General features: G+C 40.9%; 7 protein-coding genes across 12 annotated transcripts; 3 read left to right on the top strand and 4 right to left on the bottom strand.

Annotated features, from left to right (window-relative positions):
- Positions 1–496: 496 nt before the first annotated feature.
- nsrp1 (nuclear speckle splicing regulatory protein 1) lies at positions 497–6,091 on the bottom strand. Of its 2 annotated transcripts, none has more exons than XM_085420827.1 (7): positions 5,124–6,091; positions 3,303–3,393; positions 3,049–3,105; positions 2,822–2,950; positions 2,454–2,661; positions 2,222–2,324; positions 497–2,122 (listed from the first exon to the last, which is right to left on the bottom strand). In XM_085420827.1, exons 3-7 carry the CDS (start codon positions 3,058–3,060, stop codon positions 1,306–1,308), a joined length of 1,269 nt encoding a protein of 422 aa, XP_085276953.1. In that variant the 5' UTR covers positions 3,061–3,105; positions 3,303–3,393; positions 5,124–6,091; the 3' UTR covers positions 497–1,305. The 2 variants fall into 2 exon arrangements, with proteins under 2 accessions (XP_085276953.1, XP_085276952.1); XM_085420826.1 differs by lacking the exon at positions 5,124–6,091 and adding an exon at positions 4,235–4,459.
- A 4,702-nt stretch (positions 6,092–10,793) lies between these two features.
- Positions 10,794–29,463, top strand: ssh2b (slingshot protein phosphatase 2b). 2 transcript variants are annotated; one of them, XM_085420824.1, is made up of 15 exons: positions 10,794–11,064; positions 15,059–15,102; positions 23,360–23,472; positions 23,559–23,623; positions 23,716–23,837; positions 23,925–23,990; positions 24,078–24,143; positions 24,265–24,459; positions 24,562–24,655; positions 24,808–24,936; positions 25,211–25,257; positions 25,467–25,613; positions 25,703–25,903; positions 26,150–27,182; positions 27,583–29,463. In XM_085420824.1, exons 1-15 carry the CDS (start codon positions 11,002–11,004, stop codon positions 28,876–28,878), a joined length of 3,681 nt encoding a protein of 1,226 aa, XP_085276950.1. In that variant the 5' UTR covers positions 10,794–11,001; the 3' UTR covers positions 28,879–29,463. The 2 variants fall into 2 exon arrangements, with proteins under 2 accessions (XP_085276950.1, XP_085276951.1); XM_085420825.1 differs by lacking the exons at positions 10,794–11,064; positions 15,059–15,102 and adding an exon at positions 21,161–21,476.
- A 2,366-nt stretch (positions 29,464–31,829) lies between these two features.
- Positions 31,830–47,121, top strand: coro6 (coronin 6). 3 transcript variants are annotated; one of them, XM_085420823.1, is made up of 11 exons: positions 31,830–32,046; positions 34,810–35,009; positions 37,465–37,587; positions 40,832–40,961; positions 41,110–41,288; positions 41,884–42,003; positions 42,111–42,215; positions 42,328–42,473; positions 43,520–43,577; positions 44,038–44,265; positions 44,748–47,121. In XM_085420823.1, the coding sequence occupies exons 2-11, from the start codon at positions 34,812–34,814 to the stop codon at positions 44,868–44,870; spliced, it is 1,410 nt and encodes a 469-aa protein (XP_085276949.1). In that variant the 5' UTR covers positions 31,830–32,046; positions 34,810–34,811; the 3' UTR covers positions 44,871–47,121. The 3 variants fall into 3 exon arrangements, with proteins under 3 accessions (XP_085276949.1, XP_085276948.1, XP_085276947.1); XM_085420822.1 differs by lacking the exons at positions 31,830–32,046; positions 44,748–47,121 and adding exons at positions 32,318–32,469; positions 44,590–44,738; XM_085420821.1 differs by lacking the exon at positions 31,830–32,046 and adding an exon at positions 32,319–32,469.
- Positions 47,121–60,487, bottom strand: LOC146660792 (von Willebrand factor A domain-containing protein 7-like). The gene is made up of 15 exons (XM_085420820.1): positions 58,481–60,487; positions 58,121–58,393; positions 57,930–58,023; positions 57,664–57,798; positions 55,838–56,024; positions 55,580–55,755; positions 55,339–55,451; positions 55,130–55,246; positions 54,713–54,907; positions 54,492–54,624; positions 53,953–54,102; positions 51,364–51,456; positions 51,005–51,276; positions 50,599–50,892; positions 47,121–47,775 (listed from the first exon to the last, which is right to left on the bottom strand). The coding sequence occupies exons 1-15, from the start codon at positions 58,661–58,663 to the stop codon at positions 47,368–47,370; spliced, it is 2,823 nt and encodes a 940-aa protein (XP_085276946.1). The 5' UTR covers positions 58,664–60,487; the 3' UTR covers positions 47,121–47,367.
- A 1,891-nt stretch (positions 60,488–62,378) lies between these two features.
- Positions 62,379–67,151, top strand: LOC146660791 (protein ABHD15). The gene is made up of 3 exons (XM_085419637.1): positions 62,379–63,315; positions 65,973–66,202; positions 66,285–67,151. The coding sequence occupies exons 1-3, from the start codon at positions 62,566–62,568 to the stop codon at positions 66,958–66,960; spliced, it is 1,656 nt and encodes a 551-aa protein (XP_085275763.1). The 5' UTR covers positions 62,379–62,565; the 3' UTR covers positions 66,961–67,151.
- A 1,583-nt stretch (positions 67,152–68,734) lies between these two features.
- On the bottom strand, positions 68,735–91,760 carry LOC146660790 (serine/threonine-protein kinase TAO1-like). The gene is made up of 21 exons (XM_085420818.1): positions 91,125–91,760; positions 82,025–82,283; positions 81,576–81,647; positions 81,226–81,327; positions 81,104–81,149; positions 80,921–81,017; positions 80,679–80,792; positions 80,275–80,366; positions 79,705–79,798; positions 79,401–79,482; positions 76,686–76,853; positions 76,260–76,466; positions 75,893–76,027; positions 75,442–75,678; positions 75,195–75,323; positions 74,220–74,303; positions 73,932–74,051; positions 73,588–73,827; positions 73,267–73,479; positions 72,885–73,067; positions 68,735–72,660 (listed from the first exon to the last, which is right to left on the bottom strand). Exons 2-21 carry the CDS (start codon positions 82,154–82,156, stop codon positions 72,166–72,168), a joined length of 3,042 nt encoding a protein of 1,013 aa, XP_085276944.1. The 5' UTR covers positions 82,157–82,283; positions 91,125–91,760; the 3' UTR covers positions 68,735–72,165.
- A 1,757-nt stretch (positions 91,761–93,517) lies between these two features.
- smg6 (SMG6 nonsense mediated mRNA decay factor) lies at positions 93,518–114,569 on the bottom strand. Of its 2 annotated transcripts, none has more exons than XM_085420816.1 (19): positions 114,433–114,569; positions 109,930–112,303; positions 109,589–109,781; positions 109,095–109,205; positions 108,777–108,901; positions 108,247–108,325; positions 105,337–105,447; positions 104,825–105,040; positions 102,933–102,994; positions 100,485–100,630; positions 99,971–100,084; positions 98,160–98,334; positions 97,349–97,568; positions 96,993–97,172; positions 96,627–96,791; positions 96,393–96,537; positions 95,984–96,228; positions 95,787–95,868; positions 93,518–95,667 (listed from the first exon to the last, which is right to left on the bottom strand). In XM_085420816.1, exons 1-19 carry the CDS (start codon positions 114,521–114,523, stop codon positions 95,537–95,539), a joined length of 4,965 nt encoding a protein of 1,654 aa, XP_085276942.1. In that variant the 5' UTR covers positions 114,524–114,569; the 3' UTR covers positions 93,518–95,536. The 2 variants fall into 2 exon arrangements, with proteins under 2 accessions (XP_085276942.1, XP_085276943.1); XM_085420817.1 differs by having other exon boundaries at positions 108,777–108,883.
- Between the last annotated feature and the right edge of the window lie 6,151 nt (positions 114,570–120,720).

Raw genomic sequence — 120,720 nt, 5'->3', positions numbered from 1 at the left:
AGGTATACCTGCTAATTGGTGCTTAGTAACTTTATAACATACTAGAACTAGGTTTTAGAGCCAGCTTAAGGGGTGCAGTTTGTTTTTTTTTTTTTTCAGAGGGGGGGGGGGGGGGGGGGGGGGGGTTACTTGCGGAATCCCCAAAGTATTTAGACCAAAAAATGTAAACCATTTTCTTTATTTTTCCTTTTTTGTTTAATATTGTTGTGACACAAATGAGCAAACTGATTATTTGACAGTTAACAGTGATCAATATCTGTGTTTGAGCAAATTATACATTAAAAAAATGCCCATGTTAAGTAAAACATATTGTGAAATAGGCATAATAGTGACTCAGCAGCATTAATGGTGAAAGCAAATAAATATGTTTAACTGTCAATTCTCTGTATCTCCAACTTTCCTTTGCAATGATTATATAGCAATAAAAAATGATACCCTCTGAATTCTCTTTTGTACTTATTTCAGTATGGAATTAAGTCTGACCAGGAGCAGTAGAAACTGTGAATCAGACCTTATTTTATTAGTCCATCACTGAATACACCAGAAAAATAAAAAGTGAATGAACACATCACCAGTTCAGAAGTCAAATCTGCAGTTTAGCAGCTGAGATAAAACGTACGATTTACACTCATTCATTTAGGACAGGATACAAGAGGCTCTCTAGAAAAAACCCCTCATATTCAACATTTTTATTTTTACAAAGATAAAACACGAATCTGCATTTCTTTGCCAGGGACTGTGAAATATTTGCACACTTTCAGTCTGTTCATTGTATGGTGGTTACAGGAAAAGGTTGGTAATGTACTATAATCATATTAACCATGAAAAGACTATAACCAACAATAAACTTACCCTACTAACAAGTACTGTCATCTTACTCAGTTTGAGCTTTACTGCTGTTCAGAAACATTATGAAGATCAAAAATCCACATTGCTGCAGTGGGAGGATGGTCTTTAAAATGAACACAAACATTGCAGTTCATCCTGTTCTAGTCTTAAAGCCCCACTAGTCCACCATGTATGCATTAACCCACAGTGAAAAATAGTCCTTAAAAATACATTTTCCCAATTTCCTCCAGTTTGAGGATTTTCCCCCTAAACATTTAAATAAGTCTCTTACATACAGCTTCATGTTAAGATGTTAAAATGTTTATTTTTCAGTAGGAACCACCCTACAGGTTCAGTTAGCACTAAGTGTTTAAAGAAAGAAAAAATCATTTGCTTTTTTAAGGGATGTCTTTTAAACAAAATATAAATATTCTCAAAACACAGAGTGCAGTTTGGAGATGTTTTCTGTGTGTGCTCTCAGTCCTCCTCTTTCTCGATATAGCTTTTAGATGCAGAGCGGGCCATCTGCCTGGCCATGTACCTCTCTCTTGCCGAACTCACAGTCTGATCTGTGCTGCGCTTTGCAAACTTGTTTGTCTTCTCCTCCGCTTCCTCTTTCTCCTCACCTTGATTTTTCTGCTCATCTTTGTTCTCTATTGTGCATTCAACTTCTTCCTTCCTTTCAAGTTCATTTTCTTCCTTGTTCATGCCCTTCTCCTTCTCTGGTTCCTTCCGTAGTGCCTGCTCTTCCTCCAGATGTCTGTCTTTCCTCTTGTCTTCATCCGGTTTCCTTCTCTTTTCCCTCTCCCCATTCTTATCCCGTTCTCTTTCTCTGGAGCTCCTCTCCCTCTTTCCATGCCTGTCGTCCCTTTCGGTATCACCTCTGCCTCCTCTACCTCTGTCGTCTTCTCTACCTCGGTCTCTGTCTCTCCTTCTATCTCTGTCGCTTCTTCTTTCTCCATGCCTGTCATCTCTTTCCCTTCCCCTGTTTCTGTCTCTTTCTCGCTCTCTCTCTCTATTCCTTGCTCTGTCTTGGTCTCTGTGGCTCTTTTTATGTCTGTCTCGCTCCTTCTCCTTTTCCCTCTCCTTTTCGTCACCGCTCCCTGATGAAGGTGACCTCTGCCTGTACTGGCGTTTTGAGTGTGCAGAGCCGCCCCCAGGCTTGCTAAACCCAGATTTCTGCTCATGTGCCTCCTCGATGTCACTGCTTGAACTTGGGATATTTTCATTGGATGGAGGCGAGGAAGCAGGTGAAGTCTTTTCTGTGTCTTTTGAATCCTTTGAAGTTTGAGGTCTGTAAAAGAAACAGTGATATAATAAAGACTCCGAAAAAAAAAAAAAAAAAACATGCACATGTTCATCGGTGAGCAAGTAATGAGAAGCTATGACTGACTTGTTCGCAGAGCGATCTGGTATTGCCTCCTCTCCTACAGTCTGATTCAACAGGTGCCGATAAAAGCCACTCAGGTCTTTTTGTTTCTTCACATCCAAAGCAGCTAAGTAAACACAAATTTTAACAAATCACACATACTTTGTATTTAAAATATCCAAAATGCTCAAAGATTACAAAAAGTTGCATCAGTCATTCACAGACATTAATAACAACTGCTAAGTATCACTCCAACCTTCCATCTCTGCCTCTCTCTTCTCTCTCTCCTCCTCCTCCTTCTGTTCCTGCAGTTTTTGCCTATAGGCGGATGTAACATAAGCCTCTTTATCCGCAAACTTCTCTCCCTCTGCTTCTCTTTCCTTCTGAATCTTCCTCTCCTCCCTTCGTTCTTGCTCTTTCTTTCGGTCCTCTACTGCTTTCATTAACTGGTGGATATATTTTGGCTGTAACAAAGAGAGACAGACAAATTTTCATCTCATATATTACGTCAAATGGACATCAGAAAACAACTTGAACCGAACAGCAGCACTGAGGTTTTGTTACTACTCCAGCTGCTTAGTTTTCAAGCACAGCTTTATAAGCATTCAGCATAAATTAATTTACCTTTTTGTCTGTGCCTCCCAGGATTTTTTTGCTGGTCTCTAGTCTCTGTTTTTGAATGTCATCGTACACAGCATCGTAGTCATATACAGTACTGTCCTGTTCCAGGGCCTTCTGCATCTCCAGACGCGTCTTCAGAAAGAAGGAAAGTGGAAGACAGAAAGATGAAGGCATCAAATCACTGTTTGTTTGTTTTTAATTTAATTGAATCTTTTAATTTTTCTTCTTACTTGTTTCATCATCTTCTTTTTTATAGATTCTCTCTGCAGGCTTTCCCCAACTGAGGTCTGAGGGAAAAAACATACAAAAATAAATTCAGTATATTTAGAAAGAAGCCTGCTAACAAGCAAGCTAGTTAGTGGATAAACTTCTTTATTATTTATTTTCAGTTTCTTAATAGACAAAATACTTGAATAAAATTCATTTTACTAAGTGACAAAGTACAAATTGTAATGTCTTGTTTATAACAAATCTGTTTACCCACCTCTTCATCGGAGTCATCATCGAATACAGAGGGTTTTGGTAAGGTAGTGGTCTTTGATAATCCCTTCTTTTGTGGCAAAATGAGCCCATACCTGAGGATAATCACGAAACAGAGGTTCTTAAATTAGGATTAAGATTAGGATTCAACTTTGTTGTCATTACACATGTATAAGTACAGGGTAACAAAATACAGTTTACATCGAATCAGAAGTGCAAGAGCAGTAAGTGCAAAAGTGCGATTATACACAGATAAGGGTAGTTTAAAAGGTAGGAATCATTATGAACGGATTCTGACAAATAAGTATACAGATGTTTATATTGCTATACAGAGAGCAAATATACAGATGTACTACGCACAAACGCACAGATGTATACATGTGTAGAGTTATACAAATGATCTGTATAGCATACAGATTCAACGGCACATTTGACAAGCTTTCACTGGTTATCATAATGATTATGCATCTTCAATGGGGACAACAGCAAAGGCTTTAAACTGACTGTGACACCAAGCAAGCATATTATTTGTTTGTTTTTTTACGAAATAGACCAAATTGTATTTTGAATGACTAGCATTTGCTGTGAACTCTTCCCAACTACAACCATCTGTTCGGGTTAAAATAAAATTAAAAAAAATAATAAGCTGACAGAGGAGTGGTAACCATGAAAAACACAAAACGGGTTTTTTGATAACCAACGTTAAGGAGCTGCTGTTTAATAAGTTATGAGAGAGACTAGCATAACGTTAGCATTTCGCTAGCTGGGTCGCTAGCTGCAAGGAGAGCCGACGTTTTTATACAAAACCCCGAGCTGGTACTACACGGCTGATATAGTGAAATAAGCTCTTTTAGCACGACTCTAAGCTTTACCGTAACAACCTGAAACAATATAATAACATGTTGTTATAATCATGCTAGCATGTCTGCAACTCACTGTTTCGTAGGGACCGCCATCTTGCTCCGCTGGCTGTGGACTCGCACAGCAGATTCGACACAATTTCAAGCGGCTACAAACACAAGCTTCAACTCAGCAGGCAGTAAATAAGGTCACCGCATGAAGGAGCCATATCCATGTTTTTGGGGAGTGTTATTTGCTGCTGTTATGGGTTTGACCCTCTTGACAAATGTACGGACTTCTAACGCATATAGGGTTGCCAACTCCCTGAAAGATAAATAAGGGACACCTCGTGGCCAGGGCCGGGCGACCCAGTTGTCTTCACCCTTCCCAGTGTGGTAGCTCTTTTTTTTGTGTGTAAAATTATTTTTTAACCATTTGACTTGAATTTGATTTAAGCAGATGCATATTCTTTGTGATATGACCGTATGGGAAACAAATGATCATTTAGCCATTTATTTTTAGCTCAAAATGACAACATTAACACAGTAAAACAGGCCTCTTTCTTAAACAGAAGCCTGTCATGCTTAACTTTTGAGAATATAAGTAAATCTTTCTTTAAAAGAACTCTGTCCTGCTTAACTTAAAATTATATAAATTAATAGAAAACAATAGAACGAAAAATATTCTTGTAACAGTGCACATATAGTGCATTTAGTACAATTGGCTCCAGTTGAGGTATTATTTCAGCTTTTCTAAAGCTAATCAGCTGCTCCTGTTTGTAAACCCGCTTGTTCCCATGATTGCGCATCATAACTCATCATCATTATTCATCTATGTATTACTTTTATGTATTAGTCATCTATTTGTTGTAATCATCTATCCTTGCAGTTGTTTATTACACAAAATAAATTATATTATCACACTTCTGGCCACATAGCGCTGATATTCACTGCACATGCCCATATTAACCCCAATGTTTACATACCATATCTGCTTCTGCCGTGGCCTGGTGGACAAGAAATTGGTTAAGGGTTCCCCGAGCTTTCACGCCCCTCATGTTCTTCATGTGCCACCACTAGAAGCATGCCTATGGAAAAAGTGCGCCGGCACACAGTGCAGTGCGCTGTATAGGTGTTATCGTGCACTTTCCCAGCCAGGTGTTTCCCTTTTCCCATTCCTCCTTTTTTTCTTTCTCTGAGGGGAACAAACATTGCTGCTCTGATGCTGGGCTTACACTGTGCGATCTTTGGCCCATTTTGAGACGATTTTTGAGTCGTGCAACCGATTTGGTGATCGGCCCGATTTTGGCCTTCATCGTGCATCGTGTAGTATACGTGGGGTAACGAGAAGCGATTAACACCTCACGACCAGCTCCCGATCATCAATCGCTCGTGACGTGTCACCACAGCCGCTCACACTGCTCGCGCGCAAACACGTAAACGTCGGTGAAAAAGACGGCGCAGCACGGCAGTGCAGCCTGTGATCTGGACACAAGCGATGGAGGCACAACTTGTAGAACTTTGGAAAGCTCATCCGAGCCTTTTCGATGTGGCATCACAAAATTATCACGACCACAACAACCATGAAAATAGTTGGATTTACATTGCTGCTCAATCACAGCTGCCTGATCAATGTTTTTCATTAGCAATTTAGCAAAGTTGATGGTGGTGGTGTGTCTGTGTGAGTGAAAGACAGAGAGAGCGACAGATTTTCTGTTATAACCTTCATGTTATGGAGGCACAGTGTGAGCACTCGGGTCGCATCAGAGCATCGGGCGGTATAGTGTGAGACCCTGCATCGTGACCTACCAGCTTCTAACCCCTGCGCGTCAATCGTGCAGTTTGAGCAGGAGCTGAATAACGTGACTGAAAAAATCGCACAGTGTCTGCCCAGCTTTAGGTTTACTGTCGTCCGAGACTTGCACCGCAGTGTCTGCGTTTGTTCCCCTGTTGGCCATGCTTCTTGTTGTGGTCAACTGTTGTCTTCCGGTATTTTCTCTGTAAGCGACCTTTCCTCGACCAATGAGATGAGCGGTAATCTGAATTGTCATAAGTGTGCTGTCAGCTCATTGGTCACAAAGCAGGAGAGGGGCTGGGAATTATGTTTTCAAACAAAGCGTTAATTCCATAAACATTTATAGACTACTTTTGATTCTCACTGTATTACGGGACAAAGTGCGTCCCTTATTAGCTCAATACGGGACGTGTACTTGTGTTTCTAAATACGGGACGATTCCGTCTTTTAAGGGACGGTTGGCAACCCTAAACGCATAGAGGTAACATTAGATAAACATCTGCATTCTCAATCATCCAGGAAAGTAAATCTCCAAAAGTTGATTCTGTTCATCTGGACATAGCGTTTTGTGGGAGAAACATTTCGTCACTCATCCAAGTGACTTCTTCAGTCTCAGCTTACTGCAGGTTTCCCCAAATCGTACATTTGCATAATGTCTGAAAACAGCCCACTGAAGGAACAATGGGCTGGGAGGTCAGTTCCTTAATCATAATTATGCAAATTCTCATGACCATTGATCAACAACCACTGACCAAAACCCACTGATCAAAGACCACTGATCATTGGCCATGAGTACCATTCACAGAGAGTTGGGGAATTGCTGCAATCACAGCATTGTAAGATGTACCCTTAGCGAAAGATGTACCCTTAGGCCCCCTTCTCGATTCAGAGGAACTGACCTCCCAGCCCATTGTTCCTTCAGTGGGCTGGTTTCAGTTAATATGCAAATGTACTGTTTATAAGATTTGGGGAAACCTGCAGTCAGCTGAGACTGATGAAGTCACTTGGATGAGTGACGAAACGTTTCTCCCACAAAACGCTACGTCCAGATGAACAGAATCAACTTTTGGAGATTAGATAAACTCCGACTTGCTTACCTGGACAGGTAATACATAATTCGGTAATACTGACGCTCATATAAGCTATTATTACAACTCGTGTACATAGAACATGTGTCAAATGTTTAAACTGAAAAAAAAAAAAAATCATTTTAAGGGAAAAAAATGTCACCTTGAATTTGACTGTAGCCACAGGGACAGGGCCATGTTTATATAGCATCCAAGTTTCAAGTTCAACTTTCAGATTTTCAAGTCGTTTATTTGTCATATAAAGGTATCAATGGCACATTACTACCAGCAGTTAAATTCTTAGGCTCAGAGCCCCCTCAATATTGCACATAGAAAGGTAAAATTGCACACAAGAAACACTTAGATAACAATAAGATGAACTATATAAATAAAGAAAATATATATTTATTTAAAATAAGAAAAGAATAAATCAGTACAGTTTACTATAAATATTGTAGCAGCTGTAGTGGAGAGGTAGTGGTATGTACATGTACAGTGACTGTGCAAAATAAACCCATCTTGGGAACTGAGGAGATCTTTTGGCAGATGAATTTTGTCCCACTCTTGTGTGATATAGGATCTGGTTTTTATTCATGGTAAATGGACTGATTCTTAGCTTGACTCATAGCGCTTTTATACAACATGCCACATTCAACCAAGCTCTGCCCAGCTTTACCACTTTGAAATTCTGCCTCTGTAAGATGCTCTTTTTATATTCAGTTATGTTACTGACATGTTGCAAATAAAACAAGTTAGCCTACTAATTCTGCTGCTGCCGTTATATACATAAAGTGCATGTGCAGCAAAATGGAGTTTGTAAGTGTAAGTATCTACTTGTATTCTATACTGCATATAATATGCTGCATTAGTATGTACCCAGCATTTTACTGAAGCTGAGTTTATTATCGCTACTTCTGCTGGTTTGGTACTGTCACATGTGTAAGTATAGCTACCATGTGAGAACCACAAAGTGACAAGCTCAAAAATGTTTTCAACTTAGCAACCGATAAAGTCTGAGAATTTCCGAGAACAGCTGACCCTCAAGGCCTAGTTTATTACTAAAATTCATCATAAGGAAGTTTGAAATGCTTGTTTTTTCAATGATTTCAAATGGCACTACAAATTGTGATCTGAAAAGTAACTTGTAGGCTAATTAAAGCTTAGTAGCAAATGTAATATGTGCCTCGGAGATGTGGCACTGTAATAGTAAAGTACATGATATTGGTATTTGAGTATAGCATTTATGTTTTATCTACCACTGCTAAATTTTCATTTGCCATGACCATCACTAAAACATGAATGGCTGACTTTTCTACAAAAAGTCAGTCATTACAATGCATTACAATTGTAAGATTTAAATATAATTATTACAATATCTTAATTGTAATTTGTGAAAATATTTACAAACTAGTAAGCCCCTTACCATACATGATTTCACCCCAAATCCAGCACCCTGAGGCTGCTTGCAAAGCGGACAGAAGGAGGCCGAGGACTAGTGAGTGTCATATCCAGGATGAAACAACAAACATCCATGAGTACATCAGGAAGATGGCCACAACTGATCATGTGCTTAGTTAATAGTTTAGGCAGCAGAAAAATATATATTTTTAAAAACCTAATTTACTGTAGCAGAACTGGGCTTTAATATTTTCTGTATTGGTACAGCTCCTTCACCTCCCTAGAGTTGATTCATTAAAGGTTCCTTACCTCCAAAGTGGAAACAAATTCTACAATAAATCACCACAATGACCAAAAACCAAAGTGTACTGAAATTTGTGACCGAACATCAACAAAGTGCAATAGCATGAAAGTAGTCATTTATTATTAAAAACAATGGGAGGCCCATAGGGACGCCTCACATTGCTCAAAGTGCTCCTTAAATAGATGAGTTTTTAACTGTTGAGAAATCAAGTGCTGATAAATCTCAAACACCTTTCATTTATTTTAATTTGATTTGTTTTGTCAAATGCTCTCTTCTAAACCTGTACGTTAATTCATTCCATTAAATAAGATCAAAGAGCGCACGGCTCACCTGTGATTAAAGCTGTAGCTTTCAGTCCCAGCCGCCTCATCTGAGTGACTCTAAATCCAAACACCATTATCTCTTCCGTAATCTGCATCTCATCTCCCCTGTGGCCTTACTGCTAATCCTTGCGATTCACGACCAAACCTGCCTGATAGATGAACGGACTATATGGCGATCAAATGAACTATGCAGTGCTGGTTAAATGGACAGGTAGGTTTACATAAGGCCAGAAGAAGTGCTTTAAGTAACATTCACGTAGTAGGGCTAAGATATGTGGATATTGGTGACTAAAAGAAACATTTTCGCTTTTTGTGCAACAGAGAAAATAGGGAGAAAAGGAACTACCAGTGCCTTTAAGGAAATACAGTGAATTATTGTTTAATGCCTTAGTTTTTGATTTTTAACAATTAAGTCTGTGCAGACGAATGGAGAGAGTGAAACCAGATTTCACAACAGGTAATGGCAGTAGTAGTCCTGGCATGATGAATCTGTGCATACCTCCACGTGCTGGTCTCTGGGCTGTGTTACACTTGCTGATGATGACACACATTTAATATATTTACGTCTGTGGTTTTTGACAGGTTCCTGTTATCCTTGATCTGTGCCCTCAGGCAACAAAGATAACAGTGTAGCTGTACAGGTTTGGACAGGAAGCTACTTGCGTATGCTTACAAAATATCATATGACTGCTGGCTGGTAGACTACAGGAAGGTGCCCCATTTTTTTCTTTTCCCCAGCCTTAAGCATGAGTACAACAGGTTTAGACTAATTCTCTTTAGCCATTTTCTACAAAGGTTTTTCCAATTTAGTCTTGCTTTTCAGATTTGAGAGCAATTTACGAAAGTGGATTTGGTAAAGTCTTTGGTCTCAGATCATTGTAAATTAATTAAACTGACAGCAGCATATGTATAAAAGTATTTTATGCAAATAAACTCTCTTAAATCAATAAACCGCATTAAGAAGCACTTTGAGATCATTATACATCTATCAATATTAATGTCTTTTGCTGCTATATTTAAAATATTAAAGATACAATCTATTTAAAATTAAAGCAGCATGCCTACAGAGTATTAGGATATATTTGTCCTCAAGCTTCATTAGTTTAACTACAACAGTCCTAAAGTAGTAGTCTGTGTGAGTAGTTTCAAGGAAAAGCCACACAGTATAGTATGCTGACTGCTTAGTTTCCACTGCCCAAAACATTGTAAAAGCCTCCTTTCACCCTGCCACCACTGGTTTGACTTTCTGCCCTCAGGCAGACGCTACAGGTCACTAAATCTCAGACTAACAGTTGTGGAAACAGTTTGTACCCTAAGGCCAGTACCACTCTCAACCAACATGCAAAGTGAACAATCACAGTACACACTCGCACACACTGTCACACAATAAAACCCTTAAAATATTCTATTAATTTTATGTTATTTATATACATACTTATTATACAGTCTTGTAGTTTGCTTTCCTTTAGCTTCAACCTTGTTTCATCAAGCTGGGGTGGCACTCCCAATCTCTTTGTAATTGAATTGCAATAACAATGTAGGCTTTCTGTTCTATTCTATTCTATTCTATTCTATTCTATTCGATTCGATTCGATTCTAGGCTTAAACCTTGTAATGCAATTGTTGTATGCGGTTTACATAATGGTGCATTTACACTTCTATTCAAATAAATGACCTCTTAAGAAGTAGTATTGCTTCTCTGTAGACACTCCTCATAAGTGCTTTGTTTATCTCCAGCACACACACGGTTAATCGGGATTGACAAGCTAAGGGTAGTTGCGCATGCGCAGGTGGCGCTTACAGAGGAAACAGCCGGGGAGTAGTCAAACAGTGTACGATCACAGGGAAAGAGAGGGAGGGGGGTTAAAGGAGAGAAGATCAAAAAGTCAGGTTCAACTGGGCTTTCGCCCTCACAACACAATTATGCTCGTGTCTCCGCCGTCGCTTCTTCTCAGGTGTCCGCTTCCCGGTCGCTGAATGGCGCTGGTTACCGTGCAGCGTTCACCGACCCCCAGCACCAGCTCCAGCCCCTGCGTTTCGGTAAGAACCGCTTTTCCCTGAAGCCTCCTCTACTCCTTCTACCGCCTCCACCAAACTAACATCTCCTCGATACGGAGGGCTACTTGAGGCTACATTTTTGGCTGTCTTTTTTGTCGGCTGCTCACTGTCACCCAACTGCCTTGCCTTTGTGCTGCTGCGCATGCGTGACATATAGCTACCCATCATTTTCAGTTACAGTATTAGTCGCTACTAGCTGCTAAGTTAACCTGAAAATATCTTCTTATTTCTTCTTATATACAATAAAAGGGTTAACTTGAAAGAAAATGACAGCACCTTTTGTTTTAATGCACACCGCTGCTTATATGCTCATTGTATGTACATTTCCGGTACTGTAAACGCTCAACTGGCAGTTAGTTGCTTTTACAGTATCCAGAATAGAGAAACTTTCAGCGATGGTGTGACAACAAGTCATGTCTGTTATTATGTAATGGTTTTTACCTGCATACATTGAAGTAGTCGCGTTGGTATTTGTCAAGTGACACGCGTGAGTGCAGGTATTTATTCTTACAACACTGGTGCAGTGTCCTGCCTTGTATGTAAACGAGGCTGTGGACGCGTCTTTTCTTTTTCTCTGCGGGTCTGTCACGTACCCAGACTGTCTCTCTGTCTGAATGCCTTCTATGTGTCTGCCTCTCTCTTCCTGTCTGTCTGTCTGCTTGTGTGTGTGTGCGTTTACTGAAGGCAGGAGTGTACCCAATGCAAAGCAGAGGAGCAGGTGGTTTTCCTGTTGCTACTCCCTTTGCTTGTCTGGTTTCTACAGAAACAGGGAACCCCATCAGACAGGCAGAAACAGAGGGAGGAAGCAGAGGGAGGAAGTAATATACAAGCACACTCTGTTTACCATTAAAATGTTATCTGTTTCACACTTCTGTGTGTGTGTTTTATTGACATTATGTGAAAAAGTTGACCTATATTAACTTCCCAGTGTATGTTGCATTGTCATATAGTGTTTACGGATTAAATTACACATTAAGGTGAATTCCTTGGCTTACTGTACAGCCTTTAACGTAGATTCAGAGTGTGTGCTTACTCCAAGACGGAGCACAGTAGGGGAAAGCAATTTCCCTTGTTAACTTGCTACTTGGACCCAGGAGAAGATTAGATGAACTGTGTATTTTTTGCCCCAAATCTCAACTACAATCAAGCTATTTTTCCACAAACTTTGTCAGTCATGGAATTTCTTTAGAGGGACCCTTTACCTTATAGCTCAGAGCAAACAGGTTCTGTGAGTAGGCATAATGATAACCTTCGTGCTATGTACACATATTTCTTAGGTAATTTGTCATCCACGATGAAATGTAGTTGAAGGAGCTTTTATGTCTTATCACTGAGCAACAAGTAGCAAGGAGTCTTGTCTGCTAAAGTGTCTGTCTTTCAAGAAGTGATGGTGAATTGAGGAATGAGTGTGTGCTGTAAAAGTAAGCACGTGTGATTTTTAGGAAGGTAAATAGGACAGGGGTTGTGAAGTGTATGAAGCTTTTTGTAGTGGAAATGTGCTATCAAGTTGTAAGCCACATACATATTTTGGTAGCAAATTGTACAGACACTTACGGCTTCCTGTGCTTTTTTTTTTCCCTCCCCGTGAGTGTGTGTGCGTGGAGGGGGGGGATGTGACGTGTCTGTCTGTGTGCGACATGTCTACTAGCACTCTTCCTCCCTTTATATTAGCTTGCACCCTATGTGGAGTGAATGTATCTGCTCGCTGCGTTTACAGGCAGAGCACACACATACACACATGTTCATTTTACGGTAGAAGCACTTTTGCATTGTGATAATCTTGGCTGTAACACGTAAGCACAGACTGATCTCTGGACATGCAGATCCCTGCCCAGACCGCATGTTCAGGCTTGACATTTCCATAAGCTTTGGAAAAAAAATCAATCATTTTCATACATATGCAAAATATGCAAAGTCTGTGTGTTTTCCAATCTAAACAAACACTAGATGTTATATCGTACTGTAGGACAAAGAACAGTAACAGAAACTTTGTCTAATCTGCTGTACTAAAGTTGATATTACAAATGCATCAATGCATTTTTCCCCTCCTGCTGCATACTCCGTTATGTCAAGCTCATTTTACATCAAAGGCGACATACAACCATAGAATTAAATTCCCCTTTTTGTCAATGTAAAGAAGTTTAACTACACATTTAGTACCTGAGTTTCAACAGGTTTTATCAGTGTTTATACATCCCAGGTCTCTTTGAGATTAAATTTTAGAAAATAAATGTAGTTCAGGTGCTGACTTATAAAAAACCATTTTGCATACAGGAACATTTTTTTGTTTAGTTGTTTATCTGTTAATTAATTACTTTGGTGTAGGATGAATAGCCGTAGAGGAGAAAGCTGGAAAAACTAAAAGTACACTTTAAAGTTCAAAGATTTTGCCCTCCTTCACTTTTTCCAAAGCCGTCCAGTGGACCACTTTAGAGTCTTTGCTGGGCCAGTTTTGGCTCCTGGGCCTTATTTTTGGCACCCCTGCCCTAACCTGTTCTCAGTTTTCAATAACATGTACAACTAGGTGCTTTGAATTTTTAAAGTTTCTCAATAAAATCAGTATGATTGTAATCTTTGCAGCAGTAGATATTTTAATAGTATCGTTTCCAAAAGGCCAATTACTCAAATGTTCAGCACTAAGAGTTAGCGAGGTTCTAATTATGTCGCTTTGTTGTCTAGCACACCATCTAGCAATCCAACCAATAGTTTCTTAATGAAACTGTACCAAGAAAGAATCGTATGGAGCAGAAACTTTCTGTGACACCATTACTCCAGCATCAGGTTGTTTACATGAGTTGCTTTTAATTGCACAGGATCTGTTTTAAATATCTTTATTCTGAAAGCCCACAATGGAAATCTGCTTTGGACACTGTGGCTTAAAGGAGCTGGGAACCACCTTTTGCAGTTATTGCACTTAACTGGATCCACAGCAGTGTCACAAGACCTGGCAGTATATGATAACTTGAACCAAACTTTACAGTTCTATACTTCCTTCTCACACTGATACTGCATAAATTATCTACTGGCTGTATAAATTTTTTTTGTGATCTCCAATCAGGCTAGACCCCCTGAAGTAGCCCTGTATGTGTTTATTATTATTAAAATATATATACCTTTAATCTACTTTTGTGTGATGTTAATGTCATTAAAGGCTAGTTAAGCTCACACAGGGTGTAAACAAGATAAGTACAAGCATTACAAGATAAGGGCCAGGTATTTTATCAGCCACTGAGCCTTAGCATCCACGTTTGGCACATTTTTGTTTTCCACAACTTTCGGATTTAAATGTTTCTTTTTGTCTCTTCATGTCTTCATGTTCGTGTATGTGAGCCGAGAGAGACAGAGAGATTGTGTTATTCCCTGTCCAGCCACACCTTAAAAACAGACTGAGGTCATTTTCCTGGAGAGTGTGTAAATTGAGTTAAAGCGCTCTCTCTCTCTCTCTGTCTCTGTCTCTGTGTCTCGTGTCTGTCAGGTCACGCAGTGTTGAATGTTAAGCTGGATGCTTGTGCCTTTAATGTGTGTGTGAACATGGAAATATGCAAGTTAGTCTTTGTTACCCAAAATAGGACAGTGGGATTTCCTTTCTGTTCTCGTTTACCATTTGTTTGCATGAATTGAGAGCTCATTTGAGTTTTTACTAAATTTGTTTATGGTGACGTTTTCTCTATTTAAAGATGGGCTTTCCTGTGATTTCTTTTTTTTTTTTTCTTTTTTTTTTTTTTTAAATGGCACTTTTCTTTTAGAAGTTGGGAATCTAATATAACAATGCCAAAATTACGTTTTTGTGCAAAATTGTGGATTGGATGCTTTTTGGCAATTCGGTGTATAAAATATTATTTCCTTATTTAGAAAAGAAGAAGAGTTGACACTGCTGATATTGGCTCTGACTGCACTCTTATATGTTGACTTTGTAATGTTGTGCTGTTGCATTTCTCTTGTTCTCAGTTGTATTTTTCTTATTTTATCTCCCCAGGAGTCAGGTAGCGGGGAGGATGACCGCCGCTCTCAGCCGAGGAGGTAAGATACCGACACACATTGAGCTCTGTGTGTTAAACTTGAAAGCATTTGGTTCACTGGACCAGAAATCCACTGGATATGTATGTTCTCAGTCTCAAAAAAAGCCAGTTCATAACACGGGGCATGTTAGGTTGTTACCCATGACCTCTCACCTGATCTGACCTGATCCGCACAAAGTGGGAGGAAAAAAAGGCTTTTCCCAAATACCCAGATAATAAATAATCATAAAATGTGTCTGACGCTGCAGGACTGCCTTTCTATACTGCTGTGACTTGAAAAAGGGCTCCTGTACTGTGTCATCATCGCATCACATCCACTGCTGTCCCTTATTACATAAGAGTTGGAATTCTGGTTAATCCAGTTTCATTCAGCCACACTTGCAACTGGTTTTCGTCCCCTGATAATTGGCTACTTCCTTCCACTGCCCGTTGTGTTTATTTGTTCTGCCACTGAACACTTTTAGGTCTCCTCTGTTATGTTTGGCCCTTTAATAATCTTGAAATCACGCACTGAATGAGATAATATGGTAAATGGTAAATGGCCTGTATTTATATAGCGCTTTACTAGTCCCTAAGGACCCCAAAGCGCTTTACACATCCAGTCATCCACCCATTCACACACACATTCACACACTGGTGATGGCAAGCTACATTGTAGCCACAGCCACCCTGGGGCGCACTGACAGTGGCCCCAGGGTGGCTGGCAGTGGCTTGCAGACAGCCCATTAGAGGGCAGCAGTATCTCTGTGAGTAACTTGCTATGTGGGTCAGGGGAACTGCACTGTTGATCCACGGGCAGATTGGTAACCACTCCCAAAGTCTCTGTGTCTGTTTGGTCATCGGAGCTCTTCATCATCCAGCTGAGATTTGTCTGTGTTTGTGCAGCTGCGACTGAAATCTGTGCTTGCTGTGTGCATGTTTGTGTGCGCAGAGACAGGTACATGATCGAATATCACTCCGAGTTAGCTCCTAAAATGAATGTTATTATTTTTCTCTCTTTTATTCTTTACACAACTGGATAAGTGTGATATTTTAATGGAAATCAGGGATCCTGTGATGCATGTTGTTTTACATTACCATGCCTACACATATTTTCCAGTGCAGCATATTTAAAAAAAAAAAGGTGAAGCTGAATGAATAGCCTTACTTTGTCTTGACTTCAAAGTAACCTCAAAGCTCTTTTTTATTATCATTGTGAAGCTTTGTGATATTGTCCCCCAGAGGGGAACGCCTGTAGTGTTTTTAATACCCAGTTCACAGCTCGATTACAGGTTTGGGTGCATTATAAGCGGGGATGTTCTGGGCCAAGATGATATATTTGATATAGTAGTTGTTTGACCTGTGAGCTGTTATTAGATGTTAAAATTTGGTTAAGCTTTATTTGTATTCCTAGGCAGATCATTTGCTCTGGGTTGTAGGTCACTAAAACTGAAAGTCTTGAACTTCTTTTTAGAGCTGATACCAATGCAGATTTTGTAATACTTGTTTATTGGATATAATCAGCAGGGTGGCACGGTGATCAGCACTGTTGCTGCACAGCAAGAAGGTCCTGAGTTCAATTCCACCATCAGTCTTTCTGTGTGGAGTTTGCATGTTCTCCCCGTGTTTGCTTGGGTTCTCTCCGGGTATTCCGGCTTCCTCCCACAGTCCAAAAACATGCAGTTAGTGGGGATAGGGCAATCTAAATTGCCCATAGGTGTGAATCTGTGAGTGAATGCGAGTGCGAATGGTTGTCTGTGTCTCTATGTGTTAGCCCTGCGACAGACTGGCGACCTGTCCAGGGTGTACCCCGCCTCTCGCCCTATGACAGCTGGGATAGGCTCCAGCACCAGCCGCGACTCTGGAAAGGATAAGCGGAAGCGAATGAATAGAATGAATGGATATAATCATGACATGATATTATCAGTTACAGGATTATCATTATTCATTCCTTGTGTACAAAAAAAATCATATCATATCCAAAAATGAAGAAACACAAGAATACATCTTCATAAATTAAGAAATGCATGTGCAAGGGGTGTTGCAGATAATTAGAGAGTGGATCTTTTTAGTTTTGTTTTTGTAGATGTTTCATTTGAAGGCAGCAAAGTATTAAATTTCACTTTTTTCCCAAGTTCAGTTTGAATAGGAGGTGCATCTAATGTTTTAAAACTCCTGTGACCTGTCAGTGTTAGCACTATGTTTAAATGTAATCAGAGTGGAGGTAAGCCCACAGTCTTTGCAATAAAGTTTTTTAAATAAACACATGCTGCTCTCTCCTATTAGCTAAGGTGCACAATCCAACTTTTTATATAATAGACAATGTTAGGCAAAAAAATGACCTGTGGTAAATCACAATGCACTGTGATACAGACTCAAGAAGTTTTAAGGTAGATGGAGAAACTTGCATATAAACTGTATCACAAAAAAGTGCAGAAAATTTGTGGCTTGTGTCAGGATTGTTTTAATATATAAAAAACCAAACATTTTGTCTTTGATTTACTTGGAATGTATCTCCTACGTGAGACTTTGAGTGAGGGCATTAGTATGCAACAGTCTTTTTCACTGACGCAATGATATGACTGCCACTTTGTATCTTCTTCAGTTAAATTGTCAAATCTTGTTCACAAATTCAATTTTAAACTAATGAGTTCCACAGTCGCTGATTTCATACATCAGACCAACGGAAAGCCCTCAATCTGCTGCATAAATACACAGTCTCTGATATATCCTAGAGAGGTCATGAGAAAGGGCATGATGTGTAGGAATAAGTGAGCCTGTTCCCAGTAGGATTGTTAGTTTGGGCAAAGAATACTGTAATAAAGAAAGAGTTCTTTGAGTTCATTTTCTTTTTTTTCTTTGTTGTTTTGCTTTAAAATCTTTGCAGAAATAAGACTATTTTCAGCATCTGAAATAAAAGTGAGCTAGATTATTAAATACACCTTTTAAGTATCTGTAGAGAGACTTTTTTCCCCAGCTGTCCATGTCTCCTTCACCCACACTGTCAGATCATTTAATTGTATAAAAATCAGTGTAACTATTAATGAGTGCTAGCCGAGTCTTATTAAAGTCATATTTCTGTGTTTTAGTTGAAGGTAAAAGACGAGAATTATTTTCAAAAGTAAAGAAATTAACACACATGTAGGGTATAGCAAAAGGAAAAAATAAACTGATGCTGTGTGCATTTTTCATTTCACTGTTTCTTTAAGTTCAAGCTGCATGTTGCATATTCACAATTCCAGCAGCCATTCACTAAAGCTGAGCCTGTCCACTGAATTCACGTTCCCAAAGTCTCAGAGGCAGTCTGTTCGTTTTCCCCCCTCCCCGCTGCTGACGTCTGTGCCCGCTGCGCCGTACAAGTCAGCAGCTGCAGCAGAGCTCATCTCTGACACAGGTAGTGAGATTCATTCAAACTGGAATAAGGCTTCAGTGAGGCAGCGCGCCTGCCTGCGTAAGCAAGCCCCACTGCAGTGCTGCTGATTAAAGCCAGTGACATCAGCAAGTTGGTGACATCAGCAAAAAGCAGCAACATCACTGGCGGACCATGCAGAGGGGAAATTAGGAGAAAGAGAGGTTATTTATTATGACTACAATCGGAGAGTATTTCTGATCTCTTATAATCTCATAGTTCTGTAGTCAGAGGAGGGGAAAAGTGGAACAAAGGATTATATGTCTGAATGGGACTCATTTCCATTTGTGCTACATTTATACATTTGTGTGCCTCTACAGATTTGTATTCATTCTTGTGTAATTCAGATATACTGTAGTCATGCTAACAGGCTGATTTATTAGACTTCTTGTCGGTGTGTGATGCTCATCGCAGATGTTTAACAGGTTATGTGTGATTCAAAGAAATACTGTAAAGTCTGGGTGTGTGAATGTATACACAAGGTGAAGCTGCGATCACTAAGGTGACTGTCTGTGTTTGCATGTTTGGAAACATGAGAGCAGCAGAGTGTCTGGTGTCTACATGTAAAAACTACATCCTGGCATTCGCCACTTGCTATTGGATGGTTTGAATTTCAGCAGTCAAAGGGGGAGAATAGCCAGGTGGAACTTGAGAGATGGGTTCAACATCTCACACATAAACATGTGGGTTGCTGAGAGTCTGTAAATCCCAAAGGTGGGAATGAACAACCCCGTGATTATTCTTAGCTATCCCTCCAGCGCCCTTACAAGAAGATGCCACAGATCTTTCCCTAATCAATAACACCGGTTAAAGTAAGGAGGGAGGTGGTAGGGATTTTGAAGGGGTCGATGTGAGAGGCCAACAGGGAGATGAGAGGGAGAGTGGAAAAGTGGCTGTCAGGTTAAGCTGTTATTAGTTGATGAGGAAGGCCTCCCTGTGATTGTTTGTAACATGTGTCTGCCTCTGCTTAGAAACTGGTAAGTTTTTAGATACCTGTATCATTATCTGTTCTGCTTATAGCTCTGATCTTTATCAGTTCCCTTATTGATATGTTCAGGAAAACCACACCTGCTTCATTATCTCTGAGTCTGACCACTGAGCAGGGAAAAAAACGCTCACATGTGACTCAGGTCTGCAAAAATTTCACAACATTATCAGTTTGCAACTGCCAGGAGTGATAGAAAATGGGTAAGATTAGATACGCAGTCAGATGTCACATCATTGCTTTACAATATAAATTGAATTTAAACAAGTTACAAAATAATTCATTCAATTTGTAAAAGGATCCCACTTCCCATCCCTTCTCCTGCTTTATATATCACTGCTTATTCTTTATCTACTTAAAGCTTGACTGTACTGTTACACCATTTATTGTTCATGCTGTGATACATTTAACCACATGTGACTCTGCAGTCTAATAAATAAACGCTTTTCTCTTTGTAAGGATCTCTCAGACGAGGTCAAAATCTGTAGCTTCATTGAGCTCATCAGCCCAGTTCATCGGTTGCCTCTTGGGTCAGAGACACAGGTCGACCTAAGAGGAAAAACACCACACTGCAGTTGTTTATCCCGGGATATAAACTGGCAGTCAGCTGGTGGCCAAATAGTTACCCTTAGTTTGTAATTGAAACCACAAGGGATCAACAAGCAGCACAACCAAGTCTAAGGTCAAGTTTCTACTTAGTTCACAGGCAGCCTGAAATCTCCTTCCAGGTTTCTCAATCTCTTTTTTTCTGTTGTTGTTGTTGTCATGCTGTTGCTGGATACACATTCAGTGTCAGGTTATGGTCCTAAGAACTAGGGGTGTACTGATTTTGAAATACCCCTGTCTAATATAACAATTGAACCTATCAACCTTGCTTAAAAGCTTTCTACCCTTTCTTATTTGCATTTTTTATGGGTTTGTTACCTTAAGAAGAAGCAAAAATTCATTACTGTTAAAGATTGTACTCGCCTATGAACAGAAAAACATTTCCTCTCAGATGTTATTGTGGAGAAAATGACAAAATACTGTGGTGTTGTTAAGGTGCTGATAAGCAGCTCAAAGTGTGTGTGTGTGTGTGTGTGTGTGTGTGTGGGGGGGGGGGGGGGGGGTGCCTCTCTAAAGTCATGCTTTCTGGGATTGCTTGGTTAGTTTTTCAATCAGGCTGTCAGCCAGACACATAGGCACATCCACATTTTAAAAAGAAAAAATGTCTTAATTATGGAGAGTTTTTATGTAGCGTCTAGCTCTCTTATTCGTTATGTTGACACAGCTGGAAATTGTCATTATTTGTTATTCTTACATTTGGCGTTTTTAAAATGTGCATGAGGCATCATTTTAAAGCAGCCACTTCCTTCTGCGTGTTACGTGGAAAAACATGGTGACCCAGGAACAGCGTGAGGAATTTCAGTGACGTCTCGAGGCTGTTGTAAAGCATATAGGAATGCCACCGACTGCCATTCTGACAGTTAAACACTTTTATCCGGGTACTTGTGGCTGTCTTTCTTGCACACTTTCACCATGTCTCCAATAATTCCTCGTAGTCTTCCTCAGACTGCTGTTGTCACGGATTGGACCATGTGTGTCTCCTCCCCCTCAGCGGCAGGATTTACCGCAGCCTGCTGCAGACACTTCAAACAGCAGACCATGGATCAGATGTTCTGAGGCACCTGCTCTGTCACAGGCGCTCTTAAATATGTTAGTGCTTTGTCGCTTTATAATATTAGATTGTTCCGCTCTATGAAATCTGTCGGTTTAGAGCTAATTTTCTAAATCTGCGATAAAAAAAAAAAATTGAATAAAAACGAAGCACCGTGTGGTCTTAGAGCCTTCGCACTGTCGTCTCCGCGCGCCCTGCCCGCACTCCGAGAGCAGCGATGCCTCCCGGCGTTGTGACCGCCCCGCGGAGCTCGTCGGCCGGCTGCTTCTGCGCCTGCTGCGGGGTGAAGATCAGACCGTATTTTACCGAGAACTCTGTGATCTCTCAGGTGGAAATTTATCAGCTGTAAGTTGCCGTGCTCACAGTCCGGAGCTTTTCTTGCTTATAGTAACGATAACACTACATGAATTATTATATTGCCTGCAGTGCCATGGTAATGGTCTACTCCAAACTTCAGCATAGACTTAGTGTGCACTTGTATGAACATGTGTTTTTTCTCTTAATGACTTCATAAGAAGGATATAGCAGCACAGCAGCTGAACGAGTGGCTGCAGGAACAGGTTTCCTTCCCTTTGCTTCCTTTTTGAGATATCTGCCAGATGCTTTTACTCATCTGCTAGGATGCATTTCTCTCCACCCACCTTTAGCTGTTCCTTAAATGCATCCTGAGGGGGGGCACAGCAGAGCAAGGCACACGATGTACCTTCAGCAGAATCAGGGGATGTGATTATTTTGTCTTCATTGTGAAAGCCACGGAACGACACTTGCATTTAATTGGAAATTTATGGCTTGGAAGAAGCATGTCAAGATATAATTTGCACAAACACTTCATTAGCACTTGAGTTAGACATCTGTCTAGTGTTTGCTTGTGTGAGTCTGTGTGCAAGCCCAGCTGTCAGCCTCTGTCCTCTCTGGCATTGTATTGCCTCTGACATATTCTTGGTCTGCCTGCAGCACAGTGCATCTACAGAAGGACTTATTTGTCAGCGTTTTCAGTGATTCCAATGCATTCACTTCTTGATTTTTGTTGATCAATGGCTTTTTTCAATATAAAAGGTTAACTAGGATGCACTATGCTCGCGCAGATATTTGTCCAGTGTTCTGTACGTCATGTCATGAAGAAAATTGGGTGTGTGCAAGTCAGCGTGGGTGTCAGAGACTCTTAACATCCACTTTTTCTAACTTGGAAACTTGCATGAAAGTTTGCTTAGTTTGCCATAATTGTCACTTCAGTAATGACTGCTGTCCATTGCAGGTTTATCCTTCTTTGCCTTTGTTTCCTTTCCTCCCGCATCATCACAGCAGACAACAACAACATGACTTCCTGTCTTTGACGGTCTTTCCTTAGCTCAAGCCTATATTTAAACTTGCTCCAGATGGAGTGACAAATTAGTCAGCGATCGCTGGTGTTACTGGTGATTTTGCTTTTACTCATCATCACAGAAGACAATGAGACTTTGTCTTTCTAGCTCACATTGTGAGGGACAAAGCCTGTGTGTAGTAGTAGTAATAATAATAATGACAATAATACTGCTTATAATAATAGCAGAATAATAGACGGGCGTCAGATATCTTAAGTCCATTACGTAAGTCTGTTGTTCAGACCACGAAGAAGCTTAGCTGGGACTGCCATCTTAATCAGAAATTGTCCCATTATTGTGTTGTTTTGGAAAATATGAGTGTTTTCTAAGAAAGCATTGAACTGAATAACTACCATTGAAATGCATTCAACTTTAATACTACAAAGTCACCTGTACTTTATATTCTGCTTTTTGTTTTTCTTTCTTCCTCTTTTACATTTGGGGGAATAAAAATCAGCATAATGAAACAAGTGTGTTTATGTCTGTATGTCACCACTGTAACAGTTCAGACCAACATAACTCATTAATTCACATAAATTTATGAAAAAATGCTTGTCATAAATTTTCATCAGCCAAAATGATTTCTGTTGCTTCATTCTGTGCAGCATTCCAGGATAATGTACTTTTCAAATGATGGAGACGGGCTCAAAATCCACACATTTGAGAAGCTACAAATTAGAATTTTTATTGAAAATGTCTGAAAATAATAAAGTGTCAAAAGTTCTGCTCTTTGCGCTTTCTGTCAGTGGACCTTGGAGAAACTTAACAAAAAGTCAGTAAAAGCTGTAAAGTCTTCCAAGGATGAGTTTTGTGATAGATGTGTGGGTGGATATTGCTCACCGTTCAATCTTTTCTGTCTTTGTGCAGCATCAGTGAAAGTTTCCTGACCGTTAAGGGAGCTGCTCTGTTCTTGCCTCGAGGAAATGGCTCCACTTCTTCGTCTGCCTCCCGTTTCTCCCAGCTGCGCAGCAAACATGCAGGTGAGGTGAAAATTCCCCCTCAGCAGCCACTGACTGTTTAACTTTTGCCATCTTGCGTCATGTATGCGTTACTTTCATTTTGCCAGGAGATATCCAGCAGCACCTACAGACGATGTTTACTCTCCTCAGACCAGAGGACAACATCAAACTGGTGGGTACCCATAAAAATACAAATAAGTCTCACTGATTTTATTTAACTGTCAAGACACAAACTGCGTTTTGTTTTGTTTTTTCCTTCTCTAGGCGGTTCGTTTGGAGAGCGCACATGCTCAGATCACCCGCTACATGGTGGTGGTCTCAACCAATGGTCGGCAGGACACGGAGGAGAGCGTGGTGCTAGGAATGGATTTTAGCCCTGTAGATGGGTGAGAGTGACACACGAGATTTTAGGTACCTGCTGGTTTTGGTGTTCTGGTTAAAGATATAACAGGAAAACTGTTTTCCCCACTCAGCTCGTGTTCTGTTGGGCTGGTTTTGCCCCTGTGGAGCGACACCTTAATACATCTAGATGGAGACGGGTAAGCAAATTCTTCAGCACAGGACACGTTAAACATGAGATCGCTAAGATTTTTAACTCACTATATTTCCTCTGTTCCTGCTCACAGGGGTTTCAGTGTATCAACTGACAACAGGGTGCATGTATTCAAGCCTGTTTCTGTGCAAGCCATGTGGTGAGTCATACTGGATAATTGGTACAGCTGTGGATATTTCTATTGTTCGTTGGTTTCTGTTTTTTCCCATTTCATTTAGAAGTCGTCATGTTTTTTTTTTTTTTTGTTTTTTTCCTGACAGGTCAGCCCTCCAGTCACTCCATAAAGCCTGCGAGGTGGCCCGTAGTCATAACTACTTTCCAGGCAGCTTGTTCCTCACCTGGGTCAGCTACTATCAGAGCAGGGTCTCCTCCGACCAGACCCGCATCAACGAGTGGAACGCCATGCAGGACGTGCAGTCACACCGTGCCGACTCTCCAGTTCTCTTCTCTGACGTGTAAGTAGCCAAGTGATGTTTGTCAGATATGTTCTCTATGTGGAAAACCGATAGACATGAACTTATTTCATATATTCTTCCACCATCATAATGTTTCTACAGACCTACAGAAAGAGAGCTGACTGAGCGTCAGATCAAAGCCAGTTTGCGGGAAATCATGATGCAGAAAGATCTTGAGAATGTCACCTGCAAAGAGGTGAGTCTGCTTCGAGCATCTCCCAGTCAAAGAAAATGTTCGGAAAATGCCATGCTATTTTATTTATTTATTTATTTATTTTTTTAGTCATTATTGTGTGACTTTACATTTTGCCTGCACGTGTCTCTTTCTGTCCTGGATGTGTTCTTTAGATCCGAACAGAGCTGGAAATGCACATGACATGCAATCTGCGAGAGTTCAAGGAGTTCATCGACAATGAGATGATTGTCATTCTGGGCCAGATGGACAGTCCTACGGAGATCTTTGACCACGTGTTCTTGGTAGGTTAACCTCTGAAACACCTCTGTTGCTTTTAGCAGCAGAGAATATAAAATGTTTCTGATCTCCCACGCCTGTATCCCGGATCTGATTCTCACAAAGTGCAAGATAGTGTTGTGTAATTTTAAATTCAGCACAGTTTTAAGGTACTTTGCTGTTGTTGGGTTTGGAGAACTCACTGTATGTCAATCATTTCTTCTCACTGGACTTCAGCATTCTGAAAAGCTTATTGGAAGGTGCTGAACAAGTCTGAGGATTCCTTTTTGTTTCCTGCAGGGATCTGAGTGGAATGCATCCAATCTGGACGAGTTACAGAACTGTGGGTAAGGACGGAGGGGGGGAAAAAAAACCCAATACAACAAAACTGACTGTTCGGAACAAAAAAACTAAAACTTGCTTTATTAGGATGAAATTAAAAGTTCTTCATTCTGTTATACCAACAAGCTCAGTTTTACAAATCAATACATACCTACATACCCCTCTCTCATCTAAGGCTCATCTTTCCTCTCGCTCATGTCTTTCTGTCACTCAGAGTTCATTACATCCTGAATGTAACAAGGGAGATTGATAACTTCTTTCCCGGTGTGTTTGAGTACCACAACATCCGTGTGTATGATGAGGAGGCCACTGACCTGCTAGCCTATTGGAATGACACCTACAAGTTTATATCTAGAGCCAAGTGAGTTTGAGATGTTTCATCCTCTCTTTTTTTTCCTGCGAGGAATGAGATCTATCGAGAATGACAATCATTCTTAATATCTACCCTAGGAAATCTGGATCCAAGTGCCTGGTGCACTGTAAAATGGGGATTAGCCGGTCTGCGGCCACAGTGATAGCGTATGCCATGAAGGAGTACGGCTGGGATTTGAAAAAAGCCTTTGATTACGTCAAAGAGCGTCGAACTGTTACCAAACCCAACCCCTCTTTTATGAGACAGTTGGAGGAGTATCAGGGAATACTCATGGCCAGGTACACACACACACACACACACACACACACACACACACACACACACACACACACACACACACACACACACACACACAGACATCCATGGTAATGCAAATATTGATACTGGCAGAAAGAAGTGCATTATCAAAATCTTATAAAACAATGTAAAACAAAAAAACAAAACCCCAAAAATATTCCTCTGTCAATTTCATGCAAAGAATTCTGAGAAGTGATATGTTACTTCATTTTCACTTTCTTCCGCAGCAAGCAGAGGCACAACAAACTGTGGCGTTCTCACTCTGATAGCGATCTGTCTGAACACCACGAGCCACTCTCCAAATCCTACGCACAGCCCCACAGCCTGGGCCGCTCAGATCCCCACAACCAAGCCAGCAACATAACTGGTCCCTCGGTAAAAGAACTGCTGGAATCACTGGGAAGTTCTACTGGCAGCAAAGCAACACACTCAACTAGTCAGCCAGATACGGGCATCCATTCCAATCAGCTTAGCTCTTCTTCCTTTAAAGGTGCGGCAGCTCCATCAGGTCATGCTGGAGCATCTCGTTCTGCTGTAGATCGGAGCAGCCGGCAGGACCGTCCTTGTTCTGACTCCACAGCTGCTTCTGTGTCTCTGTTCTCTCCTCCGCTGTCCAATGGCGTATATGACTCTGGGAATCGGCCCATGTTACCTCCTGTCTCTCAACCAAGGGCCGCCACTGTGGTGCCTGAGCCTCCAAAGACCGATAAGGTGACTGTTGCACAAAGTGTTTTGGTGGGCCAGCCTCATCCACCTCCCTCCCTTCACCACCTCCCCCACTCTCCTGCTCCATCTCCAAATCTAGCCGATGGAGTTCTAAAGCCACAGGTGTTGTCCTGTTCTCCTTCTGTAAAAACAGTGCTTGTGTCAGTGCCTGAGCCTACCGCAACACAAACCCCAAGCACAAAGCAGGCTGGACCCGACTGCCTCTCTGCCCCAGCGCTTGTCAAAAACCCAGACTGTGCCCAACAGACATATGGCTCATCTTTGGACAGTTTGGCAGCCCAACATCTGTCCACTAACGATTTTATCACTTATCCTAGTGCCATTCCACATGAAAATGTGCTGGTGTTCGGCCACACTGCAGACCACATCAACTTTTTCAGTGCCAGGGAAAAATTTAAGGGGATGAGTCTAGATGGGAAAACTCACTGTACTGCAGCACAGCAGTCGCACCAGCTGAAGAGTTGTGGCAAAGAAAACCAGCCACCACTGCAGGAGGTCTCCACCAGTGAGGGGAAGGATGAAGGGAAAAGAAAGGTAAACAATGCTTGTAGCAAACTTTCCCAGACAACTCTAAACATTTCCCGATTTGGGCCGCATATAGTCTCCACCCGTGCTCTGGCAGTGGGCTCGGGTTGGCTGTGTATAATGTAGCCACATGTATGGATGTTATGATCTGTTTCCAGGCTGCTCTTGTGTGAGATACTCACAAAATATGAAATATTTTTACATATATATTTAAGATACTTGGGACTGAACTGAACCCATAACAGTTCCTGTCAATCTTACCAGATTTATTCAGAATGGTTTTTGGTTCTTAAGCTATGTTGCGCCACCTGGTGGCACATCTGTCACAAATACATTGTGATTGTAGCAATGCTTTCATTGTGCTTTTAAATTAATGGTCTTTTATATTATATCGATTTTTTTTTTCCAGAAAATGCCTGTGCAGGTCACAGGGCTGAGGCCCAAAGAGACTTCGCCTCTTGGCTCTGATAGCCAGACTGAACCTCAAGATCCCCAGGATCAGGATGTGAGGAAGTTGAAGCAGGAAATTGAAGATAGTGTTGTTCTGGCACACAAGGAATCTGGGGATATAAAAACAGAATTGAAAGAGGAGGAAGAGGAGGCCCCCGCCTGTCTTTACAGTGACTGGACACGAGGGTCGGTGCGACGTGTTACACAGCAGCTGGAGCAAAGAATGAAACAGGAGCATGAGACCCCGCCTCTCTCTTCTTCACCGCCTTCTCTCTCTGGCTGTACCTCCAACTCTCACCGGCGTCCACACAGCATCCATTGTGCAACGTTGTCTACTTCCCACGATGCATCTATTTGCTCACAGGCATCTGCAGTTCACACGGTGCACAAGGATGAGGGAAAGGAGGATGGGAAGTCTGGACCAGCTGAAAGTGAGGGCACTCATGCTGCGATGGCGGCCCTTGGGGATAACGAAAAAAGCACAAAAGGACAGAAACTCCAGCCTGCTGAATCTAGATTGCTCTCTACCTCTTCTCCTTTCCACCACTCTCCCCATTCTCCCTTTGCGTCTGTGAACTTCCTGTGTCTGGAGGGCGTCACTGAGCTCGAGTCGGGCACAGACTGGGATTGTCCCACAGAAGGACCCCACAGTGACATTTTCAAGAGGGAGACGTGGGAGACTTTGTGTGAGCTGGGTGCCTTCCTGCAGCAGGTGAGCATGGCTGGAAAGTGCAAGGCCAGGTGTTTGGGTCAGGCGCAGAAGCGAGGTGGCAGTATCCAGAAGAGGGTTCAAGAGGTGGAAGCCAGGATTCGTCAGGCAGGGCTGACCCCTCCATCCATGATGAAGCGCTCAGCCTCCCTGGCTAAACTGGGCTGCTTGGAGCTGCTCGCCAATGACTTGAGTGACTGGGAACTTAGCCGTTCCACTGTAGCTTCACCCTCGGCACAACACCCACTCCATTCAGCCAGCGACGAATCCAAGAAGCAGCGGGTTCACAACTCTCCTTCCTCCACTGTCCAGCAGCCAGAGATCCTTGAGACAACCACTCAGAGGCTTCCTAAAGCTGGAGAAACCTCAGCAGTCTCTGCACCATCAAATCCGAATCCTCACAGTGGAAAGCCTTTAAACTTTGGCCAAGAATCTCTGCACTCGCCTGGGCCAACACTTCTGACAACAAGGCAGCAATACGGAAGGACTCACCCGCTGAGGCGGCTTAAGAAGAGAACTGTTAGCACCCTTTACCACACCATGTAACCCTCAGCAGGTGTGCATCTGTGTACGTGTGCATGAGAGAAAGAGAGAGAGATAACGTGCCCGTCAGAAACGAAAGTCAAGTGCATATTTTGGATTTATTTAGCAAAACAAGCCGACGCCTCTTGCCTTAAGGGATGTGTTTAGTAGTTTCTTTTTTCCCTCTTCTGTAAAAATCCGTGATATGGGAATCTGGTCTCAGCACAGGAAAAGCGGCAAGGCTACGACAGTCCCAGTTAACTGAGACTGAAATAAAACACTTTGAGAAGATAAAACAAAAAAAGAAAAGAAAATGTCATCCAGAGATGTACATGGGTCACATGTTTGAAATGTTAATAATACCCAAGCGTGCACATACTCATCACATCGTTGCTGGTTTCTCCTTTAGTCGACTTGATATTTTTGGCTGTCAAACGTAATGTTAGCTGGAATGTAGCCTCTGTTTCCCCTCTTCTCATGCTTTGACGTCTCTTCAGAAAAATGTGCCATTTATGCTGGAGAAAACGGTCCCTCTTGTATAATCTGGTAACTATGTTGGCAGAAAGAAAGAAAGAAAGAAAGAAAGAAAGAAAGAATAAATAAATAAATCACACCAACACCTGCTTGTCAAACCGGCTGATTTGGTCCTGAGCATAAAAGTCGTTGGACGGAGACTCTTCGTCGCGACAGAATAATTCCAGTGAAAGTCAGTCGTGAAGCTCTGACTCTTCCCTCAGTGTAAGCTGCATATGCAGGTTTTCACCAGTTTATTTGAGCATAATGAAAAGAGAAGAGGCCTGCTTTTTGTTTAGTTTGTTTTAACTACACAATACCTCAGTAAGTCAACCAAATCTGACCTGCACAAACATCCGACTCCGGGTTCCTGGAATGTACTTCTCAATCAGAAACACGTTTGACTTCATCACTCAGTAAACTGTCTCTCCTCACACTCCAGATGCCACACAAACTAGAGTTTTGTTTATGTTTAACTGTGTGAGAGAGAGTAGGTCAGGGTGCTGGGGTTTAAAGGCAGAGTGTATATTTGTGAGTTTTTGGCTATGTTCTCTTTGGGGATGTAAAGGTTGTATATTGTGACTGTTGATATTTTAGGATCTCCCTGTTTTTTGTTTGTTTTTTAGATCTGGTTTGTGTCTGTGTGAGTGAGACTGTGTAGCACAACTTTACCAAGTGAGCGTGCACTTTTTTTATTTTATTTTAATGGATCTTTATGTCTTTTGTAAACTTTTTAGGAGCGTGCCTGTGATTGGCAAGTAAAGCTTCTCTGCAGCCTATCAGAAATGTCTGTACAGAGACGTGTGTCATACATGCACTTTACTCCCTTTTTAATTTTAATTGTGGCTTTTTTTTTAAGTGTTTTGCTACTTTGGGGGAGCATGCTTATGTAGTAGGAACTGTTGGGTGTGTGTGTATTGTCTGTGTAAATATTATTTTATATCACGTGCTTTAACTGTGACCATTAAACAATGGAAATTAAGAGTCGGGCTTACTGTGATTCTTTCCCTCACGTTTTCTTAATGAACAAACTAATTTGGCTTCATTCTACATACATTGACATTTACTGTGAATGTATGTAAAAATGACTCTTCCTGTTTTTCTCTTAGTCAGCTACACCGTTTAGCATTTTTCAGCCTTTTTTTTTTTTTTTTTTTTTTGACTCATTATCCTGCTGGAAGCAGCTATCAGAAGATGGGTCATAAATGAATGAACCTGGCAACAGTACAGTAGGTAGGCTGTGGTGTTTAAATGATGCTAAGTTGGTACTAAAGGGTCCAAAGTGTTCCAAGAACATATCCCCCACAATATTACACCAGCAGCCTGAGTCAGTTTTACAAGGCAGATTGGATTCATGCTTCCATGGAGTTTATACCTCATTCTGAACCTACCATCCAAATGTTGCTGCAGAAATCAAGAAACTCAGACCAGGTGATGTTTTTCTAACATCTAATTTAAGTGACTCTCTGTGATCATTTCCTGTTTCCTTTCCATCTGCTTCAAGGTCAGCATATGTTCAGAGATGCTCTTCTGCAGACCTAAAATATTCTGGGCGTTCTCACTTGACCTTTGACATCAACAAGGCATTGATCACTAGATATTTTGTCTGTTTTTGGATGATTCTCTATAAACTCTAGAGACGGTTGTGTGGGATAATCCCAGTAGGTCAACAGTTTCTGAAATGCTCAGACTAGCTCAAACAACCATGCTTGTCTACATAAATGTATTGAGTTGCTGCCATGTGATCGGCTAATTACATTGCACAAATGAGCAAGGTCGAAAAAACAGTAACTTAAAGATTTTTTTTATGTATACTGACATGTTTGGTATTTACAGTCAGAGGTAAAGTTAATGCATTTTAAATGTAAAGCCGTTTGAAAATGACATTTTGGTTTGTTTTGTCATTCTAGGTTTTTATTAGTCAAGCATTTTGCTGTTACTGTGAACAAATTTCACACTTTGGCTCCACAGTAAAAAAAATAAAAAGGCACAAGCAGGACCTGAAACCAGTAATGTATTCTGGTTACCATCACATACAGATCTTCAGACCTTGAGCACAAACATGATGCCGTGTTAAATTAACGGAGCGCAGGAAAGAAATCATTTCTCTGATGTTCTCTTTTTTTCTCTTTGTTTTGAATCAATTGTCAGCCGCAGTGCAATTAAAAACAACCTTCTTTTGGACAATAAGTGCCCAAATAACTTCCCGGGGGTGTTCACAGTGGCTGCCCAACATCCAGAGTTGTCAATAGAAGGACTTTAAAAGCAGCTTTGGAAACCAGCTCAGCTGAGCGGTGTGCTCATTTACCAGTTTAACTCATATTCATCTATCCCAAGCAGTGACCCCGGGAACGCGCTCCCCCACTTGTCAAAGGCGCACCTGTTCCAAAATAGACGGCACCCACCCTGCACCCATCCACCCGCACCCTCCCCCTTCTCTCTCTCCTGCTCTGCCCCCGGCATCTCCCCTCTGTCTCTCCCTGCCGAAGACCGTAGCGCAGTTTTCCAGCTCTCTCCTCACTAAAAGTCCGCACCGACTCCGGGACAGCTGATTGCAGGGAATATAATCCAAAAGGAATAAAGGCAGCAGAGGGAGAGGGTGGAGGAGGAGGAGTAGCAGTCCATTCGACATAAACCGTGACCGTTATCCAGGGAAGTGGGGTCTCCCCAAAACCTGAGGTGAGACTGTGTTTCTTAATATGTGTGTCGGTGTCTGTGCTGCAGTGGGGCGAGAGGTGCGTCAGCTTCTTTACTGCGCAGCTGGAGAGGAACGAGCGCGTCCTTACATTTGGAAACCCCGAAAACACAGCCGGGACGTTGTGACTATGCACTTTTCTGCCTCTGGCAACTGATCTTAAGTCTTGCATGCTGTGGCAGCTGCGGGATACTTTAAGGAGTACTTTGTACATGACTACCCCCACCACCTCCACCTCCTCCTGCGCCCCTGCCAGTCTCTGTTCCCGTGTTTTATGCGTTTTTCTGCAGGCTGTGCGCAGTGGCAGATCAGATTTACAGTCAGCTCATTAGTGATAAAACGACACAGGGTGCGGGACCTTCTTTCTGGAACCATTTGGGATCGCCGGGGAGGAGCGGCCGGCCCGGGTAGGACAGTGCAGTTTGTCATGTCTATATTAGGAAAGTGCCAGTGTCATTCTTTCGCTGTCTGGATTCTCCAGGGCCGTGCCATGCGCGACAGAGCAGACCCATCTCATTAACCTGAGGCGGAATTAATAGCAAGAGGTTTTTCACAGATGCTAAAATCTACTCTTTGCCTCAGTTTTAGTTTGGCTTATATTACATGACAAGACATTGACAGTAGAGCACAGAAATCAGTGTACTTAGAAAAAGAAGCATTAGACCAGGAGAACGTCATTATGTGATCATTAACAGTCTTTTCTTTCTTTTTCTTTTCTTTTTTTTTTTTTTTGACATCCTATTGTAAAAACTATATAATATGTATAATGAGGTGTTAAATGCCCCACTGTTGGCTTTGCTGAAGTGGTCTCTGGGATGTGACTCTTTCACAGAGGTTCCAGGAGCTTCTTTCCCCTCATAAGTCAACTTTGGGGCAGATTGTGATATATCCTACTGTGAAAGTCAGACAGCATCATTGACAAAGGTTTTATCTGAATAGTGAAAAGTCTAATGCTTAGAGTTTAATGTAATCCTGCTAACACACAGAGTCACTGCATTAGTCAGATCTCTTAGGGGCCCCATACAGACCTACTTTTAGACTAGGGCTTTCAGTTTTAGCCTTATGTAAGCCAGTGGAGTCTGCAAGTATGTTAGGTCTGTTTGAATCGGCATATTCTCACAGGAGTTGTGTGACTGAAGTGCTGGGCTGTGACACTGTATCTGTCAAGTTCTCTCCCCCTCCTACCTTTTATCTGTTCTCTGTGTCTTAGTGTTTGTCTTTGATGTTTGGCTGCCACATAGTGTTTGGTGGGACAATCACCTATTAATATCTGCAGTAATGGCAAGGACTGTTACAGAATATCCCCCGGTGTTTCGGAGGATTACAGTCCGGTTGGCCTTTTGCCTGCGACAGCCACAGGATAGCAACAAACAGCCTAAGATCAAATTACAGAATTCATCATCATTTACAGGAGAAAAAGTCACAGTGTTTGAAGCAATTAAAATGTTTATTAAGAAACAAGCAACACTGATGTTAGTATTAATCATTGTAGAGCATGATTAGACTATAATGAATCGGTGTCACTTAAAAAGCATGCAAACTCAGTATAACTAATATAAATAATAAATAAGTCATGAACTTTGTGTGCTGTGGCAAAATAAGTGAGCTCTTCTTATTTATTTACTTAATAGACTTTTTTTTTTAATTAGAAGCTCAGAAATTGTAATGTTGAAAATAATAGTAACAACATACAGCAACAGCAACAGCACAGTTTTTGTACAAACCACTGTGAGAACTGTCCACACACAGAAATCCATCCATGTTCTTAACTGCGTATCTAGTTCAGAAGTACACCCTGGACAGGTCACCAGGCAAATACCAATGCTAACACAGAGACAATCATTCACACCTATGACACATTTAGAACCATTAATTACCCTAACACTTATGTCTTTGGACTGTGGGAGAAAGCCAGAGTACCCGGAGAGAAGCCATGAAAGCACAGAGAGAACATGAAAACTCCACGCCAAAAGTTCAAACTCAGAAACTTCTCACTGTGAGGCGGCAGTCAGAAAATCAAGTTGTCATTTTTAAATGAAACAGTGCAGAAAATGTACTGTCAGTAAATGGAAATACGATATTATTAAGTCTGTTAAGTTTGCAGTTTAATGTGAAAGAACCTCAAGCTTACTGCCTAACAGTAATTATGAAAAAGTGAGTGTAATACAAAAAAACTGCTTACACAGCCTACTGTGTCATAGACTGTACAAGCAGGTTCTACCAGTCCAGGTCGCCAGTCCATCGCAGGACATGTCAAAGAACAAACTTTCAATCTCGCCATTCTGCACCTGCTTCATGTTGTAAAAAATAACGCTTTATATAACTTTTGACTATCCTGTATTTATGTTTGATCTGCAAATACTTTCAACGAATAAAATAAATACCAAAAAGAGGTTAGTTAGTCATTTTCAACTTTCAAAACAGCAAAAACTGCCTAAACATATTACAGTAGTAATTAAGCATTAAATAAGCAGTTATATAAATACTTAAACCCACAGATTAAAAGCACAGACTGAGGCATGTGCTTCACTGTAATTAACAGATTTCTCTGTTGTCTCCGTTTATGACACATCATTCCAAATGAAATCCCCTGAAATCATTCATGTACAGCAGACACATTAAACTCCTCAGATAGCTCTACTTTTTCATCCTCTCCTTCCTTTATCTTTATCTAAACTTTCATCGCCGCTCTCTGCGGTCTCTAATTCTTCTTCATTTCTTTCCTGTCTGCCCTCTCCTTTCCTCAGCCATGAGTCGCAGCATCGTGCGGCAGAGCAAGTTTCGTCACGTCTTCGGCCAGGCGGTAAAGGCTGAGCAGGGTTACGATGACATTCGTGTGTCCAAGGTGACATGGGACAGCTCCTTCTGCGCCGTCAATCCAAAGTTCTTGGCAGTCATCGTTGAATCCAGTGGAGGAGGAGCGTTTCTGGTCCTGCCCCTTTCTAAGGTCAGTAAAGGTCAGAGGGTTGGAGGGATTCAAATGTAACACTCAAATATCTGACATGTTTTTAGCTTTTTTGTGCTTGAATCAATTCTCAGTCGACCAGCGTTCCAATAAATCACAATAAAAATTAATAGCACCTCATTTGCTTCTCTGTGTGATGTAGAGTGTAAATGAAAGTGTGACTGTAATAAGCTCTGTTCTGGGAAAAAGGATTTCTAGGAACATTGACAGCATGGCTCTACATGTCTCATGCTGATTTGCAGGAGTATCTAAATGACTGACATTAAATCATGTACAGATATTCATGATCTACATTAGATGAACTCAGGCTGATCAACTGGCTCTTTCTTTCTATTTATATCGAGCTATTTATGGTCGTTGAGCTGCTGAGTGGTGTTTGTGTGCGTGTTGCAAGCAGATATACTTTTATTACGTGTTTGTCTGTGTTTTAAAAGAGAAACAGCAGACTATTATTGCTCTATAAGAGGAAGAAAAGAAAAAGAAGTGCATATCTGGTGCTTTTCTGGATGTTGGTGTACGTGAATTGGCATTGTTAAGTGAAAGCACTGCTTAAATGAGTGTGGACACTGTTTTTGATGTGTGTAATTTTGCCTAAAGTTTAAATACACAACTTTTACAGCAGGAAATCCAGCCATCCAATAAATAGTATCCTTAAAGAAGAACACTCAGAATTAGATCTTAAAAACAGCAGAAACGGCAAACTACAAACAGCTTATACACTTTGTTTTTGTTTCTCAGTGTTGCTGAAGCACAGTGATCAGAGGTGGACTTTCATTCATGAGTGTTAGTCTCAGTAAAAGACTGTCTGGTAGTATTTAGCTTTCGCTAGGAGCTGAAGTGTTGCTTGTATACGGCAAGGTTTTTGGCAAATTCCTTTGTCCTGTGGTCCAGTAATTATTTTGAAATACACAGAAGAGTCAGTGTTTGATCCTTTGAGACATGCAATTCATAAGAAATCAGCTGCTTTTCTTAGACGTGATGCTAACAGTGCAAGCTGACACCAGAAATGTAGTTAACTTGTGTGAATATTTTACTGGGAGGGTAAAAGTGACCCAGTGATCCTGATATTGGTTAGTGAAATGTGTTTAATTCATTTTCAGGGCTAAGTTGGATAAATATATTTGGATTTGGGTTTTATTTCAGCGTGATGTAACATCCACCTTTGATTTACATCTAACGTGGTGAGAGTTCATGCTCGAGCTCAGCGCACTTCACACTGTTGTAATAAGACTGCAGAAATTAAACTGAACTACACAGCCAATCACTGCCCAGAGTTACAAGAACAAGTTAACATTATCCAGTCTAGAAATTTGGGGGGGAAATTGGACTTCGTGTTTTAAGCTTACACAAAGGTTAGTATTTCAGCTCGACTACAAAAGGTTAAGCGACCGGTTTTTACATTTCCGAGATTTAAGAAGAAAACATAAACAGTATGTGGGTGTAATAAGGTCATACCCGGTGGGATTCTTCAGCATCTCAGAGGTGCTAATTAATGAAAAAGAGCAGCAGGACACAAAGCAATGCAGAGGTTTTTTTGAGGCACTAAGGGAATGGACATGATTATTTACTGGAGTCACGGTGAACAGACGCGCTATTAATACACACCAATGTGCTCTCCATCCTCCTCTTCCCCCCACTGAGTCCCCAACAGGCCACATTAAAAACTCCCCTTTCAACGCCTCGTCACTCGGCTATAAATACACCACTCTTGGAGTGTGACTGAGTGTGTGTCAGGACGGAGTTATATCTAAGAGCTGATACACATGTTCACATGAAAGGAACCATGGGAACAGGGAACATGGGAACATTGGGTTGTCTTCAAACATCTGCTTTTGAGACAAGTTTCAAAAGGTTCTTCCTGCCACATCTGGTTCACTTAAGATCAGAAATACACCTTTGAGAAAAATATTTGATGGTATTAAATATGTTTTCTCAAACGGTTGCCCATTTCCAATCTATATTAGCTTAAAAGGAGCTCTCCAAATATATCCAACTAAATCTCAGTCATGTACAGTCATCTGAAGAATAAAGTACACCCTATTTCAATTCTATGAGTTTATGTATCAGGAAATAGACCTGAACAAAAATCTCTTGGCCCATCACAGCTCTTGATCTCACATATAACATCTACTTATTCTTGAAAACTAAGAGTCTTCCACTGAGGAAGATGGTAAAAATCTGGAGAGCAGCTATTAAAACGGACCTCATGGTTATACCCACTATGTCTGAGATCAAGAATTAACTTTTAAGCTAATTATTCCAGGACTGTTTCACATTGAGGGAAAATAGTTGTTTTAATTTTTTAACCTAGCTGTGCTGATGTCTGACTGGGCTTAAGGCTGTTATTTTGACCTTTTTTAAAGAAATGAATGAATATTGATTATTAATGGTGACCCGTTATACAAACACAGTCCTAACTCAGTCCTCTGTGTTGCAGACAGGTCGTGTGGATAAGAACTACCCGCTGGTGATTGGTCACTCTGGACCCGTCCTGGATATCGATTGGTGCCCTCATGACGACAATATCCTGGCCAGTTGTTCAGAGGACTGCACTGCAATGGTAGTGTGTGTGTGTGTGTGTGTGTGTGTGTGTGTGTGTGTGTGTGTGTGTGTGTGTGTGTGTGTGTGTGTGTGTGTGTGTGTGTGTGTGTGTGTGTGGGTGGGAGAGACAAGTTGCAGATGCATGTGGAGGAGTTTGTTATTCAGTGACTCAGATAGCAGTCATAGAGGTCTTCACAGCTTGAGTTTGTCACGTCTTCCTGCTTCTTAAATGAACAACAAGTTAAGAGAACCAGTCTACGCGTCAGTGCGTCTACCTGTCTGCATCTCCACCCACCTGCTCTGCGTCATCTCTATCTCTCCATCAGGCCACGCATGATATTTTGTAAGGCTGATCAAAGCATTCTGCCTGTGACCGGCTTCATTGCTGTAATGCATCTACAAACCTATGGCATCCACAATACGACAGCTTCCTCATGACCTGTTTCCCTGCTTGTTGTCAAGTATTTTCCTATCAGTATCCTATCATATCGGGCAAAACTCTCGTCAAACATGCAGGAAATAAGGAGACGTGAGCAAGAAATATGGAAAATAGTTAAAGTATCGGTATCTGCGATCATGTCCTGCTCCATCTGGTGCTGATCACCTCACATCAGCAGGAATGGGATTTTAATGTGTTAAAATCACGTCACCTTACTGATTATGTGGCTTACCTTTTCCATATTGTTTAGCAGCTGGGGCTTTGTAAACACACTTTGCATTCTCATCTTACATTATTGTTGTTGCTGAGTTTAGGATGGCAGACGGAAACCAGAAGAGTTTTAGAGGTGTTTGTGATACACTGCAGATGTCTCATGACTGAGTTCAGTCAGCAGGGGTCACTGTGAGGTCTTTATATTTCTGTGCCATGATACTTGCCTGTTATGAAAGCACTTGATGTGAAACTAAACAAGGTTATACATCCTTTAAACCCATTATAGCAGCTGTTTTGTTTTTTTTTTAACATTTTATAATCCATGACATTTTGTGTGTCCCAGCTAATTTTACTATTCAGCATTCCTGCGCTGTTTCAAATTTCTTCTAAGACTGTGTTAAAATAAATAATGCATATTTGTGGTCCTTGTTCTGGAGTTAATTTAGATATAAACAGGCTTCAGCTCTTCAGATAAGACTAGTTAATGTCTGGATAATTCCCTGGACCACAGTGTTTCCTGGCCGAGCTGCGGTCAGACAAAGTGTTAAACTGTTATTTCTGGGACAAAATCCACACTAGTAAAAGGCAGTAATTACTTACAGTATGTGAAGAGCTGTAAGCTGCTCTAAAAGCACGAGATGAGAACCGGGTTAAGTGTTCACAGTGTGATGAGCTGCTCCACTGACGCAAAAATGACACTCCAAAGATAATTTCTGGGTGATCTTGATTTGGACAGCAGATAGGAAATATTTCTGGCCTTGATATGGAAATCTGTTTGAGCTCACAAAAATTCCCTCAGGGCAACATCATCTGATGTCTTCTTTTATCCAATCCGCAATCAAACAAATATATTCAGGTTTAAGATACATAAATTGTGTTTGCATGCGTTCCCTCCGGGTACTCCGGCTTCCTCCCACCATCCAAAGACATTCAGTTTGTGGGGATAGGTTAACTGATTAATCCAAATTGCCCATAGGTGTGAATGCTTGTCTGTCTCTGTGTGTTAGCCTTGTGACAGACTGGCAACCTGTCCATGGTGTACCCCGCCTCTCGCCCTATGACAGCTGGGATAGGCTCCAGCACCCCATGTTAACACACACCGATTGCTCCAAACTTCTGCTTTTTAGAGGCGTTCACACTTGCTGATCACCGAGTGCATTTGATAAGCACTGCCTGGATGCTACTTACCCTCCTAATTCCTATGGCTGAAGTAGTTTGAGGTAGAATAAAACATATAAACTATATATTTAGATAATATATATTGTACATTAGTTATACATGTGCCCTTTGCACCTTTTTCTGGATTGTATAATGACAACATGTCTCAGCATGTGTGCACCAGCACAGTTGTCACGGAGACCAAAAGTCACCCACTTGTTCATAGTGACATTGCAGGAATCTTTGCGCGATCGAGTGATTGAATCGTGGCTTCTCTTGTGGCAGCAGCTGCTCCGATGCTGTTTGAGTGCCGTGTGTTTGCCTTTGTGAGCTCTGTTTGTGTCCGGCACTCAGACAGACGTGTGCAGCTGCTGTGAGCTGTGATGTCATTCCGTCAAGTTCACAGAGACTCGTCATTGTGTCATCTCGCAGGCTCATTTGAGTCGTGAGTATGGGTCTGTGTTTGTGCGCGACTTCTTGAACATATGTGCCTTAAACAGCTGTGTGTTGTAACTGTAAAGACCCAGTTCCAACAAACTGAATATGTACTGAGAATAATGTATTGTGTGTTCTAATGTCCATTGACACGAGCAGCTGCTTTTAAATAAAGCAGATGAATTGAGAATTGAAGTTTTTGTGACTCAGTAGCCCAATAGTGAGAGTTTTAGCCACGTTTGGGCTTGATAAAATAATGCTTTATGTATTGATTATGGATATGTTTATGGTTTAAACAGCCACTACCTCAGTATTGTATTTAGATCAGCTCAGCAAGTGAGAGATCTTTGGCACTGGAACCTTTCTGAATGTTTCGTCCCGCTACTTTTGATCAGTTATGTTTGAGCAGGCTTTGGTTGAGTGCAACTAAATAGCCCATGTGAACAGACACGGGCCAACGCAATATCTACCAACAGATAAAGTCTGGCAGCAGTTCAGCTTTTTATAGATAATCTGAATTATCTTCTAACGAATAGCAGCAGGTAAAGCACAAACAGTTTCATTAAGGGAAACCCTTTCCGATTATCTGCACAGTCGTCAGTGTACTGGAGCTGCACACAGGTGTAAGCTTTAATAGATGGCTGTGAGGCAACATAAATATAACTCTGTAATAACAGTCAGTAGAGTTATGGTTCAATTAAAATGAGTGAGCTCCACAATAAATCTGTGGCAGTGAATTTAATACCAAAAATTCTGTCACGTGTAAGTGAAAAGAAGAGAAACAAAGCAGAAAGGCTCCGATATTACACGTAATGCCAGATGTTGTTGATTCTCTATTGCAGGACAACTTTCTTTATTTTATTTTATTTTATTTTAGTTTATTAGTGTTGTGATGCAGACATCTTCCTCCTGAGATGCAGACAGAAATGTATTTTATTCTGCTGATGTCAAATTTTGAATGACTTCTAATAATATTTTTGGACAACTCACGTCATTGCTGTGTCTGTGTCGTCTCCAGGTGTGGCAAATTCCAGATCACGCTTTGACCCGCCCCCTGTCAGACCCGGTGGTGGTCTTGGAGGGACACTCCAAACGAGTCGGCATTGTCAGCTGGCACCCCACCGCACGCAACATACTACTCACTGCAGGCAGGACACAGAAACACACAAACCTCCAGTGTCCTCTTATGTTTTCATGACATCCTTCATATCTTTTTTTGGGCCCCCTATGTGACAGTAAATTACAACAAAACCTGAATAGGATGTCTATCTGTGTTTCGACTCCATCACCCTCCAGGCAGTGACAACCTGATAATTATCTGGAACGTGGGGACAGGTGAACCCCTCATCTCCATGGACGACCATCCAGACCTCATCTACAGCGTCAGCTGGAACCGTAACGGCAGCTTGTTTTGCACCACCTGTAAGGATCGACGTCTGCGTGTCTGTGATCCCCGCAAAAGAGAAGTGGTGGCGGTGCGTGAGTAGAAATTACAGATGGCTCGTCTTGGCAAAAAGGCTTTCCCACCGCTTTGGAGGAATTTTGGCTCATTTGTTTTTGCATAATTGTTTTAATTCAACCACATTGGAGGGGCTGAATAGCCTGTTTAAGCTCATGTGAAAGCACAGCAAATTGTTGAGGTCCTGAGGCAGCAAAGCAGCCCCAGACCATCACACTACCACCACCGTGTTTGACTGTTGGTGTTAGTGTTCTTTTCATCAAAGGCTGTGTTAGTTTCATGTGAGACAAATATGCAAAAAACTAAGAAATCATGTAAAAAGTACACTGTTTCACAGTATAAACTAATATAATGCAGAAGCTGTCTCAAAATATATTATTGGTATATATTATTATAAATAATTAGCACAATTATTCTGGTGACTATATTTTTATTTTTCTTATTGTTCAAGAATATATTAGCTCCATATAATTACTTGACTTCAGGAAACAGTGAAACACAAACTTTCATTAAACAGGCACAGAGACAGAAAATAAGGATTAACTTGAAATCTTTAGCTCTTACATTGTTGTAGTTATGTTACTAATGTCTGTTTCTCTGCTGACCAACAGGAACGTCTGGCTCCACATGAGGGCATCAGGCCAATGAGAGCAATCTTCACCAGAGATGGAAACATCTTCACTACAGGATTCACCAGGATGAGTCAGAGAGAGCTCGGCCTCTGGGACCCGGTAACAAATGACTACATTTCACAGAGTGGCTGTAAAAATATACACACTATAATATGAATCTACACAGAAACCTGTCAGTTTTCCTCACAGCTTGTTATTGTCCACAGACAAATTTTGAGGAACCTATTGCACTTTTGGAGTTGGACACAAGTAATGGAGTATTGTTACCTTATTACGATCCAGATGCAAATATGGTCTACCTCTGTGGAAAGGTACAGACATATAACTGTGACTTATTTTTACACTTAATTGTAGATGTATTATCAGCCTTAATGCTAACACAGTCACACTTGTTTTTACACTTGTTCATGTGTGTGTGTTTAGGGGGACAGCAGTGTCCGGTACTTTGAAATCACAGAGGAACCACCGTATGTTCACTACCTCAACACCTTCAGCAGCAAGGAGCCCCAGAGAGGGATGGGCTTCATGCCCAAAAGAGGTGTTGATGTCAGCAAATGTGAGATTGCCAGGTAAGATGCTGATCTTGCAGTGATTTCAACTTGAGTGCAACTTAACCGTGTAAGAAGGTGAATGAGCCAGCTGTGGTTCAGCTGGAGGTTGACTGGGTTGTATCCTTGGGCAAGATACTAGCCTAAAGTTACCCCTAATGCATCCACTGGAGTGTCAGTGTCATCATGAGGTCAACACACTTAGGTATATAAAACCAAAAACTAAATTCTTTTAGGAATTATATTTAAAAATGCCTTAAGTGCTCAGGTAGACTAGAAAATAACTGTATAAGTACCAGACCACTATAAAGTTTGCTATAAAAGTTTCAGCTTCTCCAGCGTCCCTACAGTTGCTGTTGTCTCTGCAAACTGCTTTGCAACCCACCTCCATCTCAGCTTCTCCTTTTTGGGCCTTTTTACTTTGTCTTTAGTATTTTGGTAATGCCTGCGCTCGTGTGCTCGCAGATTGAAATAGTAATCTTTGGTCCTGTCTGAAATCTAGTTTTTGAAAATCAATATCACAAGATGTCAAAGAATAAATAGTCACACAACTATATTTGGGCATATCTGCAGCAGCGATTCACAGCCCTTTTCATGTTTTAGTGATTCCACTGATTTAATGGATGTGTTGCCATTTTAGCCTTCAGATAAATGAAACAAATATGCAGTAGTTATTACATCAGTTATTATTGCAGACAATTTGGTCCATTAATTTTCTACTTAGCACAAGTGTTCATATTGGAAATTTCCATTTTGTTCACCTTAAAAGCTTCACCACTGAATGCTTTGTATTCTCTAAACACTGCTAAATGCTCATGAACCATAAACTCTCTGACATGGACATTTCTAAATATCAGAAATGATAGTTTATGTCTTTGCAGAAAGCTGCAAAAGTAGTCCTTTTTCCATATAGTTCTCATATACATCTCCATATGTGATAAACAATTATGTGACTTACTGATTGCAGGTGAGATTGATTATTCAGTTCTTATAGACAGACATTTAAAAATACGTACAACGACAACTGTGATAACTTGTGGCCGTGTCCTCTTTTCTCATCTTATCAGGTTGTATAAGCTGCTTGACAAGAAATGTGAGCCCATCACAATGACAGTGCCCAGAAAAGTAAGCCTGACTCACCCTTCCATTATGGTCTTCATGCTCTGCTGTGTTTGACTTTGACAATGGTGCAAGATGAAGATATCAGTCTTATACTTTATCGAAACAGAAATCCTGGACTTGTCACACCACACTTCTATCTGGCTCCTTAAAACTCAAACACGAATCAACCTTTGTCGCTGCAGTTTCATTTGAATACAGTTCAGCTGAATGGAAAACCATTAATGTTTACATCCTGCCACGAGCACCTTGTGAGGCTTCCTTCTGCACAGTGATTGGTTCTTAGCTGTAGTTTAGTGCAACGAAAGGCTTCTTCGACACACTGCTCCCAGTGTTTGTGGATTGTTTCTGATGCTATCCAGTGGAGGACAAATACACATGTTTGATATTAGGGATGAACTTGCAGCTTTACTTTTTACTTCACACAAACGTCTCTGTTGTCCCCTTGATCTTCCCTGTTGCACAGTCGGACCTCTTTCAAGATGATCTGTACCCAGACACAGCAGGACCCGAGCCCGCCATGGAACCCGAGGAGTGGCTTGATGGCCGAGATGAAGATCCCATCCTGGTGTCCATGAGGCAGGGCTACGTGCCGCCGAAGAGCAGAGAGCTCAAAGTGGTGAAGAAGAACGTCCTGGACTCCAGACCCACCACCCGACGCAGCATGTCCACTTTGGACACCAACAGCCTGCCGGTAAGCCCACTTCCTGCACCTCCTGCACATGAACTATTTTCAACATTAATTTAGCAGTATAAGATGACTCCTCTCTACTAATCTGCATTCACATTATAGGCTCCCAAAGCCTGGATGTATTTTTATACATCTTATGTATAACCATGTACAGCACAGTTGAATGATTTCTTAGTCCTGTAATCTGACTGTTGGTAAAAAAAAAAAAAAAAGAAAGAAAGAAAGAAAAGAAAACAACAACAATAACAAAAAGTGACTCTGTTTTAACCCTTTTCTGTTTTCTTTTCTCTTGTAATTCCATCTGCCCACAACCTTTTTTGTTCAAAGCTTTCACCTGTTTTCATTGATTTCCTCTAGTCCTAGTCATCTTCCTTAACCTATTCTTCAAACATTTTCCTTAATTTCACCTTCTTATCACAGTCTTTTTTCCTTTCTGTTTCCCTTTTATCCTTCTGCACACTTGTCTCCCCTCTTCTCCTTTCCAGCCTCAGCTGCTTGAGAGGTTACTGGAAGAGATTCAGAATCTGAAGGCCACAGTGTTGTCTCAGGAGAAGAGAATCTGTGACCTGGAGAATAAGCTTTCCCAGTACACCAATGGCAGTGCCTGATGTGCATGTAAACATGGTCTGAAGAACTGGTCTGAATATTATTGACGAGGATTCACTCTTGTGAATGCTTATGAATGTGTACACGTGACCATTCGACAGATTTGAGGAAATTGCATCTGTACCCCTTTCGATGGTTGATTCTATAAAATCTTTATCCCGGTTTTACCTTTCATTCTACTGCAGGATATTTTTTGGGATAGTCACAATTTTACAGCGAAAAGGACGGAGGTGATGTTTGTGTGAAGGCACTGTAAGTTTGAGAGTGTAAGTTGGGTTAAAGGGATAAAAAAAAAAAGGTTTCTATTAGAGAAAAAAGAAAATGTAGAAAACAGATTTAAAAAAATGCAAGCGCAAGACTTTTATAATTTGCTTCTATAAAAAATACAGGCCCGCTTCAAACCTGCCCACACATCCTCCCACTGCATGTGGAGTCACGGGTCTCGAAGTTAAGAAGAAACATTAACAGAGACATTTCCCCTCAAATCAGGATCTGGATTGATTAATACAGTCTTCACATAGAGTGAATTAAGATCATTCCTCAGCTGGCTTAAGCTGCCTGTTCTGATTCAGCTGCAGAAATTAAAACAACCTTTCTTAAGGTCAGGAAAAAAGTTAAAAACATGAAAAGCACAAATAAACATTACTTTAGAAGATCCTTTTTTGAAGCTTGAATTCACGTTCATTCTTTTATTTGTGTTTGCTGTGCTACGCACATGCTAAGACCATCACATGCCGTATTACAGAGCTAGTTCATGTCAAACGACAGAACTCATAGTATTTATGGGGATTTGTTTCCTGTTTCCTACACAAAACACGTGCTGACCTGTGATCGTTGTGCACTCATGTCGAGGGCCTCGTGACCTCACCAAAACTAAATCAGTTTAGAAAGTTAATGCAGGAGACCCTCGAAGCGGCGTGAGAGTGTGCACGGGCTGGCTTGGAATCGGGATGCTGCAGTGGACATGCTCGCACCATCACTAAACACTCACAAAAAGCCACACAAACAAACAAGGACACATTTCAGCATTTCAACCCCCTGTGTCGCAGATGACCAGTTTATTTAAATAATGCTCAGAAAAATTTTCAATATGTAAATAGTGATAAAAGGAAACAGGAGAAGAAAATGTAGCAAAATGTGAAAAGAGAAACGTTTTGTTGTGTAAAGGTTATACATTAGACACATTATGACAACAATAAAAAGTGGTTTTTTTTTACTGCTTGACTTGTTCATTTCTTGTTGCCCCATTTCCACCATTAACATTTTTTTTAAATTTCCATCCAAAGAGCTTCCAAAACACCTGTTTTTACCTTTTTTTTAAACTCTCACAAACTGTGAAAATGTGGAAACTGAGCAGTACAAATTAGAGCATGATAAATTAAGAAGAGCATTAGCTTCATAACAGATAGACAGAATTAAATACGTCAAGTTTCAATCAAAAATCAGTTCCCATATTAGCTGAGAAATCAGTGGTTTAAGATATGAAGCTGTATGTATGATCAAAATCCCCCCAAAAAGACATAACATGGATGAATAATGTTTTTATGCGTAATTATGGAAATATATACAGTACTGTAAACGTCTTGAGCCACTGACTCATTTCATAATATTTTGCTATGAAAACGAACTATGTGTCAACATAACACAGCCTGAACTGGTAAAATGGTAAATGGCATGTATTTGTATAGCACTTTACTAGACCCTAAGGACTCTCTTAGGCAGGCTTTCTGCTAATTCCTTTAAGTAGTCTTCAGGAACAGTTCTGCAGACTTCTGGAAAGACATTCAATGCTCTTCTTTGGATGTTGGCTGCCTTTTGTTCCGTTTTCTGCGAACAGGATCCCAAAATGCTTCAATAATGTTCAGGTCTGGTCTCCGGGGAGGCCAATTCATGATTGCTGTCTTTTTCTGTTGTGTTATTCTTTCCATCTCAGTTAATTCTCGTAGCTCAACTTGCTGGTGCACAACTTGACAAACTGTGATATCTCTGGCATTTTTTTTTGTAGATTTGGCTAAAAAAGTGAGATCAAATTCTGTGTTTTTGCAAAAGGTTGTGTTGTAATAAAGGGTTTTAAATTCTTTGATAGGATGTCTGCTTTGAGCTAGCTGCCTTTCTTATGTTTCATTGACTCATAGGTCAGTGTAAACTGACCAGAAAGAACATTATTATGAAAATGATCAGGTACATGGACTGGACTGAAAAAGAGTGAAAAGGCACCCAATGTCCGAAGAAAAACTTCAGAACGTCTGGAGAAGTATTGATCAGGACTACTTGATACAAGTGAAATAGAAGAAAGTAAGCAGATTTTAAAGAAATTAGAGGTGGCATAATGGTTGTGCACAGTGCTGTAATATATTTCAAGGCATCAGTTTTTGTAAGTGCCTCCATACCACAGTAGCCAATATACTAGTAGTAGTTAAATGTCAAAAATAGAACTGATATAACTTATACATATATATTGACATACATAAATTATAGCTGTACCACACTGACATGGAGTCACTGGATGCCCATTTTTGTCAGAATGTGGAGTCCCACAATCACAATGCTGAGACAAAATAAGGGCGACCAAGTGAGCTTTGTGGCTTCAGAGACAGGAGATATTGTACCTTGCCTTCCGCTGTAGGAGCAGGTGGCTACATTACCCACGCGATCCACAACCTCTATCTCCATGTCAGGTGAACAGCAGGATGCGCTGTAGTACACCAGTGTTATGTTCTCATTGCTTGAATCCAGGGTGGTGTTTATGGTCCCGTTTCCTTGCTTGAGGGTGACAAGATCAACGCCCGTCCCATCAGCTCCATCAGTCACCCGGCTAGAGACCTCCCACATCCTCATGCTGCAGTTAACAGAGCAGTTGGTCTGCAGGCTGAGCTGCTCACACACTGGTGCCTTGAAATCGGTCACCTAAAAGGGGAAGGAAAATGCATGAAGTCAGCAAAAAGCCTGAATCTAAAGGAACTGCAACTTCCTCAATATTTGCTCTATAGAAATGTGTTTCTTTGTTACTTATGATTGGCTTAAAGTGATTTTAGTTGGTGCACAGCAGGTTAGCTAAGCATAAAAAAACCTTCAGGCCTGTAGTTTAACGAACAGAGATGATAAAATTTATTACAATTGACTTTTTTTTTCCAACAATTCTTTTTATTAATGATTTTTCATGAAATACCCAAAAAGGGGTAATGGAAAAGAAAATTATCCCTCCTTCATGGAGGGAAGCAATGATTTCCATTATACCAAAAGAAGGAAAAGATAAATTAGAATGTAGCAACTATCGCCCAATCAGTGTATTGAATATTGACTACAAGTTGTTTACATCTATTATCTCTAAGAGACTAGAAATGATATTACCTAGGTTAATACATAATGACCAAACGGGTTTTATTAAACATAGACAGGCCAGGGACAACATCAGAAAGGTTTTGCACATATTGCGGCAAGTTGACAAACAAAAATTAGAGACCTTAGTGTTAAGCTTAGATGCCGAGAAGGCATTTGACTCAGTGAGATGGTCCTTTTTATACAAAGTGCTTGAGAAGTTTAATTTTCATACATCTATAATTGATATTATCTCAGAGTTATACAACAAACCAACAGCTAAAATCAAAATCAATGGGGACCTCACCGAATAATTTATATTGGAACGAGGGACACGACAGGGTTGCTGCATTTCACCGCTGCTTTTTGCTTTGTTTATAGAACCACTAAGTCAGTGGATTAGGCAGAATCAGCATATAACAGGAGTACGAATGCCAGGAGGGGAACAGAAATTAGCATTATTTGCTGACGACTTACTTTTAACATTAACCTGTCCCTCACAGGCACTCCCCCATCTCATGGAAGCACTATCACAGTATGGTTCTTTATCGGGATATAAGGTCAATATAAATAAAACGCAGGTATTAACTTTAAACTATGAACCACCAGTTGAAATTAAGAATCGTTATAAATGGAAATGGGATGCAGATAGCATTATGTATTTAGGGGTGGTAATACATCGTGACTTCACCAAAATGTTCAATGTCAACTATGCCCCTCTAAATGAATCTATAAAATCAGATATACAAAGATGGAACGCTATTCCATTTCTGGACCTACACTCCAGGATTGAATCAATCAGATTAAATATTCTTCCCCGACTGCTGTATTTGTTTCAGTCTCTACCGATTGCCATACCACAAAAACAGTTTGCGGCATGGGATAGAACATTGTCAAAATACATCTGGAATGGGAAAAAAGCTAGAGTTAAATATAAAACGCTCCAATTAAAGAAAGAAAAGGGAGGTCGTGGGCTTCCCTGTCTACGAGAATATTATTGTGCAGCTCAGTTAAGACCGCTGATTTGTCTCTGTTGTCCAAACTACACCGCCGGATGGAAAGATGTTGAAGGAACAATAGTAAAAGAAATACCAGTTTCAGCTTTAATATCGGACATAAACTTGCAGAATAAAATACATATGGCAGATAAACCTATACTACAAATAATGATATCTGCTTGGAAAGAAGTAATAAAAATTGGTGGTTTGGAAAATGCCTCTAAGGTTTTAAGATGGTGTGCATATGATTCAGATTTTACTCCAAATCAATATGATAATAGATTCAAAAACTGGATTTCAAAAGGAATAACTAATTATTATTCATTTGTCTATAAGGGTGCATTTCAAAGCTTTGAATCTTTAAGGAGTAAACATGACTTGGGATCAGATGATTTTTTTAGATATCTACAGATCAGAAATTATTTTAATCAAAACTTAAAAGTGAACCTAAACGAATTACAATTTGTAGAAACATTCTTATTACTAATCAAATCTGAAGTGCAAAGTAAAATTATTTCTAAATTATATAACAGCATCCAGCGGTGTAAAAACGACAGCACTCTGTATATTAAAGCGAAGTGGGAATAGGAGGGTAATTTGACAATTACAGAGAAGTGTTGGGCTCACGCATGCAAGATACAGTGGGCTACCACTGGGTCTAATGTTTGGCGTGAATTTTGCTGGAAAAGCATTATGAGATTTTTCATTACCCCTGCTCAACAAAGATATCGAGGAATTGGTGATAAATGTTGGAGATGTGGGGGAGACGGAGCGAACCATTTCCACATCTTTTGGGACTGTAAAGTTATTCGCCAGTATTGGTCTCTAATCCATGATCATTTACAAAATGTTTTTTCATTTGTTTTTCCTTCAACTTTTGAGACCATATTTTTGTGCAATGCACCAGTGGATAAACTGAATTCCAATGACAGAAGACTCCTGTATATCCTTCTGGCCGCAAGTAAAAAGCCTCTTACGAGAAGATGGCTTAAGCCTGAACCACCAATGATAGAAGACTGGATACATTCTGTACAAGAGATCTATACGATGGAAAAAATGTCATTTTCTCTTAAACTTCAGAGAGATACCTTCTACGGAATATGGTCTAAATGGACAGACTATGTTAAGCATATGAGGTGTGATTTTGTATATGATGTTACAACCCTGAGTAGTACGTAAACCTTCCTGCCCTGCTGCCTCCTAACCCTAGTTTTTTTTTCTCTCTTCTTCTTTTCTTTTCTCTTCTTTTTTTGTCTTCTTTATTTTTCAATTATAAGTTAAAATGTGACAGCAAAGAAAGTGTAAAAAGGTAAACTACTGTTATGTTCAACAGCTGTCCCAATAAAAGAGATAATAATAAAAAAAAGAAATACCCAAAAAGCTTAAAACAAAAAGTTTACAGTTATAGTATTACCGTGTTAAGAACGGAGAAGCGCAACACAATGTAGTTACTGTCTGTGCCCCCAGGAGCCTCGGCCTCAATGGCCAGGGTGACATCAGTTCCAGATGTGGTATTCAGAGGTGCTGAGAGGGTCACTGTGCCATTATTAGTGATTCCAGGCTCCAGGAACATACTGGTTGGAAATGTAGAGTCGAACCCTCTGCTGTTGGTGGATCGAATTGTGAAGTTTCCACCTGTTCCACTCGTCATCAGAGTGAAGGGCACAGAAAATAGCGTTCCGGGTACTATGATGGTCTCTGGATTAGCCTTTACAAAGAGAGAGTACATTTATAGAGATACTTATTTGAGCTGCTGCATGTTTTTCCATGTTTGATTTGATGCTTTTGTGTCACAAAACAAGTCGTGGATTGCAGCTCACATTTATCGTCAGATTTGATGATCTGAAGTTGGTTGGTGACTGTCTCTGGAAGAGTATTAAAGCCTTGGAGGTGAAACTATCAGCTTGTCCCTTCACCTGCACCTCAAAGTCCTCTGATGGAAACTTGTCAACCAGAACCAAGATGCTTGCATTGCTCTGCGGCACCAAGACTCCTTTAATCACCTCTGACCCAGATGATCCAACCAGAGTGACTTCTGTCACCGTGGCAGTGTCACTCCCCGTTAAAGACATCAACAGGCTACCATTGCCACCTTTCAAGAAAAAGTCAATTCATTACGTCTAATGTTTTAATGGTATGTTACATCTGCAGATCACCAAGTCTTAACAGTTGCCTTTACCAGCACTGGGACGTGTCGCCAGGGTATCAAATCCTCCAAAAGGGCCCTGTGACACCACCACTAAGTCAAAGAAGAAGTCGATAGGACTCTGACCTAAAAATGATGAGGGGGTAAAAAAAAACAAAACGAAAAAAGTCAAATATATGGAGGGCCTGGAGACTAATGGCAATGGAAATAATGCATTTCATGAACTGATAATTCTGAATACGACAAATACTTACAAATAACATAATATCTAAATAAATTCTAACTATTATATGATTAAAATAAAATTAAAGACTTTTTTTTTTTAATTCTAAATGATATATAAATCGGGCAGCACGGTGGCACAGTGGTTAGCACTGTTGCCGCACAGCAAGAAGGTCCTGAGTTCAATTCCACCATCAGGCCGGGGTCTTTCTGTGTGGAGTTTGCATGTTCTCCCCGTGTTTGCGTGGGTTCTCTCCGGGTACTCCGGCTTCCTCCCACCGTCCAAAGACATGCAGCTTGTGGGGATAGGTTAATTGGATAATCCAAATTGCCACTAGGTGTGAATGTGCGAGTGAATGTGAGAGCGAATGGTTGTCTGTCCCTGTGTGTTGGCCCTGCGACAGACTGGCGACCTGTCCAGGGTGTACCCCGCCTCTCGCCCCATGACAGCTGGGATAGGCTCCAGCGCCCCTGGAAAGGATAAGCGGAAGCGAATGGATGGATGGATATATAAATCCATAAAAAAGAGGTTCAAATAGGATGGGTTTATGGAAAAACTAAACACTAACAATAATAAAGAGTTTGAATTAAAACTTCAAAAAACCTTTTTAATAATTTAAAAATGAAATCTAAAGCATAGTGAATAGATTCAAGAACCAGGAATTAAGAATACAGAATTTTGTTTTTATTCAGACTTTTAAAAATATAGTTCCTTTTCCTCTTTCTATTTCCACTTCCTGTTGGTGTTTGAATATGTTGAGTCATTAGCATTTCCATTTAGCCTTTAAGACAACGAAAATAAATCCTCACAGACTACTTACGTTTTTCTAGGCTGCCCAAAGACCTGTGCTGCCAAGGAAACTTTTTAAATAAGTATGAGATCTTTCATGAGGCTATTTTGCCTTCATATTCACTCTCTCAACATTTCTGGCAAAGAATTTTAAGGAACACAGCAGTGAAATGGATCCTCACAGAGTATCCACTGGTGGAGAGACGCATCTTCTGCTCTTCGCCCGATAATGTGTTAAAGCTAACATGCTAACATTGCTAACGCTAGCAGCCCTTCATGCTCCACTAATCTAGTAGCAACATACAAAATTTACAGGAATTTGGACTCTAAGCCATGAGATTATTTTAGTTTTGGAAAGACTTTTAAGCTTGTAAGCTTAAAGTTTAGCTTGTAAAATAATCTAATATTTTTTCTGAATTACTTATTTTTATACATCAACTGGTAAAACAATATTAATTTAGCATAGAATAAACTAATTACAGCAGAACACGAACATGCTAAATTTAAAGCTTGATAGTGTAGTTAGATTAGTATCTTAAGTTAGCTTATATAACAGCCGGGCAGCACGATGGTACTGTGGCCACCTCATAGCAGACGGTTCTAGGTTTGAACCACTGGTAAAGGAGTCTTCATCCATATACATGGATGGAAATTAGCACCAGGCGAATGTCTGTGCTTGAATGTAGCAGTTTTCATAGTGTAAAAGTGTAATCTTTTGACCTATACAACACATGGACCACTGGAATTTCATTGTCATTGCCAGTACTTTGTTTTATGTGAAATCAAAAAGCCCTTAAAGAACTTTTTAAATAATAGAATTGGCTTAGTTCTAGTGAATCAATAGCAAAACCATTTCTGGTTTTCTGTTGTTCAAATATACATACAATAGATTCTCTGCATTGCTCTACTCTGGCTGATAAAATCTAAGTATTTTAGATTTTTTTCCTTTCATTCATTAACAAAATATGAGATACATGAAGATGCCATGTTACTGACATGCTAACTGTAATAATGCAGGTATGTCTAACCTGTATTGTTACTGTGAGCATTCCCTGCACATGTGCTGGCATCATAGCAAGTGTGCTAGAAATGTTCACCATCTCCTAGGATATAGCATTATTAGTCAAATAACAAAATAAATTCATGTTTTTACACAAAACACAGCTACAGGATGTGAACACTAATAACAGTGCAATTATAGTTTGGAAACAAAGGGAGAAACGTTCACTTTTAACAACGTTTCCACTCAGGTGAGAGGTAACTGAACTGAACTTGGCTCAGACAGGACAGGACATGCCAATCATATTTTAAGAGATCCTTTTAGGGGTTGTCATAGCTCACCCGGTTGAGCCAGTTACTTATGATACAGAAGATGATGCAAGTGTTTGGTTTTAGACCCATCTAAAACTGCTTGCATGTTATCCCCCTACCTTTCTGCTTTCCTATCTACAACGCCAGACATCAAATAGATGCAAACTCTATTCGTTTTTATTAAAAACTTTGTTGTAATGGTAATTTAGTACATCCATTCTGACAGCTTATTAGTTCATTCAAACCTATACCTCAAGGCCCCAGGGATAAGAAACAAAAGTATCGACTGACAGTCTCACCTATGACCTTCAGAGTGTAGGGGTTACTTGACACCATTCTCATTTCCCATTTTCCAGTTTGTTTTTTTAGCTGCAGGGACCAGAAGTTTCCCACAGACTGGGATGTAATGATCAGTGACCCCATTGTGTCACTGCTATCCTGAGATTTACCTGTTAGAACACAGATAGAAAACAGACTATTTTTAGGAATTTATTATTAAATGATAATTTTTTTAACATCAAAAATTAGGGTTACTGCATTTAGTAGTTTTAAACATCTTTATCAATATTTATGTAACAAAACAGCATTTATCACCATGATAAATGCTGTTTTGTTCAAAAATCAGGCAAAATCTGAATTTGACTACTGTGTAAACAGAATGTAGGGGACAGTATAGACTGCCACTGCTTTGTTGGGCAGGCTCAGAAATGACGTCATGACCGACGAATAGTAAAAACTCTTTTTTATTTCAGTCAACAACAACAACAACAACAACAACAAGTTGACTGAAATAAAAAATTTCAATTCAATTTTTCCACAGTCCTTCAGAATAGCATACCTGTGGGGCTAATGAGAGTAAAAGTGATGGATTCCCCAGTAATGTAAACTGTAGGATTTGTTACCGAGTCATCAATCATAAAAGTGAAGCTTTCAGCCTTTCCTGGGTTCCTGGCTGCTTGAAGAAGGGTCACCTGGAACATTACAGTAAGCACTTACATTAAAGAGCTGAAATCTTTGAAATGACAAATCCAGCCAGTAGTGAGATGTTTGTGAAATTACCAGAGAGGCGTTGGAGGACTCCTTTATGATGGCTGTGGCCTGAGGAAGTTGACTCTTTGTGATTTCGATAGCTTGGCCTCCTGAAGCCTGAGCCAGATCTCTGTACAGCTGAGCGTCAGCTTCTGCTATCCTATTGGATGGAGCACGCCGCTTCCGACTGTTGACTGATGATGTGTCAGTTATCATAAAATTGACCTGAGAAGAAAAAAAGGTGCATGAAAACAAGCTTAACCAAATCATAAAGCCTTTACAAACAATTAGACTGAGTTAAAAAAAAAAAGAAGGTAAAATACGACCATTACACTACTTTATTTATACATCTGCTTGTAGCAAAACATGCCCATCCCTGTTTCAATGACGTTTAAAAATGTAATCATCATTAAGATAAGTGTGTTATATTCTTAAACTACTACATACCACCGACTGGGTCCTCTCTATGAGTGCGATCACTGTGCTCTTCAGGTTTTTGTCTTTAGCGGCTGCGTCCGTGAAGAGGAAGATCTCAGAATTTGATGGAGCAGCGCTTAAAGCCAGCTGTGTGAGGAAAACCGCTTTGAATAATAGTTTTAGGTAAAACAACAAACATGCATCGAGCTTTTAAAATTACAGAACATATATCACTTCACCTGAAGCCCTGAGAGACTCATCTCCGGTGGATCTCCTCCACCGGTGGCTACAAGAGAATCAATCGCATTCTGGAAAACTGCTGAGTTTGTTGTCTTTGTCAGTGGTCCGAAGCCTGTTTGATGACATGAGTCAAAGTCAATATATATACTACTATTGTCCATTGTCACCTTATGAATTGGACAGAACAGTAACATTTCAGAACATTCAGAAAAGAAATTCGTAGCATCTCAGAGATCCTACCTGGATCATTAAATGGTACAAGAATGTACAGCGAGGGCTCATTGGCTGTTCCCACATCACGGTTGATTATAGTGGAAGTGACATTTTTCACTGTTGCAATGTCATCTTTCATGCTGCTTGTGGTGTCGATGACAAAACAAAGAGCCTTACTGGATCCTTTAAAGAGACCCATCATCCTGGGGGAAGGAGATGGAGAGAGATAAATGATAAAATGAACTTCTGCACCACAATGAACTGAAACACACAGAGCGTTTGTACCGCAAGAATGGTCTGTCACCAGCAGCCCCCCGAATGTCCTCTAGAAGCTCACTTGTTGCAGCTATTGCAATGTTTGCAGCTTGAGTGTGGAGATACCCATGGCTGGAACTCTCTTTGTCTTTGTTGATCCCACCTATAGGCTCGATCTTACTTGTCTGATCAACTGCCCCTCCATGACTGCATTTTCCTGTTCAGCAAATATTGCGAGAGAGGAATGATGAATACTTAAACACAGCTCTTTTTCCTTTTAACTTGTGTATTTAAGGGCTTGTTTCACTGAAGCTGACTTCCTCTTTTGTCTTGGTAAGCTTTTGGCCTGTCTGCTTAGTATATGATTTTTGTTCTTCCCCAGTCTCATTTCTTTAATAAGTCTCAGCTGTTTCCACTCCCCCTGAACACCCTAATTTATTATTGCTGTCTCAGCTTCTTCTTTGCCAGAGTGTCTGTTCACCTATCCCTTGTGGCTACCACCACCAGTGTTAATTACCCAGTTTAGGTTCTGTAAGTTGGAGTTCTTAATTTTATTTTCTGTTTTTTGTTTGTATTCTGGTCTCAGTAAAATGGTGTGTTTTCTCTGTAACTCCTCCTCCCTGTGAATCTGCTTTTGGATCCTCACATTTAACACATGATAATAAAAAAAAAGGGTTGTTATGCAATGTGCGACTTGGTTCATGAACTGGAATTACTTTTACACCATTGCTTTGGTGTCTCTGCAGCAGTTAGAAAAAGTTTTTCAGTTGATTTATCTGATGGATCCTTTGAGGACATACAGTAAGCTGTGTGTCAGTTGGATGTGCAGTACTCTGACTCAGTGTGATAAACTCTAAAGCAACAACTGAAGGCCAGGATGAATAATATTCCTTTTGTCCATAAGAGGAGGGGGTGGAAAATCTCAGAGTGAACGGCTGCTGTTTATTTCAAATCATCCTCAAGAAACTGTGATTGTGTTTTACTGACACTGTGATTTTGGATGAGACAGGTTTTAAAGGCACTTTTTTTGTTTCATATTTTAACTTAAGTAACGTGTACTAATGAAATACTATTTAAAGGATACTTTTTTATGTTATTTCACAAGGATGTTGGTTTATCTCTCATGTGCAAGAACCAATAACTAAAGTCTGTTTTTTCCATTCAAAAACTCACACAATCTGAAGAGCAGAGTGATGGCTGCTGTCGGTGATATTTTATTGGATCATAATGGTGCAATCGTATTTGCCCATTTAAATACAGCTATTTTTAAATACTGCTTTGACTCTTTATAAACTGAGTATAGTTTACAGTATGCTGACATCATTTAAATGAGTTTTTTCATTCACTCATGATAAACCGTCCTGTCCTGTAAGTATGAATAATTTGAACTGGTCAGTACGTCAGGTGGACGAGAATTTAGCGAAACTGCAAGAAGTGTCACATTTGTCTTTTCAAAGTGCCAGTGAAAGGACAAATGTGGCTTTGACCTTGAGGACATTGTGCATGCAATTAATGACCAATACTGGAGGAGGAGGAGCAATTTTTGTGAATTGTGGACGAATGATGAGACATGCATCGCCACAGCATGAGCTCACTGATCGTTTAGCCAGATGAGCTGATAAAACTTCAAAGTAATTGTAACTGTCAAGACAAATGTGGGTTAAAAAGCCATTAAAAAGTGCTGTAACTGCAATTTCAAATGCAGTGAAGTGGGATTAGAAGAATAAGTAATAGTAGAGTTAAAATAGATTTTAGTATGTAGGTTTTAGGTAAATCTCAGGAAAATCAGTGACATGTGAAGCCTCTTCTGAGTGTGGGAAAACAATGATGGTTTTGTAGAAGAGCGAAGCCCTTACCCTTTGGTTTCAATGCAAATACAGGCGTGAGACTAAAGTATCCAGATGTCAGGATCTTCTCCGCTATGATATCCTCCAAAATGTTGTTGCTGCAGTTGTTGCCGTCACAGCTGCGGCAGGTCGCCCTGCTCCTAGCTGGGAACATGTAAATCAGCATTTAAATTATGGCCTTGTTTTTTTAAATCTTTCTACTCTGAGATTGAATGATAGTTTTATCTGTATAATCTGTATGTCAGTACGGGTATCTCATCATACTATCTCTTTACCTGCTATGTTCCCAATGCTGGCGCCAGATTTGATTAGATTGGAGTTGGGGCTTTTTTCTCCCAGTTCTACCCAGTTGCTGTGACTGTAGAAATCCTCCAAGCGATGAAAAAAAAATAGGGTTATTATTTTACTCTGTTTTTGTTTGGTTTTTTGTTGTTGTTTTTAAACAGCAGTAAGTAATGATAAATACCTGCAAAGGATGCAGAATTTCTCCCAGGTTCTGCCTCGCTGCCTCATAATTCTCCAGCTTGTTGCTTGCTTTGACCGCCTGTATTCCCTCTATGATGATTTTCTTTCCTTGAACAAACATCTCATCATCAAAGTGGAAGCTGGCATTCAAGGCATAGCGGATGTCCACACGCACATTCCTGTATATGATGTGCAGAATGGACCGAACGAAAGTTTTAGATGACTGAGGTGCACCACAGGCCGTAGCAACACCCTGTATGGTGAAAGGCTGTGCCTAAACACACAAAGGAAATCATGTTGACATTACTGTTTTAAAAATCCTTGTTTCTGTTCATTTAACTTCAATGATTTGAGTTCTTACAGGGAAAATGAAGTCTGTCCCTTCAGCCTTAGCAAATGCTCGGCACACCTGCACAGTCACATTAAACAGGGCCTGCAGAGTGATGTCCAGGTGAGTCAGAGAACTGCCTGGCAGAATGTCAAAACCCAGAGCTCCAGTGCAAAGAAGCGAGAGCAACAATGCAGACGGCCACACAGACTTCATTGCTCCACCTGTCACACAACATGAAGTGGCAACATAAACATGTAATTACAGGCGTATGATGCATACAGGTTAAAAGTAAATATTTTTGGATATGCTGATTTTTAGGAATCACAACTGTCACCATCAATCTCATCAACCTGAGCATTTATTAGAATAAATGCTGAATTGTACATCTCAAACTGTACAGTAGGATTAAACAACAATGAGAACAAAGTCACAGCGATCCTCTGAAGCACTTGTCTATTTTAATAAGAAGAAAAGAAGGAATCTTTTAATCCTTTAATGCCCAGTGTATCATATTTAAAACATGAGTTTTTTGAGACTTCTACATCGTCAGTGTGCGTTTTTTTTGTTCGTTTTTATCATATTTTTCACAAATATGATAAGAATCCATCCGTCCATCCATCTTCATCCGCTTTATCCAGACCTCCCTCTCCCCAGCCACCTCCCCCAGCTTATCCGGTGGAACACCAAGGCGTTCCCAGGCTAGCCGAGAGATATAATCTCTCCAGCGTGTCCTGGATCGGCCCCGGGGCCTCCTCGCAGTGGAACATGCGAACCGTTCCAGTGCGAGCTGGAGGCCTTCACCCGATGAAGCCAACAGAACCACATCATCCGCGAAAAGCAGAGATGAGATTCTGAGGCCACCGAAGCGAAAGCCCTCCACCACTTGGCTGCGCCTAGAAATCCTGTCCATAAAAATTATGAACAGAATCGGTGACAAAGGGCAGCCCTGGCGGAGCCCATCACCCACCGGGAACGAGTCCGACTTATTGCCGGCAATGCGAACCAAGCTCTTGCAACGGTTGTACAGGGATCGAATGGCCCGTAGCAATGGGCCAGACACCCCATACTCCCGCAGCACCTCCCACAGGACACCCTGAGGGACACGGTCGAATGCCTTCTCCAAGTCCACAAAACACATGTAGACTGGTTGGGCAAACTCCCATGCACCTTCAAGTATCCTTGAAAGGATAGAGAGCTGGTCCAGTGTTCCGCGACCAGGACGAAAACCGCATTGTTCCTCCTGTATCCGAGGTTCGACTAGCGGACGAACTCTCCTTTCCAGCACCCTGGCATAGACTTTCCCAGGGAGGCTGAGGAGTGTGATCCCCCTGTAGTTGGAACACACCCTCCGGTCCCCCTTCTTAAAGATGGGGACCACCACCCCGGTCTGCCAGTCCACAGGTACTGCCCCTGATCTCCACGCAACATTGTAGAGGCGTGTCAACCAGGACAGCCCTACAACGTCCAGAGCCTTCAGGAACTCGGGGCGGACCTCATCAACACCAGGGGCTCTGCCACCAAGGAGTTGTTTAACTGCCTCAGTGACCTCGCCTCCGGAAATTGACGGGTCATTCCCCTCATCCCCAGACTCTGCTTCCTCCTCGGAAGACGTGTATGATAAGAATTTTTTTTTAATTGTCAGAGGTTGTCTAAACACAAATGAGAACTTTCTGGCAATTATTTTAGTTAAAGCGTTAAGTTCTCAATATACTATTCTGGCAATAAACTATTTTTATTGAATTCTCTTTAAATTCAATTCTATATAAATGTTGAAATTAAAGCAGTAATTCAAATAGTTAAACTCTGACTCAAACACTCAAAAATGCCAAATTATTCTAAAATGTTATAATAAATCAATAATAATAACACCATCTCAGAAATACTTCTACCACATTTTTATGCTGCTACAACAGCTACTAAAATCAAGCCTCTATCTTTCAGATGTTTCGCCAACAATGAGTTAAAGGATTACTGACCTTGTTGCTGTCCTGTGAACTGGAAAGTTATGTTGTCAGCACCTGCTTTTATGTTTCCTAATTGCCAGGGCGGGGTTAGAAGGACTCGCTCTACCTGTCTAACCTTTGTCATGATCAGTCAGTAAGATTATTATGCGTTTAGCTTTAATATACACTATAACACAATTGAATCAGAAATATGTGCGCTTTAAACTTTAGACTTCAAGTTTATTACTGTTAAACTGCTATTTTAATATAGTATATTAACTCTAAGAAATTTCCGTTTCCATTCATTTTGAAAAAAATGAGAAATATGGAGTCTTAAATTTACCCTTTTACACTTTAACTGGCTTGAACAGACTGAAAGGTAAAAATATAATAGAGTAAAATATATTCAAATGCATGGAGTGTATTTGTCTTAGTTTGGATACATTTACATCTGCCCTGACTCGCTCCACTGCCACTGTGCCCTTAGGAGGTTCATCAGGGGCGCGTTATTATTTGTAGAAATACCAACGTGCATACTTTCATTTTAGCACTGCGCCGAGCGAGAAGCTGAACATCATGAAAATGCGGTCAAGCTTACATTAACACATAATGTGGAGGGTGAGACTTTTAGTGAAGACAGTACATTTTAGTTCTGCAGGCATGAATTTTAATCTATGATTTTTATCAGCAGCTACTGTATTATTATTTACTTTTGTTATGTAAGTAGACTGGCATTCACACACAAAAGTACACCATGTGGAGACAGAACACTTGAGACACCCCTCATTTCTTCATATTTTGTCAGGAAAATTGGAAATAGTAGTAGGTAGTCTTCAGGAATAGTTCTCCAGGCTTCTTGAAGGACATTCAGAGCTCGTCTTTGGATGTTTGCTTGCCTACTGTTTTGTTTTCCGTCAAGATGATCCCACAAATGTTCAGGCCCAGGCTCCAGGGAGGCCGATCCATGACTGATTCCACTGTGTGTTTTTCTATTTAGATTTAAATAAAAATAGGCAGTGTGTTGGGGATAATCCCCGTCTTCATAATTCTGTAACCTTATTTGTGGCATACATTTATTTAATTTGTGTATATTATAATAAAAAATATTATTATTACATTTTGCAATGATGTTTTATGATTTTACATATTTGTCTTTCTTATTCTGATGTTTTCTGTAAAAGCTCATTTGGATTCATCACTTTTCTGTTCTGTTCTTATTGAAGAATGACTTGTGTGTCATGAGGTGATGAATGACTCAGGATGAAATCCTTATTAGGAGCCTCTGAAGTGGTTCAGGAGGATTTCAGTATTTTTGCTTGTAATCAATAAATTTAACATTTTACTGGTTATCATATGGTTATCTTTCCTAGAGGGGAGGAGTACACTACCCCAACCAGTCATACCTGTCAGTCCTCAGTTGTGTATACTTTTTTAAAAAATGTCACAGTCAAATTACCAGTAATGTACTGCATACTAATGGTAATTATTACACACTTTGAACCGTAAGAGTCACTGAAAATACAATTTTTGCAGGTAATTAAAAATAGTTATATTTCATCTTCCGTGATTATAAACCAACACTAACAAGCATTCATCTTTGATTAAAGAATATAAATCTTCCTCCAAAATCAAACTGTGAGCGGAAATAAAACATTACTTTAAAACTTCTTTACAGATTTTTAATGAGAATAAAACTGTTGAAGGAAATTTTACAGTGACCGTTCTTCAGTGCAAAAATATACTGATATTTGCATTTAAGCCGTTGTTAAAAATAGAGTCGAAATGATTCCAGGAACAGAATAAGGTCCAAGACTATGATCATTTAAGATTTAATGGCTCAGATTTATGTGGCTTCTGTTTGCTTGATTTTTATGTGAGCTGGTAGTAAATGATTTATGGAGGGAGGAGAAAGCAGGGGCAGCAAGTGCAGAACAACTAACATTTGCCCCGGCCCTCTTTTTTCTCTCTCTTTGGCAATCTTTGAAAACTTCTCTTGAATCTCTCTGAATTGGAAAAAGGAGACGACGATACAGAGCAACAGATTGCGTGTCAGGCTGGATTTTCAGGTTCCTGGAGAAACAAGTAAGATGGCCGTTAACTGTTTTTGAAGAAATAAAAGTCAAGATATTCAAAGAAAACACTGGATTAAAATACATCATTTTGCATTTACAAATGGCATCATTTGTAGGGGATTATTTCCTCTTTTTGTTCCCATCCGTGCTACTTTTGCTGCTGTCTCTAACTCTCCGCTTGCCCAGAGTGCATTGTTGGACAGGGCTGGCAGTCAGGGCTTTAAGCTGGAGACTCTGGGTTATTATTTGCCTGATCCTGGGGCTGCCACTTCACAAGAACACCAGTGCAAGGGCTGAAGAGGTCAAATCAGCAGGGACTAATATTTTGTCAGGGTCAGGTCAGATCTCAGATGAATCCAGACTCATATGCAAACCCACCGCGCTGGCTAAATATCTGCTCCGGCACTGTGGCTCTCTGGCCAAGCCGAGACTGGCCACCTGGCCGAGGGGAGACCCCCACCTCCAGACACTGTCCAGCCTGCTGTGGGGCCAACATGGAGAGGCGTTGCAGTTCACTAGAGACAACCTGCTACTGAAAGATGGGGGAATCATAGCTGTGGACTGGGCTGTAGGAACAAAGATGGGTGAGGCTGCCACAAGAAAGAAGTGGGATGTGAGGAAGGAGCACCAGTCAGGGGTGAGGGCACCGGGCTGCTTCACCTCAGCACCCCCTGTCCTCCTCCTCATCCCTCAATACTGGGGAGGGATGACCCCCCACTTAAAGATGCTGTGCCAACAGGCTCTGTGTCAGGGCTTTTATGTGGTGGTCTTTCACCCTCGGGGCACAGAGGGGTGCCCGCTGACCACAGCACGAGTAACCGAGTTTGGAGACCCAGCTGATCTCGAGCAGGTAAAGAAAGACAATTTCATTATCAAACAGAAACTGTTGGACAAAGAAAATCCACACCTTCTGTCTAAGACATGATTAAAATTTTAACTCTTTTAATGGAAATGATTGTTTGTTTCATTCAGCTCAGTGTTGATAAGGTATTTTAGCTTTTTGTTTGTTTGTTAATTTGGTTTACTTTCCGTTAGTTTCCAGGAAAGATTTCCTTGTTTCGGATAAGTTTTTTTTTAATTATTAGGTATCACAAATAAAGTTATGCTGATCTGAAAGTGACACTGAGTTAAAAATGTAGGTCATTTTCAAGAACATTTCGTGACACCCACACACAGACACACACACCACAAGAAGCTCGTTGATTTATGTACGTGTGGGTTGTTTCTACTTTTTGTGGTCCAAGTGCTGTATGTTTATTTTTCTTACAGGTGCGGCAGTTGGACATATATTGTGCATTACTATTTGTACTTTTTTATTACATCTTTCCATATTTTCTCCTAAACAAGGGGACCGTATAGAGAATTTATAAAAAGCAAAATGGGTTTGGCATAGCAGTGCATTCAGATCATAACTGAGACTGCAAAAGCTGCCAGACAGGATAGGAAACAGCAAAAAACAAAACTGTAGGTCTAAATACCTTTGAAGGGCTACGGCACGGTTTCCATAGGCACTTGATCTGATCGTGTTAAAGGCATGACAGCCAGGACCAGTAAGAATACATGTTTTAATACGTGAAGCAGTCTGGCTGAGATATACTTTCACTTAGAACAATGCATTCGGTTGTTCAACTGGTTTGTTTTGCACGGCTTGGTTGTCTGACATCATTTTTGTGCCATTCATAAAAACGAAAGGAAAGAAAAGAAAGCAAAAGAAGAACGAAAAAAAGATCCGTTGTGTTGGTTGTGAGGACATTTGTGCTTGCTTTTGGTTTTGCTTGTTTGTGTTTGAGGTATGGATGCATTTGAAAATTTCAATTCGAATAAGTGTGTAATATGTAAGTAAAATCTGAGTGTGACGATTTGCAAATCTCATAAATCCATATTTTACTCACAATAGACAATTGAACACATCAAATGTTTAAACTGAGAAAATGCATCAATTTAAAACTGATGTTAGCTCATTTTCAACACCTGGGAACACTGAGGCATTCCCAGGCAAGCCGAGAGACATAAACTCCTCAGTATGTAGTGTATCTACCCCAGGGCTATCTCCAGGTAGGATAGGCCCAGAAAGCCTCATTCAAGAAGTATCCTAGATGCCCAAACAAACTCAGCTGGCACCTTTTGATGTGGAGGAGTAGCATCTCCACTCTGAGCCCTTCCCAAATGACTGAACTTCTGACCCTATCGCTAAGGCTGCGCCCAGCCTGTCAGAGAAAGCCCATTTCTGCTGTTTCTATCCACAATCTCATTCTTTTAGTTCCACTCTGGTGCGAGCTGGAGGTCACCACCTGCTGAAACAGAACCACATAATGTGCAAAAAGTAGAATCGAGAGGTGAGAGATGGATTGTTCCTTCTGAATCACAGGTTCAACTACTGGATGTACTCTGCTCACTGGCTCCCTGGTGTAAGCCTTCACAGGGAAGCTCAGGAGTGCTCAGCCCTGTAGCTTTTAGGAACACAGGCTGAACCTTGTCCACCCCAGAGGCAAGGCCACATAAGAGTTAAACTACCTGAGTGGCCTCACCCTCAGTGATTAACAAGTCAGCTGAGTCACTTGACGATTGGAGTCATTTCAAGGCCAACTGAAAGTCTCCCACACACAAGTATATGCTTCAGCCACATTTTCTCAGTTTAAACATTTCATATGTTTTTGTATGACCTTCTGAGAAAACATACATTCATGAGATTTGCAAACCTTTTTTGCTTTTGTGAATTTTACAAAGCATTTCAACTTTTTTTTAGTTACAGTTGAAACTTTTTTGTTTTTTTGTTTTTGGGAGTTTTTTGTTGGTTTTTTGCAATATTTTCTCTGAAGATCATCTGCCTGATGCAGATTGAAAAAATGATCTAGAAAACTTTTTAGAAAATGCAGAATGACGAACATTTAAGAAATGTGAGCAAAAAAAATTCAACTGTGTATGTGAAAAATACCAACAGCTGGCACACTGCTACTAAATTAGCATATTTATTGCTCTGACTCTTTTATGGCCCAGCACCTGCCCTATTTTTTGGTGTAGGTGTGCAAATATTTAGTTATTAATTTTTTTAAATCAAAAATTCCAACAGTAGCTCATTTTCAGCCAGTGGTCATATGGTTCAAAGGTTATGCACGTCAGGTGCACCTGCAGCTCTGTCCCTCTGGTGTCACTACAGTGTCCAAGGTGCACACACTAAGGAATACCAACAGAATCGTCTGTGGGTTTCAAAAGATATAAATAAAAATAATAAAGAGGAAGAACTAAAAACAAAATAGAAAAATTGGGTTTAAAAAATGTAATATATATATATATATATATATATATATATATATATATATATATATATATATATATATATATATATATTCATATTCCCAGGATAATATTCACGTCTGCATCAAATCCCTCAAGAAACTAATTCGAACACTGAGTTAGACATGTTGTTGTAAAATCGATACCGGTCACTTATTTCTGTTTTGACCATGATCTCACAGTGTCACTATCTTTCATGTCTTCCGTGATCAGGCGGTGGCTTATGTCCACAGCCGCCACCCGTCCTCTGTGCTTTTTGCAGTGAGTGAGGGGTCAGGCTCAGGGGTTCTTCTTTCATATTTGGGGGAGTGTGGATCGAGCACGTACCTGACAGCAGCAGCAGCAATCTCACCTGTGCTTCTCGGCCAACTGTGGTTTGAAACGCCTATGCCTCCTATTTACCGCTGGGGGGCACTGTTTCACCGAAAACAGCAGCTCAGAAGGTGAGAACAGTAAAAGTGTTATAGCACAGACATAAATGAAGCATGGATATGATATCTTTCTTTTGTTGGTTTTCTTTATAAGATATGCGAGTTCCTTCAGAGGCGTCCGGGATGTGGATCGGGCCCTCAGCTCTTCGTCCCTCAGGGACTTTGAGGAAGCACTTTTCTGCTCTCCAGCTCAGCCTCAATTAAGCCCTTTAAATTCTGGACTGAGCTCAAGATCTCACTCCCAGTGGGGCCTGGCATCTTCAGCAGCCTGGGTGCTGGATGAGAGGGCATACCCAGCCAAGGACTGGGAAAGCTACTGGGAGAGAAACGAGCCACTGAGAGATGCAGATGAGGTGGCGGTCCCTGTGCTCTGTGTATGCAGCAGTGATGACCCTCTCCTCCCGCCTGCCTCCACTTTGCCCCTTCCCCTTTTTATGAGCAATCCGTATTTCTTTCTGATGTTGACAGACAGGGGAGGGCATTGTGGATTTGCTCTGGAGGAGCAGGGGGGAGAAATGTGGAGTCATATCTCAATTCTGGAGTACTTTAGGGTCGTAGCTGAATTCCTGCGTGGGGATGAGAGGAACAGGGTGAGTTGGAGTGCTCTAATGGAAGAAAATAGTCAGGCTAGGCTGAGGGGCTGGAGCATGGCTCCTGCTCGTAGGAGAAAAGCCACAGAGATGAGAAGACCAAGACCACAGGCTGCTGATCAATGCGCCATGGATGCACAAGAAGGGAATTTCACCTGGAAGAGGTCCTACACACGCTGAAGGGGAGAGGATGGATTATTCCCAATTGTGGTATTGAGAAGATAAAAAACAAGTCTTTCAAATACAAGCAGACAAAAGAAAACTTATTTTTAACCAAGAAAAAAAATGCATAACTAATGACATTAGCTGACTAATGCCTATTGACATTTTTTCAAAACACACTGGTCTTCAAATAAAAGACCTTTATGTTTCCTGTCACATCATGTGAAAAAGTATTTGTCCGCTTTCTGACTATTTTTTTGTATATTTGTCAGACTTAAGCATTTCTTGTTATCAAAAGACTTGAGAACATGAGACATATATGTGTCAGTGATAACCTGAATACATTCAAAATGCAGTTTTTAAATCATGATTTCATTTATTAAAGGGAGAAAACAAATTATCTAAACCTATTCGGCCCTGTTTGACTGCTGGTATGTTCTTTTTGTGAAATGCTGTCACAGGTTTTTGCACCAGATCTAACTGGTCACAAACCTTCCAAAAAGTCTAAAGGTTTAACTCAGTCTTGGGGGATTACTGACATGTTTTTGGAGAATGGGAGATGAGTCTTTCACCCAGTCTCTTTCTTACTATTGACCCATTAACTCCGACCTTAAGGGGGCAAGTAAGCTGCAAACACATAACTGCCTCAAAATATATGTTTGTTTCTCCTGTGCTTTACGTCCATGAACAGACTGGTGTAGATGGGCTTAAGGTACATGTAGGATCTTATTATTATTTTGGACCATTTGTCTGAAAGACACAAATATCTTTAGTATCTATCAGTTGGGTGGTGGGGGTTAATCAACCAATCAGTGATCATTTTCAGGTGAGTAAATTTGTCATCAATTTCTTCTACCTGTTTAACTTAAGCAGTAGTGAAAATCACCAGTTATTGCAGTTACTGTGACCAAGTAACAAAATTCTCTCGAAAGAGGCTCCGTATTCCTCTGGCTTATAAATCTGAACTGTAATTCTTATCCACTTACTTTGAGAACACTCGGGAATCTCAGCTGCTTTACAGAAGTGTGCGTTTGTGCTCCTAGTGCTAGAAATGTTTCTGCTCTTCTCCAAACCCTGATGATTTTCTGTGCTACAGGTCGGTGGCACTACTCGAAAGTATCTACAAATCAAAACCATACTGCTCCTGGCTTTTTGTAAGATGACTTCGTTTGCAAAACGTCAACTTTTCCTACGATTTGTTGGTAAAATGATGACTGGATAGTGAAACCACGGGCTTCCGAACATGTTAAAAGGGAATTATTAATCAGTTTTTCCTGCTTCTCTCACAGTCTGCCCACTGAAATGATTTCTATTTATTTGTGGCAACAAATTGTTAAATGATTTTTTTTATTTTTTTAAATATAGTAAAACTCATCCAAACTGTACAAAAGCTTGTGCTGCACAATGGAGGTGGTTGTTGGTGCAAAACTCCTTGAACCTCCTTTGGTACAATAGTACAAATGTCTATTTTTGCAAAAAACATCCAAATTATAAACAATCCCATTTCATTTATATGGTGCCAAATCACAACAACAGTCACCTTAATGTGTTTTATATTGTAAGGTAAAGACCCTACAGAACTACAGAGAGAACCCCACAATCAGACCACCCACTATGAGCAAGCACGACAGTGGGAAGGAAAAACCCCCTTTTAACAGGAAGAAACATTAAGCGGAATAAAATTCTCTACCGGGGTCTCCGGAGATCTTAAAATGAAACAGTTACACTTTTTCCATTTCATATCCATACATAACTGTATTTCCTATTTCATACAAGACACCACAGGACAAAGAAATATTAAAATTATTTTATTACAGATGATTCTTTATCCAGTAGCCCTCTTCCAACAAAAAATAGTAATTACAAACAAAATATTACATTTATCCCCTAAACTTTGCCTTTGAATTTCATTTATACATTTTACTTTGTCATCTGTAAGGAATATCTTTTCTCTTCTGCTATGCAACATTCAGCTTTCTGCACAATCTATACATTTAATACAGTTTAATACAGATCTCTGGACCAGGGAGAATAAAACAGCAAGATCCACCAAATGACAGGAGATAAAAGGAATACTGATAAAACAGACTGTACAGAGACATAAGCCTGCCTCCCACCTACTTTCAGCAATAGCAGTCACCTCCTCCCCCAACCCAAACACTGAGAGTTGGGGGGGTGGATCACAGTAGACTCTTTAATCTGGTCAGTCACTTGTGCAATCAGTGCAACTGATCCAGTTCAGAGTGACCGAGGTCTAAAGGTAGACTGCCTCGCAAAACACCTGGGAGTTCTAGTAAACACAAGAGAAGGTCTAAAAGTCCACCGCTCGTTTGGCCCTCTGCAGACATCATCTGGAAATTAAAAACACCCCTTCTGGCATAAAAACACTAAAGAGCTGGGGGGAAAGTTGGTACAATGGCATACTGGCGCTTTGTTTCTGAGCCAAAAAAGAGATTCAAACTATTGAGTACAGGTTGGTACTCCCCCCCACACCAAAGGCAAATCATTAAGTGCAGTGTGAAAATGGTTTGTGTCGAACCATAAACAAACAGGGCTCTTGGTGCACAGATCAGAAAATGTAAGGTCAGTGGACCCTACAAGACAAAAATGTTTACTGTCTACAGCAAGAATCTGGAAACAATTTTAGCCATTTCAGATTTTAACACTTCTTTTTTTTCCTTAAATAAAATCTTTAAAAAGACTTTTCCCCCTCATGTTATAACCTTTACTTTAGCTCCAAGTCCTTTAAAAACCACCAAGATACGAAGCAGAGAGGCTGAGTCTTCACTATGGGGTACAATGTCAGTAACACATAGCCAGTGCTCGAGCAAAGGCTCCACCTAACTAGTTTTCAAATTATGTGCAAAATCATCCTCATACACTACAAAACAAAGTGTTGCCGTTTACTCGAGGCAATCTGACCTACAGTTGTGTTGTTATCATTCACAACAGCATATCTGTAACAAGTTCGAGAACTCGCAGCTGCAAATAAGACAGTGAAAAACTCAGCAGCCGCGAATCGATCCATCGTTCAACTGCCGCCGCTCTAAAGCCACGCACCGCTGTGCCTGCATCGCAAGTTAACTCGTCTCTGATTTGTCGATTCGATCTCCACATGTTCAGATTCAAAATATACAATATTAACACGCTTTTCCTGTACATTCCACCTCTGCAGCAACATATAATGCATAAACTCTGTTTCACAATAACACTTTCCACCTTTAGCTTTACATCTCTATAATCCTTCTTTATAGATTTATAACATTTATATATATTTCTTTCTTCTTTTGTTTTACTTGAGAGAGCTCTTTCCACAAAGATCCAGGTGGGGAGCGAAGGAGCGAAGACCAAAAAAACCAAAACAAAAAGGAGGCTCCAGAGGGGAGGAAACGTAGGCGGAGGGATGCTGGGGGACAAGATCGGTGGTCAGAATGTGACATTGTGGTCATCAGGGGTGAGACAGAGCGGGGTGTCAGACCGGGGAAGGTTGCAGGGGCATGGCAGCGGAGATCCCAGCATCACCACCCATCCACTCTTCAAAAACGTTCAGCAGTCACCAACCAAGCTGAGGGCTAGTGAAGCTCCTCCTCACTCTGTGTTCATTTGTTTTCACTGTAGGGTCTTATAAGGTTTAAAAATAAATAAATAAAGAAAATAACAAAGAAATAACAAAAAGGCATTTCGGGCAACTGTGAATAATAATACTTCCCAAAGCTTCACGGACGTTTTTATACATTAATAAATTTGCCTGCTGCTGCTGACTGTGTTGCCAATTTACATCCAACTCAGCTCACAAAGGCTAAGTGTGCTATTTTCAACGCACATGCATTTATAAACCAGGCTTACGTAATGTTTGCCTGGGCGAATAAAATGAATAGCCACTACATGTTTGTGTAAATGTGTCCGATTAACAATTAAGAGTGGGTGAAAGCCTACGCCAAAGTGCAAATCAAGACATTCAAGGCTCTAACTTGAGTGTTCTTGAGGTAGGCCAAAAGGCTTGTGTCATTTTTTTTTCTCTTTTCTTGTTGTTCCTAACTGCATAGTGCATCACTAAAATGGTGCCAAATCAGATTGAAATTGTATTGCAAACAAGTGATGAGTGAACACCAGTTTTGAAACTGTTCAAAGTTGAGGTTAGGTGCTGCTGAAAACCCATCTCTGTCATAGGGCCTGCAGACTAATAAGGATCCAAGTGCCCTTCAGACTGGCCTTCCACTGGGCAGGTGTGAGTGAAGGCCAGAGGCCTGTGGAAACCCAAGAGCTGAGATAACGGAGCTGAACACGAAGGACAAGTGGCTCCCTTGGCCACGTGGCATTAATGTCCACTGAACTGCCTTTCTCCGGCACGTGTTTCACTACACCACAGTATTGTTGGCATGAGTAGCTATAACGACAAATCCAACTCTGCACCTTTACCTTTGGCAGCTGGGCTCACAGTCCTCAAGAAACCTGCATGGCACTCGCACCAGAACGTACGCAGCTTTGTTTTCCATGAAAATGATCTCGCTGAAACTTCTCACGTCAAGTCAGCTGGATTAGCTTTGGAACTGGAATTAATACTGTCACCACAACTGTCCCTGCACTGCAGCTAAACAGTCAGCAACACCCACAGCTATTCACTTACAACGACCTTCGCTCTCTTTCTCGGTCCATTAACTTCCTCAGCTGCGTCAAGCGTCGCTTGAAACAGTCCTTCCGTTCTCTAGTCTTCCCCCAACTACACATAAATAATCTAATTTAACTTTTCATCAGTTTAAATCTGGTTTGAAGGACAAGCTCAGCACCTTTGTGCACAATCGGTCCCACTTGGGTTTAAAACAATACTGTGAAACAGAAGATGGCAAACAAACCACTCTCAATAGAAAATTAACACACTAGTTTGGGATTGTGGCAACAGAGACTGATACGGCAGTAACAAACACACACAGCAGTGTATGCTGCAGTAAAAAAAACAAAAAAACAACAAGAAAACTACTATTGCACTACTGTAAATGGCCCTCGGGTATCTTATTAGTCTCAAGTCTTCTGGGTTTCCACAGACTGCTGCTAGCAGTACACTGATGTAGAGCAGTGGTGACAGGAGAGCGGCTGGGCTCAGGTAAACCCAGCCTCAGTACTGTGCAGTGCGAGATGTACTGTGGTATGTGCGTGATGCGTGTGTGTACAGTTATCTCGGAGCGAGATATTAGCTTTAAGACAATTTGTGTGTGCGTGTGTATTTTAGGTGTATGACAGGTGGGATCCATTGGAGATCTGAGAGGTGATGCTGGCGCTCCTGCTCATGCCCTGTTCACTCCTCCCCCCTGATGACGTCCTCCTCATAGCCTGCGGGCTGTTCCTCACCCCTCCCGCACCTCCTTGGCTACCCCTCTGACTACCCCCACCAGGGTGGTGGAGGCTCCAGGGTGGTGGGCCCCCAGCCAGCATGGGGTGACCCCAGGACTGCTGTGAGCTGGAGCCCCCCTGGTGATGACTATGGTGACTGCTTCCTCCACCTCCTCCCGGCCAGTGGCCTCCCCCCTGAGCCCCCTGGCCTCCTCCTCCTCCTCCCCAGCCTCCCTGAGAATCGGGAGCCAGGTTAGTGAGCACCATGTTGCTGAAGCCCAGTCGCATGGACTCCGAGTCAAAAGCCTCGATCTCTCGGGCCTGGCGCTCCAGCAGTGAGCGGATTCGCTCCAGACGCTCGTTTTGCAGGGAAAGCATTTCCTCCTCGATCTGGGGACATAAACACAATGTGACACCGGAGAAAAAACAGGCAACTACATTGTTTGTATTACTGGCCAAACGTATGAACAATCCCAGCGTACTAAAGATAAAACAAACTGTATGTGCAACACCTACAGAGAATTGGTACATATAAATGCAGAGGTAACCGCAGTCCTGTCACTTCCCAACATGCACTCAGCCACATCCCGACATTAGACAAAGGCTATTCTTACTTTCTGCTCCAGCAGAGCCCGCCGCAGAGACACCCTCTGCTCCAGCTCCCTTCTCTCCTTGTCGTGCTGTGCGTCTGTCTGCATCTTGATTTTGCTCTGGTAAGCATTGAGCAGCTCAAGCTCCTGCTGCAACTGCATCCTCAGCACCTGACACTCCGCCTCCTGAGCTTCATCCAACCGCAGCTAAGGGAGGGAGCAAAGAAACAGACCTACATAAACGGGTTCTTCTGTGGCTGTTATGCATTAAGAAAACATTAAAGATGCCCTTCACAAATATATTAAACAAATTAGCTTTGAATAATCTATAGATACATTTTCACTATGTTGCTCAGAAATGACTTATGTTTGATAAATGTTGCAGATCTTCCTTTATGAAACTTACAGCCTGTGTGGAGAGCATTTCATTGATGGAGTGGTCATACTGCTCGGCGAGGATGGCCAGCTTCCTAGTCTGCTCCTCCTTCAGCCTCTTTAGGACAGCCTTGTGGTCGGACTTGGGTGTCGTCTCGAGCAGATGGTTCCTGAGGGCCTTGTACTGCCGAGTCTGCGTTTTGCAGGTCTCCTGAAACTGCTTCTTAATCTGAAGCTCCTTAGACTAAAGGGGAAAAATAAAAGTTGAATGAGATGAGAATAATTCCAGTTAAGTGTTGATAGTAAATTATTTGTTAAAGGAAAAAGAAACAGTCCCCATCTTTCTGTGTACCTTCAGGCTTTTGGGCTGCTGCCGGACCTCCATGACATGCTTGCGCCTCAGCTCCCTCTCCCTCCTCTTATTGTACTCCAGCTGGTTAGTGAGCTCTGTCTGGTGCTGGGTGCGTATCAGCTCTGCCCGGGCCTTCTGGATTGTTGCCAGATGCCTGAACTCCAGCTCCTGCATGGACTCGTGATGCCTCAGCAGCATTGCATGCTCCAGATCCTTCTGCGTTTGACGTTTGTTCAGCTCCTAAACAAACAAACAAACAAAAACTCAAATACGTATCATAAAACTGTGATCTAAAGTGAGACTGTGTGCTGCTGGGTATATGTTTCTCCTGTTTCTCTCCACACCTCTCTGGCCAGGTCCTGCTCCACATTGTGTCTGGCGATGAGGATCCTGCGTTTGAACCGCCTACACTCCAGCTCCAGATACTGCCTCTGTCTCCTCAGCAGGTTAGCCTCCTCCTCAGCCTGGAAATAAACATTATGGTTTTGTAATAAATAACCATAGAACTCATACTGCCAAAAAAAATAATAATAATAAAATAAATCAAAGAGACTCGGCAAATAAAGCTTTGTGGGGCAGACGAGTAAAAATCTCACTTGTTCTTTGAAGGGTACATATTGAGCGATCCTCACCTGGAAGTGTTGGATGTTCTCTTTCTGCTTGGACAGCCACTCCTGCTTCTCTTTTTTGGGTGTTGACTGGTTCTCACTCAGCTCCTGCCACACAGGTGTCGTTTAGCTTTTTTTTTTTTTTAAATATGCAGGGATTCAGTTTGACACAAAAGCGTTTGAAGCCCTGCATTCCTTAACCTGCGCCGGTCAAAATTCACATCTCACAAATAACTATTTAAACCCACCTTCAAGCAAAAATAAATGAAGCGTGTTCCCGGTCTTTGTCTTGGATGATAATAAATTAAAAATATTTGAGTTCTCGACTGAAGTGAAATGTGTTTTTGTTTTTACCCTGCTAGCAAAATGGGAAACGGGGGTGAGATCCACTGTACTCATGTCTTAATCATCCGGGCCACATGGACTTTAGGCTGGAAAATTACGAAATAATTCTCAATTTTCAGGAACCATTTGAATTTCCTCTCTTGCCTAAAATGGTGGAGGAGTCATGGTAATGTGAAGCGCACATGGTAAAATCTAGGCAGAGCTGATTTTGTTCAGACAGCAGTACCCTGTGAATGCTTTATGAGACATGGCAGCAATCTCCTTGTAAAGCTCGTCTTCTCTTCTCTTCAAACCCATTACAATTATGTCTCTTGCACAAACGGAGTTACAGTCATTTAAAAAGCACTTGTAAATTAGTAGATGGTGAGCTAATAACTCAATAAAACTGAGACAAACATTGAATGAAAAAGCAGCCAATGTCCAAAGAAAAACTGAAAATCTGCAGAACCACTGAGTCAGACCACATTGATAAATTACAAGTCTGGCTCAGTGGAAGCAAAATATAAAGAAATGAGGGGTGACTCAGGACTTTTGTGCAGTACTGGATATTGTAAATTTACTAATTATTATTTATATTAAATTATAATTTAATTATAATTATTTAGTCTGATAAACAGGCTGCATTTATTATCTGCTGAGGCGGATGTGCGTTACCTCTTTGAGCTGCTCTTTGCGTAGTTTATACTCCCGCTTTTGCGACTCCAAGAAGCTGCTGAGCTCCTTCTTCTGCTGAACCTGAATGTGCTGCTGGAACTTCTTCTCATCGTTGGCAAACGTCTTCAGCTAAATCGAACATGAATGTAGTTTAATATCATAATGTGAGCATTTCGCTGTTGTCTCTACAGACTATTAACTGTGTTTTTCCTCTGAATTAATATTTTAGTTTCGTTTGTCTACATACGTCTTTTTCCAGGGCCGCTTGGTGTTTTTTAAGCAGCTTCTCCATCTCCTGGGTGAAGTTGTTCCTCTGACTCTCCAGCTCTTTGTCCAGCCTCAGCCTGTGCTCATCCATTTCCCCTTTCAGCTTGTTCTCCAGGGCCATTAGGTGCTTCTGATGTTGCCGCCTCATGCGTTTGTATCCTGACATCTGCTCCCTCAGCTCAGAGTCCTGCTCGTGTTCTTGCATCTCACGTGTCACCTACAATATGACGATGAAGAAGAATTATCAGAACGTTGTTGTTACACTAGGACATTCCACTTATCTGATTAGACACTTGTGCTTGTGAGTGGTAAACAAATCTACTCGCAAGTCTCCACCAAGGAATTTTAAACATTTGCTAAACATATAACACATAATATTTCAGTCCTTTTGTCAAATCAAAGGAAGGTTTATTAAGCAAATGTGTTCTTACAAGTGATGCTGTGCGTATAGTGGCAAAGTGCTCTCTGTTGCGGTAGTGCTTCCTCGGGGCCTGAGCTGGTGTTGGCTGGGGCTCAGTGGGCTCACTGGTGGCCGCTTGTTCCAAAGAGAGACTCTCTTCTTCCTCCTGGAGGGGGGTAAGACAACAGAATAATTGAGAAGATACACTACACAGTGTAACCGTGGAAAGAGCACATTAAAGACACTTGGAGCATTGACATGTATGCATGGTCTGAGAGAGTGAAGTGACGTAACTTGAGCCCAAGCTCCCAGCAAAGCCATGTGAGGCTTTATTATAAACTGAGATCAGAAGAATCCACCTTTAAATTGTTAGCATGTGTCCGAGTCGTTTCACCTACCGGTTTGAGGTGTATGACTGAGCTGTTGGACATGACTGTGTGATCTCCTTCCATTAGGTCCAGCTCACTGCGGCTGTCCTGGGCTGCTTCATTCAGGCTGTTGACAGAGCTGCTCTGGGAGCTAGCGCTGATAGACATGCTGGGGATGGACTGATTACTGCCAACGCTATTCACCGTTCCTGTCCGACCTCCACCAGGCTCCAGGTCCTGAAGACAAAGCCGAAAGAGTGGCGCAGAGAAAGACGGCGTGCGAAGGAACAAGAGGAAGAACGAAAGACACAGGAGACGCAGACAGACATGCATACAAACAAGGCATTTAGAGTTACTGAGGAAAGCTCTTTTAAAGTGGCAAATTCATTTGTGTGCCCACATGAAGCCTGTTCTTGTCGCTCAAGTTTGGATGCTAGCCAGCAATCGTCCACACACCTCGTCTGCATCCTGGGCTTCTGAAGTGGGCCCATTGTGGGCCTCCTGAAGGAGGATCTTCTTCATCTTTCGGTACTGCAGGTTATCCAGCTCTCGTACGGCATCCTTGGTTCTCTGAATGAGGTCCATCAGCACAGAGTCTGGACGCTCACGTTGCAGAAACTCGTGCTGTGGGGCGGTGAAAGGAAAGTTACTTGCATGTCCATTTTTAACTGGTAGGTTTGAAAGTAACGTGACAGGAGACGGGGAAATAACATCAGAATGACATCAGAGTACATTTCAAATATTATGAATGTGATGATGGGATATTCAGTACTGCCAAAAGATATTGAATGCAAGTGATGAGGTCATAGCCCTGGGATTTAATGGGAGGATGACTCACGCCAGGCAAGGTTGTCTCATACTATGCCCGATCATTGCTGTCCCTTCTCCCTATGCCCCTAACCTCTATGCTGACCTGCACCAACAAAAGCCTTACAGCCCAGGCCTGGGTATACTGCTTCAGGATCAGCAACTCAAGAGCAACCACACCAGTTAAATTGGGGACAAAGGTGCTCAGGCATTGATTGATTAGTGTCAATCTAAGAGTGATGATCCCATTGGTGTGTGTTTACGCCTGAATATTAATATGTATATTCTTTGTCTGACAATGACACAAATTAATTGTTTTCAGGCAAAAAACAGGGGAAAATAAGCTGCATGTGTGAAGAGTCTTTTCTTGACTGATCAAATATATTTACATGTCAGAAGTTCTACTGAAACACAAGTGAAGCTTGGATTTTTACACTGCAGTCTCATAACATTAGATGAAATTTGCAAGTTAGCGTATAATAATAAGTTACAGTATCTGCAAACAAAAGAAACACCTACACGAACTGCTCTGTCATGGAAAGCTCCCAGCACACAGTTCCCAAACACATAAACACTGCTGGAACTTAACTTGCATCCTCTGTAAAAGCAGAGGGCTAGCCGCTTGATTATTATACACCTGTGACAACAACACTGAAAACACCTGAATTCAGAGGTCAAGAGGTGCAGCTTAATACCTTAATACTTTCCTGTCTTGTCTCTCTCCCCTCTTGGACATCACATTTTGGGTTGTCTAGACCAAAATACAATATTTTGCTCTACAGGGGCCTGATATCCACTTACGAGGACGTTATACTGCCACTGTTCTATCAAAATTTAAAACAAATGTCCTAATATGTGGATCTCATTTTTCTCAGAAACAAAAATCAGGTTAAAAAAAAAAAAAAAAAATTGAAAAAAAAAATCTGGTAATTCTTTGTTTTTACATTCATCAGGTCCCAATCAGCCCAAATAGCAAAAAGAAACTAAGAATGCCACGAAAGAGTTCAGGAGGTTAAAGGAAGTTTTTCCTTCCCACTGTTGCCAAGTGCTTGCTCATAGGGGGGCGTCTGATTGTTGGGATTCTCTCTGTATTCATTGTAGGGTCTTTACCTTAAAATATAAAGCCCCTTGAGCGGTTGTGGTTTGGCACTAACCCTAAGCCCAAGATCCTCAAAAGGAACATGTGTTATATTAGTTAGTCAGAAATAAAAGTTAACCCTTAATATATAACATTAAAATCCCAGAATGAGTGCCACAATAGTTAAAATGTCAGCGCATAAGCTACTATTACATTTTGACAATGACTCTTCCTACCATGTGCCTGCTTACCAGAACCTCCATGTATAAGGGGAAGAAATGTGCACAAGAGCAGATCATCCAGACGACTGTCTGTGAAGCTATGACAGTTATGACAGCTAAGAATAATACCCAAGTAGATAAAGTCACGCATTTCCTCGTAAGATTAAAAGGCATTTGCTAGGCACTTTAATGCTGGGCATACACTGTGCGATTTTTGGCTTATTTTGAGCCGATTTTTCAGTCGTGCGACCGTTTTGGTTATCGGCCCGAGTTTCGCCTTCATCGTGTGTCGTGCATCGTGTAGTATACGTGGGGTAACGAGAAGCTTTTCTGTTATAACCTTCATTTTATGGACGCACAGTGTGAGCACTCAGATCGCATCATAGCATCGGGCTGTATAGTGTGAGACCCTGCATCATGACCTACAAACTTCTAACCCCTGCGAGTCAATCGTGCAGTTTGAGCAGAAGCTGAATAAGGCGACTGAAGAAAAAAAACAAACAAAAACAAACAAACAAAAAAAACCGCAGTGTTTGCTCAGCTTAAGGTGGTTAAGTTGGGCTACAACTCACATACAGGAAAACCACACTAAGCAGCAGCTAAAAACACATTTCAGCTGATCTTGATATAGGCACAGTTTTAGAAGTTGACATTTAAAAAAAAACCAAAAAAAAAAAACAAACCAAAAAGACAATGTGCAGTGTTTTCATACCCTAAGGGCAACTTCCATTAACAACAGAGAGTCTATTAGCAGGCTAAACGACAGCTGCTCAGTGACTTAACGATGGACCCTGAAGTCACATCTCCATAGTAATTACAGCAAGCTCTGTGTGCATGTGTGTGTGTCTGTACATGTTTTGGTTGTGTGTGTCTCTGTCAGTTTATCCGGAAACGGAGGATTAAAGAATCAAAATAGAAGCTTATGTGAGGAGAGAACAGAGTGCAAACATCACAGGGAGCTTCATCAACAGAGGGCTCGTCAGTATCACATCTTAGCACAGTGACCCTGCTGCTCTCTGTCTGTGTTGCAGTGTACGGTACATCAGCACATGTGCGCACACTTACACCCAACATGTCGTCAGAGTGCGGTCGGTCCTGGGGGATTTTCTGAAGGCAAGAATCGATAAAGTTTCTAAAATCTTCTGACCTGGAACAAAGACGAGGAGAAGAGAGACTGTCAAAAAACAACGACACAGAGAGTGGGCATCAAAAACAAACATCATTATTTCAGCTACAAAACACTAGATATAGATAGAATAACTCTCTGCTGGCATCCACAAAAAATATACACCTTTGTTTCACATCCCCAGCAGACATCTGAATTTAACTACACAGACGATAAACTGTGAGTGCATGTGTGACACCTCACCATTCACTGGACTGCAGCGTGGGGCTCTCATTCTGCGCTATGTGGTATAAGGCACTCATTGCATTCATGTTAAACAAGGGAGGCTTCCTCTCCGCTGGAACAGAACGACATCAGTCAGACACCAATTTAATTACAGGGTGACTGGTATGAGTAAGTGAAGGGTTAAAGCTGCCTTTCACAACTGATGAGAAGTAAAAAAAAATACCCAACTGTGATCAGTAAACACTACTGATGCAACAAAACATCACAATCACTTTGTCAGGGAAAGAAAATCCTTAATCTTTCATTTCCAGTAAAAGTAACTTTCTCCTGCTGTTACATTTTTATTGATACAATAGAGGTGGCGTGGTGGTACACTATTAGCACTAGCACCACACAAGTTAAGATAACTGTTGATTCTATATTGGCCCACGGGTGTGAGGTAGATAAAGTTAAGAGACATAGAATAAAGCACTGTATGAATGTCTGGTTAAATGTGGGTTGCAGGTTAAAGTGCTTTGAGTTCTCAACAAGACTAGAAAATTAGCTTTATAAATGTCAGTTCAATCATACAAACACACTGTCACTCACCTAATTCTATACAGGTAATCCCTAAGGACCAGACGTCCACCTTTCCATCATACTGGCCTTCATCCATAGCTAGAATCACCTCTGGGGCCATCCTGGATAAATTCAAGGAAAAACATAAATCAGGACAAGGGATCAGACAAAAAGCCACATAATATAAATATAGGGTAAATTAATAGTAAATAAGGCAAGGTCAAAATCCTGTTACTGATTACAGTATCAAAGCATTTGACTATATCGGCAGGCATGGGTATGAATATGAAAATATACAATCAGTTCTGCTCAATCGCTGCTTTTAACAGACACCCACTTAAAGAATCGATAAATTCAGTTCTGGTTTATGCACGCAAAACATACACACACGCACGCTTACACTTACACTTTAACTTCATACAGATTTCACTTACCAATATGGCGTTCCCACAAAAGAGTTGGCAGGTGAGGCAATGGAGGCAGAGCCAAAATCTGCCAGTTTGACTTGGCCAGGCTCAGTCAGCAGGATGTTGCCAGCTTTTACATCCCTGAGAGAGAGAGAGAGAGAACATCACAGCATGTGGATAAGTGGAGAGATGTAGTGTTTACAGTTGCTTCCTAAGATACTTAAAATATCATAAAATAAAATAAACAGTTGATTGAGGACCTCACTCACCTGTGGATCATATTATGGGAATGAAGGTAGGCCAGCCCCTGCAGAGCACCATGTGTGATGGCAGCAATCTCAACTTCTTGTAAAGGTTTTTTATGAACTGCAGGAAAACAACCAGAACAATGTGAACTCACTCAAATATCCACATGTCATTTAGAAGAGTAAAAACAACTGTTTGCTTCTCACCTTCTAGCAGGTCAGAGGCCGAGCCAAGACAGTACTCCATCACCAGCTGGAAACATGACATCATTTTAAGAATAGCGGTGCTAGGCAGCGTGAGATTATGCATGCCTGTAAGCTAGACTCACCCATGCTGTGTGCTCACGGAGGTAACATCCTTTATATTCTATACTGTTGGGGTGCCGGATCCTTTGGAGGAACTTCACCTCCTTTATGATGTCCTGCCATTTCTGTTGGTGAAATAAAAATTTAAATGGCAATCGTTGACTGGCTTAACGAACCAGAGGTGGCTGTGTCTGCAGCAAAGTTACTGATTCAAGAAAGTGAATTCCACTTTGCTGGAAGCTCAGAAACAGCACAATGTTCACCTATAATGTTCTTTTTATATTTGGATTTGGATTATTTGGCATCAATGCTTCATGATTTGCTGCATCAATTTGTGTTTTTTCGATCTATTTTCTGGCCACAATTTTCTCACCTCATTAGACTGTTTGCCACTGTAGGACATCTTTTTAATTGCCACCACCTCATTTGTGCGCACATCCCGTGCCTGGGAAACGAGAAGGACACTGTTGGTACATGCTGCAATCAGAACATACACTGTAACATTAATTATCTGCATTTGACATGTTGTTTATCAAAATCTCTTTAAAAGATGGAAGTAACTTTCGAGTCTGAAAAATGAAGCCAGGAGTATGTTTAACCTGCATTCTCCATAATGGCCAAAAGGCAGGGACACCTCTGAGGACATTTACATCCAAATAAACACTTTCCTGTGGAGTTTATGGGCTCAGTGTTACACTATTTAACTGATTTTATCACTTTTTAAAGTGAACAGGTTTTTTTTTTTTTTTTTTTTTAAACCACTCATCTAATCCAAAGTGACTGTCTTTTGTTTGTGTCAGAGTAAAGATGCAGTTCTCTTACAAAGTAGACGGCGCCAAAGCTGCCATGGCCAATTTCTCGGAGGTCGGAGAAAAGCTTCTCTGGATCTTCTTTGAAGAAAAGCTCAGCCACCTCCGGATCCTTGAGGCTCCCTGCCCTTACGGAGGAGGGCATCCTGGTTAATGTAGTCCCTTATCACCCACGCAAAGGCGATGGGACTATCTGGCTGCTGAGCTATGGCAAAGCAGCTGAAGATTCATCTGCGGTAATCGATGACCCTAAGGAACCAGTACATGGGCGCCTGCATGGACAAAAAATGAGACAGAGACAGCGAGATGTGTTAGCAAGGACAAGATGAAACACATTGATCCTGCAGAGGAGGAACAAGAGTTTGACGATACCAGCAAGATGAGTCAAAGACCTTCAAAGAGGAAAGAAGGAAATCTGAGCACAACTTTGACCTAAAAGAAAGCAAAAATGAAATATTTTCTCAAACGCTTGTTTGCTCACAGGGTGACAGGGCAAGAATATAGCTTTATATTTCATGAAAAGAAAAACACAAAAGACCGAGTTGGTCAGAAAGGTCACCTCTGAACTATATTATACTTGGTGATTTTGGCCTTCAGCTACTGACACTAATTTAACCGCTGAGTCATCACTAGCACTGCCTCAGCAATTACTGTAGATCTTTAAACTACTGGGATGACTGGACAATACAAATATTCCAACACAAGAATTGATTTCATGTCCACTGCTATGAGCTGGCCTGCAGAAATGAAGGGTAAGCTGCACTGACTGATCAATCCTGGCATAGGGCTAAATATTTGCATCATCGGACTCACAACTAACACATTTACATATGCAAGATTAATACTGTTTACAAGCCTCATTCAAATTATGTACAAAAAAAAAAGCTATCCAGCTGACTGTTAAAAAAAAGAAAAGAAAGAAAAAGAATTGGGAAACAGAGTCCTCAAAGACAATAAATATTCTGGACAGAATGAAATACAAACTGTTAATATAAACATGCTTAAGTAAGAAAAACAGAGGTCTAGTCTTATTCTATTGGATTCTAGTGAATAGAGATTCAGATTTTTCTAATTCTGCCATAATGAAAAAAAGCAAATAAGCTTAAAACTTTGCTGTTAAGCAAACTTTTAAGCTTCATCAACAATAAACAGGGGTCAATTTAACTATACACGAAACATTTAATATACAGGTATTGACATTTTGCATACATGTGACCACTATCCATGGGACATTAACTTCTAAGCCAGCAGAAGTAGTTGAAGTTTGATAGCAGTTGCTGGAAAAATAAGTGCTCAAGCCCCATTCACACCTGTCAGTGACTGCTTGGCAACCACCTGTCGCTACCAAAAAGAATGCATTCTCCAACCAGTTGGCAAAAACCTCCTTGTGATTGCTTTGGTTGCTACCATATTGTGAGATTGCCTGTAGATTGTATCAATGTGACAGACTTGTCTACAAATACTGGCCAGCCGCTCTGCTCTCACTTTGGGAGTGTGGGACACAACCCGGGAATGGAGAAGGTTTGCCTTCAAAAGTAAAAGTTGCACCTTTTGAAACATGTTGACTACCGCGCTAAGGCACAACTTTTATTCTGAAGCTAAACCTTCTCTACTTCTCATTTGGCTGGTAGTTAGGGAGTATTTGAAGACAAATATGGAAAGGTTTTTTTGGTGCAGCACCTTCTTTGCAATCAATTTCACCGAGCGACAGCCAACAAACTCCAGGAACCACTTGCCAACCAGTTGTGGAATTAACATTGTTCCATAGCAACCAGTGATTATATCACATGCAATATGGTAGACAACTCTTAAGCACATACTTGACATCATGCATGGAACTTCAACAGCAAGGTTTTACTTGGTGTGAGATGCTAATGTGAACTTGTGGGAATTTCCCAAAATACACATGACATCCAGTCTCATGTTGGTCAAAGGGCCAACAGGAGTGCTGGACTGCCAAAGAAAAGCGAAACTATGCATTAGTGTTCCAATGAAAGGCAGTGCATAACATCTTCATGTCATGTGCTGCCAGTCAAGCTCATCAACATTTTTCAGTAACGATATGTAGCATGTACACAACAACATCTACATATGGCAGTTTTACCGCATTAAAAAAAAAGCAGATGGCACGGCCATGTTAACTTTAAAGTTAACACTTAGAGATGTGATTACACATGTACTGTGTACTCTGAGATTTTGGGGATTTTGTGCGTGAAAGTAGAAAAGCTTCAAACCAGTGTTGCTGACAAATTAAGAAAAATATCAGCTCTAAGCTAAAAGCTCGTCGCAAAGTCAGAACGATATACTGACAAAGCATTCAGAGCAGCAGCAACAACCAAAAATGTTAACAACAGTCTGCTGTCAAAGTTTTCTGTGATTTTTTCTAGCAGACATGTGACTACACTTCCTCATAAATGCACCACACTGATCTCACAGATTGCTACAATGCACGGCTACAACATTACATGCTAACAAGCCTTTTATTTCTATTTAACATAAGCAATATTAACAAAGTCATTTATATATATTTAGTTATATATTTAAAACGGACTAGAATGAAACCATTTTAGTCATTACATTAAAAAAATATATAAAAAAATAACACATAAAAAACATACAACAAAAACCCAAATAAATAATCTACTCTTAGGTTTCTTTTTTAATCAAAATAAATTATTATTAAACTTATTAGATGCATAACAATAACATTATTTTGGCAAACTATACTTATAGAAGTGATACTTGGCGGCACTTTCTATAGGTGAGTATATTTGGTAGTGTTGAATGGCAGCTTTGAAACAAATTTTATTCTCTCAACAGTTTAAAAAAAACAAACAAACATCTATTAGCTTAATCTTTACCTCACCTGTTTTCTTACATCTGTGCAAGACGGAGCTGCTTGAGCCCCATACTCAATAAATGCCAAACACAGAAGTATTGCGACCAGAAATGAACACAGATGCCTCATTTTGCTGAACCTCTGCACTCTTTTTTTGATCCACCATCTGTCTTTACTGTACTGATGAAAGTAGCCATAGAGCCCCTCACAGCTGTTAATGTTCGGTGATAGTACTTACTACCCTGCATTACTCAGCATACCCTTTAGGCCTCACTCACACAGCCCTAGAGATCTGTTGAAACCAACTGGCAGGAACTGGTGACAAGGGAAAAGTATGGTTTCTGGAACCGGATGGTCAGTGGTTGCTGAAGGTTGCTGGCATTCGCTAGCATGAAATTGATGACAGAGAGGTATACGGTCCTGTACTGAAAATTGCTTTACATTGCTCTGGTCACTAGCAAGTTGCTGTGGTCATCAGTAATTTATATGGAAGATGCCATCTTGTTTGGAAACATTTGGAAACTATTCACCGAGCAATAGTGTGAAAGGTGAGATACAAAATGGAAAAGATTCTCCTTTAAAGTAAAATTGCTTGGTTCTATTGGTAAGGCACAACTTTAACTTTGAAGGCAAACATTTTCTGTTTCTGGTTTGTGTTGTGCCTTTTAGTCTCACTCCCACCTGGCAAGTATTTTCCAAGTGTTTGCAGACATGTCGCCCTTTTTTCAAGTGCACCTAGAATACATGGTATTTGCAGACATGTTGGTATCTTCCATGTAAACTACAGAAGGCCACAGCAAAGTAATCACGAATCATTAACTCAATAACCAACCAGGGAATACATATTACACATTAATACACAACAACTGGTGTCTAGACCTGTGTGATTAAGGCTTTAGCGGTGTTATTTGGTAAATGTACAGTTACTAGTTTTCCAAACTATATACATTGTAATTACTTAAATTTTCCATGTTAAATATAATTCAGTGTAAATGAATTATATATTTTTTAACCACATTAGAACTGTACCTGATAAATATGGCCAGTTAATGCAATCATTGTCTCAGTGGAACCTTTAAAGCTACAACTTTTGACTATTCACCGTCATGGTGGTATTTAAAAAATGTGTGCCATCCAGGAAGTTAAAACTGGTACATCTAGTATACCGTCTAGCAGTTAGAAAGGTAACCGAAAGGTAATACAAATGTAACTACATAATTTCTCAATAGTGTTTTGCAGTGGTCATTTATTACAATGGTAATTTTTTCCCCTCTCATGCTAGATGCTTTTCTATTCACATAATTATTACACTTTAAAATGTAAAAGATGCAGGTTTTCTGTTAGTGTAATGAAGCATAACTTAAAAAACAGCAGTTAAAATGGTTAATTGCAATTAGGGCTGGGCCATATCATACCGTTCACGGTAATACCGATATAATGTTGGGCAAAGATAAGAAAATGAAATATCGCGATAGAATATGGGTAAAACTGCTTTGTATTTTTGTATTTCATTGTGGAAAATAATAAATATATTAAACACTAGAATATGGGTAAAACGCACATGCGCAGTGCCTTTGTTTTCATACGCACATGGCGGAAAAAGCATGGCGGCGACGGTCAGATACACAACAAAGCACTATTTTTGGTAGAGCATGCTAGCAGGCCGTCATTATTACCGTGTTGTTTGGAAAATACGGCACACTTAAAATCAATCCTTTGATTTTTCTGAAAATCGACAGCGCCCCTTATAATCCCGTGTGCCTTATGTATGAATTCTGGCTGTGTTTACTGACCTCGAAACGATTTTATGTGGTACACGGCGCTCGTAAATCTGTCAAATGTTTTAGTAGGACTTTGCTAAGCTACAAACCCACACTGCTTGATGGATTGTCGGAGCATTACGGCTATCGTAGGCAGGAGCCTATATATATGTATATATTTTAGCATTAGGGGAAATACAGAAACAAAAGGAGCAAAGATTAATTCTAATTTAAATAACACTGCAGAGAAGTGCGAATCAAGCACTGAACGCTGTCACATGACTAAATCTGGAAAAATCTGAGCTGCATTGCTAGATGTGTGTAAGCACATGCAATTATTAAGAGGAGAAGTGCTGGACACTGTTCTGCTTTACTGCTTGAGAAAATGGATTCTCTCTCGAAGAGTTATGCGAATTGATTTCCTCTGCACTGTAAAATTCACCATGATGCCTAATGAAGACGCAAGCAATACACAAACCTGAGTAGCAATGGGTGTGATTGAGAAGCGGGGGGAGAGAGAGAGAGCGAGAGAGAAATGGAGAAGGATAATAAATAATCAAATAAGTTATTGATTCCATAGTGAATTTCTCTCAGCTCCACAGGATTAGCTACAGTGGAGCAATGCTGTGGCCAGACGGCTCACCAACAGCAGAGAAAAATATGTACAGGATGTTCCAAAGAATTTTAATAGAAGCCAATTGAAACCCATCCTAAAACATCCATTACTACAACATAACACATTTTAATTACTGTTATTAATTAGACTCCAATTAACCTTTTTTTATTCTTGAAAGCGGATGATTCATAGTCTTATTTGGCAAGCTGCAATTACACCAATAATGGCTTTGAATACAAAATGTAATACCAGATTAAGTATGAAGGTTAACATTGCTCCACATGTTCTGGTAGCCACCACACTAAACATACTGTTGGAGCGATTACTCTTCCTTAGTTCCTCAACACATCCATGTTACACCCACATGCTTGTGTTTAGTTATTTTTGGGCGATTACACCCCCTCACTGCCTACTGTACTTGACTGGAGTTATTAACCAGAATACCTATGATCACCTATGGATATGCTTCCCCCCCTCAACAGAACTGCTGGAATTTAATAGTTTTGTTACGTTTGTTATATATACACACATATTCATACAAATGGTGCCTAGAAGATGCTTTATGCTGTACTGTTAAATAATTCAAAATAGGAATGCACTTAGTTGATACATCTCATGACGTGATCATGTATCAGCCTGATGTAACTGGTCCTAGTGAACTCCTCCTTATTCATTTCTTAGAACATTCTCAAAACACACGCTTAATTAACACACAATAATTAAAATCTTCTCAAGCCCAAAAGAGAAGCATGATTGTAGTTACAGCTCATAAACGACCCCAGTCGAGGTACTAATTTTAAAAAATGAAAAATGAAATATGTCATGTGTAACTCATCTGTGCTTGAACCAGTCAATAAACTGAGTTCATGCTTTGTTAATTACTCAGCCGCCCCATTAAAAAGAAAAACAATAACAACAGCACTGCAACATCATATAACTGTTTGTTCAGAGAAAATGTTAATTTAATGAACTGCATGTGATGTTATTAAAATGGCTTACACGCAACATTTGTATCCCTCTGGGATGGAGGGTGGGGTGTCCAAGCTCCTGCCTCCCAGACCGATTACAGATTGTGGCTTGCACTGAGTAGAGGAAGTGAACGCTCTCTAGCTAAGCTACCTAATGTCAACAACACATCTCAATTTCTCGTGCCATCGCAAAGCTGGTGATGGAGAGGAGAGACGCAGTGACCAAACGCTAAGAAGACTGAACCATCCAGTTTCTATCACAAAGCTCTATTTACACCCCTCCAGTTGCGACAAGTGTCAGGAGCGTCAACGACATGCCACAGTTACTCTGAACAAGAGAAGGGAAAACAAATGCATTTAAAATGGCCCCTTTAACAGCAAATACGGGCATCCACACACCAAAATACTCATATGTCTCAGTGGATGTGGTTCGTCAAACCGGATGGGCTCCTTGGTCTAAGGACTTTTTGGATTTGAGAATATGCATAAGTTCTGATAACATTAGATTACTACCTAATCTACAGGTCACATCTTAAATTCATCTGATTCCTGATCCATTTACTGTGCTGAAATAAAAGCAGGTCTCAATGGGTTATCAACAACAGAACAGGTGTATTTTTGGAGTCTGAAAAGGCATACAACCCGAGCAGGAAAAATGGGCTTGCGTGTGACTCAGGTGTACAAAAGCTCAACTGCTAGAAGTTTAACGTCATTGCTGTGTATTGCACAACTGTCAGAAAAACATGCTAGCCCTAATATGAAGAGCTGATAAGCTCTAAGGCATACACTTTCATAGTACAAACTACTTCTTCATTCACATCCCTTACTTAAAACATGGTCAAATAGACTCTTTAAACCTTCAGTTAATTGTAATCAAAATAATTAGCAAAATCTGAGAGTGAACTTAAAGATTATGATTGGTTTTAAGATACAGGATGCACAATGTCAATCTTGAGACATTTTTGTCTCATTTTAAAGTGTGTATCCTCAGTTGATCACCTGAAAACAATAAAATAAATGTGCCTCCCTACCCCCGACTTCTTGCTCTCACTCTGACTCATCAAATATGTTGTTGGTCTCCAAGTGTTAAGCAACCACCCTCAATTACAGACGTCTCCCCTTATTTCTCCTTATTATGGAAAAAAGAATCTCATTAAAAAAATGAGTCTTATTATCTGTGTCGCTGACCACCGCTGATGTCAAAAGATTTTTTAAAACACACCCATGATGCACACAGATGTAATATATATTTTTTTAAAAAAGGTATAGGTGCTACGGTTTACATCTCCACGATCATATCATTTTTTCCCCTCTCTACCATACTACTGAATGTTGAACGCCACAAATGGAACCTGAGGATCACTATCATGGTATCACTTATACCAGCTATAAAAAGATTAAATACAATAATAAGGCACTGTACAATCAATAAGCTAAGTAAGGTTCATGGTATTACATGTGAAAGCGTATTATATATTATTCACTACAATAAGGCAAGACTACTACTGGCTGCCTTTGATCTCAACTTGAGCAACCACTGCAGGCTTTGCTCTGGTGTCTAATCCAGTTTTCCTGAGGGCGCTTAAATCCATTATGCAGTTTGCTCATATTCAACATCACCCTGATATAACACTGGCAACAACTTTTTAAGGGCTTCTCCAGCAATCAAGACACTGGGCACCACTCACTGGTTTGTAGCTTGACAGTGTGAACGCACTGTTGTTCTGACAGTCATGCAGACATGTAAATGAACAACTGGCAGGTGATCAGATGAGACCAAGTTATAATGAACCTGGAAAGCAGACAGACAGGCAGCCTGCCAGAAAAATTAGTGATCAGTGAGTAGCAGAGAAAGTCCTGTTACATTGCACACAAAGATCTAGAGAAGGCATGTCAGCCACCAAGCCTGGGACATTTGAGAAATCACCCCAAACAAAGCGCAACGCCTTGGATGCATGATGAACTTGGTGCCACAACTCCGGCGTTACTGAACCACATTCAGTGCCGTGTTGCCTCCGTGTGCGGCTGGTCCTCTGTGTAATGCATAAGTTAGGCGACAAAGACGCAGATAAGCCAGGCAGAAGGGAAGCTTGCCGAGTAATATCCACTGTTACGCAATATCAACACTGAAAACTGAAGAATGCGATTCACGTCAATGCACTAAAAAAACAAAACAAAACAAAACAAAAAAAACCCACACCAGCCGCCGACCGACGTGAGCGCTACCCGTTCTCGCACACGGCAACGATGATTTGTCAGACTGTGCTGGCCAACGCCGCTTGTAAACACAAAGCCAGTGAAAGCATGCGACATACATAGGATGAGCCTGGACCAATGTCACCTACCGCTACACTGCATAGCTTTTCAGACAGTACGAGGTCCCTTAGAGGTAAACAAACTTGTCAAGCAGACACCCTCCTCTCCTCAGAGGCGAGTTTCACTCAGTGTTGCCGTACAGCCACAGTGGACAAAAACAAAACGAGGGAGTGGCACTGCTTTCAACCATAGTTGCATAAAGCGGATTAGCATGCTAAAGCAGCTAGCTAACGCTGCTTAGGTAAAGCAATCTGTGCCCATCCTTTTACTACCATGATAACAACTCTCGATTTAGCTCCCCAGCATTTCCCCTTGTACATTTGGATCAATTAGAGACATGTCACATCGCCATTAAAAACATACTGTCTTCACACTAACAATGGGTGACTCAACTTGCCCAATAAGCGGGCTAAAAAAATCTGTTGATGTGACACACTGTAGAAGTTGTGACAGCAACTTTTGGTTAGCTGGAAAATAGCATCCTATTTGGCTGGCTAACTCGTAAGATAAGATATATTGAAATTAAGCTCCGTTGCAGTATATAGCGTTGGGAGAACAAATCAACACACACAGAGTAAACGTTAGCAGAACGCTAAAGTTGGTTATCAACTCACCTTGTCAAGAAAAGAAAAATGAATCCACACAGGTTGAGATGAAGTGGGGGTATGAACGGCTGCTTAATCCGGTTACTCGGAAACAGAGCAGGGCAAGGTGTCTGTGGCTAAATCACGGGCAGGCAAAGCAATCCGGGCAAATCAGAGTGCGGAATTCGCTAGCCGATAAGTTAGCAATGCTAATTCGCTAATCTAACCGCATAATTGCCCTACCCAAATACAGACGGTCATTCTGCCCAGTCCGATTATTCTCCTTAGCAATAACCGATTTTCGTCAGCAAGTGAAAATAATAAATATTTATATGAAAGCGAAGCAAAGAGCTGAGCTGGATAACGATTGACTGCCAAGCTTAAACTGTCACAACGAGCTGCAGGAAAGGCAGGCAGGGTACTGGCCAACCAGCTAGCTGCTAACGTTAGGAAGCAGCTAGCAAAGTTTCTTTACAAATAAGCAGTTCCCCAAAAATGGCGGCGGAGAGAATCACCTCCCTTCCACCGTGAAGGAACCGAGGAGATAATGAAACAAACAGGAGTCCGAGCGGCTCAGGAGCCAGCTTTAACTGAAGCGAGAGTACACGTGTGACAGTTTTGGAGGTGGGGGGGTGGGGGACTCGCCGAGGTTGTTGTCCTGCTGCACCCCGCGGGCTAAATGTTGCCCCCTCTCTCCCTCCCTACAGTTTGCTTTGCCATCCAACAACTCCAAACACAGAGGTGTGTGTGGATGGAGAAAGTAATACACATAATGACTGTCAACATTCCCTTCCCCGCGATTTGTTCGACCTTATGCACTTTCAGACACTGAGCTGTATAGCTGTGTAGCTAGCTAGCTATATATATATATATATATATATATATATATATATATATATATATATATATATATATATATATATATATATATATATAAAACATTTGTTTGTCTGTGGACAACAGACCACGTCCGTGGAAAAATGGAAAGAGTAGAGTTTATTTACGAGGACTTAATTCTAGCATACAGCTATGGAGAAATTGTGCATAGTCTATTATAATGACATTATTGTGTAACTACAAGATTCCCCTCCTCCCCAGTTTGTGCTCTGTGAGATTTACGGAATACTCCGGGTCGACCTGGAATAAAATACGAAGCAGGTTCGTGCAGATGACAGATGATCAGTCATGCTGTGTTTACATCAGGGGAGCAGCACACGCGTGGGTTTTTATTTACGCTGCCAAAAAACAATGGATGTCATTCAGATGTTCCAGCTGTGACGTACACAAAGCTTTACCAATAATTCAGAGGAAGCTCACACATGCAGCAGTACTCCGTACTGCGATATAGGATGTATATGCGCTGTGCTTGGCAGCAGAGAGGTTAAAGATGGACATTCCACAACAGGCTGCAGGCTGGGAAGCCAATCAGCTTCCAGAGCAGAACTCAAAGGGCTATGATTGGTTGCTTGGCATCCCTGTTGTCATGATGATGGGAATCAGGTCCTGCCTGTGTGGTCTGTATCCAGGCGCAGAAGTACACTGATACAGATGGATAGGCTGCAGATCTCGCAGGCCATGATGCGCAGATAAATCTATCTATCTATCTATCTATCACCCCCCCCCCTCTTCACCCACCACTCAGAGTGTAATGACGCATTTGGGTTTGTTCAAACTAGAACTGAACATATTTGAGATGTGTTCTTGTGTAGAGATGCACTGAAGAATCATCTGCCCTCATGTTTCCCAGAGATACATGCACAAACAGATGCTTGTGGTCATGTGGCAGGGACTACCAGGAAGCACCCCCCCCGGGCACTCATTTTACACCGTTGCTACTTAAAAGTGCAGTAGCTGAATTTCCATTTACACCACAAATTTAAAGTTATACCACAGTAAGTCTATAACTATGTAGACTGTCTTCTGGGGGTGTCTGAGGATTATGGACATTACATCTCTTTTCCCCTCCTAGAGATTTCCAATTTATGTTGTTTATGATAACTGATTTACCCGACTCATCAGTTTGCCAATTGTCTTGTTTAAAGCAAACATTTATCAAGACACCCACAGGTCTTATATACATAACGGCTGTTGTTCCATCACTCCCACCTGTGTAATCTTCAGCTACCACACGAGGGCACACATGTGAAGCTTTTGGTATTCCATAGCCGGCTTGAAATGAGGACAAAGACCCCTAAATACAGACATTCTTCGAATCTCATGTATGAAGAAGAAAATCAATGATCTGCATTTAGTTTGTTCAGTTTCAGGGTCTTGGCATTGTACACATACTGGCAGACTCTAACAATGGAGGCACTGCTAGTCATTGCTAGGAGGATGTTACCTTGTCTGTTCATTACAGGCCAAGAAAAACATATTCTACATCCTGGCATTCTTCATCTGCTCGCCAATGAGGTGAAAACAAAGCCTTTAAAACATTTTTAATGACGGATGAAGGGAAAAGTCATTTGAGTTAAGCTGCTTACAGCACTACATTTGCTCCAACACTAAAACACAGCAGCAATGCCCACTTAACACAACAGGCTGCACTTAATACTACAGCAGCACCAAAACAGAGGGTCTGAAAAAGACGAGTAAACCTAGCAGACAGCTCATACAAATACATAAACGTCAATGAGCGATGGAAGACGGAAAGAAGTTCAATAACATTTTAAATCCAAAGATCTGAACTGGGATGAGTGAATGATGAATAAGTGTAGTTTCTGACATATATTGTGACACAAATACAAATCTAAAGCATCCAGACTGTCTTTTAAAGCTACAACAAAAAGCACAACACTTTTTTTTCCTTTGTTTTTTTGTTACATGTCTGCCGCCTGATTTTCACGGTAATTTTGAAACCTATGTTTATGTATTTCAGCTACTAGAAAAGCGTGCTTGTAAACTGAAAGGCAAAGTCACACTGAAAATAAGAACACTAACTATACAAATAATGTAATGAGAGGAAAGCTACTGAAATCGTAACCTGCTGCGGTGGTTTAAACAAAACAGCACAAATAAATTCACAAGTCTATACTTGATAATAAAAATCCTGCAAAGTCTTTGCAAAGGATCAGAGCATGACACACGATGGGCCGGGTCAGCGAGCGTTTGTAATCCTGCGCTTCATATTGTTTAAAGCCATATATGGGCCGAATGCCACTTAAATGAAATCCTATTTTCTAGAACTGAAAACCTAACACAAAACAAACAAATCCAACCTTCAAATGACAATTTGACAAAAAGGGTGATGGTTTCTGATGTCTGAGTTTTTATTTACTCCCCTTTTGTGCCAGGGAATCAAAGCCCTTCCCATTATATTTGTATGAGCACAAATTCCATCACACAGATTTATGTGGATTTCAGAATAGCGTCTAATTTGTCTTCAACGGCTCGAGTCGGTGCTGATGTTTGATCAATAAAATGATGCTCTCGGAGTACTTATAACTCTATTTTCACCCTGACTTAAATTAAAACTGGATTTGCTTAATTAGCAGATCTTTTTAGGAAAACTTTGCAGATGTTTATTATCAGAGCTAACAGCTTTTAAGAACAACATATTTTACAACAGGTAAAAAAAAATTAAAATAAAAATTAAAAAAAAAGTACAAACAGAAGACTAAACCATATCCGATGTTGCCGTTGACTTTACAAAGAAACAAAAACAAACAAAAACTGTTAGTGTCAATCTGGAGGAATAACCCAAGATACCAAACAGGCATCAAGCATTTCCTGGGTTAGCAGGAAATGCCATATCTGCATGGGATTCCGTGGAAGTGCTGAGTTTGCATGAAGGCTCCTGATTACCCCCCCCCCCCACCTAATATCAGCTGCTTTTTTTTTTTTTTTTTTTTTAACTGTATTGACACAGACCACCCAGCTGTGGCCATTTCCTCCTGCCATTCTCTTAGCTCTGCTGTTTAGGCTGAAGCTTTATCTAAGCCTGGGCCCTCAGAGAGGGGTACAAGTGCCATTTATGGCCTTCAGTGATGCTGTCTTTAATCAATTAAATGACCATAGACACTCTTCCCCCATTCTGGCTCATTCTATCATCAGATTCAAATTTTAACACTGCCTGCAGAGCATACGATTTATAGGAGCAGAGGTTTGCGGCTGGACAGGGCAACCTACAAATCAATTCACTCCATTTTTCCTCCTTTCCACTCCAGCCTTTCTGAGACTTAAGTCTTTCCTGCCTCTCTCCAGGGAAGCTCTCTGATCTTAACACACACATACACACACTTACTTTGTCACAAGGGGGAAAAGCTAATTGAAACCACTCTGCTCTCTCTACATTTGCTTGTTTTTCATAAGAAGTGGTTCTTTACTTTCTTTATCATTTCCTGTCCCCTGTTATCTTCCTCCGCTCAAGTGTGTCTTCTCTCTTGGCTGACTGACAAGCAGACTTCAGCAGTTGGGTTCCTTGTATTTAGGCTTACTCTGGTTCAGCCCACTTTGGCCCAGCTGAGGAAAGAAGGGATGTCTCGCACAGGTACGTTGCGGGTCAAAGCTTTGACACGGAGGTTACGGTCATCTGTGAGGAGTACCACTTCTCTCTGGAGCCTCACGGTGCCATCTGTTTTTGAAGCAGGAAGCCAGAGAGGAGTAAGAAATAAACACTTTTTAATGCATATGCATGAATGTGAGGAAATATGAATGCACACATGGAGCAAATGGTAGGTTAATGCTACATACTTCTCTGATGAGGCATGAAATCTTTAGCCTTGTCTTTGCAGTAGTGAAGACAGCAGGACAGAATAATATCATCATTGTTACCCTGAAAAGGAAGAGACCATTCAGTTAGCAAAAAACAGCAGATTTAAGAAGCCAACCTTTGCTTCTAAGCAAAAGAAACAGGCTTTAATTTGTATTTAATTAATCTGGGTTTCTACCTGTTGCCCAGACATATCCTCGCTACGGAAGGCAATAGACTCAAGTTGATTTCCTCTGCTTGTTAGAGCTCTGAGGCACTGTTCTCTGGCTTCGAATCCTTTTTCTAAGAAAGCCACCGCCATCCGAGCCTTCTCCTGCACAGCCCTCACATGGGCCGCACTGACACTATAGTTGCGCCCTCCTGACTCCACTCCTCCACCAAAACTGTCCTGGCCTTTAGTCAAGCCATCCAACTCTGTAATCACTGACAGAGAGAAAACAGACCACGTCATGAGCATACATATGATTTCTACATGGAAATGTATGTGGAATCCTTATCATTTTAAATGTCACTGAACTAAAAGCTAATCCTCCTCCACCTGCTTTTATTCATTTCCTCTTCTCTTTGTCTGTGTTTGTTATTCTTACCGATGAGTGGCACAACTATTATGTATGTTCCACACTGCAGGAGTTTCTTCAGCCCTGTCAAATGATCAATAAATCCATTTGTATCTGGAACCAGAAAGAGAGGCCTCACTTCAAGCTCCAACTGCCCGCCAGTCTGCAGCACCTCCTGGAACACACACATTTATATTTTACATGACATTCAACTCTGCGACAACTTCAGACTCTACTATATTAGGACGTGAAAGCCTGTTTTACCTTTATTTTATCCCTTCGCTTTTGTTGCTGTGCCAGTTTATTGGCAAGGACATGGCGTCGTGCCTTGAGCTCTCTGATGTCATTCTCGCTGTCTCCGGCCTCCTCAACTTCCTCTTCCTCTGATGCAGAGAGAGAAGACACTGCCTCGAGTATGACATCATCTCCCTGTTAAACAGATGCAGACGATAATGAGACATTTTCTACCTCTTGTTTCAACAGCCTCTGGAAATTTTAACTCCAGTGTTTACATAAATTTAATATAGGTAAAAGCGTGAAAGGCAATCAGGCTCTCAGAAGAAAAAGACCAGAGGGAGAGAGTGAAGAAGTAGAAGGATTATTGGAGGATGCGTAGGAGAAGAAAGTCACCTCTTTTTCTGTTAGAGAATCCTGCCTGCTTCTTGTATCTGTTGAGTGGTTAGGTGCAGGAGGAGTTGCCACAGAGATATATTTGCCTCCCTTGAAAGCCAACAAAGGCTCTTCCTGTCCACACAAAGCCTCCAAAAAGTACTTCAGCACAGTAACTCTCTTACAATCTGCTGCTATAGCCTGAGGAAAGAAGTTTGGGGTTTATGCACATGACAGAGAAGCAGAGGATGAGCGTGAATACAAAGCCTGGCACTCAGTAGGTGACAGAAGACTAAACAGAGGAATATCCAATAAGTGAACTTAACTTAAGCGTTTAAGTTATGATGTAATGAAATACAGCTCTCCTTTCCACTAACCATGTCAGTGTGTCCGTCTGTGTAACATGGCTCCTGTGGTGCAGCCAGCAACGGTACAAAGCCAGCAAGCAGACGGTCTTCCTTCAATTGAAGCAGCATAAGCTCCTCATCCCCCTCTCCTTCTTCACTATCCACTTTGTACAGGGGTACTTCGCCATGGTCCACGCGCGCCAGCAAGTTACACAGATCAGCCAGGCACTGCCAGACATTGGGGCTGCAACTTTAAAGAAAGGAGGAGAAAGGGATAAAATAAAAATGAATTAAAAAATTAAACAGTAAATTTAAAGAAACAGTAACTATTTGTGGTCCTAAAACTCACACTCACTGATCACTTTATTAGGTACATCAGGTACAAAATATGAATTTTCTGGCTATTTTTTTGAAAATATTTAATCAGCCTCTAACATGGCAGCACCTCATTGTATAGGGCAGAAATGCTGAAGATGACCTGCTGAAGTTCAAATGGGGGGGCGAGGAATAATAATAATAATAATAATAATAATAATAATAATAATAAGTATACTGTAAGTATAGTATACTGTGGCGGCAATAGGCATAGTATACTACCTGGTCATTATCACACTGAAAAGTAACTATATTGTTTAAAGAGTGGCAACAATTTAGAAACTAAATATATTTCCTGGTAGCCAGAAACATGACTTGGATGGCGATGTTCTGTTGTTGCTGGTGTATGAAAGTTAATAAGTATTATTAGGTCATCTAAGTGATGTGTTTACAACTTGTTTCTGCTGCTGCCGCCAGGTGGAGAAAAAAAAAATAACAAAAGTTTACTCTAGGTTAAAGTTCGCACTCTATACTGCATGGTGGTGGGTTCCACTGGTCTGGGTGTCCCAGCATCCAGTCAGACCAGACTTTGATGCTTGGCAGCATTTCCCTTAGTTCTAGTGGGAAGGCAGAGACTCTCACAAGACCCTCCATCTCCTCCGCTTTACCCTCCTCCTCTCCATCTGTCATTGGGACTGGTTCTGAAAGAGAGTTTTTCGAACTGAAGTCTTCAATATCACACAAAACAATTGAAATTAACACTATGGGCAATTTCAGAAGTGGAAAAAAGTCCAAACATAAAATTTACAAAATGTTATCACAGCTGTAAAAATGAAGATGCATCTTCAATCAAGTGTAATGGTGCGACCCAAGTCCAACCAAAAGCAAACCACATCTCACTTTGCAGTCTACACTATTCACAGAAGGTTAAAGAAAATCTTAGGATTCATTTAAAGTTTTCCAAAAGCATTTATCAGCGTAACTGAACTTTTTTGTCTAAAGATAAGTAACAGACGAAGGGAGACAGGGCTGACTACATGTTTGAATGCTTTTACCTGCCAATTCTATAGTAGGCATTAGCAGATATATTATAGTACGTAACTGATCTGGTCAGTTAAGTAGGAGAGGGGGTTGTTAATCAGTTTCAGCTGCTTTGATGGTCTTGAAATTAACAACAGGTGCACTAAAGTGGCAACAATGAGATAAGTCCCAAAAACAGGAATGGTTTTACAGGTGGAGACAGACATGTTTCCCTCCTCATCTTTTCTGACTGTTTTACATCAGTTTTGCATTGGCAATGCATGAGGCAATGCCTGGACCCTACAGATGTTGCAGAGTTAAGTCCAGCTCCTCCAAGACAGTACTACACTACGCAGACTTCCCAGGTTTGCTGTGTCTCCCAGCACAGTCTCAAGAAATTCTAGCAGACAGGCTGTTACTCTAGGAGAGCTGGACAGGGCTGTTGAAGGTCCTTAACTCATCAGCAGGACCGGTGTCTGCTCTTTTGTGCAAGGAGGAACAAGATGAGGACTACCAGAGCTACAAAACTACTTCAAGAAGACCACTAGTGTGAAAGTTTCTGATTGTCTGGTCAGAGAGACTTCACGGGGGTGGCCTGAGGTCTTGATTTCATCTAGTAGGCCCTGTGCTGACTGCCTGGCATTATGACGTTCAATTGGCATTTGCCACAGAATACCAGAATTGGCAGATCCACCAGTGGCACACTGTGCTTTTCACAGGTTCCCCCTGAGCACATGTGACAGCCCTTACACTGGTGCAGTGGGTCCTGTGTTCCTCCTGGTGTATGAAAATGCCTGGCCTCATGTGGTGAGAGCATGCAGGCAGTTCCTGGAGGATGAAGGAATTAAGACCACTGACTGGGGCCCCTCATTCTTGGCTGCCCTAAATCCAATTGAACACCTCTAAAACATCATGTTTCAGTTTGTCCAATGCTCCCAGGCTGCACCTCAGACTGTCCAAGAGCTCAATGATGCCCTGCTCCAGATCTATAAGGAGATCCGCCAGAGGACCATCCATACTCTCATTAGGTGCATTTCCCAACATCTCGTCATGCAGTTATAGAAGCATGTGGGGGCCATAAAAACAGAGTTCCATCTGAGTTTCTGCACATCATTTTTTTCACCTTGATTTTTAGGGTCTTTGAATTCAGTTATCTGCAGGTTGAGAATTTTCATTTCCATCAAACAATGTGATCTGATGTGTTTTCAAAATTGCTTCTTTAATTTATTTGAACAGTTTATGATATGAATATTGTGGCTGAACTGTAAGAAAAAAAAATGCTGTTGATCAAAAGCTTGATGTGTAAAGCGTGAATACCTGCAGGAATTTCTTGAAGAAGTTCTGTGCAGCGCTGCACCAGCAGTGCAAACATACCGAGACCCAGGGCAGTGCTCTGCTCTTGTAAAACAGATCGCACTTCTCCTTCTTCACCTGAAAGACAGAATTTCAAACAGTCGTTTATCACTGCCTTGTGTGAAACCACGGCTTGGGTCTATACATATTTGAGTTGGAAAAGAACTCCATGCTCAGTTGCATAACAAAAGACCTGAAATGAAAAGATTAGAATCAAAGTATGTTAAAATCAGTTAGAATCAGTCTGCAGTGGTCACTAAACTTAATCGTGTTCAAACATGCCAACCTATTAATAAACGGAGTCAAATTTTACAGAAAATAAAGTCCATGTTAAAAGCTTCATGAAAACTATTTTTACCAGCCATTTCTGATAATACTGCAAATAAACCTCCAGTGTTACTACCACAAACAACTTGACATTTGAAAATGATGATTATCATTATCATCATCATTATCATTAGGTTGTGCACAATATTACCTTTGCTGTTGGCATTGTGTATGGCGAACATATTAATGGTGATGATCTGCAGCATGTGTGTACTTCCCAGCATGTGTGGACCGTGTTGGAGCAACGTCCTGAATTCCTGCAGAACACGGGTCGCAGCTCCAGGAAACGTTTCCATGCTATACAGATAAGACACACATTTCCAATTATATGTCACTGGCACAGAGGCAAACAGAAAAATACAGTTTTCAGTATGTAGTAGTCTCTGAGTCGATATGCTTTTGTAAGCTCACGGAGCTATTCAGTCGAAATAGAAACTTGGCTACATTAGGATGTACTACATCTGCTCGCTCACATTAATACTTTATAGAGATTGAAAATGTGACGTCATTTCGGGGTAAAACCGCAAAGGATTGTAGGTACGAGTGGCAAGCAGTACTAGCCACGGGAAGCCAACAGGTAAAGAGATAGTTTTTTTTTTTGTTTTTTTTTTTAATCGGATTACGTCGTGGAAGAGAAATTGTTCAAGCCGTGTTTCCGAAGTAACAAAGAGCTGACGGATGGCCTGGATTGCAGCCATTCGAAGACCAAATATAACGTTCCAGAACACTCCAGCTCACAGGTTAGTCTGCTCCAAGCATTTCCACAAAGGTAAGTCTTCTGTTGTAGTTATTACATAATTTATCATGACATAATTGTTCATGTAGTTTACAAATAAGTCTCATATTGATTTGAATTGAATTCGTTGCGCTATGCTGCTTTGTTCACTGTGGCTTTTCGGGCTAATGTTTGTTGCGTTTTGTAGGAAAACCAGCCTACAAAATGCTGGAATGCGATCCAGACTGGGCACCCTCTATCAACCTGGGTCATACAGAGTTTAAAGCTGCTACCACAGCGAGATTTGGTTAAGAGAGAGAGCGAGATCAAAACAGACACAAAAAGTCAGGCATATATGTGCCCAAGTGTTGTATTGAAGCAATCAAGTGATAAATAACTGTTTTCCAGTATGTTGTTTTGCAATGTTTGTTTTGTTTTTGCATTGTTGATTTGTTTTTTTACCAAAGCAGCTAATAAAGCACGATGGAATACAATTTTACCTCTTTCTTGTAAGAGGCTATAATAGAATGAAACAATGCCAGTTATAAATAAAGACAATACATTAAATGAATTACGAAACACTCATTTTATTTCTATTAGATCTGAAAATGTTGTGTAATACAACAACCTGAAACGATAAATAGATTGCGTTGGCCTGTACAGGAGATAAAGGAAAAAATGTAACAACAGCTGTGAAATGGAATAGTCCAAATCACCAAAGTAAACTGGATCTGGGCTTGTTGCAGGGATCTGAAGTTACTAAACATTTTGTGAGTGTATGCACTCACACTTAGGACCATATAATAATAAATATGTGCGTGACGAAAGCTGGGCAGCTCCGTCGTTCTGTACATAACTGTTTTTGGGGCAAATAAAATGCAAGTAGGGATTAAAACCGCAGAATGAATGATTACCGGTGCAGGAAATGCTAGCGCTTGATGCAGTGTTTTGATTTTGGTGCCACTCTTACCCACAATGTAATGCGCAAAAGTCACGTGCTCTGTCGATCTCCATTTTAACGCTGTGCTGTCACAACACCCAACATTCTCCACACACCAAGTCACATTATTATATTGACCACTCTTTCCACTGTTATACTGACCCACTTTAATGTCATCTGACATCTGCACTGCTTGCCTGCACTCCGTTTGTGTTGGATTTCTTGTATTTGAGGCATTTCATTTAGTAGACACTTTACTATATTCTATTTATATTATGTATTTGACATTCTGGCTGCTATAACAGAGGAATTTCTCAATATCAGGTCTAAATAAAGAATTTTATTTTATGCAGACACCTGAGGCTTTGAGTGTGAAAACATGTGAACTGATGTATTTCAGTAATAATTGTTTTATAATGGCACACACAGCTCTGACTGCTTCAGCCGCTGCCAAAGGCAGCAGCTACATCCTGGTTCTCAAAACAGAAACCATTATAACATAATGGGAATAATCCAATTTATTGCTCAGATCAAGAGCGCCATTAACATTATTGCATTATTCCATAATAGTGCTCACCCGCTGATATAGTTCTATTTTCAGAAATCATCTAAATATGCAGTTTTCATATTATTACGAAATAATGTTAAATCATTTAAATTTGCTACAAACACTACCTTTTTGTTTATTAAGAACTAATTAATGTTAATGAGGCAGCAGGTAGAGTGCACTTAGTGCACTGCAGTCAATTTAGTTAATCTAGTATATTGTTGATTAATTTAGTTAACCTACAAAACACGCAGATTGATCTTCTGGTTAAAGCCTAGGCAACATTTTAGTCAAGCACATTTTCTTGGGCTAGCCTCAGTGCTATTTTTCATCATCATCATCATCATCATTCTTTTAAACACAGTCAGTCTATGAACTTAAGAGCTGAAAGACTCACCCCACTTTAGTGAAGAGCTTCCCATGAGCATGCAGGAAACTCAGAATGAATCTCTTATTGAGCTGTAGAGAGAAAAAAAAAAAAAAAACACAAGGCCAAATCAGCAACAGTTTTATTTACTTACTAATCCACAAGTGCAACACATTGCAAGAAAACATGTTTTCATCCAGAGACGACGCACATTTTGATATGACGTCAACATTTAAGTGCGCTTGGTATTTTGAACAATAGGGTTAGGAAGAAATGGGACTAAGAGACAGCAAAGAGGATACACATGCCTCTCAACAGTGTCCACTGACAAATAATAGACTGATTATGTGGAGGAGGACAAAAAATAAAATAAAATGGGAACAGAAAAAGGCTGCTCCTGCTTCTTCTGACGCTACAGCCGATATATCATAATATAAATGATACTGGAATGTAGGTGTGTAATAAATTATAACAGCATATTTTTTGCTGTGTAATATTAAATTGTAAATGAAATCAGAGCTTCATCATCCTTGCAGTTACAGGGAGTTTGTCAGTACCTACATCAGCTGACTAGGCAGCGTCAGCATAATAGCCCAGGTTTTACACTGTAAATAATGTAGAAAAAGCAGATAGTGTCTTTATCTTTTCTGTGTGCCACTGCATATACATAAGGGTTGGGTGATATATAAAAGTTTTACACCCGACAATCGTAAGTCCAATAATCGATGATGGGCGATATATTTGCGCATGCGCAGACTTTTTGATGGGCGGAGCAATGTAATCATGCATGGACTGATTTGCGCGTTTACAACACAGAAGAAGTCTAAACATGGACTATATGCCCCAAAAAATATAAAGTCGCTAATTTGGGATTTCTTTGGCTTTAAACCAGATGACAGAGGTAAACCTAAAGATATAACCAAAGCGGTGTGACGCTTGTGCAGACGTATAGTGCAAGCAAAGGACTCAAACACGACTAACTTGCATGAGCATGTACGTGTCCACCATCTGAATGTTTTTTTCTGAACATGGGCTACTGCCTTTCTTACTTTCTGTTATGAATTTGAGTAAATGAATCGCTGCATTTGGGTGCACTCTGAGGAGGGTGCACTTACTTGCAAATGAAAGAGGGTGCTGTTAAAACAGTACTATTATTATTTTTTTACCTGTTGACTGCTTCTATTAGCTCCATCATTATTAGCAAACTTACTGATGGGGAAATAAATTAATAAATCGCCCTTGTAAAAATGATAGTCGATATATTTGTCCAATCGCCCAACCCTAATATACGTGATCTGAACCCAATTATTTATTAATTTGGGAAAAAAAGTGCTTGGAGTCCAGCTACTCAATACTGTTCCTGCAGCCAAAGACAGTACTGGAGCCGCTGCTCCTCTTCTTATGAGCTGCTCATAATATGCTTTCATAGACCCGGTTTAATCTACCGTACTCTCTCAGCTAGCACTGTGATAAATGATGAAATAGCAATACTCTGTCTATACCAATTTCAATTAATAAATAATGGTGCTTCACTGCGAGCAAAAAATGTAAATAAAAATAAAAACAGTAAAGAGGTTTAAAGACATTACTCAATTCAGGCAGGGAAATGAAAATGAAATGAAAATATGAGTCGACCGAATGACAGCCTAGGGGGAAAACGAAAAAATGACAGAGGGCATAAATGAGCACCAAAACAAATTCATATAGACTCTATGAGAGGAAATAAATTAGAGGAAAAACTACATGGGATTACAAATAAAACCTTATTGGAGATGTCTGCAGACACGGTGTTATTTTTTCAAGGAACCCAAAGTCTGGCTGCTGTGCAAATTTAAAAAAAAAAAAAAAAAAAAAAAAGTATGCAGAGGAAAAACAGAGGACTTTGAGCTGATATGTATTAAGGAATAGACACAGAGACTTACGTCAGCAACGCTGAGACTGCCCAGCTCTCCATCTTGTTCAGAATCTCTGCTGGACTCACTACCTCCTCTCTGAGAGGAAGGTGCTGCTGCCTGTCCACTGGGGCGAATCCAGATCTCCACACGTGCGCCTTCCTCCCTTCTTCCTCTTCCTCTCACTGCTGGACCCCTGGAGCCTCCTTCATGCTCCTGCCTCCTCCTTCGCTCAAGCTGCTCTGCCTACAAAAAAAAAAAAAAAAAAGATAAAAACAGTCTGTCAACAAGAAACACTTGCAGTGCCTTAAGACCTAATTTTTCTCATAAAGCAATTTATTAAGCAAATTTATTGTAGGGTCTATTAGGCGGGGTGAGAAAACACCCTGTGGCAAAAACTGGCATTATAATTATGCATGAATCCCTACTGGCTAGACAGTTCTTCTCAAATTAAGTTCTTGAGATCTTACTTGATGTGATCTCAAGTGTTTTCTGTTGTAGAAATCTGACAAAAGTTAATGTCCATGAAACGTGTATCTGACCTTACGCTTGGCTTCCTCAAAAAGACTCATGAGGCTCTCCTTTGCAGTCAGAATGGGATTGGAAGCTGCCAAGCTACGCATATAATAACACACAGCATCTAACTTCCGCTTCTGTAGGTTAGAAATGGAGAAGACATAAATAAGAAGAGGGAGGTAACACACACACACATTCAAAGCACAGTTATATTTTCCCCATTTTCAGGGACATGCAAACAGACGTACAGTCACTAAAAGACAAATCCAGTTACTTAATTCAAACTGTAACATTTCTACCCTTAGGAGTCCTGAACCTAAGTACAGCAATGCATTTTCCATTATTAGGGTACTGTGCTTTACAATTTGAAATACTACATTACAGCAGGTCTCATTTTTAACCCAAGGGCATCAAGACTGAGAGAACTGTGGGAGATACAGAAGTAGCCAAAGGTTTAGGGTTTCAGAAATGATCAAATGCAGAGGCCTGCCTTCCAATGAGTTTAGATTCAGCTGGTTGAATATGAAGGCATGTAACACCAAATGTATCAAATTTGATACACAAGTTTTTGAGACATCTACATCATCAGTATGATTTTATAACTAACCACCTTATGTGTTTTTGTTTAATATAAACAGCTCCACTGGTTTCTTTTTTTACCTTGCAAACTGAAACCTTGTCTTTCTGCTTCAGATACATACTGGGGGGTTGGACACTGGATAAATCCTCTAAGCCAGGGGTGTCCAATTGGCCCGCAAGAAATTTTATAAATAGAATAGAATATGGCCCGCACTTCAACTTTTGCTTGAGTGTATTGCACGTCTTAGGTTTAACACCAGGGGGAGCTACTGTTGATCAAGCCAGTTGCTCCACCAAAAAGGACAATCACAGAAGAAATTTACCCCAAGTTACTAAACATGGCAGAACCAAAGAAGCGAAAGGTAGGAAGTGAGAGCAGAAAATTTCAGACACGGTGGGAGAGTGAATATTTCTTCAAAGAATTCAAGGGGAAGTGTGTCTGTTTGATCTGCACTGAAACTGTGGCAATTATGAAAGAGTATAATGTACGACGTCATTATGAAACCAAACATCAGGCCTATGCATCCTACACTGGTGCTGAGCGAGAGCAGAAAGTAAAGCAAAGGGTAGCTCTCCTGCAGGGTCAGCAACAGTATTTTCTTCGTGCCCAAAGTCTGGGAAAAGGCTACAATAGCCAGCTATGAGGTCGCCCAACTCATCACAAGACATGGCAAGCCTTTTTCAGATGGAGACCTCATAAAACACAGCCTCGTTAAAGTCGCTGAAATAATGTGCCCGGAAAAAGTGCAGGACTTCAACAACGTCAGCATGTCCAGAATACAGTTGTGCGATGCATTGAAGACTCGTCAGCCAACATTAAACTGCAGCTGTCTGATAAAGCTTGTGCCTTTGATTTTTACTCCATCGCATGCGATGAGAGCACTGATGTCACAGTCACCGCACAGCTGCTAATTTTGTTGCAGGGAGTGGACGAGAACTTTGGAGTTACAGAGGAGCTGCTCGATCTTAAGAGTCTAAAAGGCACAACAACGGGTATGGATATTTTTGAAGCTGTGTCAGACTCAATTGACAAAATGAGACTTAAATGGGACAATGGGAGTTATAACAGACGGGGCTCCAGCTATGGCAGGTGCACACAAAGGAATGGCGTCTATGATGATCGAGACCTGGCTGCCAGCCATCCTTCGGTCCAAAGTGCAGCATCACTGCTCCCACTGAGTGCAATGGCGTTCCCACTTAAGGTGAGTAAAAAATATATTCCACAGTACCCGTGTATTAATGAGCATGCATGTACAAGTACACATGCTTCAAATATCAATAATGCGCATCAATTCTGTCACTACCCTGCTTTGGTGCACCACTTTCTTATATGCATTTTTCTTGTTAACACAGAGTACACACCGCTGTGCACAGCGCACACACTGCACACAGCGCACACACTGCACACGCAAAGTCAGCTGATCTCATCTGATGCAGATTTGCTCCTTGATCAAGTGACATTTGTCTGGATTTTTGGCACAAGGGGCGTAGGAGGAGCACCGCAGCTGGATGGCCCGATTTACATACCCAGCGCAGCTGATACTCACCAGAATAATTTACTAAAATTATATGAACTCCTGTAATTAAGTCCAGTTCAATCTGTTAATGTCGATAACCGTTTCAAACGAACGTTAATAGGTGTGTTGCTAAGCCTAATAACTTTAATAACAAACTCGAAATGTATCCGTCCCATTTTCCTCTTTATTGTTTTTTCTCTGTAATGTAAATCTTCTGTCTAAGAAGAAATCTGAGGCTGCTGTTCTGAGAATGAGCTACCAAAGCTTTTTCTGAATAAATCAGTAAAGATCCATTTATGGAAAGTTGTGATGAAGGCAGTTTTGTCTTTAATTATATTCAACAATATAACACATTTGACCACTTTTAATTGATTTTTCTAACTTTAATACACTAAAGTTAAGGCTATATACCTAATTTCTAGTAAGTGACCTAGCCCCTCCTATATTTTTATGTATGTGGCCCTCAGTGAAAAAAGTTTGGACACCCCTGCTCTAAGCGTTTAGTCATTAATTTTTTCCTTTGATCCTTGACAAGTAAAGATCAAGGCCTACATCATAGAGAACATTTTTGACTTGCTATGCAGTTATAAATGGGGGTTTCTTTCATTAATTCTTTTGAACCATTACAATTTGGACATTGTATTAAAAGGAATAGCTCTCAAACACCATTCATTCAATATTGCATCAACCTACAAGAGTTGCATCTGAACTTAAAACTTTCCTGTAGGATAAATTAGTTAGGATTAGGACCACTTCAAAATGAATGTTTCAAAGCACGGAGCTATGAGAATAAAAAAGTGAAGTTTCTCAATACTTAAGAGTCTGATCTATATCACTTACTGTATAAACAGCCAGCAGAGCCAGCTGGTTGTACGGGCGTCCATTTTTTGGGGCAATCTGCTGGGCCTTCAGATACCAGCTGTGGAAAAGTAAACAAGCAGTCATGACACATCAATAAAGAGACAAACGTTTTCAGTTTCTACCTTAAAAGTTTAAGTAATCTGTCACATATAGGTAAAAAGTTATCGTGTCTTTAGCATATAATAACTGAAACATCTAAAGAAGTCAAAGTTTCAAAGTATAGTGACCAGTCCAGAACTGTAGGTGTGCATATCTGGGAGAAACAATGGAAATGATCAGCCACTTGCACTGCATGAAAACGGGTATAAAACATCTGTACTGCTTAGAAAAAAAGAAATAGAAATGGTAGTTGTGACTCCTCATTCGTTAATTCAGGAGTTGTCAGATTTTTAAAATATCAGTCTACTCACTTGTTCAAACTCAAATTTGAATATCAAGACACATCCCACACTCTTGAATGTTTGTCAGAAATTTTACAATGCCAAGAGAAATCTCAAATTCAAGCCTACCTGCGAGCCTTGCCATAGTTGGCAGAGTCACTGGCTTGCTCCCGATAACGTGCTATGTCACCCTGACAAATCATACAGCGCTGAGCACTAATGAGTGCATACTTCACCTGAAAAAAATGTATTCGCTACATAAAAAAAAAAATTAAGAAATTGTCGCAACATTTGTTGTAACATGGAAATCGGGTGACTTTTCAAAGCCGCTTACTGGATGTTTTCATGTACAATGGAAACTCATTCACTACATTTTGAACATTTAGTATTCAGTACAACATTGAACATGTTACAGAAGCAAAAAAGCTAAAAGGAATGGTTCCCTACCGTTTTGCGTAATGGACGAGCCCTGATAGCCATGCCATCCATATAATCCTCTAACTTAAATTGGTATACTGTCTGAAGCTTCTGAAGTAGTGCGTCAAAGAATAATTCCCCCTGTAAAACACAAAAGAATAGAAAAATATTATAAAAATTAGAAGGACTTTCCCTCTTAATTATGAAATCAAACTCAACTCCCTACCCAAGAGTCATAAAGTCCTGCAAAGGAAGTAAAAGTTTAACAAGACTTTGTATTTATTATTAATTTATTCTTCTCTGTTAAAAGTACATGAATTACTTCTCTAAAATGGATTTGGAAACAAATTTGTCCCTGATTTAGGTAACAAATACAATTTGCATCATCTAGTGATACACAGACTAATTTTGGGTTATGAATGAACCCATAATCGAAACCATACAGGCAGAAAAGTGCCCAAGTGATTGTTAGATATGTTTCTTGGGAAACCTTTTCCTATGCAAATTTCCAACACGCTCCTTACCTCATCAAGCAGTGTAAGGAGCTTGTTTCTGATATGAGGGGCATTGTCATAGGTGGGCTCTTTGAGTAGCTGCCGGAAGCGCTCTATGACCTGGTAAAACACATTCTTCCACAAAGCCTGATCCACGTTCTGAGAGTCTGAGAACTCGATGTCTGTCAGGATGACCTGCTCATATATCCCCAGAAGGTCCGCTCTTTAAAATGGAAGGAAACAACATGATAGTGCTTTTTTCAACTAGATTATTGGCTCACTTGTCACCGAGACAAATAACTGGCATTAGGACAACAAACCACAAAAACACAAACACAGAAAAATGTCTAGCTTTGTCCCTGAATGCTCACCTGAGCTGGGCCATGCGATCTAGTCCATCAGCACTCACTCTATCCCGGGAGAGCAGATTACTGAGCTGAAGCTCCTGTGCATCTGCAGCCCTCAGCAGTCTTCCCAGCTCCCCTCTGGTGTGTTGCTCTGCCTCTTCAAATGTTACACTGCCTCCTGCACCCGGGAGGGAATAACCTGATCCCCTGTAATTACTGCAGAACTGACCCACACCAGGGCTTGGATACATGCTATTAGTGTAAGCCATTTGGTAGGGTCCCATATGATAAGGAAATGGATAGCGCTGGTTGGTGTTAGGATTATGTGGGCTGCTGGAGGGCACAGGGTAGCAATACGGGTTGTCCGAGTTTTGGAATTTGTAGTAGGCCATGGCAGAAGCCTGCTGGGATCGAAAGCGCTCACCCTGCGTGACTGGAGGGCTGCCTGCTACCTCATCATCTGTGTCCAGAAAATGAAGCTGTCCATATCCTGTACCTGTCTGAAGATATACAGACTGCTGAAGAGATGAATGCTGTGAGGACTGATTGCTGGTAAGAGCAGGTTTTTGGTCTGGGTTATTTGGATCCCAGAGTCGCCTTGCTCCTCCTCCTCGACCTCCTCTACTCCTGCCAGCTGCACCACCTCTAATTCCACCAAAAAGAAGCCTTTGCCCCACTTCAGGTGAATTAGAGATATCTGTCCGGGCCGGAAGTACCAGGATGCCCCCACCTCGGCCACGAGGAATGGGGCCCTCCTTGCGATGTTGTGCATCCCCACTATGTGACGAGGTGTCCGACTGTTTTTCCAAAGAGACCCTGAGGATTCCCTGACCCCCACCTTTGTTTCCCTTTTGTCTGTTTCGTTCGCCTCTCTGTCTCTCTCTACTTAACTGGCCCTCACCACCTCTTCTCTTCCTCCTCCTATCGTCTGCTCTGTCACTCATCTCACTTCCTTCCAGTGATTCTGTAGAGGATTCCTCATTTGTTGTCCAACTTTTTAAAGGATGCCTTTGTCCTTCTCCACCAACAATAGCCCCCTTTTTATTGTTGTCTCTAGAATGTGACCAATTTGTACTCTCCACATCCTTTCCTAGTCCAGGATAATCCAGGCTAGTCACACTGCTCGCTGAGCTACTGCTGTAAGTTCGATTACGTGAGCGCCGAATATCTGATTTGGAATAGCGTTTCGAGGTTGGTGTTGTGACATTTGCATTGGATCGATTTCTGTTTACGTTTTTTTCTGTCTTGGCATCTCTCTCAGCATCTCTGGATCTGCTGTTGTTGGTTTCGCCACTTCGGTTTTCTCTGCGGTTCTCTCTTCCTTTATTTTGGTGTGTTTGCTTTGCTTTATCCATTTTCTCGACGTCTGCTTCTACAGCTCTCTTGTCTTTTTCCCTCACAGTATTCCTTTGATTATTCTTACCCTGATCACCTGCCTCATCTTCTTTTCTGGAGTCCTGAGTCTTTTCCACGCCTCTCCTCCTTCGGTTTCCCCTTTCTCTCTTTTTCTCTGACTTTTCTTCCTCATCTTTGGTTCCTGACCCTTGACCTCGCCTTTTCTTGTCAGTTGGTTCCCTTCCCTTGCAACTTAGTTCTCCAGCATCTTGACTTGTATATTCAACTTTATCCTTTTCTTGCATGTTGAGATTTTCAACTTTGCTAGTAATTTTCTCCACTGAAGCATCAACGGGTATTTCAGGTGTTTCCACATCTTGGCTTCCTTGCTTTCTACTTGCCTCACTAGAAGTAAACACCTTTGCACTCTCTTGTGTGCCTTTTACTCTTTTATCTTTTCCACTCTGCTTCTGTATAGAGGTTTTTATGTCCACTCCACTTTCCCTCGTACTTTGCTGAGATTCTGGCTCGGTTTTTTGCTCTTCCTTTTTAGGAGGCTTATCCTGTTCTCTTCCAGCCCCACTGTCCTTCCCTTGAATGTTTCTTCTACTCCCAGGTTGATAAAATTCTCTGTCTGGTTTTCGGGTTTTCTTTGCTGGCTTAGCTGCTCCTACAGGTTCTTGATGTTCATTTTCCTTTTCAACAAACAATTTTTCATCATTTGTATCCGATTTATTCTGCGCATGTCTCCCTTTTCTGCAGTTCTGACTGTTACCACCATCGCCTCTCATCCTGTCTTCATCCTTTTTATTGGTACCTGTCCCACTGTCTGTCCACCCTTGTCTCTCCAAAGGTGTCTCCCCAGACACAGCCTTTTTTTCACTCTGGGATGGCTGATCATGCTCATGTGATTCGGCAGCTAGGGGCTCACTTTGACCAGTTTCTGGCTCACTGTCATGGTTATGTCGTCCATGTCCAGGAACTGGCTGGTAGCGTTGCAGATCAGGACGCTTTCCTTCACGCCTTCTGTGCTGCTTGTGTGTGTGATGCTCCTGTTGTTCCTCTGCAGAAAGAACAAATTAAGTTTATATTTAATGGACTGTAATCCACTGTAATGGTAATAATCCAAAGAAGCATTTAAGTTCTACAGAACCCAGAGCTAATGTAGTGTGTGACATTATAAAAGATGTCAAACTAATGGGTCAGTACACCATAAACGTGAGGAAGGTCTCTCTGGCTTTTTAGTCCAGTCGGCCCCATATGAAAAGTACTACTTGTTATCAGATACATCGACTCAGATTAACTTTTACAAGTTCCTTTGTCAGCTAATTTTTAACCACAAAGTTTAACTTACAGGCTGATCCAAGGACTATTAAGTCAAGTGCAGTTGGCCATGTTAGTCCCATCATCCTCCTTGTACCATTTAGCAACTCTGTCCTGAAATACGGTGGTTTTTAGAGCTTGCTTATATTGGACATATTAACTGTTTTAAAGCATGCAAACTTCTTTTGTACATCCTGTATACTAACTCACGTGAGGCATCAGTCACCCAGGCCAAAAGACTGATCAGCGACCAACTGGCAACCTCCAGTCGTATTTTCCTGACTGGTTTTCAAACAGGATCCTGGAAGTTGCTGGACCAAAAACCTCACTGTGACTGCTCAGGTATCTAGCACCGTGCCAATAGCTTGTCTCAGAGTTTTATTTTCACCTTTTGAAAAATACTGGTTGCAGAGTTAAGACACAAGTTTTATTTTTTTCCCTACTGCTTGGCGAGTACTTTGTGTTTGCAGACAAGCTGGCATTTTCAATGCAAACTACTGGTGACTGCAGCAAACTGCAAGCAAACAAAGCAATCCCCAGGAGTTCTTTCGTGAACCATCTTATACATTTTCGTGACTAATTTCTAGCCACTTCCAGCAACCACTCGGGAATACACTTTTTTTTCACCCCCTCACAAACAGCGACTGCCACATGGTCGTTGACCAGCTTGTTTCAGAGAGGATATATGTTATCCCCAAACTAACTAAATATCTACTGAAAACGAAACAAACCTTTTTACCAAGCAGCCTTTAATGCAAACTTCTCCCACTAGCTCTTTAACCATAGACTAACCTCAAACTCTCTCTAGCCCTGCCTGTTCTAGTTAATATTTCACTTATAACAGGAAACCATTATCAGTTAAAGGTTTTTTTTTTCTTTCCTATGAACATATTGTAAAGCACTGATATGTTTAGTTTTGAGGTTTCTTTTTGTTTAGTGATGCACCACTTGTTAAATTCTGCGCGGATAAAACATTTAAGAAACAATTTATCCACTTTTTTGTTAGTTTATTTATAGATAGAGTAGCGACCTGGGTGTTTCCTTTCTCTCGCCCTGTGACAGCCAAGATACGCTCCAGCCCAACCGAAACACTGAACTTGATAAGCGAAAACAAATAGATAGATGGCTATTTTGTTTTTCTGCATACTGTACTTGTTTTTTCCTCGGGAAATAACTACACTTGTATTATGTCAAAAATAATTAAACGTCGCTTAGATTTTCAACATTTAAACGGCACAAAATAAAGTAAATGTTGTCTTCTTGCTAACAGGCTGATGTCGGCCGATATCATGGTGATCATGTAAGTTTCACACACAGCCACCTGCTCATAGCGTTTATCAAACAGAATCCGCCTTGCAGGAATGAGCGGAAATGACCAGGTACAGATAAATCCACAAAACTTCCCACAAAACTAAGAAACCCGCATCACCCTTTTGACGTCTTTCTTAATAGCCGCAATGTGCAAGTTTAAAGTTTACGGTTGGAAGAGTTGGCGAATTCTGTAACATTAACTATCGTTTAACTTAACCGCAAGAGGAGTCTAGCATTCTCGTTTAAAAAAAAAAGCGTAGTGTACTTTAAATGCAGACATTACGCGTAAGAAAGAGCTGATTAAATGTTTAAAGTAGAAATACTAAATCGTGACAAGACTATGACGAGCGTTTTGTAGAGGGGGCGTTTAAAACAGGCAGCGCGGGACTATGGAGTAGACAGGCACACGGCTGGCTAGCTAGCTAACAACATTAGCTAGATACAAACTTGGTAACTCCCGTCGGTCACTTTCAGATAACTTGGGATACTTTTTCGCTTGAATTTCAAGACTCTTTCAGCAATTTGTTCTTTACGCGTATCCAATTAACTTATTCTCACCTTTGTGACACTCAGTAACGCTGACTGAATTCGACGCTTCAGCTCGGAGTTCCGCAGCTGAGATTCGCACTCGATCCAGTTCCGCCGCCATCTTTGCTTTCACTCGAACAAACACAACAAATACGGTGGCCCCGCTGGTTCAAATATCTTAACCGGGTGACGTTGCAGCCAGCAGTACTGTTCCTTCACAGTGACATCAACCCGTGCATATTTTTAATCAAGCAATGGAATGAATAACAAAATTTTCGAGATATATATATATATATATATATATATATATATATATATATATATATATATATATATATATATATATATTTTTTTTTTTTTTTTTTTTTTTTTTTTTTACATAATTTGTGGTTCTAAATTTTTTAAAAATCAGTCAGGCAGTTTCATTACTTTATTAACTTAAGTTACTTACCAACAATCTGTATAAAAACATTTGATACATGACATAAACACATTTAAACCATTAATTTGTGGTTGCTTGCTTTAAAATATAATGTAACATATACATATAATTTGTGTATAAATATACCCTATATTTATACATAAATCATATAAGATGTGCCTTTTATAGTGAAAATCATTTTATTATATGATAGATAGATAGATAGATAGATAGATAGATAGATAGATAGATAGATAGATAGATAGATAGATAGATAGATAGATTTATCACATTTTTATAGAAGTCATTCTGATGTAAATATTACGTAGGCATTGACCTACATGTGAGGCCTGTGTGGAAGAGACAGGTCAACAAGTTATATAAAGATTTTTTTAACAGACATATAGATCGTATTTAGCGTCAACCATACATGGCAGCACAGGACTTTCATATATGACCACTAGGTGTCAGGGTTGATTATCTATTTCCTTTTTTTTTTTACCCAACTGTCCTTTCGTCCAATACTTCTGATTGGCCCAACAAACTTTCCCCTAACTACTTTGTAGTAATTTATATGAATGTAATGCACTCTCTTCTCTCTCACGCCTTCTACTGATAGCTTCCATGTGAACTTGCAAGCTGCATGATGGGGAAATGTGAAGAGAAGGCGTAATGTGGAACAGCCAAAGCAAATATACATGAAGATGGGGCTCTGTGTGCGCGCGCGTGAACGTGTGTGTGTGTGGGGGGGGGGGGCAGTCATCTGCATATGAGGTAGTATGTGTACAGTTTAAGCAGAGATCATCTGTGTGGTTGATGCTAGAGTAAACAGCTTCATTTCCCTAGCAACACCAAATTAAAGGGCCAGAGTCTCTTGTCCTTCGTAGAGTCTCCCACACATTTTTTTTAATCCAGAGGCAAACTAAACTTTATTTTCTGTAACTATTCCTCCCTAATGTCACTAAATTATTTATCCAAGGTGTCTGGCTCACCTTTTTGGCATAGTAATCAGGAATGTGGCCTCTTATATGTGTCATTAAAAGAAGTTACTTCTGTCAAATAGCCACTTAAGTTTAAACCCAAATCCAAAAGCAATCATACGGCTGTTTGAGAAAATCTAACTTGTAAGAAATCAGAAACATTTTTTTTAACACAGTGATCTGCACACACTTCATTTTTCAGATTTACATTGTGGTTTTCTATTAGCAAAAGGATTTTCCTACACTGTCATGGCGCTGTCTTATTTTCTTTGTGCTGATCACGACAAGGCGGTGCACTGTTGCCTCACAGCGAGGGGGCTCGAACCTTCAGGTCGGCTGGCCTTCTCTCTTCCACACTCGACATGCTTGTCAGGTGTAAGAGTGATTCCAAATTGGCCGAAGGCGTGAATATGAGAGTGTGTGGTTTCCTCTCTGTGTGTTAGCCCTGTGACTGACTGCCAACATGTCCATGGTGTAGCTTGGATTTGATTGGCAACTAGTAAAATGGTTGGACTGAATGCTTTTATTAACAAGGCATATTTCTAATCGATCAGTAATTTGATCTTATTATCCTCTCACTCTTCTCAGTGAGTCTATATTTTTCATTTTTCATTACAAGGATTCATATGTGGTATCGAATGATGTGTAAATGCAGAATACAGTTGTGATGTAATGCTGGCAATGTCTCTTGATGAAGCGCTGGCACACCAGGGGTTGTAGAGTGTTTCGTGTCTGCAGTGGAAAGATGTGAGAGAGGGTGGGGGCTGCCGGAAGTGGTGGGTGTGTGTCTCCCTGTGTTGTGTGTGTGTATGAGTCTGTAAGTGTGGGTGCCTGCGTGCCCGTCGTGTATGTGTATGCGTGCAGAGTTCTGATTGTCGGTGCTGCACCACGGTGCAGGTGGAGCAATGCAGGATGACAAGAGACACGGAAGGACAGAGAGAGAGAGGGAGGCAGGGAGGTTGTGAGGGAGGCAGACAAGAGAAAGAGGGAAAGAGGTGAGGAGGCATGATGCAGGAGGAGAGGAGAGAACAGGAGGAGGAAAGACCATGAATACAGATGAGAAAAGCGGGGGAAGCTGGGAGCTTTTGCAGGTGAATTTCTGACACCGGGGAGTTTCTCCGACCCAATCAAGTGTCGATCTTTTCTGCCCCCCCAATCTAATTTTTTTCCCTCTCCCTCTCATTTCTGCCTCTCTCTTTCTCTGGCCTCCCCCCACTGGGACACTGGAAGGTGGGAGGAGATGACTTTTTAGAGATGACTGGAGTGCAGAGGGAGGAGGGACAGATGGGGGAATACGCTCGCTGGAAGTAGAACAGTGTGTGGAGCAGAATTAAAATGCCGGGACTGGGGTCTAAATAAAAGAGAATAAAAATGGCTGGAGGATGAAAGTGAGGCAACTGCAATGGGACCCACATCTCGAGTAGTGAGAGAGACAGAAATGAAAGGAGCAATGTGTAGGAGAGACAGACAGGAAAACTCAGAGTAAGACAGACTGGGGGCCAGAGGCTTGTGTGACGCATATTTGCTGGCACTAGATGTTTGGAGACTATCCATTTCAACTGTTTTTTTAATGTATAATTCACAAAAAGAAATAGAAGGAGTGACAGGGGAGTGATGAGCGAACAGACAATATGAGTACATGGAGTGATGTGTCAACAGAGCAGCCAAACAGAAGACAGTGAATTTTAAACAAAGAGATAGGAGGTAGAGTGTGACAAAGGCTGAAGCAGGGAAAGCTCACTGACTGCATTTTACAACCTTATACGATCAAAGCTGTATTAAAAATATTAATCACATTTCATAGCTCAAAGAACAATACTTCTTAATTTCTTATTGCACACTGTGTCTGTGTTAGCCTGACCCAGTTCTTCGCTGAAGTTGGGTGAAACGGTCAAGCCCTAAATTATATTAGTGACCAAACTTTGGCTTCAGATGAAAACTATGTGTCTGATTTCTTGTGTTCTTCTCTTGTTCTTGTGTAAATGTGGTTGGGATTGCTGTAGGTTCTGTGTATCTGATTGATGTTTGGCTCCAGATGCACATTCCACTGTCACAGAGCACCACTTGTAGCTGTCTGCACGGGAACAATGGTCTACAGGTAAACATAACAAATGGAAATTGATTGTGCAGCATCATGTAATGACTGACCCACCTCAGTGATTGTTAACAAATAAAATCTAGGAAATCTTTTTTTGGATCTGATTTTCAGACACATGGAAAATCCTGCGTTGTTTTTACTAAACAATGCATGTCAGGCAGACATGACATGTGGTCAGTCTGTAAGCTTCCAACATATGGAATCATATGCCAGCTGAAATAGTCCCTGTGATCAACGCATTAAATTCCAGTCATCTCCACGCTTAACTCGTGCAAACAGATGTGCTCACTCCAGCACCGGCACTCCCCTTTGACACACTCGTGTGCGCACAAATGGCTGCCTACACATACGCACAGCTGGCACTGCACATTAATTACATTCAGCATATGACTTTGGCGTAATGGTGGGAAGTTTTTGCGTGTGTCACTGTCAGAGTTGCAGCTGATGAAAAGAGATGGCATGTGACTTTGGGAGCTCATCGCCTCAGGGCACGGGTTGCCCCGCACGCTTTTGGCACATGAGACCTAATCCTGGGAACGACCTTGCCGATGCCGATGCCATTCCGGGGTTAGTTGATTCTGCCTGGGCCATTTTAACCAACTGCACATTACTTCCTCTGATTCACGCAACATTTAAAACTGAAAAAGAAAATGCACATTTTTCAAAGTTTCTGAGTAGGAATGGGTTCACACTGTGTGTCACTGCTTAGGTGAACGTGCATTTGTGCGAGAGTGGGTGGATGTGGAGTTGCCACTGTGTGCGAGTGTGGCTTTGTGATCTCACAAATCTTGTAGGCAAGAAGATGTGGGGGCGAGAGGGGTTTCACTAATAAACACCCACTCCTTCCAAAACCTCCATCTCACTCTGACACACACACACACACATACACCCACCACACCGCTACAAACACCCTCCTCCTCCTCCCCAGCTTTCCTTTGACAGAATCCTCATTACAGGCACGTTTGGCAGCACCGAGTCTTCCTCTCTCTCTCTGTCTCTCTCTCCTCTCTTCTCCTCTCCCTCCCCATCTCCATCTCTGCACTCCCTCTCTGTCGTTTTCATTTGCTCATTCTCTCTTGCCCTGCTCATTGCGTTCGAGCCAGCTTGGCAATCAAAGGGAGAGAAAACACAAATGAGAGCGAAGGGGGCTTGGGGGGGTGAGGGTTGAGTGAGGATGCTCACTGGGATTTCAGTATGAGTCAGAATGGGAGAAGGCGAGGTGGGAAGGCAAGGTAGGCGGTTGTGAGGAGAGAGAGGGAGAGTAAGGGAGGGATAGAAGAAGGTCTTTCTTTTTTTTAAATTTCTTTTTCTCTTATCTGTCTGCGTTCTCTGTTTGGAATACAGATGAGGAGATAGAAAGACAGCCAACAACTGGGCATGACAAACAGATGAGAGATTTGAGCAGGAAATGATCTGCATTCCGATTTGTGATCAAGTTTGGAGATAAGAGCGAGCTGCCTCTGCACTGATCGCTTGATGATAGATCCAAGCGTCTGATAGGAATTTATAGCATGTAGAAGATGAATATAGCATCCGGAGCACAATTTGAAATCATCTGGATATCATTTTTAAATGGTGAAAAGATAAGAAAGATATCATGATGCAACTGATGTGTGTGTGTGTGTGTGTGCGCGCGCGTGTGCGTGCGTGTTTGTGAGGCATTATAATAAGAAGGAGTGCAAGATCAAGGAAGGGAATTAGTGGGGAATTACTTCATTCATACTTTTTCAATTATTCACCCTCCCCATCCGACTCCCACTGTTCGCATATTCATGTGGGGTGTAGTAGAGGAAATTGGATTGTGTATGCCTGTGTACACACACTTGCCCAGAACTTACCCTCTACCACACGTCAGCGTGCATACGAAGCAATGATAGGCTGCAGTCGGCGGAGATGCTATAGTTCTGAGGCCCAGGGGCTGAAAGTTTTCCTCTCCTCCTCTTTTGTCGTAATTTCTCAGCCACACTTTCTCTGAAAGAGGAAGTAAAAAGTCGAGACCTAAAATGAAACGTAATCACAGAGGGAATAAAATGACTCCCGGTGTTAAAGTGTTGATCTGGCTCACGTGGGTGTATTGTTGTCCTGATTTCTTAGCTTGCTGCAAGAAGTCCCCTCCCCCTATCAGTACTGTGTTAATTATATCTCTCGGTGGGCTACTCTTTTTAAAATAAGGAGCGAGTGGTCAATATTCATAGTCATACTGTGTCATAGATCTCCTTGATCTGAGAAACACCACGCAGAACTGATCACATTTCACAAAGTCTGTAAAAATATGTTCAAAACAGGTTGATAATCTTAAAATTACTAGAAATATTCCACTTAAGCAGGTAATCAAATAAAACAATATGTGATTAAATCAACCCTCAAATGGTTAGAACTTTCTAAAGTTAGCTGAAGTTTTGTCATAAGTTCCAAACAGGAAGCAGTGTAGGTAAGAGAAGTGGCTGACCGTGCAACAAAGGTCTGGAGTTGGAATGAATGGAAGGAACGTCATGGTTTCATAAGCCCTACATTACCTTGGTTGACCCTGGTATAAGGTGTAGGCTGATAGAAAGCAGAGGCTCTGGTCCCTGACACATGGATGTAACCCTTCCTGTTCAAAGATGCTCTCTGGATTGGAATAGAAATGAACTCACTCATATTTAACCAGCCACCCATTGAGACCTGGCCAAGAAAATGTACACCTCTATTACCACTGCATCTCTGTGTTTTGTATCACGTCTTTGTGACTTTTTTAAGGGTCTGTACATTTCCTTTTAGAGTGTTTAATTTTCTTTGTTGTTGTTGTTGTTTTAAATTTTTTTTTAAAAATTCATTCG

Source organism: Rhamphochromis longiceps, linkage group LG10 (genome assembly GCF_057381845.1).
Source record: "Rhamphochromis longiceps isolate RC_006_pf linkage group LG10, R_longiceps_female_GT1.1, whole genome shotgun sequence".
In the NCBI taxonomy this organism is placed as follows: Eukaryota; Metazoa; Chordata; class Actinopteri; order Cichliformes; family Cichlidae; genus Rhamphochromis; species Rhamphochromis longiceps.
The sequence above is the reverse complement of the archived record's forward strand: the minus strand, read 5'-3'. Positions and strand labels throughout refer to the sequence as shown.

What these genes read in the sequence shown, in the direction of transcription:
- nsrp1 (XM_085420826.1), bottom strand. Translation starts at nt 4,254, where the DNA reads ATGGCGGTCCCTACGAAACA. An exon ending in ATGATGACTCCGATGAAGAG is followed by an intron (nt 3,106 to 3,302) that starts GTGGGTAAACAG and finishes TTTTTCCCTCAG; the next exon opens with ACCTCAGTTGGGGAAAGCCT. An exon ending in CCAGATCGCTCTGCGAACAA is followed by an intron (nt 2,123 to 2,221) that starts GTCAGTCATAGC and finishes TTTCTTTTACAG; the next exon opens with ACCTCAAACTTCAAAGGATT.
- LOC146660790 (XM_085420818.1), bottom strand. Translation starts at nt 82,156, where the DNA reads ATGCCCTCCTCCGTAAGGGCAGGGAGCCTCAAGGATCCGGAGGTGGCT. An exon ending in GGCCTCTGACCTGCTAGAAG is followed by an intron (nt 81,018 to 81,103) that starts GTGAGAAGCAAA and finishes GTTTTCCTGCAG; the next exon opens with TTCATAAAAAACCTTTACAA. An exon ending in GGGCTCTGCTGGAGCAGAAA is followed by an intron (nt 72,661 to 72,884) that starts GTAAGAATAGCC and finishes TTATGTCCCCAG; the next exon opens with ATCGAGGAGGAAATGCTTTC.
- smg6 (XM_085420816.1), bottom strand. Translation starts at nt 114,523, where the DNA reads ATGGCGGCGGAACTGGATCGAGTGCGAATCTCAGCTGCGGAACTCCGA. An exon ending in CAGACGGACACACTGACATG is followed by an intron (nt 97,173 to 97,348) that starts GTTAGTGGAAAG and finishes TTCTTTCCTCAG; the next exon opens with GCTATAGCAGCAGATTGTAA. An exon ending in AGGATATGTCTGGGCAACAG is followed by an intron (nt 95,869 to 95,983) that starts GTAGAAACCCAG and finishes CTTCCTTTTCAG; the next exon opens with GGTAACAATGATGATATTAT.
- LOC146660792 (XM_085420820.1), bottom strand. Translation starts at nt 58,663, where the DNA reads ATGAAGTCTGTGTGGCCGTCTGCATTGTTGCTCTCGCTTCTTTGCACT. An exon ending in ATTTGCATTGAAACCAAAGG is followed by an intron (nt 56,025 to 57,663) that starts GTAAGGGCTTCG and finishes TTTGCTGAACAG; the next exon opens with GAAAATGCAGTCATGGAGGG. An exon ending in TAGAGAGGACCCAGTCGGTG is followed by an intron (nt 54,908 to 55,129) that starts GTATGTAGTAGT and finishes TTTTCTTCTCAG; the next exon opens with GTCAATTTTATGATAACTGA.
- coro6 (XM_085420821.1), top strand. Translation starts at nt 32,337, where the DNA reads ATGCGTTTTTCTGCAGGCTGTGCGCAGTGGCAGATCAGATTTACAGTC. An exon ending in GGGAGGAGCGGCCGGCCCGG is followed by an intron (nt 32,470 to 34,809) that starts GTAGGACAGTGC and finishes TCCTTTCCTCAG; the next exon opens with CCATGAGTCGCAGCATCGTG. An exon ending in CAATGACAGTGCCCAGAAAA is followed by an intron (nt 43,578 to 44,037) that starts GTAAGCCTGACT and finishes CCTGTTGCACAG; the next exon opens with TCGGACCTCTTTCAAGATGA.
- ssh2b (XM_085420825.1), top strand. Translation starts at nt 21,349, where the DNA reads ATGCCTCCCGGCGTTGTGACCGCCCCGCGGAGCTCGTCGGCCGGCTGC. An exon ending in CCAGTTCTCTTCTCTGACGT is followed by an intron (nt 24,460 to 24,561) that starts GTAAGTAGCCAA and finishes ATGTTTCTACAG; the next exon opens with ACCTACAGAAAGAGAGCTGA. An exon ending in AGAATGTCACCTGCAAAGAG is followed by an intron (nt 24,656 to 24,807) that starts GTGAGTCTGCTT and finishes TGTGTTCTTTAG; the next exon opens with ATCCGAACAGAGCTGGAAAT.
- LOC146660791 (XM_085419637.1), top strand. Translation starts at nt 62,566, where the DNA reads ATGGCATCATTTGTAGGGGATTATTTCCTCTTTTTGTTCCCATCCGTG. An exon ending in ACCCAGCTGATCTCGAGCAG is followed by an intron (nt 63,316 to 65,972) that starts GTAAAGAAAGAC and finishes TTCCGTGATCAG; the next exon opens with GCGGTGGCTTATGTCCACAG. An exon ending in CGAAAACAGCAGCTCAGAAG is followed by an intron (nt 66,203 to 66,284) that starts GTGAGAACAGTA and finishes TTTCTTTATAAG; the next exon opens with ATATGCGAGTTCCTTCAGAG.